Below are 144179 nucleotides of genomic sequence, written 5' to 3' on the forward strand. Positions count from 1 at the left end.
AGCCACTCCCCAAGTTTTCCACTTAAGAGTATGCCTTTAAATACTTGATCATAATGGGCCCCCTTAATCTACCCTTATCTAGACCTGATAATTTAAAAAACATTTTATGTACTCATTAACTGGATCATAAATTTCTCCAACAGTTCTATAATCTCTGCTACCTGACCCCCAGTTTGCCCTCCAAGAACTCCCCTGCATGCTCCTCTCTCCTTTCTAGGCACCCACCTCTCTTCCCTTGCTAAGAACCTTTTCATCTTCAGTTCACCGACATTTGAACAGCTGTACAAGCACAAAGTGTTTAATTTGGGAACAGTGTCTGTGGGAAGGAATGCTTTGTTAATTTCCAAAGTAATGCAAAGCTTAATTTAGAAAGTCATATAGCAATTCTTTTGGTTCTGAAAGTCACGGAGATTATAGACTGCACTGCAGAGGCAACCTGCCTGATGATGTTAGCACTTTGCAGTGCTGGGTTTTTCCGCAGCAGTAACATTTTCATTCTGGTTCAGAGACACAGCGGGTTCCTCCAATAGGAGCACTTGCTCCCTGAGGACAGGCCCTGTGTCTTGTTCAGACACTGTATGGCCAGGGCTGAGCAAGGACAAGCAAGTGGTAAATGTCTTTAAATGATGGATTGCATTGCATTGCCTGTCTTTCCCTTTACTCCCTCCTTTGGTCTTCAACTTGGTCCAAACAGGTTCTGGAACTAGGAAATAATGATGGTTGCTAAGTATTGAGCAGGGCAGGGACAACTGTGATCAGATCATAGTACCACTACCTTCCTTGAATCCAGGAGGCTTAAAGAAAGTTAAAGTGCCAAGACTGAAGAGTATCATGTCCTAGCAGATCTAATATTAGAACCTGCCTCTCAGGGACACATATGATTAGGATCTGAAAAATAATGAGAGCCTGGATAGAACAGAATAGATTTGGAGGTAGGGACCATAAAATGTAGGAATGAGGAGGATGCATCACCACCGCTACCATCGTCACAGTATTTGGGGCTGGAACCGAAACAGCTTCTGCTGAGCATCACTGCCCAGCAGCCATCTGTATGCCTCTGTGGGCCGCAGGCAAAGCTGCCTCCCATCAAATGCCTGGGCTGCTTCTTGACCGTCATGGGATGTTCTGGAATCTCAGAACACATGCTCAGTTGCATTTCTTAATTCTCCAGGGCTCAACAGCCCAGAAAAGAGAATTTAATCTCCCCTAAGGTCAGATACATACAGATTGTGTGATAAGCTAGAGGTCCCCACGGGTCAATCTGGAAAGAAGGACATGAGGAAGATCCCCGAGAGAAAAGTGGGCCTCACAGGGACCATGAATGAATGAAGATACTCTGGCCGAGTGGACCAGATCCAGCTAAGCACCTGAATGTTGGATAATAAGAGGTTTCGGGTGGAGTGCAAGGCTGAGTCCCTCCATTTCTCCCCTGCAGCCCTCCAACCCCTGATCCCACGAGAGTTCGAGTGCATTCTGGAAATGAGGGGACCGGGCCTTACTTAAACAAAATACTGTGTCACGAGAGGTACAACTATTCTGGTGTGGGCATCTTCTCTAAAAGACCTGGGCAAGACCTTGTCCTGCTGGTCAGGGAGGGAGACAACTACTGGAGGTCAGTGGTTTGGGGGAGGTGGGCAGCAGCTTGGCAGCAACCAATTGGCAGTGGGGAGACTGTAGTGTGGCATGGGCAGCAGGCCTGGAGGACAGAGACAGGAGAACAGACATGAAAGACGTGACTGCACAGCTAAGTGGTGGCAGAATTAGCCACTTCTGCTGCACAGCATACATTTTATTCGAAGTATTAGTTTTGGCAAGATCTTGAAATCCTTCAGAGCTCAGTCTATGGATGGCTTCATTTCCATTTATTTTTCATTTATACAAAGTGGGCCTAGGATGACACAGAGAAATAACAAGAAAGAAGCACAGACAGAAACACAGATTCAGAGAAAAGCAAGATTACAAAAAGACATACAGTGAGATACTGAGAGAGCTTGAGAAAAGAGATTAGAGGTAGACTCTTAACACCGAGAAAACAATTTGGGGGAGAGTGGGGGAGGGAGACAAAAAGAGACCTATTAAGTCGGTGTTCTGTGAGAAGCTAGCTGAGTCCCCTAGAATGAGGATCCGGCCGTCCTGCATTGAGCCTCCCTGGGTTAAGAACCCAAGAGAAACCACAAAGGTTCATTGTTCTGTTTGTCCGCAGTTTTGGCTCCAGGCAACCTGGGCGCTGGCGTTCTGACACACTGCCTGAGCTCCCCCTGCTGGCCACTTTGCAGAATGTCATCATCTGTGTCCAAAGGGGAATCGGATTACATAAGTCTTCTTGAGCTTTGCCCACCCGTTTTTTTCTTTCTTTCTTTCTTTCTTTCTTTCTTTCTTTCTTTCTTTCTTTCTTTCTTTCTTTCTTTCTTTCCTTTCTTTCTTTCTTTCTTTCTTTCTTTCTTTCTTTCTTTCTTTCTTTCTTTCTTCTTTCTTTCTTCTTTTCTTTCTTTCTTTCTTTTCTTTCTTTCTCTCTTTTTCTTTCTTTCTTTCTTCTTTCTTTTCTTTCTTTTTCTTTCTTTTTTCTTTCTTCTATCTTTCTTTCCTTTTCTCTTTCTCTCTCTCTCTTTCTCTCTCTCTTTCTCTCTTTCTTTTCTCTCTCTCTCTTTCTTTTTCTTTCTTTCTTTCTTCCTTCCTTTCTTTCCCTTTCTTCCTTCCTTTCTTTCTTTCCCTTTCTTTCTTTCTCTTTTTTTTAATTTACCAAGTTCCTGGTTTCTCTGAAGCCTGCTCTCTAACGCTGGGTTTTAAATGCCCTGACTGATTACCAGGGCCCTAAATGCCCAGTGAGGGCAGTCCTGAGAGACCCACCCTAATGAGGGTGCAGGCAGGAGGCTGGCTGAGCAAACATATTTAATGAACACATGCCACATACAAAGTGCTGTGGAAAGGCCTAAAGGGAGCTCATTTGGCTTTTAGTCTCCTTGCCTGAAAAATGACTGCTAGAATTAAACTGGTCTTCTGGGGTTGGGGTGAGGGCACTCCAACTGGACCAGCCTTCCAAAATAAGGAAGCCTATCAGGGTAGCAGTGATGGTGCCCCTCCCTCTTTTTTTTCCCTTCTCTTTCTCCCCTTCATTTTCTCTGCATGAAGAAGAGGAATTGCAATGGCAAAACCCCTGGGGCGGAAAGGAGAGAAACGCAAGTCTCCCCAAATGCCAAGCCGATTTTACTGCTAAGAATAGCTTTTATCTCTGGGAAGAAAGGCAGAAGACCTCGTTCTGTCTTCTCCCCTTCAACTCCCCCTCCAACTGAAGGTTGATTTTAAAGGGGCAGCACTCAGCCATGGGAACACAGTAAGCCCTGTCTTTCCCAAAATGATTTAGTTTGGAGTCACAGAGGCTGGAGCGGGGTTAGCAATGTGGGAGGAGAAAACTGAATCCGGAGAACCAGGGAAGGAGTTGAAGGAGGAGGCAAGAGGGAAATGGAGAGGAAGAGAAAGAATAGGACACAGGAATTTCTGTTACACCCTGAACCCAGGCTTCTGCAGTCCCAAGGAGACTGACAGGGATAGTGGGACTGTGAGGGGTGGCCCTGGGCTGAGCAGGGGAAACCACTGGGGCTCTAGGCAATGGAGTCCCCAGTTTGGCTGTACTTTGGGGAAGGGGGACAGATTTCTAGACGTCTGGCTAGGATATATGCTCAGCATAAGGAATCCTTGTGAGTCCCCTGCCTCCCAGCTACTCAGAGGTTAAAAGCCCAAACAATCTTTCCAAAAGTTATGTTTTCTTTCATAAAAGTGCTGCATTTCTTTCAGGGCAGAAAGTATAAATGCTCCTAAAACACTAGGTCAGAGGCATAGGGTTATTCTCAAGGACTCTGGATGAAAACATCAGAAAGGACTCCCTTTCCTTTGTTAACTAAAAACAGATTTTCACAGTTAACTGCATTGCAGAAAGCAGTAATGGCCCTCAGGGAAGCAGTCATTCCTTTAGTCCCCTGTTCTGTCCTTGTGGATGCACCTCCTCTCCTCCAGCTCCCTCCTTTCCTCCTGTCACTGGTTCAGCCTTTTGCTCACACTATCTCCTGGTCTCCCCAGGCTCTGGCTTCTTTCCCCACTCACCTTTTGTGTCCCTCCTGGATCTGCTTCCCTGGCCAGAGTGCCCATTTGGAAGGAAGGGAGAGAAAGGGATGCCATGTCTGCTTGGGATCCCCAAATGTCTGATGCCCTGCAGCTTTCCAACAGGGCAAGCAGATATCCCACAGACCTGGAGGAGGATCAGTCTCTGGGTCTTCCTTTACTCGAGGCAGTCTACCAACCACCTCTGAAAAACTACTAGATAGACGGTTGACAGCTCACCACTCATATTATCCCCCTTCTCGAATAGCCCTTGCCCGCTTCTACCATAAAAGAGCATTGTAGTGATTCACGAGTCAAGAGGAGCAGAAGGTCTTCGGCGGGCAGTGCATAAATACAAATAATGGTTATTTATCACAAACGAAAGCAGCTCATAAGTAACTGAAACTGGCCCAGTTCTGCTTCTGTTGAAAAAAAGGGGAAAAAATTCACAAACATCAAAAAGCAAAAAATAAAAGAGGAACACTCTGCAGAAGATGTCGTTTCTCTGTATTGCTATTAGCTGAATAAATTGCAGCAATTTCCTAAATGCTCCTGGAGAAGAAATGATTTTAGAAGAAACCTGCTTAGCCGCTCCATGTTGCGGGGTCTGGGCTGCCTATGACCAGCAGAGGGCACACTTCAGTTATAAACAGAAACCTGCAGAGCCGATGGCGGGGAAGGGGCAATTTAGGATTCCAAGGTTGTAAATTGCTTATTCCATGCTCTGCATAACCCTGGAGATCAGAGTCCAAGATTATGGACAGGATACGAGAGATTAGGTTTCAAGGAATCAGTTCTAAGCAGGGAATGACATGACTATAGATGTTCCTTTTTTATGATTCAAGGCTGGTGCTGCATACCCTCTCTGGGTGCTGCAAGCTGCTCTTCAGTGTGAATCACCGCAGTAGTGACTTGTCCCCGTCCCGGGCCTGCCACAGTCACTCAAAGCCACATATTGTTTAGAGTGGAGACGTTCAGGCTTTGTAACTGACTTCAAAAAGCAGGTGCCGTGTCCAGGACGTAGGAAGAAGTTCTTGCTGTTGGTCATTCCCTTTTGTTTGATGAAGATACAGAGACTGTATTCCCTGGGAAACAGATAGGAATGAAGACCATTAGAAATGTTTCCTTAAGATTTCAGCCAGCCTAGCAATTCCACTTCTAGATAGGTACCCAAGAGAAGTGAAAACATATATCCACACAAAAACTGGTACATGAATGTTCATAACAGCATTCTTCATCATAGCTGAAAAATGGAAACAACCCAGGTCCACTGACTGATGCATGGATAAACACAATGCAGTATATCCATACAAGTGAATATTATTTAGTCAAAAAAAGGGATGAAGTACTAATACATGTACGAATACATGTTACAACGTGGATTAACCTTGAAACCTGCATGCTAATTGAGAGAAGCCAGTCACAGGGGGCCACATATTGTATGATTCCATTTATATGAAATGTCTAGAAGAGACAAATTCATAGAAACAAAAAATAGATTAGTGGTTGCCGGGGGAAGGGGGGAGATGGGAAGTGATTGTTAATGAGTATGGGATTTCTTTTGGGGGTGGTGAAAATGTTCTGAAATTAGATAGTGGTGATGTACAACCCTGCAAATATACTAAAAAGCACTGAACTGTACACTATAAAACTGTAATTGAAAAAAAAGGATTTTGACCAGGGCAGATGTTCTAGAGGGAAACTCAGAGCAGGAAATAAGGAGAATATAAAGAGAATATTTGACTTCTGAGAGACCCAATCCTACCACCAAGAATATATATATATTTAGTAGTTTATATATTTATATATATATTTAGTAGTTTAGTGCAGGCTGGAAATAGAGATAGCCAAAGCCCAGTACAGAAAGCAGGGAGAATTTCCCACAAAGCTGAACTGACCCTGTATCTCCTCCAACTGACTGACTTGGGAAGGGCTGACAGCACTGTGAGGGTGCAGGCATGGTACGATGGGTGCTATTTCGCTCAAGGCGAGAGGTTCCACATCTGCGTTGATGTCATGGTGCCCCCCTGCGCAGAAGGAAATAAGGGAGAATCACACTCCTCAGGCTACAATAACAAGAGAGACTTTCCAAGATCTCAGGGGCTGATGAGGAAGGAAGGTGATAGTAATGAAGTCACCAGCTCAGCTGCTGGGACCTTGTGGTCACACCTGAGTTCCGGAATGCGATGAGTAATGCCCGCGAGAATCTAGAAGCTCATTCCCCGTTCTTTCTGTAGCTCCCACAGCACCTTGCAGAGGCTAAGCCCATGAGAGCCCTTGGGAAAGACTTGGGGAAAGTGGGAGAAGGAAGAAGTAGTGAGCATACGACTGAAAAGGCCTAGTGAAGTACCCTGGGATGACCAGAGCCATGCCAGCTACAGCCTTGGCCAACACACCAGAAAGGAAGGGTCCCGGAGGGGGAAGGACAAGGAGACATGACTTTGCTCACTCTCTCTATCAGAACCACCCATTCACACATCACTGGGCCTGCCTTGTTGAGTCCTGAAGCATTAAGCAGAGCAAGATCCCAGGCATACCTGAGTGCGCCCTTCTAGTACAACATGCTTGACCAGTCTTTCCTTTCTTAGACAGAAACTGTTATTCAATAATATCATTGTGTGCTAGCGAGTCAGAATTTGCTTCATTTCTAAAATACACTGTGAAGAAACTCTATGAAAGTGTGTGTTTTAAAATTTGTGTTTACTGATTTAAAAAAAAAAAAAAAAGCATCTTTTTGTTCTGTAATTGCTTAAGGTGACCAGGGAGAGCAGTGATACTGGAGTATGATAAAATATTTTCCAGTCCTGTGTTTCACTTCAAGTCTGGTCCTCTGGGTGAATGCTACGCATTTTAGGGAACCTGGGACTACGTCTAACTATATCTTAAAAAACCCGCTTAATTACAGATTCAGCCAAGAGATGGGAACTCGGTAACTAATTATGTAGCTAGAGCTTCTGATAGGCATAGAAACCAGAGCTCACAACACTTCCAATTACATGGTAAATAAAGGATTAAGAACAACTGGCCAAATGCCAATCGTTTTAAATAAATTACATGAGTTCAGCGGTAGTAACAATTAGATTCAGGAGTTGTGCAGATCTGGATTTAAAGCTTGGCCTTTTCCTTCGGTTATCCCTTTAGTAAATATGCATTGATCACCTACTATGTACCAGGCACTGTGCTCGGCATTGAGCATAGCAGCATGAACGAGAAAGTCTCTGTCCTGAGGGAGCTTACATCCCCCACAGCTACATAAAATACCCGTTATCTCAAAGGAGTTGCTAAACTTTTCTGCATCTAGATCTGTAAAATGGGGGGAGAAATGATACCTAATTTGAAAGTTATAGTAAGGATTAAACTGAATCACATAAACAAAATGCACAGGCTATTGCATTTTAAAAAGTCTTGCTTTTCTTCCCCTTGTAAACACTTGGTATCATTTCATCAGCTGCTACCACATGCTACTGTCTTTTTTTTTTTTTTAAAGATTTTATTTACTTATTTGACAGAGAGATAGACAGAAGAGCACAAGCACAGGGAATGGCAGAGGGAGAGGGAGAAGCAGGCTCCGCACTGAGCAGGGAGCCCCATGCGGGACTCGACCCCAGGACCCTGGGATCATGACCTGAGCTGAAGGCAGACGCCTAACCATCCGAGCCACCCAGGCGCCCCACATGCTACTGTTTTTAACTGAACATTCCTAGTTCAAGGTGAGACCAGGGTAATAGGTGTCACATAAATGTACAGGATGGATGCTGACCAAAATCCAGTCCTCTGATGCACGAAAGGAGCGCCTTTGCTTTTCTCTGCCTCGGCTTCCCTCCTCCCTCTTTCCTTTCATCCTGCAGTAGACTCTCCTGAGGCAGCTTCTCCTCGCTCGTCTGCACCAATTGTGCTCCTGGGCCCTCTGACTTAGACACAGAGGCCTCTGCTGTGCATGAAACAGGCACCGTGCTGGCTGAGTTCAGGGTTCTGTTGAATATTGACTTTTAATGACTCTAATGACTTAATCATTTTATAGATTTTTGAAAGAAGATTGAGGAGGAGAGAGGTTGTGACTTGCTCAAGGTCTCACCGTGGGATGTAGAGCCAGGAATCTGAAGCGCCTTGTGCTCTGCTGTGGGAGCTTGGGTCTGGCCATCTCCATCTGCCGTGCATTTCAGATTCCTTTCTTACTGTTCCAATATATTAGAAATAATTTTTTTCAGGGGCGCGTGGGTGGCTCAGTGGGTTGAGCCTCCGCCTTCGGCTCAGGTCATGGTCCCGGGGTCCTGGGATTGAGTACCGTGTCGGGCTCCCTGCTCAGCGAGGAGTCTGCTTCTCCCTCTCCCTGTGTGCCTCGCCCTGCTTATTTCTTCTCCCTCTCTCTCAAATAAATAAACAAAATCTTTTTAAAAAATAGTTTTGTTTTGTTTTTTTCAGATACTAAGCTGTTGTAATTGTTTTAGGTTGGTGTTTTCTAGAAGGCACAGACTGGTTAGACTTACCCTGGTTTAAGAGACCATTCATTTAGCAAATCTACTTGGATTTTGTGACTGCCATGCTAAAAGTCCTAAAAACAAAGGTAATAAGAAGCTGTACTTGGGTCCAGCAGTCAAGAAGATAGAATTGGATTCTTTCCAAAGCCAGTATTTACACTTGGATGTCTCTTGCTTTCTCATTTACTTTAACAAACTATTTCATGAGATAACTTTATTTTTAAAGATACCTTTTCTTTTCTTTCTTTCTTTCTTTTCTTTAAGGGGAGATGGTTTTTAGAACAGAGCAAGGAACTTAAACTCAAGAGATTTGGACTCTAGTCCCAGTTCTGCTGGGTGACCTTAGACTAATCACTTGCCCTCTTTGAGCCTAAACTCTGCATTTGTACAATGCACAGGCTGGACTGGCCTGGGGGTTTTCACACTGTGGTCAGTGGGGCCTAAGGATTTCCAGGACGTCTTCTGGGCCTCCCTGGCAGATCTAACAGGGAGGCTGGGGGTGGGGGAGCCTGGAGCTCCAGGGCCACACTGTCTTCTCCTTCTCCCCTCCCCTCCTCAGGGCAGCATCCCTTTTGTTTGCCTTCCAGGGGGAGAGTCTGCCCAAGATTTTTTTTTTAAATAGATTTCTTCTTTTTATTATTTTTTTTAATTTTATTATGTTACGTTAATCACCATACATTACATCATTAGTTTTTGATGTAGATTTTATTTGAAAGAAAGGTTCTGCTATTTCTTTAGCATTTAAAAATCACCAGCACAGTTCAATGCTCTGAAAGAATCTTTCTTGTTCTAACATTCTCTAGTTTCTAAATTCAAAGATCGGCTCTTGGTTTCTCTTTTTAGAGGTTTCTTTGCTGCTATGGACACACTCACCAATCACCCCTTAATTATAAACACTTTCTCTGCTGACCCTAGGTGACTGCTAACTATGTATTATGCTGCCCCCAAAGATCCTGGAAATCAGCTTGTCTGGTAATCCTGCCTTAATAGCGCTGCGACCAGCGGGGAAGAACATTTGCAGCAGTGTTCATTCGCTGACCAGGGATTTTATTTATTACTATTATTTTAACTTGCAGGCATTTGTTCCAACCACCTTGGAAAACCAGTTCCAGAATCGTCCCCAGCCCTGGCCCGCACAGCAGCGCCCTCATTTGCATGCCGCGGCTTCGTCTCCTGAAGGACGTTCTGCAACGCCATTCCTCACTGCTCCGAGCCGTGCTGAGCCGCTCTGCAGATGGGCTCTCACGTCCTCTCCCGCCCATTTCGTTTTTCCGGCTGTCTGTCTTGCCCTGCGCTCACCCAGTCCCCTCCAGCGATCTCTGGCTGCCACCGCAGTGGGTGCTGAGCCAGGCTGTGCCAGCCCAGCCCTTCCTCCAGCACCCTAGCCCTTTCTGGTCCGGATTTATTTCACACACGAGGTGGCTGCGTTGCCCAGAGTGGAACAAGAGCACTTTTCCTGAACAAAGAACTGATTTGGATTTTCTTCTAAAATCCACGAGTGCCAAAAGGAGATAAAGATAAATCAGCATTTTCTGCTCACTGCAGGTCAGTGAGGTTCAAGAACTTGCTGCCAGATGGGTAAAACCAGGATATAGGATGCGGAAGGCGGACAGTGAGTGACTCAGGGCCTGTTAGGTATCACACCGTTTTCTTCACCTCATTTAATCCTTATAATAACCCTCCGAGGTAGGTATTCCGATCCCCATTTGTCGTAGGAAGAAACTGAGGCTTGGAGAGGTAGAAGGACTTGTCTAGCACACATTTAGGAAGTGACAGATGCAGGTACTGAACTTTCTCTCTGGCACCAAATGCCATGTTTTTTCCATGGCACCATGCTGCCTTCTTGATGAGCATGCTGACTCATTTGGGAAGTTATGTAAGCTTGTAAATCACACTGAGATTCCCAGACAATGTGCCTGCATAAAAAAGAAAAAAGTATTGCCAGGACAGCTTCGGTGCACCAGGGGAGAGAGGCACCCTGCTGTCTGGGAAAGGTTGTACCAAACTGTTGAGAGGTAAAGGTCTGCCCCAGTGAAAGCCAGACCAGAGGCAATCATTTGTCCCTTCTCCTCCCAACCTGTTCTGTAAATAAACAAGGCTTTAATTACAAACATATGAATAAGGCTATCTATCCATTGAACTCAGGAGTAGTTAGTCCAACCCAAACTTTGGTCACCTGCAATAGGTATACCAAAGGTGCTCAGGATCATACGGTTCAGTACCACTCAAGACAGTCACCTCCATCAGAGGAAATAAGCAAGATTGGTCTTTAGCATTATCCATATACCCTTTTTATTGAACAGAGAAGTACCAGAATCAGATATGCACTTTAGGAAGCTGTCCCTGGTCTCTGTGCGGGAGAGAGTGGGAGGTAATGTAGCGCTGCTGGAGCCCTGCCCATGTTCCCTTGGTATTCACCATTACACACGGAAGGCCCATGACCCTCTGGGTTCTGGCTGGCAGCATGCTCAGCCCATGCTCAGTGCAGGCCAGAAGTGCTAGGGACAGCCATAAAGCAATGATGGGTCGAGAGTTGATGGATAAAGAGTAGCCTAGCTCCCTTGCCTGTTAGTTGGGATAATGCTGAGGCATATTCTGTACTGTCTCCCAGACTTTTCCAGTGGGACGGAGCTCCAGTGTCCTTCATGCTTGATAACACAGCCTGTATCGGCTTCTTTCACTTCCCTGTCTCATCCCCCAGCTCAGCTTCCAGGTCTCCTGGGATCACCTCTTGAATAAATTATTTATACTCAATTCCTTGTCTCAGGCTCTGTTTCTGGGGGGAACCCAAACGAAAATCTTTCAATAACCTCAGTGTAGAGATAGAAAACAGGGGCCCAGACAAAAGGAGCGGAAGTGGGAATAAAGAGAAGGGGCTGGATATGAGCAATATTCACCCTGAGATTTAGGACTTCAAAACTGGTGAAATGGAGTGCCAACGTGGGGGGGGGGCATAGGGGAGACTCTATAAGGACTGTGGGTCTGCGGCTTGAGTTCCTGGGTGGTGGCTGATGCCTTGAACTGAACTAAGGAATATATTTGGGGGTAAGAAAGTAAATCCAATTACGGATATGTAGGAGAAAGTGGCATCTGGCTCTGTGATGTCATTTGCAAGAGTGAAAGTACCCCCTTTGCTAAAAGCATCTTCCCAAACTGCTTACCATAGTGCTTGAAATTCTAAATTACTCATTCCTTTGGCTTGCTTTTTCCAGAATCCTATTTTTAAAATCCTCCTGAGATTATTGATAATTTTGTTACGTGTGATAATAGCATTGTGGTTATGTAGGAAAAAAACCTCCTTACCTGTTAGAAATACAGGCTAAAGTGTTTATGGGTAAAATGAAACAGTCAGGGATTGCTTTAAAATAATCCAGCAAAAAGAAAAGTGAAATGTATATATAGGAGGATAGATAAAATGACACTAGCAAAATATTTAAAATTGTAAAAGGCTCAGGATGAGTATAAGGGGTTCATTATGTCATTTCCTCTACTTTTGTGTACATTTGAAAATTTCCATAATAAAAGAAATAAGTTACCCCAATATTTTAAAAATGGGAAGATATCATATCCAACTGTTTTTATCACTTGTGAAAAACAACCACAAAGATGTGTATTAAAACTTTGGTTGGATTTTATATTTTTGGAATATTTAGAAGGAAAAGAGGGCTGGTCCTTTTAAGAAATAGACTTGTTAAGAGCTGGATTTTAAAGAGAAAAGAAACTAGGATTCAGACATAGGATATCATACCTTTTGCCAACTGTTTGGTCTTTACCACCACTCACTTGAGAAGAAGAAGGCATCTAACAATTTTCTCTAATACCCTGCCACAATGGTTCTACATCAGGTGCTTTGAATGAATGATCTCATTTTAAGAAACTGAGGCTAAAGAGATCAATTCTTTGGCCTAAAGATCACAGGGTGATAAATTGCAGGGGCCTTAGGAGAGGGTCCTGGGTCTGAAGCGCCATTGCGTCTGGCTTCAAAGGTTGCCACGTTCCACAGCCTCCAGACTCACTCACTGTGGTTGGTCCTAGGTCAGCTCACAATTCAGAGACGTGGTCACTCACAAACTGGCTCCCACTGAATTGATTCTCTGGGATCAGCCTGCTTCTGTCTAGGTGGAGCTGAAACCAAGAGAAATTAAGAGCATGTCCTCCTGGGCAGAGAGGACAGGGTGATAAAAGCTCACAGATGAAGTGAGGGGTGTCAAGGAAGGATCGGTTGCCAGGAAAGCCAGAGGTGGGCACAGCACGTGGAAGAGCCAATAGGGGCAAGAAGCGAAGATAAACTGAACTATAAAACAGCAAATAACTCCATGAGTAAATGCAAGATGTTTAAAAAACCAGTGTTTAGGGACGCCTGGGTGGCTCAGTCGGTTAAGTGTCTGCCTTCGGCTCCGGTCGTGATCCCAGGGTCCTGGGATCGAGTCCCGCATCGGGCTCCCTGCTCCGCGGGGAGCCTGCTTCTCCCTCTGCCTCTCTCTCTCTCTATCTCTCATAAATAAATAAATAAAATCTTTAAAAAAAAAAAAAACCAGTGTTTAAGCACTTATTTATACCTCTTTTTTGTTAAACCAACTTTAAGTTCAAGTAAAAGAGATAATTAGATTACAGTAATTTCTTCTTGTTGGAGTATATATATCCATAATAGTATGGAAATTATTATCCCTAATAAAAACTACAGAAAAATGTTTATTTAAAAACTTAAGTGAAAAAGCAGAATACGGTATATCTATGGCATGATTACAATTTTCTAAAAACATCCTTGACATGGATGGAAAAGATTGGAAGAAAAAAAAGTCAAAAAGCTTGTGGATTTGGTTGTAGAAATATGGATTTTTTTGTATTTTAATTTTTCTTCTATAATTTATATGCTTTATTTTCTTATAATGAAATGTATTACTTTTGGAGTGTAAAAAAAATGGTTAAGAAGTAAACTGAAGAAGTACATTTTGTTTTTTATCCTGTTTAATCCAGGGTAATGAAGATGCTTATAGGAATGAAAGAAGTGAGAGATATTTATGGCTTCCTGAGAAACATAATTTGGTAGAAAATCTGAGCAAGTGATGGTGAGTTGCATCTTAGCAGCCCTCAGTCAGCCGTATGCACATGCAGCCAACCTCCTCACTGGGCCTCCATCCTCTGTTTGATCAAGGTGACTGTGAATCACTGAGAGGTCTGCCCACCTGAAGATCACACTGATGCTAAGAGAACACAGACTGCTAGCCACAGGTCTCTCTCTAGACTTCAGGAGCTTAAATTCATACACTAACATTTTTAAAAAAAGATTTTATTTATTTACTTGAGAGGGAGAAAGAGAACGCAAGCAGGGGGAGTGGGAGAGGGAGAAGCAGGCTCCTCGCCAAGCAGGGAGCCTGATACGGGACTCGATCCCAGGACTCTGGGATCATGACCTGAGCTGAAGGGAGATGCTTAACTTACTGAGCCCACCCAGGCACCCCATATGCCAACATTTTTACTTAGTCATTTCCTTGGCATTTTTAAAAAGTCATACGAGTCAGACTCTCTCAGGGGCCCTGATAGTCTTTCAGGGGCCAGAATGTTGCTTCATTTTAGAAAGCCAGAGTCAACCCAGGCAAAAATGTCAATAGTATCTTTTACCTGGATAGAGACCTTCTCTCCAAACCTGTTAAACCAAAAGCTATCCCACTTTCATCTACAATTTGTACAGAGTTTCTTCCGGCGGTCGGCGGGGGGGGGGGGGGACTAGTTTCTGCTCACTGACTCTGAAATTGAAATATTAGATATCAGTAACTTTCTGAAAGAGGCTTTTACCAAAACCTAAGAAAACAAATACAAAATGTTTTATTGTAATTCAACCAACACTGGAGCCTGCAATGCAGAGTCCTGAGCCAGACTCTTCAGGAGACATGTAGAGTAAGAAATAGAAGTTGCTCTTAAAGGAGAGGGAGAAAAAAAATAATCCTAGGATTGCCTGTAATACCAAGAAGAATAAAAGAAGTAGTGTGCATATTTAGGGAGGAAAAAAATCGCCTCAACTTAAGGGTCTTATGGAAAGGTTTCCAGAAGGTAGGGCGATTGAAATGGACCTTGACGGATATAAGATGTCAGTCAGCCACAGACAGCAGGGAGGGCAGGCACGGATGGCACTGATGGAGCGAAGACTATCAGCAAGCAAAGGAAAAGATGAATAAAAGGTCAACGCTTTCTGTTCCAAATTTTTATAAATGCAAGTGGCCCTATGAACTAAGGACCCAGGAGTCACGGCTTGGCCTATGGCCGCACTTCGTTCTGCTGAGTATAGACTTGGAAGCAGGTGGAGGAGGACGCAGCTTGGCTGGAGGGGTTCCCAGAGCACACTTGCCAGGGGAGCAAAGGAAGAGGTGTACGACAGTTCCAGCTGCTGTAGGGACAAGGCTGGGGGGAAGCAGAGATGTTAAAAGGGCATTGTTAGGGCCTTTTACTTTGTAATGTACTCCCTCCTCTGGAACCACACAAAATCTTCAGTACAAAGCTACATTACTCACAATGCTTTTGGGCTTGAGTTTTTAATTCACAGAGGGAGGGGAGTGAAAAGTGGAGGAGGGGTGAGTATGGAGTATGGCTGGAAGTAAGCAGGGGATGAAACCAGGGGCAGCAAGAGGGATGAAGGTATATTTGGTTAATATACTCACTTTATTTATTGTTTTTTAGATTTATTTATTTATTTGACACAGAGAGAGAGACAGCGAGAGAGGGAACACAAGCAGGGGGAGTGGGAGAGGGAGAAGCAGGCTTCCCGCTGAGCAGGGAGCCTGATGTGGGGCTCGATCCCAGGACCCTTAACGACTGAGCCACCCAGTCGCCCCAATATACTCACTTTAAAGTGAAGAAAGGCAACTCATCATTTAGCCTGTCACCACTGCTGTGATGTGCCAGGCAGTGTGCCCCTGATGGGATGCAGGATGAGTCCAGCTTGCTGTGGCCTGGCCTTCAAAGAGACTGCATTCTTGGGGGCGGGGTGGTGGTGGTGGTGCAGAGATTAACTAAATAACAAAAAATGTAAAATTAGGATTGTAATTGTAATTAGTGTAATTAGAGAGGTCTACAATGCTACAAAAGCTTGTAGAGGGATTTGACCTTGTGGGTTAGTTAAGGGGCTATAGAATTGCATGAGTTCTGAAGGATGAATAGGAGTAGAGTGTGTAATATTTAAGGCAGAATGAAGAGTAAGTGCAAAGGCCCTGTGGAAGGAAGGAAGTGAGGAGAGGCCAGTGTGGCTGGAGCACAGACAGTGAAGGGGAGCATGGAGCCAAACGCAGCTGAAAAGGCAGGAAGCGGACCTTAGTGGGTCTTGAAGTCATGTAAGGGTTTAAATGGGGGTGCTAGGATAATGTATATTTTAAAAGATCACTCTAGGGGCTCCTGGATGACTCAGTTGGTTAAGTGTTGGACTCCTGGTTTCAGCTCAGGTCGTGATCTCATGGGTCATGAGATGGAGCCCTGTCCAGAGGCCCACGTCGGGACTCAGGGGTCAGTGGGGAGCTGCATGAAGATTCTCTTCCTCTGCTCTTCCCCTACTCCTGCACATGTGCGCACACTCTCACTCTTTCTCTAAAATAAATAAATAAATCTTTAAAAAAAATAAAAGTTCACTCTAGCTGCTGTATGGTAAAGAAATGGGAGTATGGTAAAGGTGGATGTAGGTAAGAAAACCAACCAGGAGGCTATCGCTCTCCCCAAGCAAAAGATAATGATAGGGCAGCACTTAATACCACAGAAGAAAGCATGACATAGCCTCAGCTAAGAGGATCAACCCTCTTTTATGTTAAATTGACAACCTGCAAGAAAATGTCACCTTACACTCTGTAGGAAACTTATTGTTCCTTTCAAGTACAAATAAGTCCTTATGTAAGTGACTTTAGTAATAAGAACAGATATATATGCTAAGACTAGGATGAAAACACTGTCTCTGAAGGAGAGAAATGCAAAATGTAATATTCATAAGCTTTTGGATATGTCTACATGACAGATGTGTTTCTAAGTGTACTGTATATTTTAAGCAGAAATCTTTTCTCCCTGGTTGGTTTGTATACAGCACACTAAATGGATGGAATGAGCAAACCATTATGTATGAGTTGCTTTGTCTTTTGGTAAAAACAACTCACAGATGCATGCACATTAAGATGTTTCCATATCACCTTCAATTCACCCTGTGTATTCTAATCTTGCTCAAGGAGAAATGAACAAACCACAATGGCACTGGGAAATTATATGCACTTCTATATTGGAAATAGATCAAGGGCACACTGGTGAATAAAGATATAAGAGACCTAAACCACATAATTAACAAACTTGATCTAACCTTGCACTCAATGATTATAGAGTATCCATTCTTTTTAGGCTCACATGGAACTGTTATAAAAATGACTATGTATGATTACAAGGCTTTGTTCACTTTGTAATAACTTATTGAACAGCATATGTATGATTTGTGCATTTTTCTTTCTATATGTATGCTAAATTTCAAAAAAATGGTTTGTTAAGAAACAAAAAAACAAACAAACAAAAACTGACCATATATTAAGTCCCAAAGAAAGTCTCAGCAAGGGGCGCGTGGGTGGCTCAGTCAGTTAAGCGTGTGGTCTGCCTTTGGCTCAGGTCATGATCCCAGGGATTGAGCCCCACATCAGGCTCCTTGCTCAGTGGGGAGGGGAGCCTTTTTCTTCCCCCTCTGCCTACTGCTCCCCCTGCTGGTGCTCTCTCTCTCTCTGTGTCAAATAAATAAATAAAATCTTAAAAAAAAGTCTCAGCAAATTTCAAAGGACTAATATTACACAATAATGCAATTACATTAGAAATTAACAATAAAAAATAGACAAAACAAAACAATATTTGGAAAGTGAAAACCGCATTTCTAAATAACTTATGAATTAAGGAAAAAACATAATAGAAATAATGAAATACTAGGAACTACATGACAATGAAAATACTAATAAAAACCTATGGATATGTAGCTAAAATGAAATGTACATAATTATATGCATAAAAATGAAAATGAATGAGGTAAGTATTCTGCTTAAGAAACTGGAAAAAGAACATTAGAGTAATCTCAAGAAAAATAAAAGAAGTATAAGAGGAAAACTTGATTAGAGATGAAAAAATAAAAAGCAGGCTCTCTGAAAAGACAAGGTAGACAAACCTCTAGCAGGATGGATGAAGAAAAAAAGAAGCAATAAATAAACAATTGGTGCAGCCATTGTGGAAAACTGTATGGGGTTTCCTCAAAAAATTAAAAATATAACTACCTACAATCCAGGAATCGTACTACTGGGTATTTACCCCCCAAAATACAAAAAGACTAATTCAAAGGGATACATGCACCCCTATGTTTATAGCAACATTATCTACATTATCTATAACAGCCAAACTATGGAAGCAGCCCAAGTGTGCTTTGGTAGATGAATGGATAAAGAAGATGGAAATTATTCAGCCATAAGAAAGAATGAAATCTTGACATTTGCAGCAACATGGACAGAGCTAAAGAGTATAACGCTGAGTGAAATAAGTCAGCCATAGGAAGACAAACACCATATGATCTCAGTCATATGTAGAATTTAAGAAACAAAACAAGCAAAGGAAAAAAATAAGAGAGAGAGAGAGACAAACCAAGAAGCAGATTTTTAACTATAGAGAACAAACTGATGGTTACCAGAGGGGGGTTAGGTGGGGGATAGGGGAAATAGGGGATGGGGATTAAGGAGGGCATGAAAACAAACAAACAATATTAGAAACAAAAAGAGGATTATATAATTATAAAGACAGTGGAGACTGAAAAAAAATCATAAGATGAGATTAGAAACTCTATAGCAATAAGCTTCAAACAAGATACTTAAGAAAGTTTAAATTACCAAAATGCATTCCAGAGGAGATAGAAAACCTGACAAAACCCAAAACCATTACAGAAATTGAATTGATAGCCAAAAGTCTCCCCTGAGAATAAAAAGGAAGACCCAGACAGTTTTAAAAGATAATTTAGAGAGTCTTCAGGGAATATATAGTTCCTGTCTTGAACAAACCATTTTGGAGAATTAAAAAAAAAAAAAAAAGGAAATCTATCCAATTCATTTCATGTAAATATACTACCAAAACTATACAAGAACAAAATAAGAAAAAGACAATTATAGAGCCAATTCATCTATGAACTTAAATGCTAAAATTCTAAATAAAATGCTAATAAATTTAATTCAACTTAATTATTTAATCAGTATATTAAAAAACATATCATGCCATGAAAGAGTCAATTTCAGAATGTAATTCCAGAATTAATTAATGTAATTCAGAATTCCACATGAGAACAACCTACTATGGTTTTCCGTGTTTTAAATAGATCAACAGAAAAACCATATGACTGTATAACAAAAATGTAGAATTAGTATTTGATCAATTATCACTCATCCATGATTAAAAAACCACTTTTGGCAAGGAATATAAGAGAATTTTCTTAACCTGATAAAGGGCTTCTACCAAATTCTACAGCAAACATTCAGTGGTGCACAGATTTCCTGGTAAAGCTGGGAATAAGATAGGAGACTCTTTCTACTCTTATAAAACATTGTACTGTAGGTCCTAGCTAAGCATTAAGAGAGAGAAACAAGTACAAGATTTGGAAAAGAAAAGGCAAGATTGCTATTTTCACAAGGTCTGACCAACTCCATAGAACAATCCAAAGGAATGAATGGAAAAGCCAATAGAACTAATAAAAAGTTCAACAAGGATACTGGTTCCAAGATCAGTATATAAAAATCAGTAATATTACTACACACCAGTAATAACCACTTAGAAAACGTAATAGGAAAAGAAACAGGGCGCCTGGGTGGCTCAGTTGGTTAAGCGACTGCCTTTGGCTCAGGTCATGATCCTGGAGTCCCTGGATCGAGTCCCGCATCGGGCTCCCTGCTCGGCAGGGAGTCTGCTTCTCCCTCTGACCCTCCCCCCTCTCATGTGCTCTCTCTCATTCTCTCTCTCTCAAATAAATAAATAAAATCTTTAAAAAAAAAAAAAAAAGGAAAAGAAACAATTAACAATAGCAATGGAATCTATAATGTAGCAGAATTAACCTAATAGAGGAGGTGAGAATTCCTTACGGAGAAAATGACGAAACATGATCCAACGGCATAAAGGACCTGACTAACAGATCACAGATGGGAAGATGCAATATTTTAAAAATATCTGTTCTCCTCAAATCAAGCTATACATTTAGTGCAGTTCCATTCAAAATCCCAATAGATTTTTTTTCATGGAATTTAATAGCTTAATACTAAATTCATCTGAAAAAGAAGAGGAACAAAAGTAGCTAAGACAATTTTGAACTATAATAAGATGGAGACATTTGCACCCTTGAAATACCAAGACTTATTATAAAGCTATAGTAGAAACAGATAGAAAGTGATGTATGTTTGTAATGGACAGGCTGTGTAGTCTTAATGTGCCTGCTGGATATACCACTTCGGAAGCAAGTAGTTCTATGTGAGTCTTCTCTAAATATGATAAGCTTCTGTGACTTAAGTGCATCTATTGGGTAAAAACAGTCGTGTAATCTTATTCGTGACTGATTTGGACAATGTCCAGATCAACAAAGCTGCAGATAAGTTGGATACAGTGAAAGCCAATCTCCCATGTGGTGCTTTCAGGCAATCTAGACTGAATACTGTCAAACTGACTCAATAATACCCTCTTTTGGAGGAATAGTAAATGCTAGGTAAACAAAGAGAAAGTGGTTTACTTGAGCTTAGGTGGGACACTGAAGCTCTAAAATATTGTTCTTATTCTCCCTTGGAACTGTTGTTTATTTCAATTTTGGAAGATAAATCCCCAGGGTGGCTACATAACCAAATGAGAGATGACTTTCCTATCTACCCCGTGTTTTTAGATCTCCTTGCAATTAAATTAATTCACATAGCACTTTGTGTCTCTTCCTTGCAGTCTTAACAAGATTGATAAACAGGAAGATCAGGGTTTGATGGGACTTGAAGCCTACATAATTTGGGGGGTGGGGTGAGCTGGGGGTGGGGGTGGGAAGGAGGTGCTTCTTTAAGAAAAAATACCAGTGATGACTGGAAGAATCTCCCACAGATTAGCTTCTGGTTCTGTATATTTTAAACCTTATTTCTCCTCCTTTACCTGTGTATTTCCAGGGCCAAGATTCACAGGACAAGTTCATATCAAAACACAAACTCTGATCCTGCACCTTCATGGCACACTGGGAGTTGACAATAACCCTGGAAGCCAATCCTGCACCTGGATGGCTAGCAGTAATTTAATTCCACTTGAAATTGATGTGAATCAAATAAATATATCCCACTAAATTCAAATTTTCATTTGCTGGATCCCCCAAATGCCTCAGGCCACTGTGATCCACCTAACAGGAGGGAAAATGTGATAGAAGGGAAGGAAGTCAGAGAGGAGAGACACAACAGTCTTAGGTAACTGTGATTTAAGTATCTTACTTTTTCTAATTTTACAAAAACAGAATGGCCATGTGAGCACATTTCTAGGGCCCTTCCCAGGGTTCTTGAGAGGGCTCATGTAAGGAAGGGACCCTGCATTAGTTTGACAGCATATCCTTTGCTGATATTCAATGTTAAGATTTTTAAAAACAAGAATAAAGGAAAATGCTCACTAAATGTCAGCTGCTGTTAATCACTGATTAGTTAAATCTCTGGGCATTGGGTTTATTCACAAATTTACCTATGATCCTACCCAATTAAGAGAAGGAATGCTCTTCATAAGCAGGAACTTACCTGCCTCTGACAGTTTCTGTATTCACCTGTCCATCTTCTGTTCCCTGAAATCCTGTCCCATTCTTATAACCTGACTACCCCGGCATATTTGCATTTCTCTCCTTCTCCACTTTACCACTTTATCCTCCCTCTCCCAGTCAAATACAGGTTAAATACAAACACAAATACAGTCAAATACATATACTTAGTCCTTGTAATCCATGTCCCAATAAATTCTGACAAATTCTATTAAGAAAAGTAAAAGTCTTCAAAACACGAAACGTTCTTTGGTGAAATGACCACTTGTGAAATTGTTTTCCACTGAAATTGTTCCATCTGCTAACCCTAATGCCTACATCCACTCCTATCAAAGTCTTAGTCATCCATTTGGAAATATCTAGTCCTCAAAAACAATAGAAATTTATCGCAAATCTTGCAAAAGATGTGGACTTCCATAAAATTGATGAAAGTGATGTTGGTGAACTGCTGGATCCACATGCAAAGTGACTAATAAAAGGAGGAGCTCAGAGTTGGACCAGATAACAAAGGAAAAAAAGACAACCAATAAGAATGATGATGACATCAATGCTTCAAAAGGAAACAATTTAGTTTCAAAGGATTAAGAAAGGACCTTGGAAAAACTGGATAAAGCCCTCCAACATTTCTGCAAATATGACCCTGCTGCAGAAATCAAATGCAAAGTGAAGGATAATGAGCTATATGAAAATAACCATGTCCACAAATTAACACTTGATTTATCAGAATTAGCACAACATTGTAACTGTAACCTTAAACGTTAAATATAAGATAAATTCATTTTCATAATTTTTTGATTGCATTATTTCAAGATAAAGTCTCAATCAAGTCTTTTTCTTTCATTATGGAATCTAGGTCTCCCTCTTACATAGATTCACTCTGGGAGGACCTTTCCTGGAAAAAGGAAGAGGGAAAGGAAGACCTCTTGTAGTCATCTTTACGTTTCCCAAACACACAATAGTAGAAGAATGCCTTCAGGAAACTAAAAATTAGTCTTTTGGGTGCCCCTGCCAGATCAGTTCTGAATCTTCAAGAGCAGAACAGAACTTAGGACTCCATCTTTTTGACAAAATCATCTTAAGGGATCCTTATGATAATCAAGCAAATGTGGGAACAAACACCTTAACTAATCCAAAGGGAAATGATGTAGTTTATTCTCTCTGTCATTCTCTCTCTTTCTCTCCCTCTCTCTTCACTTTACCAAGTCTTTTTAAAACTTTGTCATCTGTAGTCATTGCACTCCTTTCTTCTTTCTTTTATCCTTTTTGCATGCCCTTCTTCCCAGATCAGTGTCTAATCTGTAAACAAAAGGTTTTTGAAACTTTATCAAGATTGTCTTTAGAATTTACAACCTGCTCCTGCATTTCATTTTGTTTTATGGTATTTTAAAACACCTTTGAAAAAAACCAAAACTTTTTTTTCTCCTTCTTTAAAATTGACTCTAAGTGATATGTTTCAAATTTCTTTTTTCTACATTCCCTCAGCCTACATTCTCATGAGCCCATTTTGCTCTATATTCATTTGGACATTAAACTGCTTTGCAAATACTACCATATCTTGTCTGTTCTTTCTGTACTGCCTGTACTGTCAGCTCCTCAAAGACAAATACCACGTCCTTCATTTCTTCTGCATTTCCCCCACTGAGCCTAGGAGATTGACTAAGATTGACTAGTGTGCAGAATGCTTCACCCAGCGGGTGCTTAATAAATATTTTAAAAACAGTATTACAATGTTGAATAAATTTGACAGCAGTGCTGCTCATCACTTCAAATGCCAGCACTTTCTAGGTCCCTTCTCTGCCTAGCAACCATTTCCCAACATACCTCTATATCCCCAGACATTGCATCCAAGCTGAAGCTCTCTTTTGATCCAGCTTTCCTTGCCTGAGTTATGGAAATATTGTTTACATGTTTCCTCCTGAGGAGTGTCTTACTGGTACCCACAGACCCTGCCCTTCAACTTGAAGTTGCTTCTTCCCCCTTCGTGATAGTGGGAGAGAAGGACAGTATGCATGAAGGTTTCTTTCCCAGTAGCCCCCCCTTTTTTCCCCCAAATCATCTTTCACATTAAGATGCAATGCCCCTATGCATAAGAGTATCAACTAAGGATGATTTTCCTTCTTAGCACCCAAGAGTGCTAAGGATTTTAGGTAAGAGGTTTTAGTATTTTAATTAAATACTGTTTCTTCAGGAGCTTTATTCAGTACTTCATTTGTTAATAACTTACTACAGTCAGGTAGGCAACATTTCTCTTATAACGTCATTTTCCGGGGCACCTGGGTGGCTCAGTCTTTAAGCGTCTGCCTTCCGCTGGGATCATGATCCCAGGTTCCTGGGATCGAGCCCCGCATCGGGCTCCCTGCTCTGCGGGAAGCCTGCTTCTCCCTCTCCCACTCCCCCTGCTTGTGTTTCCTCTCTCGTTGTGTCTCTCTCTGTCAAATAAATAAATAAAATCTTAAAAAAAAACATCATTCTCCTATTAAACATTATTTCGTGCCTATGAAAAACACGCCGCTACTTACGCTGTACCAATCTAATGTGGTAACGTACAAAAAAGCTTATGCTTTTTCTTGGTTCGGGCACTGTTTTGCAAAGCACTTTGGCACCTATTTATTATCTTACTTAATCTTCACTAAAGGTTTGGTAGGTGGACAGAATAGGGGTCATTATCCAGAATGAGCAAGAGGAAACTCAGAGACGTTAAATGACTTGTCTAAAGTCACACACCTTGGAGGGACTCACACTGAAACAGGGTTCTAGCTACAGCCGGTCCCATTTCCTGTGCTGCCAGTCTCACACAGCTCAACTTCACAAAATAAAGCTCTGCTATGTCCCTAGAAATATGTAAGGCTGCTAGGAAGAAGCAACAAGCAATAGATTGTAGGTAGCTAAAAGCAGGAAGCGGGATGGGGTCGAAAGGTTAAGGGAAGCACACTGTGCATGCGCAGATCGCTATTCGGGGGCCCAGGACGGTGAGGAAGGTTGAGGAAAGAAGCGGAGCTCCTGGGCAAATTCTTATTGCCTACCTTCCGCTAACGCGCAAGCGCACTTCCTCAGGATGAAGGCCGGGGGGCGGGCCTCGGAGTCGCGCAGGCGCAATTGTGTCCCGGATTGTCAAGATGTCGTTCCCCAAGTACGAGCCGTCGCGTCTGGCTACCCTACCCTCTACCCTCGACCCAGCCGAATACAACGTATCTCCGGAAGCCCGGAAGGCGGAAGCCGAGCGGTTGGCCATAAGATCCCGGCTTAAACGGGAGTATCTGCTTCAGTACAACGACCCCAGCCGCCAGGGGCTCATCGTGAGTCGTGGGCCGGCCGGGCGGGAATCGAGGGCCTGAGTCCGGGCGGTCCCCCATCCCCGGCCGGGCAGCCCAGACCGGCCAAGGGAGGCCACGCAGAGGGGCGGCCACCGTTCCCGATCAGTATTTTAGACTTTGGCCCTCTTCCAGGTCGAGAGAGCAGGCCCACCCACTAGCCCTTTGACCTTGGGCGGAGAGCTTGGTGGTCAAGAGGACGGTTCTGAATTCACACCGGGCTGGGTTTGAGTCCCGGCTTGATCACTTCCCACCTGGGTAGTCTTGAGAAAGTGACTCAACTCTGCTGGTTAGCCCCGATTTTCCTGTCTGAAAAACGGGGTTAATACATGTTAGGATTAAATGAGATAAGGCACAGGACTGGCCAACACAGTGCCTGGGCTGTAATGAGTGTTCAGAAAACGTGTTGTGTGTGTCATTTTTTTAAAAAGCAGTTTTCCACCTTTCAGTTCACAGTTCATAGCAATACTGCTCTCTCCTGATGGGAATATAGTGATGTTTTTCAGTTTATATCTTTTGAAACCCCAGAACTCTGCAGCTAGTTGAAACTTTGGTCTTTGAAGTCAGAAGCCAAGGCAGAACATAATGGCAAACTAGATGACCTTAGTTTGCCTAACCCCTCTAAACGTTAGTTTTCTGATCTTAAATGGGAAAGGTAGTACATTCTTTATAGAATCATTGTAAGGTTAAATGAGATAGTTTGTATAACATTGCAGGCACTTAATATATAACCAGTAGATTCATTGCTATTATTATTTAGTGAGTGGGCTTTTCAATAATTTTCTGTACAAAAGCTGTTTAAATATGATATCAAATATGATATTAAAAACAAAGCAACCAAAACTTTCCCCAGCAGTTGCATTGGTGTTCTGTAGGACTTTTTGGAAGTTATGAGAATTGAAGGAAGTTTACATTGTGCAGGCACTATCTAAACCCTTTCTGAATATTATTATTCAAATGTCACAAGTATTCAAAGAGTTAGGCCCTGTTATTATCCCCATTTTACAGATGAGAAAACAATATGGGAAGGACAAATAGGTCATAGAGTGATACTCCCTTAGCAAGTGATAGAGCAGAATTTAAACCTTGAACTGTGTAACCCAAAACATCTGCCTAACCAGTTGGCTTGATGTCAGAACCTTGTTTACTTGAGAAGAAGGTGTGGAGGGAGACATTTGTTATTTACATACACAGGGTTTGATGTGCCAGATGGCTGAAGTTTAAACTCGGGATTTTCTCTTTTCTAGTTCTGTGCGCTAGGACAGTTTAAATTTTGTCATGTAAGAGACAATAATACCTGCCTCATTGGTGGTTCTGTTAATTAAATGAGTGCTTGGCACTTAATCATTTAATGATCAATACATGGAAATTCTTTGCCTAATCTTTACCAATGATTGATTCAGTGAATAAGTAATTGCTTTTATAGGCCCCGCCCTGTTTTAGATGCTGAGGTGACTGTAGATTCCTGTCCTTGCAGAGCTTTCTTTCCAGTGGGGCAGACAAGTAATAAACAGGTTAAAAAACTAAATTGTTTAGCATGTTAGTGGCAAGGGATAAGAAAAATAAAGCAAGGAAGGGATAAGGGATATGTGTTATATAGTAGGAGCTGAAATTTTAGATAGCCCTAGGGAAGGCCTTCCTTGGAAGGTGACATGAAGGAAGTAAGGTGAGGGAGCTAGCCACACAGCTCTCTGGGAAAGTAGCATTTTAGGTAGAGGGAACAGCAGATGTAGGGGTCCTTAGGCAGAAGTGTGCCTGGTGAGTTGCAAAAATACTGAAGAGACCATTATGACTAAAGTGGAGAAATTTAGAGCAAAGTGGGAAGAGATGAGGTCAGAAAAGTACCTGGAACTAGATCACACCAAGCTTTGTAAATCGTTGTAAGGACTTTTACTGAGTAGGTAATCTGCCCTACATTTTAACATCTCTCTGGTTGCTTAGTTGAAAATACACTATGAAGGAGAGCAAGGAGACTAGGAGGCTTCTGAGGTAATCTATCAGGATTTTGGCAGTGGAGATGGTTAAGAAGTGGTGAGTTCTGAGTATATATTGAAAGTAAAGCCAACCAGATTTGCTAGCAGATTGGATGTGAGGTGTAAGAGAGAGAAGGGTCAAGGATGATTCCAAGGTTTTTTGACCTAAGTGATCAGAAGAATGAAGTTGCTTTTTACCAAGATGGAGAAGAATGTGAGAAGGGCAGGGAGTGGAATATTGGGAAATCAGTTTGAGATACATCACATTTGACGTTCTTGTTAGACAACATGACAGTGTTGAGCAGGTAGTTGGACATTATGTCTGGAGTTCAGGGTAGAGGTCTGGGAAGGTATAATTTTGGGAGTCATCGGCCTACAGATGGGATATTTAAAACCATGTGACTGGAGGAGATAGATCATCAAGAGAATGAATGTAGATAGAGAAGACCAGTGAAGTCTAAGCTCCAATATTAAGAGATTGGAGAGATACGGAAGAAGAGAGCAAAAGGGACCAAGAGGGAATGGCCATAGAGTTAGGAGGAAAACCAGGCAGGTGTGTGCCCTGAAAGCCAAAAGAAGAAACAGTTTCAAGGAGTGTTCACCATGGCAGATCCTGCTGATGGTTCTTTGGACATGGAGTGTCCAAGGAGAACTGTCTCCCATGGAGTGTATTTTGGAACCTCTCTTAACAGCAGTACAGGTTCAATGAACTGTGGCCATGGGGCTGTTGATATTTTTATGAAATGAAATGTCTGTTTCTGGAAGACCGATCTGACAGATAAATATGTAGAGAGGTGACTGGTAGATTGAGAATTCTGTCCTGGGAGAATTCAAATATGTTAATACCAGAAGGGATAGATAAAGAATAGATGTGTTTATCCTTTCAGGTATTGAACTCAAACATCCCCTTAAACCTATTATATCTTGTGTCTTCACCTTTACTGTTTTCTGCAAACAGTTTGGTTTAAAACGGATCTGTGGAAGATCCAGTTTAATTATTTTAATCCTATCCATCATGACTTCTTGGTGGTGTATAGGACCTTGAATGTTCTCCTTTGGTATTAAAGTTTTAAAGCTGATTTCATCTGCTTATTTTTAATCTGCGTATCAGTTAATTAGAGCAAATAATTTTATAAAATCATTTGGGGATTTAGCTAATTAAATTTAATTATGTGTTTGGGGCAGATTTGCTGTCTTACATAGTTGTTCTAGTATAAATATATTAAAATGGACAATATTTTTTCTTAACCAAGACAGTCTGATTATTTTTCTTTAACAACAACCTTGTCCTCACTACAAATTATTTTAATAGTGTAAAATGTAATAATTTTGCTTATAAAATACCAGCCAAGTCAGCTTAAAAATGTTAAAGTTCAGAGTTGGCCTACTTTAGTCTTCACCTTCCTGCAATTTATCTGAAGCCTGGAAAGACAGAGCAGGGTCGGGGGGTAGCATTAGAAAGGGTCCTGGAAACAAAGTACAAAGCATGATAGAGCATATGAAATCTGTTCTCATTGGGAATACTGTGGTTTAGTTGGTCATAATTCAAGAAAGACAATGAAGCTACAAAACAATCCCGAAAAGAAAAAAAAATTAATCAAAGGGAAAAAGTGGCTTCTCTGGTGGATTAAAAAGATTAGGTTTCTTAAATCTTAAGTAAATAGAAAGCTGAAGGGTGATACAAGAATCTTTTAAATTCTGAAGGACTTGAACAGGATAGGATCATCAGAGAGTTACTCAACAAATACTGGAAATGAAAGATCTTCCCTGAAGCAATATTCAGGGTGTACCCTTAACTATAGTGGAGCACAAAAGTCATCTCCTCTGCTCCCCCACAAAAGTTTTGATGAGATTGTTTCAGTGTGGCCCTGCTTAAGTTCCTATAACTTTTTGTTTTCCTGAATTTTAGGAAGATCCTGCCTTGATTCGTTGGACCTATGCAAGATCAGCAAACATCTATCCCAATTTCAGACCCACTCCCAAGACCTCGCTCTTAGGAGCTCTGTTTGGAATTGGGCCCCTCTTCTTCTGGTTTTATGTTTTCAAAACTGACAGAGTAAGTACCTGATGTGTAGTTTCTATGTGATAGGTTCCCCTGTGCTGGATGCAGGTCTTTCCCTTGGCATTTGCTACCAGTGCTCCTCCCACCTTGGTCCTCTGCTCTTCCTTTAGTTTCTCTCTCCTTTTATCTTTATTCCTTTCCAGCAGGAGTTAAAACAGAAAGTTTCAATTACATGTTTGGTTTTATTGCTTTATCGTTTCAACTCATATTGAAATATACTTTGCTAAAAATCACAATAGTCTCTGAGTCTTTCAAATTTAATTTAATGGCCGCTCTAGAATTTAATAAGTTGGTCAGTTTAAATTTCTAAGGCTTGAACTTAGACTGAAAGAGTTTTCCTGTGTGTTTTAGGTGATGTAAAGGAATTGTGCTGTGAATATTAAGCAAGAGACTACAGAAGTAACTTTAAAAAGTTAACACTAAGGGCTCTTGGGTGGCTCAGTCGGTTGGGTGTCGGACTCTGGATTTCGGCTCAGATCATGAATTCAGGGTTGTGAGATTGAGTCCCACATCTGGCTCCACGCTGGGCCGGAGCCTGCTTAAGATTCTCTCCCTCTTCCTCTGCCCCTCCCCCGCATGCGTGTGCATTCTCTCTCTCAAAAAAAAATTAATACAGAAGTTAAACTTTCCTATTTTGACTTAGCTTTCGATATTTCTTTGCAAACCTTTATATTTAGTTTTCTTAGTTCATTATTTTTAAAAAGATGTTTATTTGGGTTAAGTATTAGCAGAATACATAAATCATTTAGTGTGTTCCCTGTTTATATGAATTCTAGTTATGTTGGTCACATTTTGTGGATTAATGTTAAAACTTTGTAATATGCTAACAGTAGGAAAGCAAAAGCAGCCTGTGGTGGGAATCTGCCATCAGAGGCCATATGGTCACAGAGAAACCCAGTTTATCTTTGACACTAGGCCACCCTGGTACTAGACCCCCAGCAGGCCTTGTGTTGCCATCTAGACTGGAGCCCACTCATCTAGCTTCTGTATTTTGATTGATAAATTACCTGCTTAACAAAAAGATGGGCCACACTTAATCCAGAAGGTGTTTGCATTTTGCTTTTGACATACACTTTTTAGTGGGGTAATATAATTCTTCCAACATGTGCATAAGATGTTTTTAAAAAGGAGTGTTTTCTCATTGTCCCTTATTTCTTCAGACTGCTGCTTCCTCACATGTACTCTTTAGGCTTTAGACAACGGGGGATTGGAATTAGGTTTGGAGTATTTTAGTCCTGTTTTTCAGATTGTACCATGGGTTATGCCAAAATACATTGTGTTTTCCAGTACCTTTTTTGTTTGTATATTTTGCAAAATGGTCACCACAGTAAATCTTAGTTAACATCTGTTAACATCGTTACAAAAGACAGTCTTTTTTCTTGTAATGAGAACTTAAGATTAATTCTCCTAGCAACATTCAAATATTCCATACGGTGTTGTTACTGTAGTCACCATGTTTACGTTACATCCCCATGACTTATTTATTTTATATTTGGAAATTTGTACCTTTTGACCCCCTTCACCCATTTTGCCCCCCACCCACCCCCTGCCTGTGTCAGCTACCAGTCTGTTCTCTTTATCTATAAGATTGTACTTACGAAATGGCAAGATTTCATTCCTTTTTTTTTTTTTTTTTAAATGGCTGAATAGTGTTCCATTGTATACATATACCATGTCTTTATCCACTCATCCATTGATGGACACAGGTTTTTCTGTATCTTGGCTATTGTAAATAATGTTGCAATGAACACAGGTCAGAAATGTGTTGTTTCTAATGAAGCTTTTTTTTGTTTTTTGTTTTGTTTTGTTTTGTTTGTTTCTTGTTTTTTCTATCTGCAGGATAGGAAAGAAAAACTTATCCAGGAAGGAAAATTGGATCGAACATTGAACATTTCATATTAAGTCTGGGAATGATAACTCTATATATTATTGTTTAAATAAAGCTTCTATTAATCATTAAATACTTTCTCTTTCTTAATATTACCTTGATTCAACAAACATTTGCTGGATAATATAATGTAAGAGTTCACAGTTTCATGAAGAAACAGATTCATGTTCATTCATTTAGTCATTCAACAAATGAGCATCTACTATGAGCCAGGTACTGTGCTCTGTGCCCAGAATACAGCAGTCAATAAAACAAACTTAGGCCCTGTACTTAAGGAGTACACACTCTGACAACTGTTTATTCAGTGATTGTTATTTGAGAGCTCATATCTAGTACTACTTAATACCTAAACTTTTGTCTGGCTCCAGCCCCAGTGGAAAATGCAACAGAACAGTAACAACAGTGTGGTAAAAAATAGAATACGGATTCAGGAAAGTGATGGAGAAGCAATTCTGTCTAGGGAGATGGCATTGATCTAGGCTCTGAAGATCACAGGGCTAACAGGGCAAAATGGAAGCATGAGAAGGCAAGGTGTGTTGGGTATGGTGAGATATGGGGCCACTGCGGGGTGAGAAGACACAAGAGGCCATATTGAACGGAAGTAAAATGGTTTAGCACATGGGCTTTGGAGGTTAAATTGGGATCAGAATCCTAGCTCAAGCTTAACAGTTGGAATACAAGGCCTCCTGTTTCCCCATCTCTGCCCACTTCCTCATAAGGTCATGAAGATGAAAATGAGATACCAGTATTGCTCAATAAAATAAAGCTACGTGCTCTATGGTTCAGTCTTGAAACAGTAGGCGGAGTAAGGTGCTATAGGGAGAACATGCTCTTTAGGGCTGATTTACATTATTACGTTGGTTTTAACTTTCAGAGCATACTCACAAGTATTCTCTGGTTCTTGTATGAGTCTGGGATACCCTGAAACTCAGAGCCTGAGAGACAAGCTTGTGTGCAGGTAGTTTATATTAGGGAGTGATCTGAAAGAACAAGTGGCAGACTGGTAAGAGTGAAACAGGGCTAGAGGGACAGCCCACAAGTGTGTGCTGTTGGCCTGTTGCCTCAGAGTAGCTGGCTCAATTCCACTAGGGACCTTCTGAGGAGCCCTGTGGAGTGTACACATAATACTCCCTGCAGACAAGGAGAAAACAAGTATCCACTAGCCTCTCCCCCAGTTGGTCACGAGTTGTCTCACGCAGTTAATTCTCTTTCACTTCAGGTATGGGCGAGCCTCAGAATGGCTGAGCGTTCTTACGGGCTTCTCACATGGAAGGGGAAGGAAGCTGAGGGCAGAAAGGAAGTGATGTGCTGTACAGCTGAGGTGGCATATTGTCAGGTCACCTGCAGGAGCTCAGAGCTGCAGCAGCAACTGGAGTAAAAAGATTGGCCAAGAGGAAGTGATAGAGGCACAAGAGGTAGACGATTTCCTCATCCACTCCATGTTCTGCTTGGATCTGTGCACACGTTAATCTGCAGCGTCATTCGGGGAGGTGACAAGGTACAATCTCAGTATAGGAGGGTTAGTGGAACAAGCTTCAGTCCCACACTGTTGAAACTGGTCTGAAGCTGTAACAGATTCATCATTTCGCCCCACCACGCTTTCTAGGTTTTTCTTCCTTGGCCATCACTTTGGAAGGTCTAGAATGCTTGCCTGATGGAGTCACCAGGACCTTTATCTTCAAGGCCGGAACCCTAGTGACTCTTGTATCATTAGGCCTTTGTTGCAGCAATTGCCTATTTACATTCATCACCGGACATGGAAGCACCAAGAAGCAAAAGTGACTCCCCTGGGCTCCAGATACATCCTTTTAGGCCCCCATTCTGTAGTAGCAACCCTAGCTCCTTGTAATGAAGGTCATTTAGTGCTGCTAATATGGAAACTTTTTTTTTTTTGGTCTACTGTTTCCCAGGCATAAGAAGCCCAAAATGACCAGGAGGTAATCACAGCTTCAGATTAAAGTGAAATCCTCTGACATTGTGATTTATAATAAGAAATATATATTTAGTCTTTGTCCTTGTTTCTGGCACAGAGCTCCTAAAACCCTCAGGATTTCCTAAGTGATAAGATAGAGGTGTCTTTTGTTATGTTACTGAGCTAAGTTTTGGACCACACTTAAGCCGGGGCTGGTTGCCAAGAGAACCAATTGTGATTAGAGGTTGGAACTGTTAGTCCCACTCCCTGACCTTGCATTTGTATCCCTGCTCTCCCACTACTTACTGGTGAAGTAACCTGGAAAGTATTTAAGTTCTCTGTGACTCAGTTTTCTTATCTTTAAAATACATATACTAGTAATACATTGTTATTAAATTCATTGTTTCATGAGTTACTACTTACAAAGTATTTAGTATGTAGGATAGTTCTATTCTTAACTTTTTGAGGAATCTTCATACTGTTTTCCACAAGTGGTTGTACCAGTTTGCCTACCTACCAACAGTGCACAAGAGTTCCTTTTTCTCCACATCCTCACCAATACCTGTTGTTTCTTGTGTTTTTGATTTTCTCCATTCAGACAGGTGTGAGGTGATATCTCATCGTACTTTTGATTTGCATTTCCCTGATGATGAGTGATGTTGAGCATCTTTTCATGTGTCTGTTGGCCATCTGGATGTCTTCTTTGGAAAAATTTCTGTTCATGTCTTCTGTTTTTAAATTGGGTTATTTGGTTTTTGGGGTTGAGTTGTATAAGTTCTTTATATACTTTGGATACTAACCCTTTATCAGATATGTCATTTGTAAATATCTTCTCCCATTCCATAGGTTGCCTTTTAGTTTTGTTGATTGTAAAACATTTTTGTTAACATTGAGAATTTATTGAGCAATATGTTCTTAAGAGTTTAATCAATTTCTAAAGATTTTTTTATTACCACAAACAGTGCCCCAAATCACACCAGAAGTGGTCTGGTGAGAATACCAATTACCCCTCATCTGAGTGCTTGATGTTACCATGTGTCTGACCGTTACTACGGGCCCTGAGCACTGGACCTACATTGGTATTGCTGTCTCTGTTGGCCCAAAAGCTCAAGCTTATTACAACCAAACCACAGAGAGAGTTCCTCGAGGTCCCCATATCTTCCCATCACTTGCTCCTGAGTTCAGGAGCATCTGATTGGCTGTGCCTGACTTCTATCTGCAGGGAAGGCTGAAAAAGCAAGCATATGGCATGTTCAGCTCTAAAGTATGAGGCAGATAAGGAATTCCCAAACATAAGAAAGTGGTTCAAATGTTGAACATCCAAAAATGACAAGGAACCAGAATCAGATCTTAAGGCCCGTATCACAATTAAGGAGTTTAGACTTCATCTTGATGGCAATGGGAGCCACTGAAGGTATTAGGCAGGAGTAACCTGATGGGATTTGCATTCCTGGAAGATCATTCTGGATCCTGGAGGAGGATCTCAGGGCAAGAAAGGCTAGAGGATGACCAGTAATCAGGCTGTTGTAAGACTTCAGGCTAAAAATGATTTTCAATTTTGAGACAGACCTCTACGCAGAACAAAGCAGTCCCTGCTAATCCTAGGGTGACTCATTTGGATGTGAGCGTGTCGAAAGCTTTATGAAAGTCTAAATACATTATCTCTATTAGTTCTCCTTTTATGCACATGCATGAGGAGCCAGTCTTCTTAATAATTCCTTATCTGTGTATGACATCCCTTCCCCTCTCTGGGACAATATTGCTTCTGTAACAGACTGGTTTGTTTAAGTACTATGTCTTTTCACCCTTTATTATGGATCCTGCCTGGAGAAAAAGATGACATTCATGCTTGGTTCAAAAGCCCATTGGATTCATTCCCTGATTTATTTTCCATTTTATTTTTTCTCATTCTTGGTAGCACTTGCCACAGACTTCTTATAACTTTGGGGGAGATACAGAGTACTGGTTATTTCTCCATTCTTCAGGATCATTAATGGAGTATTTGAAAAGATTAGAGATCTGTATGAGAAACTATCATGATCAAATATGCATGATTTAAAAATATGGACAGCACCTTAAAATTAGCTCTAAATATATTCAAAGACTGAATTTCAAAGTTTCTGCTGCTGCTTTCTACCATTTTGTGAACACACAGAATTTTATCATGTTTCTAGTAGAGCATCCGTGTGTACCTCTGATTGTAATGCTTCCACTTGTTTCCCCGCTGGCTGCCTTGTTTACCGCCATTTCCCTAGCTGAGATAGAGACCCCTTCTCTTGATACTGTGACCTGGAGGGACACTGAACTAAGTCATCCACCTGGAGACCCTTCAGCATCCCAAGAAAGTGCAGTGTGCATCGATCTCATCGCCAAGCTTCAGGATTTAAAAGATTAAAGTCAAGCTGAAAGTCTGACATCTGATCTCTGAACGTTGCTGGCAAAACATCTGAGATTTCTGCAGCAAACTTACCATTAGAATTCAAGTTCTTTTCCTCCATAATCACAAGGAGTATCACCTGATCAGTTTTGAGTCAATTCTTTACTTCTATCACCAATTGCATTTAAATCATTCCTCGCTTATTTAATAATTAGGCTCTAAAAATATTGGGGGTGGGAGTGGGGAAAGGAGGGAACTGGCTGAGCCTGCTCCAGAAATCAATTTAGGAAGGACTCAGGGGTTGCAATCTGATATGAAATTGTTGTGAGTAGGAGGACAAGGTGTAGACTCTTGAAACTGCATTTGCACAGTTAAGCACATTTTTTTTCTACTTACATTATGTTTCATAATTAAAAACATGAAGTTTGCTAGAGAAGGTTTTATTTATGCTTTATATAGGATGGAGACAGCATCAAAGAGTTACTACTTTTTATATGAAGTGGCTTGGGTGAGGGTAGATGGAGATAAGGGTGGTCAATTACCCTGAAGCCATCTCTTAGAGGCTGGATAGACAGCTTCTCCTCCAAAATCATGCTCTGCAGAAGGGGGTGCCCAGAAGTGTTTGGTTCTATCAGGGTATTTGGGAGGAAACACCAATGCAGTCTGCAAGGGGAGTGAGCTGCTGTTGGTCTGCAGGTACTGGAGATGGAATTCTAGGACACTGGCTGTCAGGTCTCCTGCATTGATCAAACACTTACTGAGCCCCGGCTGTGTACTAAGCACTGAGGATACTTATATGAAAAAGATACAGCTCCTTCTTGGAGGAACGCACATTGGAGAAAAACAATTATAGCAGCCAGCACTTAATTAAACTTTTACTTGTATTCTAGGCACTAAACTAAAGTAAGGGCTTTACACATCTTACAACATACCTTAAAAGTCCCCATTAGGCAAAGGAGATTTAGGGAGGTTAAATAATTTGCTTGAGTCCTCAGCTAATAACAGCTGAGTCGGAACTTAAATCTGGGCAGGCTGACTCCAGAGGGCACATCTTTAACCATTCTTTCAATGGGATGAAGACTGATGCTGTGTGGAGTTGGGTACTGAGAAAGAATGGGAGGGTCTGGAGGGTTTAAGAGGTGGTACTTTCTAGAGTAGGGCCTGCCACTTGCACTTTTAGATTTTCTAGCACATTCACGGGTATACAGGATGTTAGAGCCAGAAAAATCTTTAAAGATCTGCCAGTCTCACAGCCTAATTCTATAGGAAAGGTTTGGGGAGGAGAAATGACTTGTCCTATTCTTCAAGAAGCCCTGCTAATTTGCGGATTAGGAGTCTAGGTTTTGATTAAGAACAATGGCTCTGATTGTCCATGTCACCTGTTTGTGATTAAAAATGAGACTTGGGATAATTGAGACAATTGCTCACCAACCTCCTTACCTCATATATACAGAAGACTCAAAAAGCCATTTTAATAAGGATGTATTTGGAGAAATCAGGCAGATGTTTGGAGCATTTCCTGTGTAAAGCAAGAATTCACAGATTTGTCTCTTGGGGCTGTGAGAGTGAAGATGTTAGATTCAAACCCAACACCTCCCATATTGTTCTTGCTGGATTCCCACAGGAACGTATCCCTGGCGGGCACCAGCTTACCCACCACAGCACCCACTACCCCTCCTTTACTTCTGATAGAACCCCGATTTGTTCAGGAGGTTGGTGGAAGTTCCTTTATCTCAGGCAGGGTAGGCATGACCCCAGTCCAAAGGAATGAATCTGGGATTGGTCTAAGGGTGGGCATGGGACCCAGTTCTGAGCATAAGACATCAAGAGAATCTGGCAAGTAGAGCTTCCCTTCCTGAATAAAAAGATATTCCCCAAGGAGAAATCCTTTCTGTCCCTTTCTGCTTTTGCTTTCTTCTTCTAAGAACATGGATATAAGGCCTGGAAATGAAATGAAGATAAAACAATTTGCCAAAAATTGTGGAGCAGAAAACCAGAATGAACTTGGGTCCAGGATCATTTTGTGTCCTGACCTGCCAACCTCAGACTTTTTATGAGATAAAGTCCTAGTTGTTAAGCTAATGTTAGATTTTCAGTTTTACAATTTTTTATAGTTGAATGCACTCTTAATTGCTACCATGTCTTTTTATTAAGAGAAGTCATATCATAAAATATACCTGTCCTTCAGATTTTAATTTTATTCATAGGATCCAAAATAAAGGCAATAAATGCTCGTGAGTGAGCAAAACTGCTCTATTTGTTAAATTTCTCTTCCAGGGAATGTATAGCATTGCATACACTTGGTTTTTACGAGATATTACTGCTAATAGTGCTGTGGTGAGTTGTGTCGAAGCTTCTGACATAATATTAGGTTTATTTATTTATTTATTAAATCTGTTTATTTGTTTTTTTAAAAAACGATTTATTTATTTATTTTAGAGAAAGAGTGCGCGGTCAGGGGGAGGGGCAGAGATGGAGAAAGAGGGAGAGAAGCAGACTGCCTGCTGAGCACAGAGCCTTACACAGGACCAGGGCTCGATCTCCCTACCAGAGATCAAGAGTCCCATGCATTTCAAATCCAGCCAGCCAGGCACCCCATAATTTTAGATTTAAAAAACCGAGAGTAGGCTAATTAGAGCCCCAAAGGCGCACATGATGAGGCAAGATTCCTCCAGGAAAAGCTCTGTAGCTAGTCATATGCAAACTACTTACATCAAGCTATAGAGTCTGTCTTAATTTTCACATTAATTGAGCTATTAATATGCACTGTTGAGATCTTAAATTGAGCTTTAATATCATTTTCTTGTTTTAAGACCTAAAGGATGATGAAAAAGAATACTTCTAAATTTTCTACACTTTGGGCTTCTGTTACTTATTGCATGAGAATCACCAGCTAAATGCTTGCTTATTTAGCAACAAGGACCTTGGCTTATTCATTCCAGTGTCACCTGCAGGAAGTGGTACAATAGCCTCACTGAGGCAGGAATGAGTAAGTATTCACTGAGTCGCAATAGCAGCAATAAACAATAACAATAGTAATAGCTAATATTTCCCTCTGCTCACTATGTACCAAAACCAGCGTGGGTGCCTTCAACGCCTGGTTTTATTTCACCCCCACCAAATCCCTGTGAAATAAATCATTTCCCTCTTTCAAATGTGGAAGGTGAGACCTAGAGAGGTTAAGTCACTTGCTCAAACTTTTTCAGCTATGAAAGCACAGTCTCAATTCCAGAGTCTTGGATTCCTTATGAAATATCTACGTTTTACAGCTGAGGAAACAGAGGCTCAGGGAAGTTAAGTAACTTGCTCAGGGTCACACAGCTAATAAGTGGTAGAACCTGGATTTGAACCCAGGCAGTCTGTTCTCTTAACTATGCACTACACTGATTCACAAAAGGATAAACTTTGGGCATACCTCAGATTTGTGATACAATTACATAAAGTTGACTATATGAAATTGAAGGCTAGTTGATCACTAAATGTACTGAAGAAGTTTAAATGTCAGCTCTCAAGCCTTTTTTTAAATTATTATTTTAGTAGTAAGATATCTTTCCAAGACAGAACTTACTTCAAATCCATAGTGATAACTCGTTCACCACTCTGGAAAATCATAATACAGAAACTGCACATTAACTTCTAACTTATAAAGAATTTACATTTAGGCCTTAGGTTTCCTAACTCCTCTCCTCTTTCCCACTCTCCCTGTGCCCCCTCTGGGCACCGAATCTCCCTCTACTGTTTCTAAGGTAGTTTCCAAAACAGTGGTTCTCAGCCTTGCCTGTGCACTGTAATAACTTGAGGAGTTTAAAAAACAAAAACAAACAAAACAAAACCCCTCTCATTTGGGGCAAGAATATGCAATCGGAAAAAGACAGTCTCTTCAACAAATGGTGTTGGGAAAAATGGACAGCTACACGCAGAAGAATGAAACTGGACCACTTTCTTACACCATACACAAAAATAAATTCAGAAGGGATGAAGGACCTAAATGTGAGACAGGAAACATCAAAATCCTAAGGGAGAACACAGGCAGCAACCTCTTTGACCTCAACTGTAGCAACTTCTTGCTAGACACGTCTCCAGAGGCAAGGGAAACAAAAGCAACAATGAACTATTGGGACTTCATCAAGATAAAAAGTTTCTGCACAACAAAGGAAACAATCAACAAAATTAAAAGCAACCTACAGAATGGGAGAAGATATTTGCAAATAACATATCAGATAAGGGTTAGTATCCAAAGTATATAAAGAACTTACCAAACTCAACACCCAAAAAATTAATCTAGGTAAGAAATGGGCAGAAGACATGAACAGAAATTTTTCCAAAGAAGACATCCAGATGGCTAACAGACACATGAAAAGATGCTCAACATCACTCATCATCAGGGAAATGCAAATCAAAACTACAATGAGATATCACCTCACACCTATCAGAATGGAGAAAAATCAAAAACACAAGAAACAACAGGTGTTGGTGAGGATGTGGAGAAAAAGGAACGCTTATGCACAGTTGGTGGGAATGTAAGCTGGTGCAACAACTGTGGAAAGCAGTACGGAGGTTCCTCAAAAAGTTAAAAATAGAACTACCCTATGAAGTGCCTGGGTGGCTCAGTTGTTAAGCGTCTGCCTTTGGCTCAGGTCATGATCCCAGGGTCCTGGGATCAAGCCCCGCATCGGGCTCCCTGCTCAGCGGGAAGCCTGCTTCTCCCTCTCCCACTCCCCCTGCTTGTGTCCCCTTTCTCGATGTCTCTCTCTCTGTCAAATAAATAAATAAAATCTTAAAAAAAAAAAAAATAGAACTACCCTATGATCTAGTAATCGCACTACTGGGTATTTACCCAAAGAATATGAAAACACTAATTTGAAAGGATACATGCACCCCTATGTTTACAGCAGCATTATTTACAATAGCCAAGATATGGAAGCAACCCAAGTATCCATTCATAGATGAATGGATAAAGAAGATGGAAGTTACTCAGCCTTAAGAAAGAACGAAGTCTTGCCATTTGTGACGATGTGGCGGGAGCTAGAGAGTATAATGCTAAGTGAAATAAATCAGTCAGAGAAAGACAAATGCCATGTGATTTCACACCTTTGTGGAATTCAAGAAACATAACAAGTGAACAAATGGGAAAAAAAAAAAAAAGGCACAAACCAAAAAACAGACTCTTAACTACAGAGAACAAACAGAGGGCTACCTGAGGGAAGGTGGATGGGGGGATGGGTGAAACAGGTGAAGGGGATTAAAGAGTACACTTATCATGATGAGCCCTGGAGTGATGCATAGAATTGCTGAATCACTTTATTGTGCACCTGAAACTAAGACAACACTGTATGTTAACTATATTGGAATTAAAATAAAAAACTTAAAAAAAAAAAGAATTTAAAATTCATTTGGGCTCTATCCCCAGCATTTCTAATTCAGGTGATCTGAGGCATACCCCATGCACTTGGAGTTTCGGAAGCTGCCAGGAGATGGAAGGTATGGCTGAAGTTGGGAACCACTGTGGTTGCAGCAGCGTTTCTCAACCTTGGCTCTATTGACATCCAGTGTCGGCTAATTCTTTGCTGTGGGAGACTGCCCTGTGTGCTATAGAATGCTTAAGAGGGTCCCTGACCTTTATCTGCTAGATGCCAGTAGCAACTTCCCCATGTTGTGACAACCAAAAATGTCTCTAGACTTGATCAGATGTCTTGGGGGAGGCACAAAATCTCCCCTATTGAGAACCCCTCACCCCTTGCATACAGATCACTAACAAGGGCTTTCAGGTCTACTCCAAAACTCAGGAATTTACCCACTTCTGTCTCTGCTGCTACCTCATTAGTCCGGGGCAATGCAGTCTTTTGCCAGGACTATTGCAATGGCCTGTTCCTGGCTCCTGGGCTCCACACACTCGGTTTTCTTCCAGTTCCTTGAACCTACAAAGCTGTTTTGTTTTGTTGTTTTGTTTTGGAATACTCCTCCTCTGCACTATATCCCAGCCCAACCCTACCCTTCCAATGACTTGCTTCTTCTTATCTTTTAGGTCTGGCCATCACTTCTTCATTGAAGATCTTCTTCTCTAAAGAATGATCTCCCCTTCCCCATATGCTATTCCTCTCTCAGTCCCTGTTTGTTTTGTGTTGGCATGTTTCACAATTTGTAATTATTTTGTTTGTTTATTTCATCAGTCTCCCTCTTCAGAATGTAACCTCCATAAGGGTGAGAACCATATCTATCTCCTGGACCACCATATCCCACATAGGGTTGCCAGATTTAGCAAATACAAATACAGGCTTCTGTGTCCGTACTTGTACTAAAAATTATTCAGGGTTTATCTGAAATTCAAATTTACCTGGGCATCTTGTGTTTTATTTGGCGACCCTAGTTCCTAGGCCCTGATACATAGCTGACTCTCATTACATGTTGTTAAATAAAAACTTGATAGCAGCATATCAAATTGCTACTAAGGCAACAAAGTGGGGGTGTGTGTGCTAAATCTACAGAACTAGAGTAGTGAAAAACACACTTGCCATTCTTTTCTGTTCTGATTTGCCTGTCTACTCTCTCCAAGAGAACCTAATCAGCTGACCCCCAAAATCGTGGACAGCCCAGTCGTCTGGGAGGGATACCGGCCACGGGAGGGGAGCTGTTAGGAACAGCGTTTATACACCGTGTGCTACCTCAGTTTTGCTTGGCTCTGTGCTGTGCTGGGGCATTAATCTTCTTTGGCCCTGATCTCCCCAGACTGTGAGCTTGATAAGGGAGGGGAGAGATGACTTCTTTCTTCTCAATCATTCACCCTCAGTGTCTCACTCTGTAGATGGCCCATAGCAAGGACTCACTGAATGGTTGCCAAATGGACTGATAAATGAGTGAAGAGTAGGGGGGCTAACTATTCTGGTTTGACCAGGCCTGAGGGTTTCCTGAGATATGGGGCTTTCAGTAGGGAAATCAGGGCAATTGGTCCCCTCAGTGAATGATGCTCACTCTTAGTGGCTGGGCTTCTTGTCCATAATCATCTATATTGGCTGCTACATGACTATCACGATCAGACAGCCTGCTGGCCTGTCTGCCCATCTATTTTAGGATGATGCTGGATGTTTGGAGCTCTGCTGAACCCTTGTGATTCCCTCTGCCTAGGACCTTGGCCTTGGCTTCAACCTCAGTTCATGGTCCTTCCTTGTGGCTTGGTCTTGTGGTCTGTGGTAAACACCCTGGATTTGCACTCCCAGAATAAAAGCATGCAGGCTAAACTCATGTGAAGGGCTCTTGATCTTGAGCTAATTTCATGGACCCCCAGTCCTGGCCACTATAGGTATTCTTCATCGAGACCTGATTATGACCAATTGCTACTTCCACAGAACACCAGTCAAGTGTTTATTGAGTAATTAAGCTGACATAGAACTTTTCAAATACATTTCTACAAATGTCTGAGTTACTTGCCTGTGAAAAAAATGAGTTCTCACATTAACCAACCCCTCCCTCATACTGCCAGAGGGCAGGATTCTAAACAAAACCACACAAATCCATTTTCAATTATGGCAGCAATGCTCCAGTCTCAGTTAGGTCCTGCTGGTTTCCTGGAATTGGGGGTGAAGTGGCTCTTGAGAGGTTCCCAGCACTTATAGTAGTTCTCATCCAAACAGTTAGAGGTCTTGAGCCCCCACTTGGTGACGGCCATACTTAGAGAAGACTCAAACATAAAGGCCTGTAGGAAATGAGGAGGGGAACAAGAAAGAAGAAGTGAAGTGGATAATAAAACATATCTGATTCGATGTCAAGAGAAAAGATGTAGGTAGGCAGAATCTTTGAATAAGAAGTTATGTGTGCTAACACAGTGAGGACAGCAGGCTCACACCTTGGGTTCTGGCTCTGACCCCACCATGCAGAAGCAAGTGAGACTCGGTGCAAGGCTCTTAACTTCTCTGAGCTCCACGTTTCATTCTACAAAATGGAATTGGGCACGTAAGCCTCACATTGTCCTTTAGTGTTATGGAGCTAAATTTGCTACATCCAAAGGCAGAAGCGGGAGAGTTCTAGGAATATTCATCTTCTTAGGGGCCATCACTCACTGTGGCTATGTCCTCATGGGGAAGCCATACTCCCCATTTTTGTAGTGGAGGAAACTATGGCTCAAAGCTGAGAAATGGCTTGTCTTAGGTGATGGTAGCAAGAAGTGGAAGAGCTGGGATTTGAGTTTTCTTTTTCAGGACTTTGATCAAGAGATGGGCTGGGAAAAGGTGAAGGAGGAAAAGAAAGAGTAAGGAGGAGGAGGAAGAGGAGGGAAGGAGGAAGCAGAAATGGCTGTAGCACTTTTAAAAACCCTATCCCAGAAGACTCTGAATGGTGGCTGTCCCGCTGTGTTCAGGAGGTTTCTGTCTCCAACAGAACGAATATGCAAGTGCTCGGTGCAGCTTAAATATTCCAGCTTCACCAATTGCTGTGGCTTTTAAAAATAAAAATAAAAAATAAAATAAAATAAAAGGAATAAAACCCTATAATTCTTATGTGTTCACATTACTGGAAATTTTAAATATATAGACTGGCCAAAGGAAGTTAAAGTTCTTCTGTGTCACAGCCCTGAGAACCCATGTTAATATTTGGTGTCTAATGTACATTAGCTTCTTTATGCCCAGAACAATGGAGATGACTGTCTTTGCCTGACTTCCCATAACAGGCTTGATGTGAGGACCAGAGGAGATCATGTGGAAGTGCTGTGCGCATTATAAAGCACTATTCAGATATAAGGGTTATTACTATGGCTGTTCTTGTTGTTGTGTCTTGGAGGACTCCTTCAGAGCCTTGCTGTCTGACTGGAGTGACAAAACCCCATTCCAGCTGAGCTGTGAAGACAGTATTGTACAAAGTCTGTTTATTCCAAACTGGAATAAGGATAAGGTGTATAGCTGGGCCTGGGTCCAAATTATATAACGGGAAATAGTGATGGAGACCCAGAGTTAGGTCTAGGTAAAGTGCCAGACACTCCCCTGCCAGGTAGTCTGGGCTCTCTGGCTACCTAGGGCATGCCCTGCCCTTAATCCCTTACACAGGGGAGCTCTTTCTGCCCTAGTGCTCCAGGCCCTAGGCATTTCCCAAAGTCTTGCTTCTCATATAAACAGCCCATGTACCTCAGAGAGCCTTTGGAGGCAACAGCTTAATTGAGACTGTCAAGCCACATCTCACAGAGATGTAGGTCTCCACAGAAATTCTGCAAAGGCCCTTGGAAAGGGAAAGAGAGCCAAGGTCAAGCAGATGGGACTTTGCACCCTCCCCCTGCAGATCAGCTCCATCAACTCTGGTCCTGGAGTTGGGACTGAAAACAAACTGCATTGGATAGAGAGACAGGTAATGCTGTCTGTTTGCAAGCTGGGCATGAAGTCAGGCAGTTCTGTGCTATTGATTTTAAAGTCAGGTAGCATTGAAGGCATTTGTTGAAAAATGTAAAGCAAATTTGCAAATGATTTAGCATAAAATTACTCCTTGTGGTCCATAAACTCCACCTCCAAGAATGCAAAAATAAAATAAAAATCAAGTACCGCAGCCAACTGCAATTGTGTTCAGCCTCAATGTTTATAGCCTGATACAGGAAGAATACAAAACAGGTTTTCAATCCCATCAATTTCATCCCATGCCAAAAGAGAGCAAAAGAAAATGAGAGAACAGCTGAGAACTGCTGCTCACAAGCCCTGACTATAGTGAGGCAAAGGCTTCCTGATCCTCCTTGGCTTGAGAACTCCGCTGAAGGTGACATCCTGCATCTCTGGGTACTCTGGCCCTGGAGGATTACCTCAAAAAGCAGATGATTCTGAGACACAGCATATATACTCTGGGCTGCATACAGATAGTATTGACAATATTCCCTTGTATTTGAACAGTCTATAAGGTTGAATATAGCCACCTGCTAGGGTGGCTACCACACCCAGTCTACAGATGGGGAAAGCGAAGCACAGAGAAGTTAAGTGACTTGTTCAAGGTCATGCAGGAACTAAGAGCTAGGATTTGATTTCAGGTCTGACTCAAGTCCAAAGAACTTTCTACCCCACCACATCAGAGGTCTAGTATACACATAGGGGTGTGTGCATACACACATGGAAATAAATACATACAGAGACACACACTCTCCTCTCCCGACTCCTCTGTGTCTTTGGAGAAATAAAAAAAAAAAAAAAAAGCCACTCCTCTTGAGAAGTTTGGGAAGCCCAGAGTCTGCCAGAGCCTGGCATTTGATTTACTTACCATGGTGCCATCAGCAATCCTCTCAGGTGCCAGCTTGGCTTTGCTGGCCTTCTCAAAGCAGTCGGCATCAGGCCCATGAGGGGTCATTGAGCTGTGCAGGCTGCCTCCCCCTGGCAGGAAGCCACCTTGCTTTGCCTCATAATGACCTTTGATAAGTCCCATGAATTCACTCATGCAGTTCCCTGGGAAGGTTGAAAGAGTATTAGTTTTATTATCCAAGGCAAGACCTGTAAAGTACCAAGACCTCTCAAGCATTATTTCTGTGGAATGCCAAGAAGATAGGAGAATCTGATAAATTTTTTAGGATTACTAATGAATACAGATAGATAGGGGGAAAAAAAACCCAGAGTATTCATGAGTGTGAAACTCTTGGTAGGCAAAACTCTACTTGATGGACATGTGGATTATTAGAGGTCTTAAATTCCACTGCCTGAAAGAAATAATGTTGGATCTAAAGAAAATCATGGCCCAGACAAGAATTTTAATAATAATTAAAATGAAAGTTATAATAAAGAGTAGATGTGCTCTATCACCTAGGCTTATAAGTCCTATATTAAAATCATCTTCTTTCCCAGATCTGATCTGCTCCTCCCCCAAATAGCCCCACAGTAGTACATGGTATCACCATATTTCTGGTTCCCAATCCAGAAAACCGAGATGGGGTGTGTGTGCATGTGTGTGTGTGTGTGTGTGAATGTGTTGATGGAAGAGTCATGTAATGGAAAGAACCCTGGACTTGGAGTCTATTATCAAATGATAATCTGTGTGAAAAGATCTTAGTAGCTATAAAAACCAGTCCATAAATGCTATATAGCCTAACAAACATTATCTTCTGTATCTGAATCTATCATCTTATTTTCTACCCTCCAAAATGCTTCTTAGATTCATTCTTTTCTTTTTAGTTCCACTGATATTCTCTTCATAGAATCCTAAAATTTTAAAATTGGAAAGGATCACTACTTCTACTCAATACAGAAGAATTTCTATATCATTCCTGACAGATTAATTCCTGGGGTCTGCCTGCATGCCTCCTGTGAATGGAAGCTCTCTAATCAACAAAGCAACCTACCATACTTTTGAAAAGCTCTGGGTGTTAGAAAGTTCTCTTGTATTAAATGGAAATTTGCTTTAATCTAAGTTAAGTACATTGGTCTTAGTTGTGCTTTCTGGAGTCAGCAAAATTTGACAAAAATCACCACGTTCCCACTCTTTCAATCATATGTTTCTATTGAAATAAAGCTCTTTACTAGAACAGCAACACACTTAGGGCAAGAATTAAAGAAATACAATACCTGAGAAAATTTAAGTGCCTTTCCATTCATTCACCCACCTACCCATCTGTCCATTCGCCACCCCATCTGTCTGCCTATCCATCCATCCACATATGTAATTGGACACTGTGCTAAATGCTATGATAGAGATGAGTAAGAAATAGCCCATCTAAACTTACTCTCATAGTCTGTCCCATGAGAGGGCTGAGAGTGCAGACCACGAACAGAGCAGAGAGCTATGGCATTGGCAACCCTTGCGAACCTGGACATTTGGCATGAGAGATGCCCCAGCCTTCTTCCTTACATGTGAAGTGTAACCAAGTGCCAAAATATTTCTGTCATTGACTAGGCAGCCATATTCATCCTGCCTAGGAAACAAAATGCTGCTGCAGGCCCCTGTAGAAAAAGTAAGACCCAGATCATAGCTCTACTCGTTTCTCCATGAAGCGGAAATAGAGGAAAAGAAGCAACTGTAAGCATAAGGTGTCTATATTTTAAAAGCAGTTCTGCTCATGACTGAAATATGTTGTCACACTCCTCAATCTAGGATGTGTCCTCAGGGTCACCTTCATGGCTTAATCTTAAGAAGAGAGCAATGCAGAATTCAGCTTTGATCTGAATATGAATTTAGGTAGCAATGACTTTGGTGATGACATTTCTATATCATTTTCTATACTTCAAAGGACATGTGGAGGGTAGACCTTGCCTCTCTGATTAATGCTGAATCCAGTTGACTCAAGTACATTAAGATGACTGGAGACAGTGTTTCTACAGAAATAATTCTCCACTTCTATAAAGTTACATCAAAGTAGCAAAGATTTTGATTATTGCTAAAGCAATAGTTTTAATACCTCTGGAAAAAAATAATTTTAACTTGGGGTTCTGTGATTTTTCCAACTAACTCAGGCAACCGTACCTTTCTGATATCTATCTATCCTGGGCCAAAGGTACTTGAGAGTCTTTTAAAAAATTATAAGAGCCATTTCACAAGGTCATTTGTTTCAGGCGAATGAACTACAAACCAAAGTGGCTTGAGAGGTGTAGCACACTAGCAGACTTGTCTGAGTTAGATGGCTCTGTTAGCCTTCTCCCTGGGCACGGAGACGAGCCGCAGGCCAGTGCCTCTCAGTATATGGCCTGTAGACTCCTCTGACTTGCTAACTCAAAATGCAGATTCTGAGGTTCCACCTCAGAACCAACTAATTATACTCTCTGAGTGGGCGCTGGGAAGACTTTTTTTTTTAGGAGACATTCTAAGTGATTTTTAGATTCCTACTGTTCTCAAAGTGTGGTTCCTGGAACAGCAGCTTGTGGGAGCTTGCTACAAGGCCAATTCTCAGGCCCCACCCTAGACCTACTGGAGCAGAAATTCTGAGGGTGGGCCCCAAGAATCTGTGTTTTAACAAGCCCTCCAGTGACATTGACACATACGAAAATGTGAGAACCTCCACCTCAGGTCCATAAAGCAGCCTCAACACAAGAACTAGGTGAAATAGTGAGTTATCAAGGACTGGCATGTGAGGTACAGGCTAAGCTAAAGCAATTCTCTCTCCTGGACAGCAGGTCCTCTCGGGGACTAACTTCCAGAACACTCCTCAGAAAAGATGGTAGATAGTTAGTGAGTTATATGGTGTCTGAAATGCACCTCAGAGTCTTTCCAGAACTCTAGGTACAAAAATGCAATCTTCAGGAAGTGGAATTGTACATTGACCTTTAGGTTGGATTTACGGCCAGCTATTGGACTATTAAAAATGCCAACTTCATTAAGTGCAGCCGTGAAATACCTTATTCATTCTTGGTGATGCATTTACTAATTAAATGAATGTTTATTAGATGCCTATTGTGTATCGGGCACTGTGCTAGGCACATCGGTTAGTGGTTGTGAGTGTGTGTGTGCTTGGGCATCAGATTGCCTTCAATTAAATCCTGACTCCACCACTTAACTAGTTATTCGATCTTTCCAAATTACTTAATCCCTCATGCCTCAGTTTTACCTTCTGAAAAAAAGGGGATAATGATACTACCTCCCTCTTATAACTGTGTTGAGGATTAAATGGTTTAATAGTTTTAAAGAACTTATAACAGAGCCAAAGAAAATGGTCAATAATTGTTAGCTCCTAGTAATAATAAATAAAATAAAAATAATAGATTTAGTAAGTTCTGTTCTAGGCAACAAATGCTCCATAGAAATTGCATCCAGAATGGAGTCCATTCCCTAGTGTGGGCTGCAGTCTGTTTTATCCCACCAAAATAATTGGAGAAGGCACATTTTATTGGCTCTTGAACCAGGCTTAGGTAAAAAGCTTTCCCAAAACAAAAAACTAACCAACAACATCCCACTATTCCCCCTCCCCCAAAAGAAGCATCTGAAATGTAAAGAAACGTCTTGCTTCACACTTTATTGGCCTTTCTGCCTCTCCTCAGGGCCAGAGGAACTGGGCTGTAGGCATTACTTCCTTCTCAGAGTCAACACATCACTGCCATCTCCACGGAAGTCATGGGTTTCAGCAACTACAAGTCTGGGGAGCAGCACTAGGGCCTCCGGAGGCAGGATCCTAAAAGCCAGCACAGTATGGTGTCCAGGGACGCCTCAGTGGTATTCCCAATGGCTAATGTTCAACACTTTGTGGTCTCTTTGGTTTCCAATGTGGCTTGGTAAAATAGAGACTTACTGTGGTAATAAGGAGGCCTGAAGGTCTTGTCAGCAACCCCCCATCGAGGTGGGAAGATGACAAAATCAGCGATAGCCACTCCGGGGCGGACAGACTTGGTGGTCAATACTGTGAAGATGGATGGATCCTGTGAAAGCACAAGGAGACACCGAGCCGACGATGGAAGGAGGTGACTGGACAATGGTACACATGTCACCCACACTGGAAGGGGTTTCCAAGTTGACTCTAGGTTGTTATTATTTTTTTTTTTTAAGTAGGCTGCATACCCATCGCGGGGCCTATTGTGGAGCCCATCATGGAGCCTAACCTGGGGCTTGACTTCACAACCCAAGATCAAGACCTGATCTGAGATCAAGAGTCCGAGGCTTAACTGACTGAGCCACCCAGGCACCCCAACACAGTAATTTCTGATCAAGCCACACAGGCCAAAGCTAAGAAGTCTGGGCTTGTCATTGAGGTGTAGAAATCACTCATCTGACTTTCCCCTCTTGCTTGAAGCAAAATGAATTAACACCAGCTAAGAGGATTTGGAGCTGCTTTCTCACCCTGCTGAGCCCCCATTTCATGCAAGTGTTACCCTGTGGGTCTGAGAACCAGTCGTGCCTGCCTCCCAACCTCAGGTCAGGGTGACAAGAGCTGGGATGTGCTGCAGGGAGTTCTCAGCAAAAGGGATGCTCAGAGCGAGGTAGAAATAGAAATAAAATAGTATCCAACTCTTGGTATAGATGTAGGGTATGCTTCTCTTTGAGGGCATCACAGAGATTCCAGATGGTATCCTCATTGCTTTCCTCACCCTTGTTTGACTCTCAGGTCTAGAATACACCACTTACATCATTAGTTTGGGTGGTGGTAATGTAGAGGGCATAGGCTGGGGGACAATATTGTGATTTTAAAAGAACTTTAGAATCCTTCAATGGAAAGACTGAGATTCAATTTCATTGAAATCAATGATCATGTTTGCTTTCACAAGCCATGCTAGGGTCTGGGATTCAAAGATGGTTGAGAACTATTCCTTGCCCCTTTAGCATTGTTAGTGATGGTAGTGTGAGGGTCCTGGAGGAGTCATAAAACAGGTGTGTGAACAACTGACCACGGCAAGGTGCCAAGGGCAATCTAGCTTTATAAATAGAAATCCAAGGGAGTACAGAGGATGCCACCTACCTGAGAGGATCAGGGAAGGCTTCAAAGAGGGGGTGATATTTGAGGCAGGTTTTGAAAAATGAAAGGAGAAAGAAAGAAAAAGGGAGGCGGGAAGGAAAAAGAAGGAAGGAAGGAGAGAAAGGAAAAGGCATTTTAAGCACAGAAAACAGGAAGGACATCAAAATGCACAGAGATTTTGTTAAGAGGCAGGAAAGCTAAAGCCCAGAATGCACTGGCAGAAGGCAGAGGGGCTAAGAGTTGGTACTGGAAAAATGAGTCCAGGGCCAGATGGTGGAGAGCATCAGATACCACGCTTCAGAGCTCAGACTATCCTAAACCATGGGGAGGCTGCACAGATTTTCTAATGCAGCGGTAGAATGATCGGACCTGGATTTTGGAAGAATAACTGTAGCAGCAGTACAAAGATTGGCCCCGTGCAAAGGCAAGCCAAAACCCCAACCCTATCGCTGTGAGATTTTACACTTCTTCCTCTGTCTTGAGAAATGATCTGAAACTGTTAAAGAAAAGGTAGTGAGGCTCAAATAAAGCTCTATCCGTGTCTCTGGATCCTTTTTCATGCTGTTTTGGGCTTGATGCCTCATTTTCTTTTCCCTTTTGGTTTTGTTACGAGTTGTTGCTCTTCAGAAAGGTAGTTTTGTCCCCCTAGAGATAAGCTGAACTGACTCAGAGTAATCTTTCTGTCTCTGGTTCTCTGGCTTCTGCTCTAATTATCCCTCCAGCTTTTGGCTTAAGTTAATCTATTATGAACTAGGCTGCAAAATGAACTTTCCCCCAGGATCTCAGAATGGAGCACTTTATCACGAATGTGGGGCCTTGGGGGCTTGCCCTGTAGACCAGGGGCTTATTTGTGGCCCTCTAATTGAGTGAAAAATATCACTGAATTCACACTTTAGAACTTCTGTGTTTTAAATTCAGGCCCTGAACATTCTGAGGAACTTTAGAAGAGGGCTGTCTGCTCCATCACGGCTAAAAATAGCCAGGAGTGGAGTACCGGAATAGGAAGCCGGACCGAGCAGACTCAGCATTCGTAAGCAGGACAGAGAACTTTCCAAATCCAGAGCTGTCTCTTTCTCATCACTTTATCACCAACATTAGCAGTTGGTTTCTTTGGGGGATACATTTGCTAAGAAGAAACTAAGTTTTTGGCCATCTATGGGAATTACTGAGATACTCGGTGTAAGAACTAAGCTGTGTTCAAAGCTGAGTGTTGCATGTCAGGCTTGGCTCCCCGAGTAGCTTGTTATTTACTCTGTTCCCCAAAGCCTGGCTGCAGGGGATTCAAATTCCTGGCAGCGCAATGATGAATGACTATATCTTGGGCTTCCAAGGGTGACACCGGAAATGTTAAATCTGTGAATATCGGGGATCTACTATGGACCCCTCCCACCTAAGGGCTGCCCTATCCCCAGGACCCCTCCATGGTCCAGACTTACTGCATGGTCAAAGGCCACCGAGTTAATGACCATGAAGTTCTCCAAGTTGTACTTGTAGGGGGTGTAGTTCCCGTGCCAGGCCACAACATTGAATGGGGAGACGTCCTGATCACAAAAACAAACAAACAAACAAAAAAACAGGAAAGGGTAATCTCAGCGCTTAATGCTTTTGTAGCTGTGCTTCCACAGTTTGTACTTGGCATCACTGCTTCTCTTTTTGATTTGATTTTGTTCTCATAATTTAGTAATGGCGTCCCTTGGGAGAAGTATGACCCTGAATCATTTTGTGGTTGCTTCCCGTGCCTTCAAACTGTCCCTTGCTAAGCCACTAACCCTATTTTCCCAGTTCATAAACTGCAGCTGCCTCTGATCACAGTGCAGCAGAAGCACAACACATTCTCCAGGTAGTGCCTTTTCAACAATTTTTAACACAGTTGTGAGAATCTGTGGATGTCAGCAATTCTCAGACCATCTGGGCTGGGGTTCCTGGTGCAAAGGGCAGGCACTTGCTGGGACTGCTCTCCAGGTAATTGCTGCCTAGAGGAGCTTCTGGTACACTCAGTTCCTAGGTTGCTGAGTACAGGAAGGTGGTACCTAAGAGTTCCAGCCCCAAGGACTTGAGTTTTCAGAGCAATCCCGAGGTGATGCTCCTTGGGCCTGCTCCTCTGGGGTAGGAGAGGATCGGTGCTCTGTGACAGAAAGGTAGTCCCCACTGCAGCCATGCATCAGTTCTGGAAACAGCATCTAACTCAGAATATTCTAAAGGCTTTACTGAAGGGACTACTAACAGAGGTGTGATTAGGGTTAGGTGAACTGACTAGAGATGCTGAGGTTTGGGCCTAGCAACAATGGGAAGCCATCGCCATTCCTAGGCCTGTGGGATATGTGAAGACACTGTTGTTATAGGATTCCAGCAAGAGCTAGAACCACGAAGAAGGGGCTGCTCAATGGTGTGTTGGTAAATATTTAACAACTAGCAACCATCTCTCTGGGGAAAAAATGCTCTGTTTTATAGCATTTGTTAATTTTGTGGGTATAAGTATTCCACCCTCATCACTTTTGAGCTACTAATGTAATGTTGCTGAACACAAAGCTGGGAAGAATGTGTCTATCAGCTCTTGCATGCCAGTATGAACTGGCTCCAGGACGCCACTGGGGCTGTCCAGCAGGAACTGAGATCCTGGAGGGATGCAGTCCCAAATAGGGAAGAAACAGGAGAAGAAAAACCTCAACTTGTCTTTCCTCCTGCCTTCCAACTTCCTGTGAGTACCTCCCACTGGTTGAACCCAACCCAAAACCAGCTGGCTAGGGAGCCCATACAGGTCATCTCCCAGGACACAGATCATGGCAGAGAAGGGGTAATGGATCAGTGTGGGAACTCACACAGAGAATAACCAGCACAGAGTCCACTTAGAAAGTGGAAACCCACAGAGCTGCTGGCTACCTTTAGAATAGTGGTTCTCTATCAACTACATGTCAAAAATAATATGGGGAGCATGCTTAAAATGAATGCAGGTTTCCACACCCCGTGCCCAGAAGTTATCATCTTTGCCAGGCTGGAATAACATCGAAGGATCTGCATTTTAAACAAGCTTCCCTTAGGATTTCTGGTGCAAATGGTCTCTAAACCACATTTTGAGAAATTCTGACCCAGACAATATGAAGGTGGCAATGTGTCAATGAGGCTGGCAATTAACTCTCAGGGGTTAATTTTAAGTGCCAAACTAGTTGGCCTCTGCTAGTTAGCATACCATCTACCTTGGATGCTGTCCAAGGAAAATAATATGCCTTGAAAAATATAAGCTATATGTCAAATGGGCAAAAATAATGGTAATAAATAAAGGTAAACAGAAGAAATCTTTGGATTACTTTGGTTATATAATTACATTCTGCTAATATATATTCAGTACATTGAGCAATAATATAATATATGCTAATGTATTATAGATTACATATTACATTATTATTTATTATTATTATTATCTATGCCTTTGCTTATCTCCCAAGTTTACAAGGCTGGTGGTATAAACTAAGTCAAGCTAATTAATTGAGTTCTACTTTTTTTGTATCAGTCATAGCTTCTATTTGAAATATGGTGGCCATTGGTAATAAAAATCTTAGATGATCTGCTTGTTTACTCATTTCCCTTTTCATAACATATTACCCTGCCTGTATAGTATATTTTACATACCATTTATAGAGAGCTACATATTGCCAGGATTTTTATTGCTTGGTGAGTGGAAAGAGCATGACCTTTGGAGTCAAACAGATATAGGGTCTAATGCTAGTTCTGCCATTTACTATGACATTTGGTAAATTATTTGTCACTACCTTTGTGACTACAAATGAGGCAAATAGTACTTTATTTGTAATATCTTAGTGGTATGGCAAAAATGAAAGGATATGTAAAGTACTTAACACTGGCCTTAGCAATCAGTAGGTGCTTAATAACTATTTATTCCATTCCTGTCCATCGACCCTCTTACTTTACCTGTTTAGCAGCAAATAGCTTGCCCTGGTATTTATTAATCACAGTGTAACCACCTGGCACTTGGCGATCTTCATACCAGGCAACGGGTATCAAAAAATCTCGAGGATTGGCCAAGCCATTGGCTCCTAGAACACAGTGACCCAAAAGTCTTTCAGATACTTCTGAAATCACATTGGAAAGATGCCCACAGTTGCACAAAGAGAAAGGGCCATGTCAAGAGCCATTCCACAATTTGTTTTCATTGTCCAAAGGCTCATTGGAATCCCAGTCTGGTACCCTTTTAGGAGGACCCAAGGAATTTGATTAGGAAAAAGAATCATGAAAATCATCATCATCATCACCAGCATCACCTCCTAAAGTTGTAGAGTAAATATGGTTTATTGACCATATTACATGCATTATTGCATCACTGCAGTTGAGGGGAGAGGATGAGACTAGAAAAGAGGCCAAGGGAAGGTCTGGTAGAATACTTGAACTTTTCCCCAAGAAAACCATGATGATTCTAGAACTCATCTACAGTCCTTGATCTCAGAAAGGAAGGGTTACATACTGTTGCCCCCAGGCATGCCTTTGCTCCTCAGACAGAAGTCGGAATCCATCCAAGTCTGCAAAACTGCTCTCCAGCCTGACAGATCTGTCTGCCACTCAGGAAAAAAGTACTCAGGACTTGCCTGCTTACCTTTGCTTAGGAGTGAGTGTTCCCTCCAGAGAAAGAAAATAAATCAAAAGACCAAATATAAAAAGTATAAGTGCAAAAACATAATTTAACTCTGAGAGGAGAGACCTGGGGAGTGTTTTATCATTTCTGGCTCCTGGGGTTAAAAAATATAAGCCCCCAGCTGGTTAGTAAATTATATATATTTTCCAGAGGGTACGTATTCCATGGAACCTGGAGGCTATGCTGACTGTAGAGCAGCAGGAAGCCAGACTGAAGTGGGAAGAGCGGGTGGTGAGCAGGATGACAGACGGCCCGCCATGGCTCCAGCTGCCTCTCTGCTGCCTCCCACCTTCCTCTGACTATTTGGATCTCCCCAGGGGAGTGACCAGAAGGCACATGCTGGCCTGTCCTGTTTGGCTCTCAAAAAGCTGTTGACAAGGAAAGGAAGAACTGGGAGGTGTGGCCACCACCTTTAGCAAACATGTCAAAGATGACACCAAGGGCCAATTTTCCCAGCCCCTCCTTTCACTCCAAAAGATGTTTTGAGAACAACTCCTCCTACCACCTTCACTTCTCTCCTGCATCTCCTGCCTCCAGTTTGCCAGAAGAATCGGGGGTGGGGGGACCTTGATTCACTTCTGAAAGTTTTCGTCTTGCCTCATGGAGGAGGTTTCTAGCTCCTTCACGGCCCCGAGTTAACTGTGTACATTTTGTGGAATGTGCTGAGTTGAATGTGAGGTTTATAGACCATGCATCTTTCAGTCCAAGTCCCCTTCCCATAGGAGTACAGCCCTTGCCGTTTTTATGTCTTTCCCCTGCTTTATTGTCTACACACAACTTACTGACTTGAGAAAATGATCTCCCTCCTATTCACAAAGTTCATTCCCACATGTATGGTTTTGCTTAAGTGGTTCCCTTTCCTTTTTATTTGTCCTCAGCTTTTCATCAAGAATTAGTCAAATCTCATCTGTTCTGTAAAGCTATTCCTGGTGACTTGGCCCCTAGTAACCCAAACTTCTACATCCTTTAGGGTGTACACTGTATAACCAGAAATCTATTACATACTGTCTGCTCTCCAATGGTCTATATACTACTCTAGAGAGAAATTTATAATGGGTTGGCTTCAGTTGTTTATTTTTATGTATGTATTTTATGGGAAGAGGCCTGTGTTACTCTTAATGAGATTCCGTAATTACCCTCAGCACAACACAGAGCCAAGACTAGCTGATGGATTGATATACTGATGAGCTAATTAATGATTTCATTTCATCAGTTGGGTCAGCCGTTGCACAGAACCTCTGAACTTAGAGGTCTGAAAAAAAAAATGTCTGGGGTTGTTTAGAGAGTTCTAATAGGCTTCTGAAATTCCCAACTACACTTGATCTAGAGAAGTTGTCTAGAGAGGAAAGTTGAAATTTGAGTGAGATCATGAGGGGAGAAGGATAATAAGGGGAGAAGGATGTTTAACTCTCATGCAATTATCTGTCCTATATCTCAAGGGAGCTTAAAAGCTTGTAGTGAAGATTTACCAATTGGTCCCAGGTCAGGCAACTCAAAGTGGACACCGTAGACCTCCAGGATGTAGCCCCTGGTCTCCTCGAAGACATCAATGCTGAACCGCATTCCTCTCTGGAACGGGAAGTAGACAGTGGTGTGCACTCCCAAATCATACCTGTAGCTATAAAAAAGCTGCCCCAGAGCCACAGCTAGCCCCAGATGCAAAAATAAAGCTATAGTCTGCTGAGTTATGTTTGAGAGGTGACCAGCTCAAAGATGAGTTAAAATGAAAAATTTAACTCCTAATCACATCTGTGACCCAAACCAATTCTACTCTAATCTCTCATTGGGTTCAGAGATACCAGTGCTCTGATATAGCCGAATTTTTAAGAAATTAGTCTCAATGCACCCCAGCCCCCACACCAATCCATGGAAACAGAGCCTTATCCAAAGTGTGTATGAGTATTTAGGAAAGCAAATTGATAATGCTCTTTGCTCTGTGATTGTGTCATATTTTAAAACAAATCAGCCTCCCAAGCCTGCTTCCCCTTCAGCACAGGGAGCCTCCTGCATGACTAAAACTCCCTCCCCTTGCTCAGACATGATCCACCAAGAAATTTTAGATTTGGAAATGACAGCAGTTGCAACATCTGATTGCTCCCAAATTAGGGAGAGGCAGGGGAAGAAGGGGACACATCACCAACCTGAATGACGCAGATCTCATTGGGCTGCACAAGCATCCTGCCAAACTCAGTGTAAATGTGAAGTTTCCCTTTCTGGGGAACTAACAAAAAAGACAGGGCAGCAGTGAACAAACAACTCTTTTTGCATGAGGACCACTTCATGAAGAGTAAAAGGCTCAAGGGCTGCATTTGATTTTTCATTCCAAAAGAAAGAGCTTTATTGAGTCTCATGGGGGGAAATGAATATTCTGACAAGTTAGGTTAACAGTTTTACTACCTGGAAGAAAGTGAATGAAAAAATCGATTCTGCTTATTTTTGTTTGCGAGGTAAAGAGCTTGTATATGCCCGGTTCTGTGGAATGACCGAAAAGGGCAACAGAAATCAGATGGAAAACCACTCACTTCTGATAGTTCCAGCGAGTCTGGCATTTGCATATCTAATGTCTACACCAAAATGGTGACTACAAAATATCAATATTGAAACCATCAAATAGAATGGGTAGACCAGAGAAATCTCTAAGAGACATTCTGTTTTAGATACTATCATGAAAATTTCTATCTAAATGGCAGATATCAATGACAGATAGTCTTTTCTTGGGCAGGTTTGGAAGCAAATAGAATTATCTTAATAAGTTAATCACATGTTGGTATTACTCTTTATTTCTTTTCAGCTTTCCAGATCTCCCATATTAGAAAGGCCCAGCAGAGATGGGCAAAGACAGAGAGACCAGGAAATAGACCAGGGGCTTTGAGGTACACCAGGAATCTTTTTCAGACCACCAATGGCCTCTAGACCTCAGTCTGTAGATTGCTCTACATAAGACAGATTGAAGGATAAAGGAAAATAATATGTATAAAATTGAAAAGCAGCTTGTGACTGGGGATCAATTCACAGTGAAATCCTCAGAACTTACCAATCAAGAAGTCCCCATCTGAATTGTAAAAACATCTGAAACATAAAGAATAATTCCTGTGATTTTCAGTTTTAACATTGTCCAGACAAATTAATTCACTCCACATATTATTGTTTACCACCCACCATGTGCCAGGTTCAGTGCTGGATATAAACTGGTGAGCAAAATGACCCAATCTCTGCCCTCACGCAGCTTAGAACCTAGTAGGAGGTCAGACAGCAATCAAATAATTACAGAACTGTATCATCGTAGAGAGTCAAGTTCAGGGGAATGAAGGAATAATGAACCTGATCTAATGTGAGGAGTCAGCAAAGGCTTCCCTGAAGAAGGGACATTTGACCTGAGATCTGAAGGAATTATGTAGGCAAGAGTTGGGGAGTGGGAAGAACATTTCAGGCAGAAAGAACAGCACATGCAAATGCTCTGAGGCAGGCTGAAAGAACTGAGTGAAGGCTAGTGAGGCTCAGGGGAAAGAGAGGAGGTGGTATGATATGACGTTGGACCCAAAGAGACATCTTCAGTGCCTTGTCATGGCTCAGAGAAGTTGAATGACTTGCTCAGATTACTCAGCCAGGAGGAGTGGAATGGGGCTTTGGATGTAACAGTCTGGTTCCAGAGGTAGCGTGCAAAACTGGTCTGAGATTCTGCTTCTCCAAGAAGAGGCAGAATGCCATTTACATATTTTTTCTGATTAAAAAAAAAATCCAATATGTAAGCTCCTCTACTGAGGAATGTTAAGCTTACACAGTTAATAGCTGAAGCCAAAGTCTGTCAGCTTGACCTGCCACCAACTGGTGGCCCTTAATGGCTGCTCATGCAGTATGACTTTAGACTCAAGAACAGCCCTGGGGAACTTTAAGAAATTAGAGATATTCTGACCCAAAGCTGGTTAAAGTCAAAATACCTCTTGGGCTATTCTATCTTCCCAATGCCCATTGTCTCTTTTCTATTTGCATTGTTATGTGAAATTCTTATTTATGTTACAGGGATCAGTCAAGATTGAAATGCTCACTTATTAATAAATGTATATCAACGTTGCTCTGGGGGGAAAAAAACAATAACATAAAACAACCACCTGGCTTTCACTCTCTGGCCAACAGCTCTTGGGGAATAGGGATGTTCTGCCCAAGCACTGAGCCACTTACCTGTTCCCCATGGAGGTGTTACAGAGAAAAATATGGATGGCAAGTCCATTGTTAGACTTTATGTCTCCAGCTCCACACAAGGTATGCAGGCCCTGGACGGAACAGCAGGAGAAGGAAGGATGTATGCAAGTCTTGTCCAAGAGGCCAGCCCTCCTCCTGGTCCCTGAGAGCCAGGAGGCAAGGTTCTATAGGGTCTGCTCCGTGGGTCGAGTGGGACATTCGGGGTTCAGCCTGCTTCTGGGGAACTCAAGATTTATGGGTTTTATGGTAGGTGGTGGCTGACCCTAGTTGCCAGCCATGGCCCTAGATCTGGATTGTCTCAATGGCTAAGATGACCTTACTTGGCATTTTATGAGTTTGGTGCTTAAGATCAACCTGGGGGAGAGTTTCTTTCAGAGCTGAAACCAGATACCTAGGAGGCCTAGGGAGGAAGCTTGCCACATTAGGGACCAATTAATGCCCCTCAAATGCACCTCACCAGGTAGGCAGCTTTGTGCTTATACATAGGATCAGCCCTAAGTTTTCCACAACAGGGAAGCGGAAGCATTCTGACCAACTGTCATCCTCTCTGCTGATAATCCAAAGTCCAAGAAGCCTTAACACATGGGTCTTCTCAAAATTCTTCAGCCCCAAACCTGCAGATGGAAAGGAGGGAGCTCTGCTCCTTCAGATATCCATAATTCACCCAGAGTGGGGGGTTTCTTTTTGTATTTTAATTCAATTTGTCAGTTTGGAGTCTATTTAGATGAACCTACACAGAGTTTGGAGCACTTAATACAGCTAAGGAATTCTGCATGATCCAAACAATTTGGCCCATGGCTGGGCACCTGGACTCTCCCTAAGTAAGCCATGGACTGAGGTTGGTCTGCAAAACCTCCCACTGCCTTCTTTGAGCCCCTCTGCCTTGAAGCTCCCTTCCCTCTCCCCTACATATGGTTTGCTCTGAGCACAATGTTCTAATACTCCCAACACCTGTAACTACCAAGCAGAACTTCTGATCAGCATTGCATTAACTAGAGTTGTCACCCTGAATTGATCCTATTCTAGGTCCATTTCAGAAAGTTCATGAACTTGGATGGGAACAAAATTATATATTTATTTTCAATAATCTCTGAAATGTATCATTTTCTTCGATTAATATGAATGTAAGCAACAAACTACAGAAGTATTAAAAGTACCTGTAACCTGGTCACTGATAGAAATCATGGATATTTTTAGATCACGTTATAGTTGTTACAGCTATTCCAGAATCTTGTTTATGCTCATACTTCTAACAACTATAGCTGTTAGATCTTTCCATAGATCTTGTGATTTAGTGCATTTATAAGGAAGCATATATGTTACTTACTATAAAACCAAATTTGTTATTTTAATATTTTTATCATTGTATTTCAATATGATCAACTTCTTTGTAATTTTATGTAATTTATTTTATGCATTTAAAAACACAAGCTTTACCAGACTATTAAAGGAGTCCATGGAGAGGGAAACAAGCCATAAATGACTCTTAACTGTAGAGAACAAACTGAGGGTTGATGGAGGGAGGTGGGTGGGGAATAGGCTAGGTGGGTGATGGGGATTAAGGAGGGCACTTGTTGTGATGAGCACTGGGTGTTGTATGTAATCGATGAATCACCGAACTCTACTCCAGAAACAAATATTGCACTGTATGGTAGCTAACAAAATTAAAAAAAAAAAAAAAAAAAGGAGTCCATGGGGGGAAAAAATGCTAAGAACCCCTGTTCTAACCCAAAACAAAGAAACCTGAGTCAGGTAAATGCTCAATTTCCATTGGCCATTCAGAGATGTTGTAAATAGCTCACCAGTGCCCTTTGGTGTCAGCGGCCATTTGGTGCCTGTAAGTAAGACATCCCTTGGCCAGCCCTGGAAGCAGGGGCCGGTGGTGCTGTCTCTGCTGCCTGCCTCTAAGTCTGCTGCCACCTGGCATTCAGCCTGCAAAGGGCTGGATCGCTCACCGGGGAAGAAAGCAGAGCAGAGGGAAGGTGTGCATGGCATTGACTTACGCTCACGAAGTCCACCTTCTTCTGAGATGCTTTTGGGATCTCAAATGGTTTCCATCGAAGCTGGGAAAAAAAATACATGTAACAAGAAAATTATTTTAGAAGGGGAAACCATAGGCTTTCTAAATAAATAGCATTGATCACACAGAAAAAGGATGGCTGTTCCTTCTGTGTGGCTCCGACTACTTGTAATTTTGTTATTTTAAAATTAATAATTACCCATTACTTCCTCAAGGGTCTCAGTTGGGTTCTGTGTATGTATGTATGTATGTATGTAGTGTGTGTGTGGTTGTGTGTGTGTTTGATCTATCTATCATCTATCTATATATAGTTTTCATTCTTTAGCTCTTTAAATTAAAAAAATTAAAAAAGATCATTGCTTCTTATTTCAGAAGCTGTTTGTTTCCTTTAACATTTTGCTCAGGCACATCAGTGAGTTTTGACTGATGCTGCTTTTTATGCTATTTATAATCAGCTTCCTTTCCTGGCATGCCAGCCTCTCTGTGTGGGCTCCTGACACTGCAGAAGAAGGTTCTACTTCTACTTCTAGCCTTGGGAGTTTTGAATTATTTCTTTAAGAGAAAGAAAAAAACACCCAACTGAGGTTGGATTTAGTAAATGCTGTACCGGGTTCCATTTCTTCACCAAACCCCACGTTTGTCCCCAGGCTGCCTGACAGTTCAGTTTAAATCACAACAATCTTTAATTTAATAATGAAATGATCTAAGGAAGTGGGAAGAAAAATCAGCAGGTCTAGGACCTACTAAAAGTGTGTTAGCACTTATTAATCAGCCTGGCAGCGGGCCTGTAAACCTCAGGACATCTCACGCAATGGCCTGTGCCCCCGTGGCCAGTTCCACCAGCTGTGGTGCCCGGTCAGTGAAGACAAGGCAGGCCTCCCCTAGGTCATGTGGCTTGGCTCATTTCGTATTTTGGAGAGGCAGCTGAGTGGGAGAGGAAGCAGCAAGTGGGAAAGGTGGCGCTAGGATTATTCTGCCTCTCTGACATAAACAGTCAGGTGGCGGTCTTTATTTTTTAAAAGCAAAGCAAGATGATCTCATCTTGGGACGACTTAAAAAGGATAGAAAATGTCGATTTGGAAAACGTTGTTGAAATCGTGCCTCAGAAAGAAGGAAAAGGTTTAGGGGCTCCTGGATGGCTCAGTTGGTTAAGCATCTGAGTCTTGATCTCAGCTCAGGTCTTGATCTCAGGGTCATGAGTTCAAGCCCCAGGAAAAAAAAAAAAAAAAAAAAGGAAAAGGTTTAGGACTAATTCCATTAAAGATGGTATTTCCTGGGAGGAAGGAGAACCTGAGAGCAAGGATCTGGGAAAGGTTTCTTAACTTCAGCACTACTGACATTTTGTGTTGGATAATTCCTTGTTGTGGGGCTATCCTGTGCATGTAGGATGTTTAGCAGCAGCCCCTGACCACTACTCACTAGATGCCAGTAGCACTCCCCCAAGTTGTAATAACCAAAAATGTCTCCAGACATTGTCACATGTCATCTGGGGGACAAATTTTCCCTGGTTGAAAACCACTGACCTAGGAGGATAGTCCCCTGACATCAGGAAGGGCCACAGCTAAGCACTTCTAGCTTTCTGAGAGGAAGTTCTAGTCTAGTACTAATCACTACATGCTGCTTCCCTCTACATTAGCAGTGTGCAGAGTTTGTACACCCAGGAAGATTGTCTGGAAGACTAGACTACCTAGCGTCTTGGTCTTAAGAAGAGTCAACCTTCTAGTTTCCCAAGGGAAGGGATTTAAGCATCAGATCAATAGTTGCCTGGGCAACCTTTTAGACCTATCCAGAGGTTCTGAACCTGGTTACCCATGAGAGCCACCCAGAAGGACTTTGAGACCCAAGACTCAATTAAATCAGAATCTGTTCTGTATTTTATAAAATCTTTATTTTATAAAAGATCTACTAATGGGGCAGTTACAGTTTAAGAATCAGCACATCCAGTCAGAGATTCTGTGATTCTTATATTACTGAACCAAGCATCATACTCAGAAAAGTCCACCCAATCAACCAATCAATAAATTAATCAATCAACTAAATTGTGGTGTCTTTGGCCAGATGTGGCAGTGACATGCTAGCTACTAAATAGCAAGGATGTTTAAATAGCACAAGCGTAAATATTTACAAACCTAAGAAAAAAAGGAGAGCAAGAAAAGAGAAGGGGTGCCTGGATGGCTCAGTCGGTTAAGTGTCCGTCTCTTGGTTTCCCTCAGGTCATGATCTCAGGGTCATGAGATCCAGCCCCCTGTAGGGCTCCGTGATCAGCGGGGAGTCTGCTTCCCCTCTCCCTTTCCCTCTGCCCCTCCCCAGCTTGTGCGCACACCCGTGCGCGTGCACACACATACACACACTCTCTCTCAAATAAATAAATTTCTAAAAAAGAAGATAAGAGAAAGAAATAAGAAAGAAAAAAGAGAAGGAAAGAAAGGAAAAAAGAGAAAGAAAGAATGGAAGGAAGGAAGGAGGAGAGAAAAGAAAGAAAAGAAAGAAAGAAAGAAAGAGAGAGAAGAAATTCCAGTAATAGGAGAAGCACTGCCTGATTTGTTGTAGTGAGACAACACCTTTGTAGATCTTCCTGAAATTGAAATACCTGTTGGGGTTAGAAATAAAGTCCTAAACCCCAAAGAAGAGGTTTGTCTTCTGTGAGTGGGACAACACCTTTGTAGATCTTCCTGAAATTGAAATACCTGTTGGGGTTAGAAATAAAGTCCTAAACCCCAAAGAAGAGGTTTGTCTTCTGTGAGTGGGACAACACCTTTGTAGATCTTCCTGAAATTGAAATACCTGTTGGGGTTAGAAATAAAGTCCTAAACCCCAAAGAAGAGGTTTGTCTTCTGTGAGTGGGAAAAACTAAGCCAGAGAGGCTGAGAGGTTGGTTTGGTTGTTTGTTGCTGGTCAGTTTTTCAGACTTCTGTAGCGTATCAACCCTCAAGCCATGAGGAGGGAGCCAGGGGTGTCGGGTGGACAGGCACCTACATGATGATGTAGAGAGCATGCCTTCAACAGGGCCCACACACTAGATGAGGCAGTGGTCTTGAAGAATCTTCTCTAATGCAAAAATGATACCCTTCAAATGATGGAGCTGGTATGGAGAAAGAAGCAATTTATCAGCTGGGTCTGATAGCAGCAGATTGTACAGGACCTATATTCAGTGTATCCTGAAGGATAATAAAAACCCAAGCTGGTTCTGATAAATCCAGTACTCACAAGAATAAGCCAGCTTTTGATATTTGTGCAAGAGATTTGTGTCAGGAGCTTTGGTGTGATATGTTGTTGAATGTGAGGAGGGAGATCTGGGGAGATGATAAACAGGAAGAACCCATGAGGTGGAGGGGAGAAATGTCTCCTGCTAAAGCCAGATGTTCAGCTTAATTGCATGCTGTGGAGCAGTAACCCTCTGATCCAAGGCCAGCCCAAGGGGGTTGTGTATTGGGCTGAGACGGGAAGGAGATCTGGTTCCTGCTACTGCCTCTGTTTCCATTTATTCTGTGACCTCAGGCAAGTGAAGTCATTTTCTCTCTCTGGATTGTATTTTTTCTTACATGTAACAATGGAGTGCTGGAGGAAACTACAATTCCAGAATTCTCTTCAGAGAAGAGCTTTTGAAAGTGGTAAAGGATGCTTGTTAGTTGATTCAGTTCTATAACTTTTTAAACAGTTTTTAAAGTTCATACTATATATTATTGCTAAATAACCCTTCACACAGAATTTAATTATTAAACATTTCAAAAACAATGAAATCAATTGTAGTACTCAATGCAATGTCTTGACTATAGAGGATATTAATAAAATTCTATTGAATGTTTGAATGAATGAATAAATATAAGGCACTAAGAACATTGCTAACGTCTCAAAGAGTAAGACTAAAGCAAATTTGTGAGATTATTTGTGGTCAAGTGACATTCAGGCAATAGTAAATTGGCAAATGTTTCTAAAAATCCAAAGATTTTTTTCTAGAATGTAAGTCTTTATGAATGTGAAAAACCCTCAGTTCTTCCATATCCTGATTTTCTGTCTAGTTGTTCTATCAACTGTTGAGAGAGAGATGTTGAAGTTTCTAACTATAGTTGTGGATTTATCTATTTCTCCTTTCAGTTCTAACATTGCTTCACACATTTTGCAGCCGTATCCTACAAATCCTATTGGAAAATAAACTTCTACTTACCAGAAATGGGGTGGTTAGAAATAATTTGAAAAGCATCTTCAAGGGAATCCAAAGTTAGAATTAAAATTTTTTAAGGTTATCAAAGGAGAAAAACAGAGATCAGTGGCAACATTTAATGATCAAGATTTAAAATGCATGCTCAGGAATGAAAAAGAAATTAGAGATTTGGCCTCAGTATTTCCAGAGTCAGAAGATCAGGAGTTGGACTAGATGATCTGAAGATCCCTTTCAACATGAAGATTCTTTGATTTACTGAAATTCCCTCCAAAACTGCCTTGGACTCAATTAGATTAGATGAGTTAGATACTCTCAACAATAATGGCTGACTAGAGGTAGACGTATCATTAGAAGCCGATACCATCTATCTAAGAATTTGGAAGTAACTTGTAGATACAGAGTGACCACAATATGTTAGCAATTATTAGCAGTAGCTATGGCTAGGGGAGGCCCAGGGTAATCCCACTACAGTGAGTTTTAGTACTCACTCTACTGCCAGCACCTGGCATTAAACCTGGCACACAGAGAGGTCCAATAAATCATTTGAATGAATGAACTCCATTGGAGTTCTTTGAGGTAATAGGCAAGAGCACAGGTAAGGAGGATGCAAGTCACTATACTTTATTTAGACTTTCAAAAGTCTTTCATGAAAAGAAAACAGATGAACATATGGGAAGGAGGAAGAAAAAGAGAGAGGGAAACAAACCATAAAAGACTCCTAACCAATAGAGAAAGAAACTAAGGGTTGATGGAGGGAGGCTGGTGGGTGATGGGCTAGATGGGTGATGGGTATTCAAGAGGGTACGTGTTGTGACGAGCACTGGGTGTTGTATGTAAGTGATGAATCACTGAACTCTAATCCAGAAACCAATATTGCACTGTATGTTAACTAACTAAAATTTAAATTTAAAAAAGTCTTCCATGAAGCTACAAAAAAGATAACGCTTCATGGGATTTGAACGGCATTTTTTCATAAATAGAAACCTGGATTCCCATTTGGCCTTGCATTTGAATATAAAACTAAGAGTATTACATCCATTAGTTAGCACGTAGCATAGAGCATGAAACATAGTAGTCACTCAGTAAATATTTGTTGGATGACATTTAATACTCAAGACAACCTTCTGAGATGCCTATGATTATCATCTCTATTTTAGAAGTGAAAGGACTGATGGTTTAGAGAAGTTTTCTCTACTAAGAACAGATACCAAGATTCTCCCAGTCTCTCTTAGTAACCTACACTCTGAGCCCTTATATCTCAGCCTATCTTGATCTGCTTCCCAAACTATTCATGATCTGCATAGCTTCTAAACCCAGGCTTTGCCTCTCTTTAATGGTCTTGTACTTGGTCTTCCAATCTTATTTACTAAGTATTTACTACTTATTTATTTATTTACTACTTATTACTTATTTACTACTCCTCCAGTGCTAAGTTGCCCTGGCCCAGTCTGACTCCTGGGACCTGAACCTTGCTAAGGTCTTTCCGTGTCAGCATTCTTATTCAAGCCCCTTATATTAATTCATTCAAATGATTTATTGGACCTCTCTGTGTGCCAGGTTTAATGCCAGGTGCTGGCAGTAAACATGACAGTCTCTGCCCTCAGGGAAACTATTACAGAAGACCTTGGAAGTGTGGGCATTTTCTGATAGGAAAACAAGGAAATAGGTAAGTAGAAATGACTTGGAAGAGAAATGTTACCTCAAGAATAAGTCCTGGCATAGAACCTATTTAACATTCTTATATATGGAAAATAAGAGATACACACAATGAAATAATCTGGTTTTCAGGAAGTGCCAACATCTTTCCAAGGAGTGAAATGCAAGTTGATGGAGATTTACTGTAAAAAGAGCCAGCAAGCTATCCAAAAGGGCTGAACAGAAAGCACGTGCACTCTAATACTTTTGGCAAACACCAGTGAATGCATTTAGGAAAATGCAATCTAGTCTGTTTATAGGATGATGGGATCTGAGCTATCAGGGAGTCAATTCAACAAATACTTGTGGTTCTACTCTTTGGAAGAAAACATGTGCTGAACACCGCAGGTCATATGAGGATGATGGAGACATAGATCCTATTCTCAAATACCCTGAGAATTATAGATAAGGCTCAAGGAAGAAAGTGGTATTTAAGATGAGTCTTAAATTATGGGTGGGATTTGGATGGGTGAATATTTGTGAGGGAAAAAAAGAAAATTCCAGATAGGTGGAAGAGCATAAAGCAATGATGCAGGAAAACTTAGGGTATTGCCCTGAAATGGTAAAATTTCCAGTATAGTTGGTGGGTAGGGCACACGGTAGAGAGTGGAGGGTTTGAAAGACATGATAGTAAATTAGGGATCTTGACTGCCTATCTTGGGAGCCTGCACAGGAAGAAGAGAGGGAAGTCAACTGATGTAGGCTTTGGGATGTTGAGGAGAAACATGTATGTATTTAGCCATAGATGATTTATGATAGTAAAAATGGAAACACTCTAAATATTTGACAATAGAAGACTTACCTTATAAACATATATTGGATTACAAAGCCACATTAAAAATCACCTATACTCAAGGAGTTTAAAAAGACATGAGAAAAGGCACAAAATATGATGTTTAAATAAAAAAACCCCACAATGTAAAACAGTATTACATAACGACTTTCATTAGAGTAAATATATATATAACTGATTTTTTTAAATTGAAGTATAGTTGACACACAATGTGACGTTAGTTTCAGGTTACAACTTGGTGATTCGACAAGTCTATACATGATGCTATGCCCACCACAAGTGTAGCTACCATCTGTCACCATACAACGCTATTATAATGGTATGGACTATATTCTCCATGCTGTACCTTTTATCCCCGTGACTTATTCATTCCATAACTGGGAGCCTGTACCTCCCCCTCCCTTTCCCATTTTGCCCATCTCTGCACCCTCCCTCCCCTCTGGCAACCATCAGTTTGTTCTCTGTATTTATGGGTCTGTTTCTACTTTTTGTTTGTTTGTATAACTGATTTCTAAAACAGCATTAATATATGATGATTCACAGCCCTTCCTCTGCCCTTCTCTGCTTCTTTGGAAAATTCTGATTTGCCCATCCTCCTCTCAATCTTGTGAACTCCAGCCTCATCATGCAGATCCCTGTTTCATGTGTGAGTCTCTTAGGAAAGGGGATGGGGACCTACACTGTAAGTTCATTCTCCAGGGGCAGAAAGAGGAAGGGGAGGAGGAGGAGGCAGCAGCATGCTGTGAACCAGAGGTGGGGCTGAGGAGCTTGGGGAAGATGAGTGGCGAAATGAGAGAGGACTCAGGGTGTGAGAGGGCTAGAGTCTGGAAGAACTAGGGAAAGGGGAGTTTACCAAGTGTTCTTGTAGGTTATATATTGGGTATTCTTTAATGTTCTCAGGAGAAACAAATGAAGATTGGCTTCTGTCTGCATGGGACCCCAGATCTTATTTACCAAAAAAAAAACACAAAAAACAAAAAACAAAAAACTGGAAAGAAAGAAACTAAAAAATTAGAAGTGGTTAGCTCTGCATTGATGGGATTATTGGGCATTGACACTCTTATGTAAGTTTTGAATAAAAACATGTATTAATAGTGGGGAGTGCATTATTGTTGTTTAAAGAAGATATAGTTTCAACAGGGTAGTCTGGGCAGGCTGAACTGCAAAGGGTTCAGAGATGAGTGGGGGTGATAAAATGGGTTTAGATATCTTTCTCAAGACGTCTGGTGTGAATAGGAGAGTCTTGATCAAAAGCTTAAAGAAGTGGGAAATCTAGGACATTTTTTAAGAGACGGGGCTTTTAGGGATGGCAGAGCTGAAGAGTTTGACAAATTAGACAGCAAATACCCAGGGAGGGTGTATTTTTGGAAACATTTTTGGTAATTTGCATGTCCTAGAGGCAAAGGGAATTTTATGGCTTGGTCTTTAATTATCTGTGAGGTGTTTATCGCTTGGTCCAAATTATACTGGTTGAGAACTAAGAGGTAATTTCTCAGCTGAGGCTTAACTAGCTCCAGTCTGACTTTCCAAAAGTCAAAAGGTTAGGGATGTAGTAATAAGAAAGATAAACTTTAAAGGACTCTGATCTTTAAAGAGGAATGCTGATTCAGGAATGCTAATTGAAATCTGCAAAATCACAGTTAAACTGGATGCAGATTTGTTTGTTAAATTCTGAGATTCCAGAAGTTAGAGGAAGGTACATGATGAACAAAATTTGGTATATTTCTTATGTGAGATATTAGTGCATTGAACTTGTTATGTCCACAGGCTGAATCTAAATACACTCAAAAAGAGTTTGCATTAATTCTTAGACAATTGTTTTGGGAATATTGTCCTCAATCTTCCTGGGAAGGTATCAAAGATGACAGTGATAATAGCATATCCTGTGATGCTCTCTTGGAGGAAATATTAGGTAATTTTCAAGTCTTCAAATTCCCAGAGATGACTAATGTGGGGAGTTGGTGAAACTGATGAATTATTTATTTTGGTCTGTGACAGGTGAAGACACACCCACAATACAGGCTTCAACAGAGAAGGACTGTCAGACGGATACCTAAATATAATTTTCTGAGACTTTCTCGATGAGATCTAGTGTCCATATTTGGAAGAGGTTATGAGAGGGGAGAAGTGATGAATGCAGATCGCTGTGGTTATTAATGAAGCATAAAATTGGAAAGAGATATTAACTTGTCAAGAAGGTGTAAATGAAAAGACAAAAGGATCGACGTAGCACGAACAGCCAGGATGTGTGTAGCAGGGCGAAGGAAGCAGGATGGCAGGGGAGGTAAGTCACAGAACAGGAGGATGATAAACTGCTACCTCGGTGGAGCTTTTGCCCACAGAGACACTGTTGAGTTCTGGCGCACAGCTGTCTCAAAGCATGTGAGCACAAGGTCGGAAATGAAAAAAACGGAAATAATGGAGAAGAAATTCATTTGGTGGCCATCATATAGAATGTGTTTGAAGGAATTCAAAACAGGAGAAATGTAACAAGTTCAAGGAGAAGTGCAAAGGGAGGCTAGAATGGGAAACACAGGGAAGGAGAGGAAACAAATATATAATTAGTATCTACTAGAAAGCAAGCAGAAACTATTGGTCCAGCTCTTTTGATGCCTCTACATTAACTCAGGCTTTTTAATGCAGTTGCCTCAAACTTCCTTCTCAAAATGTATGTTAGCTAGTTATGAAACAATAAAATACCGTGCAAAAATGGCATACTTGACTCTCGCCTATGATGAGAGACTTCCATTTTCTCCTTTGTTAATCTCTACATCATTTGAGTTTTTATTAAGTATGTATTACTTTTATAACAAGACAAAACCAGAAAAATTCTATCAGAGTGAGGTTAGCTTCCCTGGATAAGCCACCTGTACTACAAAATAATCACTATAAAGGGGTGTATTCATATTAAATAAAATGTATCAATAAAAGTCATAGAAATAATAATGTGTAATAAAAACATGAGCATGTTACTTATTACACTCACAGTAGACTCACATCACACTCATATTTTCCTTAAAGGTTAGGCTTAAAACCTGACCCCTACCCCAAATAAATTATATAAAAATAAGTGTGACTCCACTGTTGGCCACACAACCGTAAACAAATCTATGAAGATGTATTAAGTTTATAGAGGCTTTGATGATTGGTGTGGGTGATATGAGTAGGCAAGGGCACTGAAATTTCCCACTCTGCCTTATTTACCACTAGTTATTTGATAGCTATCCTAAAGGCCCCATGAGGGGTGCCTGGGTGGGTCAGTTGGTTAAGCATCTGCCTTTGGCTCCGGTCATGATCCCAGGGTCCTGGGATCAAGCCTCTCATTGAGCCCCTCATCAAGCCCTGCATCTGGCTCCTTGCTCAGCAGGGAGCCTGCTTCTCCCTTTCCCTCTGTCTGCTGCTCACCCTGCTTGTGCTCTCTCTCTGTCAAACGAATAAATAAAATCTTAAAAAAAAAAAAAATAAAGGTCCCATGATTTGAATTCCTAAACATTTGCGTAGGGCCTTCCCCTGTAATCTTTCTTTTAGTCTAGCTCAATTTAGTGTAGTTAGTTCTCAAATTCAGTGTACATAAGAATTACCATACAGGGTGGCATACACAAAACCATGTATCCTATAATTTGTGGGTGATTCAAGGGATTTTTCAGAAATAATTTTGTTTGTACTTAATTTTTGTCTAACTTGCTGATTCTACAACCACCCTGTTCCTTTGTATAATATGAGATTTGGCTCCACTTGAGAGAACTATCAGAAATTTAATTGAGTATTCCCTTATGCTGCCTGAAGAAAAGAATAGGGAAAATTCTTGTGGCTCAAATCCCCTCTCAACCTTCCAAAACTAGTATATATTAAATGCTTAATTTATTTAGCCTGACCAGGAATTCTGTCAAAGTACAGGCATCCATCCTTTATATTTTCTAATAGAAGATAGAGTCCCATTATTAAGCCATCAGGTCTATTTATTGGTCAAAAACAAACAAGCATGACCATTGTAACTCTAAGAGAGAAATTAGCAAATTTGAGATGTAACCCATTGAGGAGGAATCCAGCAGATTCCCAGAGAATGAGCAGTGACTTGGGCTAGAATGATTTATGGCCCTTTAGGAGCTGGGTGGGGAACTAGATGGTTAAATGAGGATGGTCTGCCAGATGCATTCTTAACCTAAGGGTGGGGGAAAAAATGGTCAGATGGGCCTGGATTAGGAAGCCACGTGAGACTCAAGGATGAGGTGAAGACAGGGTCCCCAGGTTGGTTGTGCAAATTGTGATCTGCACAAGAGCTCTGACTGGAGGAAGTGGAAAGGGGCAGGAGCTGAAAGCCTGGCTTTGGGTCTTGGTAGGGCATGGTGCCCGCAGGGTTGGGGGCTGAAAGCAGGGACTGACTTCCCCTATGCTGAGAGGCAAAAACAGGCCAGTGGTGAACGGGGAGGATGTTTGCTTCATGCATTAAACTTCACATAAGTTTAAGGGGCAGTCATTTAGACAATATACCCTGGTTTCAAAATGGCTGTGAGATGGCTAACATTTTAAGTTGTTAACTCAAATTTTGTTTTTCACTCTGAAGGCCTCCCTTCTGTCCCTGCTGGAGAGGAGTAAGTAGCATTCAAGCAGGTACTCAGTTCTCTGAGATTTCTGTAATTAGAAGAGATGGAGCAGAGCAGGAAACCAAAAGTGACTATGATTATTCTGGCTTTTGTTCTGCAAAAAATCTAAGCATTTAGGGGAAGGAGAGTTGTAGGTATAGACATAATGTCTTGGTAAACCAAGGAGAGGCATCAGATTTCCTTGGGCTGTGGGAAGGAGAGAATGAGAGAGAAAGAGATGAATTGGCTGGTGGATCTGTGTAGACTTTGAATACAAAGAAGACTCTTGAACCTACACCCAGCAACTCCGAGAAGGAGGGAAGAGTTGTGTGGCATACCCAGGACAACAGAACCAGAAGTGGACTGGCAGATGATTCCCTGCCCAAGCCTCTGCATGATGGTAGCAGAATAGTGGGCATCTCATATTACCCAGTGAGAGAGGACCAACCAGCAAGGCCCAAACCCTACTCCTACTTTGGCATTGTTTAAAGCCAGCGATTCCCAGGGAAGACTGAAATGAAGTTGTTTTCTGTCAATCTGGCAGACAGGGACCTCAGAATAAAAAAAATATAAAACGAAAAACCACATTGACCTGAATATAAAATTCAAGATTTTATACTTGATATTAGACTGCTGCCTTTAAGTGAGTATATCAACATGGCTGTATCAGGGTCCTGGGTCTTGCCTCCCATGTGCCGGGCACTGTGAAGCATGTTCACACCTGTTCTTCCATGTAATCTTCACAACATCACTACATGGCAGATGTTGTGATCACCCCAGGGTACAGGTGAAACACCGTGGCTCAAAGACCCAGTGGGTAAGTGGAGGAGCAGGGATGCAGACCCAGGTCTGTTTTACTTCCTGCATTATATCCCTGTTATCCGTGGCATGTACCTAAGCTAAGAGACAAAGGGAATATGCTGGAGTTCTCAAAGGTAAGGAACAAAAACAGAGCTCTGTCCACTATGGTATTGGATCTGTCTCATTACCGAAAGCAGAGTATATGAATACACACACACTCACTCGAGCATGTGAACAGTCAATTCCAAAACTCCCACCCAAGTATGAGCAAAATAACAGACATACTTTAGCATTTATTTTTAAAAAATATCTAATTTCTCAAAGACTCAGGTTTGACTTAAATATTTATAGTCAAGGTTCTGGATACATGGTATGCTCCAATGCACAAGACCAGTTTACCTGGTTAGGGTCGGGGTCAACTTCATCCCAGTTGTGAGTGACATGGCCTTGGTCGATGGATTCAAAGGGCTTGTGAGAAACTGAAGGTAGAATCCTATAAAGCCAGCTGGGGGAAAACAAGGACACATAAGCCTCAGGGTGGTGTTTTGAGGGATAAGCAGACTGCTCAGGAAGTACCATCAGGAAGATGCTCAAGTCAACAACGATCTGTGGGCTTTAATGTGAGAAACAATGACGCAGCATCACTTCTTAATAGCCACTGCTGCCCATAGCCCTGGCCTTTCCCCACCTTTCCACTCTATCCATCACTCTTCAAATTGGGGCTCTGGCTCTTGGTGGTTCCCATACTGACAAAAAATGAAGAATTTTCGTTCCCAGTGACAATTATAAAGGAAGGGGAAAAGTACCTTGAGGGATATCTGTACAGGAAAATCCATAGAAAAACATTAGTGTGTATATGTCATCGGATACTAATTCTTACTCTGGAAGGTGAGGACAATGAATCTTACATAGATTGAGAGAACATGGGTAGTTTCTTTTTTTTTTTGAAATACATTTTTTAAAAAAATGATAAAAGTAATACGTGCTATTGGTAGAAATAATTTAAGTAATTCAAAAGTTCCTAAGGGTAAATGGGTCCTCCAATTTGTCTTCCAGTTTATTCAGGGCCAAGTACTAGAACCATCAGAGCTTAACAATGTTCTTGTGTATTCTCTCAGATATCACCAGTACATATACATATATAAACAAAATTGCCAAATCATTGTACCACTTTATTCTCACAACAATAACGAGTGAGAGTGACTGATGGCTCATGTCTTCACAAATATGGGGTATTATTAAAAATAATTTTGGCCTTATAGGTAAAAAATAGTATCTCATTTTTATTTTGTATTTCCTTTACTATGAGTAAGGTCGAGGATCTGTATGGTTATTGGTCCTCTGTAATTTTGCTATGAATTACTTGTATAAATCCTTTACCATTTTTCTACTGGGTTATTTATTTTTTCGAGATTAATTTGTAAGAGGTTTAGGAAATTAACATTCCGTACTCCGACATTGTAAGATCGGTCCATATATTCTTATAGTAAGTATACTTGTAACTTTGTTTTCTTTTTTTTCCCCTCCTATCCTTCCTCCCTTCCTTCCTTCCTTCTTTCGTTCCTTCCTTCCTTCCTTCCTTCCTTCCTTCCTTCCTTCCTTCCTTCCTTTTCAAGTTTTATTATCTGCATATGTCAAGGCCTGAGACAAAGATCTCCCTGCCAGGACCCAGACCTCAGCCTTCAGGAAGAGAAGCAGACTCTGATGCAGAAGTCCTGAAGGACACCAGGAGAACTGTCTGGAAGTTGAGAGGGACTCTGAAACTCACTAAGTGGGACCCATGTCCTTTCAGAGGCCATCACTCTGGCAGGGTACAGAATGACAAGGAGCACTACCTCTGACAATGGAAGACCAGACCTGCTTGAACAGGCTGTGGCCCCTGAAGCCCTAGGTCAGTCTACTTCAAGGGGTGGAGTCTGCCTGGCCCCACACTGAACCACTTGGGAGATAAAAGGGCTAGATTTGTCCAGTGTCCATTTGATTCCTCTACTTCTAAATGCTATAATCTCAGACCTTGGGCTCCAGGCTATGAATAAACTAAGCCTCTGCAGCTTCCAGTAGTGTCTGGAGTTAAGGGCACGCATGTGTATCTTAGAAGCAACTGTGTGATCCTGGGCAAGTTACAAAAATTCCCTGATCCTGTTTCTCATCCTTATCTCCTAGGATTGTTGCAAGGATTCAGCTTATGTATCTAGAATGTCTCACACACAGTAAGTGCTCACTTACTAGATATGAGTTGAATTGTCTGTCTATCTCTAATCATCTGGGTTTTTATGATAGTCCAAATTTTCCACATTCTCTGTCTTGCTTTTCCCTTCTCAGTACCTAAGGGATCAGCTAACTAATCTGATAAAAATTAACACTTAGCAGGTATAATCTCTGTTAGTTTTGTGAGAGCCCTCCACTCTGTGGTTTAAAGGAGGAGTGACTCACTCTAAGAATCCCAGGCTTGCTCACCTATGCATGGAGCTGGTTCCTTCTTTCCCCTTGGGATTTTGAACATTTTCACAAAATTATTGTGGATACCTTTGGAGGGTTCTAAACAGATGGGTGAGCCATGCCTAGTGTCCCTTATTTTTTTAGCTGTTTATAAAACTCCCCAGGCAGCACTACATTGCCCTGGTCAGAGATTTAATTCTGATTCAAGGATTCATGCCAACTTCTTAATGAAATGCCAACAGCTCCTTTTCAGCCTCCTGGAACAGAGCTAAGCTCCTGCTGGCTGAAGATATCGCTGAATAATGGGGGTAGGCAGCAGAATCTGGAGTCCAGGTGTCCCATTAACGAATGGGCCATAAAGTCAAGAACATAGTCATGGAGGTTAGGTTGTCATAAATTAGAATGGACAGGAATTGTCAGTGTGCTTACCTTACCTTGACTGTTTGGGATAGCAAAGAGAGGTGATTAAATAGCAATAGAATTAACCCCCGATTTTGGCAAGTATGAGAAACTATCTCTTCCCTCCATGCACAAAGCTATCAAGAGAGAAGCACTATTGATATGGACATGGTAGCATAGCACTTGCCATAGCTCACACTCAGCTCTCTGGCAGCCTCCTAGGCATACCCTGTACTGGAAGAAGAAACTCTGCTGTGGTGACAGTAATGATGGTTGGAAAAATTAATGTTCATCGAGCACTCACCGTGTGCCAGGCAATGTGCTAAGTACTTTATAGGCATTCTTTCCTTTAATCCTCACCACAACTATGAAATAGGTACTATCATTATCTCTTTTACAAATGAGGAACCAGAGGCTCTGAGAGGGTAGAGACTTGCCCAAGTTCACACAGCTGAAAAGAGAAGGAGGCAGGATTTAAACTCAGGACCTTACTCCAGAGTGGGCATAATTAAGCACCAAAGAGAACAACCTGTCATTTGTGTGGTCCATTGCGCTGTTATACTCGCTATTTCATTTGCTTCTCAGGAGGAGTCTGTGGAGGTAAACCCAGTCCCTCCCACTAAGCAGTACCAAACCAACTGCCCTCCTCCCAGATTTCCAATATTAGAAGCAGCCCCTTTCACAGAGGCCCTAGCCTGATATTCCTATAATTTGACACTACTCGATTAAGCCACAGCACGTACTGCCTCCCCAAACCACACATCTATTGCATTCAACCTGCCCCATGGGAGTCAATCAAGGGAGTGAGTTCACTGACCTGGCTTGTGGGATTAGAGCAAACATGGAACATGACACATTGTGCTAATGCATATGCTTGGTTTCCAGCAAAGGCAAATTCCAAAGAGTAAAACCTTATTAATTCAAACCACAAGGGGCCATAATACATGACCTTTCAACTGCCCAAGCTTAGTTATCCAATATCCAAGAACATAATACTTCTATCTTCTAAATAAGAGATATTGAATCATCTGTAATTCTGAGTTAATCATTATTTTAAAAAAACCAAGTAAACCAAAATTGAAAACTCAACTGGACAACCCTTAAGGGAAGGGCAGTTTATTGGGGACATTTCCTTCTGAATACAAGTGAGAATTTGTAAATGGAGCTGGACATGTGTGTTTTCTGGACGTTGTGCAGCCGCTCTCTCACTTTCTTCTACCAGTCACTTGATCCTAACTGGAGACGAGGCCCATCCTCTGATATCACCCAGAGCACAGCCTGTGAAAAGCAGAATCTTGGGCAGCTGTGGAAGGCTATGGCCCAGTGTAGGAGCCAGCACTAAGTACTAGTCATGAATCCTACAGTCTATGGGTCAGAATTAACCTAATCCAGTACCTTCTCTTATTTGTGCTTCGTGGACAAGTGAACGCCGATCCTGAGAGCTGCTCAGCATACAGATTGTAAGGGCAGACTTGAGGATTGTTCTAAAACAAAGGAGGCAATAAACAACATCACTTCAATCCGAAGACCATCCCAACCTTCCCAACAAGCAATTCAGTGGGGGACTTCTGTCCTGGATGGGGATGCTCAGGGGCAGTGCACATGACCATCCCCTACCCATACATACTTTTTGTAGCAACTGTTTAGGTGACTTACCCCTGATTAGAAAAGCAATACATGCATAATGTAGAACATTTATAAAATATAACCCATTATCTCACCAGAAATAAACCAATGTTGACATACTGGTATATTTCCTTCCATTCTTATTCTCCAAAATGGGGATCCAGTGATGGATGATGTGTGTAGTCCTATAATGATCACGATTTTTTTTTTTTTTAGAGGAAACACTATATCTTGAGCATTTTTTCATGCCATAAAAGATTCTTCAAAATTTTTGAAAAAAAAATTTGTTTGCCATATTTTTGCTGTTGTAACCAACACTAGTGTAAATATCTTTGTGGATACATTTTTAGGACTGGTTATTTTCTTATCCCTGTCATATCTTAGGCTGTTCAAGGGGACTACAAGGAAGTCCTCTTAACCTTGAGCCTAGGGGATCCTCCTGAAAGTCCTATAGTTAGTCTTACTATTTCAGATTGGGTGCTTTCCCATAGGTAAATACCATCCCACTTTAACCTTTGTATTGTCATTTTTCTGTATCCTAATTGTCTTAAAGATTTGTGAAACTCCTAGACAATTGCCAGGAACAATGTTGGGTAGAGGCACTTTGGCCTGAGGGCTGGTTATTCATTCCGACAATTCAGAGCTCTCTGAGCTTATATTCTATTCATTCATACCTGTCCTTCTGGCAGGGCACCTGGGCAGCGAGGGTCTTCTGAGGCACATTCGTTCCCAAATCCAGGAATGTACTGCATATGACAAAGACACAAAGACTATCATTAACAAGGTTAAAAGAACATTTCACAACATTGATAGTCTAATGAAAGTAAGAATTTCTATATGGACATGTGTTTATGTATGATGTTCCATATATACTATGTTTGCTTTGTCTCAGCATGTGGGCCATTCAGGAAAGGAAATATGCTCTGTGTGAATTTTAAAGACTACCAATTAATTGGGAGAAGACTGATGGATATTGCATAGACTCTCCACCCTTAGCCGTGCTTAGTTGATTTATGGGCTTGTTCTTAATGATCCCACTCCAAGAACAGGTTCTTTAATTCTTTTTTCCACCAGAGAGTTCTGGAAAAGGGAGATAACTCAGGCATCCCCTCAACTCCAGATCGTGGGATCTTGATGGGCCTGGATGGCATCCTCCCTGAGTGTGGAGCTCCAGTCCCCTTCATACTCTGAAATAAGCAGCCATAAAGAGGCATGTGGATCCAATCTACAGCAAACCTTTATTATCTGGTTCACCTATGGAACACTTGTGTATATGTTTCTATTTTTGTGGATACATGAAAATGAAGTTTGAAGATATGAGAGGCTTTCAGCAGAAGTGCCAGACCAGAGTCTGTCCACGATGGTACAATGGCGTCTACTTGATGGCCAGCTTTTTTACTCTATACCCGGAGGGAAAAAAAGTTAGGACTTTCTCAACAAAGCAAAGTATGGGAGCCCCTGAATTTACTCTTATGACACTTAACACACCTGTGAGTTCTTGTTCACCGTCTGGCGTCTCTGCTAGTTGATAAGCCCCATGGAACCTGTGACTAGAGCAGTCTTGTTTACCTGAATGTGCTCTGTGCTTGGTTTACCAGAAGGTACGCAAGAGATATCTATTGTTCGACTTAGCCTTTCACTTAGAGCCTATTCTGAGTGTATGTATGCTGCTAAAAGTGGGGTTAGAACCCACTTTTCTCTAACTTTAATATAAAAAAAAATGGCCATTTTCTTCCCAGAGTTGTTCCTAATAAACCTACTTAATTTTAGCCTAGGATAATGAAAGTACAGCCTTGCTCAGTGAGTGAAATGCCACCATCTGAGCACATGTCTTTAAGAGATATAAGAAGGGTGTAAGTGGGTGGAGGGTAAGCCCTCCAGAGTTCTCAGCAGCATGGAGAAGGGTGAGCTAAATGCAATATGCCCGGATGTGTAAGCAATGATCAAGCTGGTAACTGCTATACTTGGAAGGAATATCAAATGTGAAAAGTTATGACCTAGAAAGCCATGGAAGTGAAATTATTCCTTTTGCCTCCAGACACAATTTTTTTTTTTTTTTGTATATTTGAAAATCTGTCAGCCCGAAAAACAATAAGTTATATTATACACGGATAGGTTAACAGCAGTAACATGCGGTTTGGGCTGATTTCTTTGGGAAATGGCCGAGCGTGCCGCATTCGGGCTCTCCACTGAATTCAGTTTTCTTCTCTCAGAATGGACCTCACGCTCACGGTCAGTGGGATTGAATTTGAGCTGCTGAGAAATGGTAATGACCCCAAATTATCTTCAATTCTGTGGAATGGAATTTTAGACCAGTCTGTGACTGAAGCCACTGAGCATTACAGCGCCTTTGCTCTGTTCAACTGCCTCATTGTTTCTCTCTGCAAGAGAGGCAGGGAGGTTTGAGTGCTGAGGAATCCCGCCGAATCCTCTCCAAGCATGGGTGGGTTTACTTATTAACCTTCCCCATTCTTCCTAACTGCTAGTCTCAGAACAGAGTCCAGGGTTATATATATTTTTGGAACAAGGGAAAAGACACTTAGTATATGTAGTTCTGAAGCATTTGCTTCTGACTGCTTTAAAACATAGAAAAGAAAGGAGAAAGAACAGCTGGTAGTTTGGAAGGGAGCCACCCAGCTCTGAGAGAGGTGTGAGTTCTGAGCTGGTTTCTGCATCTTAGCTGTGGTGCATTCGCTGAAGAGGAGGCGGAAAATGCTGACTCACTCTCCAGTCAGTCGGTTTTCCTAATCCTCGGAGAGAATTACAGATGAGTTTATTAGAGCTTTCAAATGCCATGTCCCTTACTGCCGATGGCATCAGCCTTGAGGAAGCAGTATTCTGCAGCTGCTTTCCCAAAGCGCTGAGATCAAGGGCAGAATCTGGACTCTGCTTGTATCAGCTGTGAAAACCCAAGCGTTCAACTCCAGCTGGTTCAGTGACTATGTACAAATACACCTTACGCAAGAAGAAAAGAAAATCTAACATTAAGCAAGTGAGTTTGTATGTTTCCTTCAGTCCAGGTTTCTGAATAACTGGATCCAACATAAAAATATGATTTCACTTTTTTTTTTAAAGATTTTATTTATTTATTTGACAGAGAGATAGAGAGAGCACAAGTAGGCAGAGCAGCAGAGGGAGAGGGAGAAGCAGGCTCTCTGCTGAGCAGGGAGCCTGATGTGGGGCTTGATCCCAGGACCCTGGGATCGTGACCTGAGCCGAAGGCAGACGCTTAACCGACTGAGCCACCCAGGCGCCCCTGATTTCACTTTTTTCCCAAGAGAAAGATCTGAATCTTTTCTAAATGAAAGGACAAATCACAGGGCTCCATGTAACTTCAGTGCCATCGGTGGTCTGACAGCCGCCTAGTATACCGCTTTCTAAATCCTCATCTGGTCCCCGGGATGTGCTCTGTGTGTCCTAGTAGGCTTATGAGGTGCTCTCTCCCGACTCTGATTCTGGGTAACACCCTGATGGGATGAGCAGATGGTGCACCTCACTGCCTTTCACTGGGCGTAAAGGAAAGAGAGAGGTCAGGGTGGAGATGCAGTTAGAGCTACCTTGTTCCTGTGGAAGGAGTCCAGTATTTCTAATGAACGGTGTTGGGAACAGAGAACAGAGGTTGTTGGGAACTTGCAGGTTATTGTGGTAGGCTGAATCAGGACCCTCAAAGATATCTATGTCGGAATCCCTGGGTCATGTGAGGGTTACTTTATATACTCAAAGAGACTTTGCAGATGTGGGTGAAGGAAGAATCTTGAGATGAGTTACCCTGGATTATTTGGGTGCACCCTAGACATAATCACAAGTGTCCTTAGTAGAGGGAGGGAGAGGGAGATGGAGATCTGACTACAGGAGAGGAAAAGGCAGTGCCATGAGGGGAGCGGAGGCTGGAGCGGTGAATTTCCAAAATGGAGAAGGGGCCTCCGTCAGGGACTGAGAACTGTAAGAGAGTATGTGTTGTTTTAAGCCACTAAATTTGTGGTCATTTGTTACAGCAGAAACAGGAAACGAATAAAATGACAGTATTAGTGGGTCCTATCTCTGCCTAATAGAATCACCCCCAGAAATTTGTTAAACACAGACCCAGACCTAGTGAATCAAAATATTTGGTGGGGTGGGGGTGGGCAAAGTCTGGATATTAAACAACTCTTCGTTTTAGAAATGAGGAAATCAAGATTTGTAGAAGTGTAGCAACATAAGAACATGGGGTGATCTATTTGAAATTTAATTTTATTATTTTATCTTTTAAATTTTCTTCCCCCAGTTGTGCTGCTTTTATGTAAAATGATTTCATTTGAGGCTTTGTGTTGATATAGCCATTAAAATGAAGAAATAAAAGCTGAGAAGTATATTTTTTGACTTATATAATGTTTATTGATTAGAATGATGCAATCTGGCTCTCTGTATTTGGATTCCTGATCTCTAGAGCTAACCTTTGCTTGTGGAGATTAGACAGCAGGCAGGGAAGAAAGCCTTTGAAATTGAGAACAAAGACCAGCATGCAATTTACATTGGTCTGCCAGTGCTGTGCATTATAAGTTGCTAAAAATTTCAGCAGGATAGGATTTTAGATATAATTTATTTATAAATGGTAAGGATGTTTCCAACCCCTGCTGAACTTCCCCATAGGATTTTCATCAGGGAACAATTTTTATGCACTCTCCTTCTTCTAAGACTTCAGACACCACCATTGATATGATGACCTGCCATATCTATTCTCCCTGCCCTACCCACTCCCCTGAGATCCAGATCCATATCCCACTGTGTCCTGGGTATCTCAACTTGGCTGTCCCTATAGCAGCTCAGATTTAGCTGCAACTCTCTTGGCTCCCAGAACATTCTGGGCTGTCTGCATGTGCTGTACCTTTGCACTCACTGTTTCCTCTGGCCCCCACCTCTTTTCACTTGGCCAATTTCTACTTCTCCCTTAAGACTCAGCTCAGGAACAGCCTCCTTCAAGAAGCTTCTCTTGACCCTACCTAGTCTAGACTGAGTTCCTTTCCGATATTAATCTGTGGCATCAGTACTAACGTATAATATTTGCTGAATGAAAGAATGAGAGTTCTTTTGCAGCCTTTCCAACTCTTGGTCAGGCATGAAGATAAACTCATTTACCTCAGTGTGGAGAGTTTTCAGGATCCCTATCAACTAGGGAAATGTTTGGTTCTTCAAACTCAGCATCAGTTGAAGGCCATTAGGGAAACGCTTAAACTCTGTCTCCTAAAATAAGTCTGCAGTATGGCCCACCTGGCTTGAGTCAAAGTTCTGGGCAGTTCTATTCAGTTCCACATGCATGTGTTGAGCCCTGATGCTAGGTATAGTTTTAGACACTGGGAAAAAAAATCCCTTTACCTGGACTTAAGGCATTCAGTTCATTAGATGCCTCTAAGGCTCCTTTTGGAGCCTGGGATCTGGATTCAGACAAACCAGGTTCTGATCCGGTCTCCATCACCTATAAGCAGAGACCTTGGGCAAGCCACTTAATCTCTCCTAACTTTCCTTCCCTTATTGGTTAAATAGAAACAAGAGTGCCTATATCCCAGATTTATTTTGAGGATTACAATATGAGTTAATTCATTAATAGCACATAACCCACACATACTTTTCAAATGCACATTAAATAATAAAAAGGAATTATTTCCTAGAGGAAGTGCTAGGGCTTCTACTGGCCAAGGGCCGATTGTGGATCCTCAAAATAACTGAATAGATGAAGCAAATCTAATTGGTCGGCTGGAGGCAGTCCAGGAAGCTGCAGCAATGGGAAGATGTCAGGGCGTTGGGCTGGGAAGCAGACAGTGAGAAATATGTCTGACCATGGTGGAGGGGAGCCCTTATGATGTCTACAGGTGCCCAAGACAATATTTCAAATGAACAAAGGCAAGAGATAGACAATGAAGGCTTCATCTCTTTTCTTTATCGCCTCTCCCTCAACCCCCCAGCCCAAGCCTCAGCCATGCCTGTGGACACCATGGCAAAGTCTCTGAACACAGGGGTTTGGAACGGGACTTCGCTAAGTCCTTTCTGACTCTGACACTCTGGAATTCTTGGAAGCTTCCATAGGTTCTGGCTGAAGAAGCCACAGCAAACTTGGCAGAGAGTCTCTTACCTTCAACTCGGCCATTTTCCCTCTGCTGCAGGCGTGATGACTTCAGGAAACACAGGCTCAGAGAGGGTGTGAAGCCAAAATGCCTCTGCTGCTCCTTCAGCCCACTCTCTGGATGTTATTCCCACCACGTCACTGTGCTCACTGGTTAGCAGGCAGCTCAAACTAGCGACAAGAATTGGCCAACTGATAACTAGGGAGAAAGTCCAGCATGCTTATTTTCAAACTGCTTACACAATTGCCTTTGGTTTTTGTTAAACCCGGCTGGTTTTGGAAGAGTTTGCAGAGGCCTATCTTCTCTTCATCTGAGGTAAAGATTAGCCAGTTACGTGTTCCAGTGAAAAGAAGGAGACTTCTTACTAAAGATAGAGAATGTAAAGCTCTCCAGGAAAGGAACTGTTGTGTGTGGCAGAGGCTTCCCCACTCAGACCAGACTCAGGCCTGGAAGGAAGAGGGCAGGGTGTTCACTCTCTGCAGAGTGTGACAGAATGAACTGTGCTTGGACACAGGTGTTTACACACAACTGCTTGAAACAGGGACAGGGGCTAGACGGCGTCCGGAGGTGCCTCCAAGGGATGAGCTGGGGGAACTCTCTGGAGCCTGAAGCACTTCACTTAAAGCAAACTGAGATGTTTACTACTGTTCCTCTTCATTTCTTAAATACATGTAGTGTTTTTATAAATTCTTTAAGAATCTTGTTTTCTAAAACCTTTACCCTTCTAAAAACAGACTGAGAGATTACTTTCCAGCCACCTTTTCTCTGACTCCCTTGCCCTTCATCGTGGCTCTTCTTCTTAGCCATGGTCAGACATCCACTTCTTGGCTAATTGTATTCAGGAAGAAAGAAACCATATATCGAGTGTCTGTTTGTGCCAGATTTTTCCACAGACATTATCTCATTTAATTTCACAAAAACAATCTTGCAAACTAGGCTTTATTATCACAAACTTAAATGCAACAGACCAGGCAGGAAACATAGGCTAGGTGGTATTTCAAGATAAGACTTCTATATGAAGCTCCAATTTTTAAACATTGGCAACTAGAACAAAGGAATGAAGGAATAGATAAAACCAATGTGGTAGATTGCAACAATGTCCACAATTTTCTCCCATCCTTGTATGCTTGCTCTTTTCTAATGTTGAAGTTGCTGGTCTTCCCAGTAGAAGATGTAGTCTTTTTCTTGCTTCCTTGAATCTTACATTGGTTAAGAGCAAACAGAACACAAGCAGGGGCTTGAAAAGTGCTTGTGCCTTGGGATTTGTCCATTTCTTACTACTTGAGATTACCATGCCTAGAAGCTGGGTTAGTCTCCTTGAGAATGAGAAACCACACAAAGAGAGAGGTTAGGGCGTTAGTCCAGCACTGACTGCCAGACGTGTGAATGAGGCAATGCGTCTGCTGGATAATGACAGACATATGAATGATCCCAGGTGAGAGCAGCAGGAGAACCACCAGCAAAGCCCAGTCCAAATTGCTGACTCATAGAATTGTAAGCAAACAGAATGGGGTGTTTTATGCTATTAAGTTTTGGGGTGGTTTGTTAGGCAGTGGGAGATAACGGATACAATAATGTCAAGAACATGCATGCAGGTTGAGAAGGTTATGGGCCGCCAGTTTAGATCCTCTGCTCCATATAAATGGGTCTAAGTTACCTCCAGAGGTCCCCAGGCTCCAGCATACTGCAGTAGCAGCAGAATGATTTGCCTGTGTATGAGGCGTTAGCAAGGAGGGGGCCAGATTAAGGCAACAAATGACAGGTTGGTAGCAAACAGGGTGGCTTGATGCCTGAGTTCCAGGCAGTTATAGGACATCTCAGCAGATGTCAGCATAGACAGATGACTTCGTGGTACTATGCAAGTTTCCCCGGAATTTATATACACACCTGGGAGGAAATGGTATGTGTTGGGGGAGGCCCCAGTTTTCCTGAGGCTGTTTTTGTTATTCCTGCAGTATGCAGACTCAAAATAAAAAATGAATTCAAGAAAAAATATTTCTTGCATCTGAGTTTATGAGTTCTTTGGGTCTTAAATCTATCGATCCTGCAAGTTTGTCTTTGGTGGTTAAGGGGAAAAAAAAAATGAGAGTCAATAAAAGACAAGGAAAAAGCTTTACTGCTTTATTTTTCCATAAACTTCCTATGTTCTTTCCACTGAATCAGTTGTGAAGGCAGATTTAAGGAGTGTTTAAGCTCTTTCCTAAGGTGTGGGAGATTTCTGAAAGAGTAAGAAAGTGGTTACAGATCCCTGACTGCATGAAAATGACTTTGAGGGGCTTGAAAATTGAATACCCTAGCACCAAACTTTATGGATTTCTCCTAACTGGCTTAACTGTGTTTCCTTTTTCTGTTTTTATAATTGTGATGCAATAAAACAAGTATTTGCTTTGTATAACTACTATGTGCCACACACTGTGCTATATACATACAGGGGATATGAGAATAAATAAAACTCAGGAACTATCTGATTCTATGTCTGATGGTTTTCCATTTTAGTTACTGTAACCACACATTCATTGCTTTATTTTACAATTTTTGAGGACTTGCTATGTGCCAGATATACAAAAATGACTAACTCAGTCCTGTTCTCTACTAGAGCAGCATACTGGAGAAGACTGAAATGAACAGGCCATCACAACAGAGAACCATACCTGCTGTGACAGGGAAGGGCCCGGGTGCTATTGGAGGGATTGAGGGGCACCTAGTCCTGAATAGGAGGGCAGGGAAGGCTTCCCAAAGGAGATGATACCTGAGCCAAGTCTCACGGAATGAGTTGGATAGGGCATGAGCAGAGGAAAGAATGTGTGCAAACACAGAGAAGAGGAAGGACAGTGCATTTAAGAACTGTGTTTAGGGCAGAACAGAGGCATCTAGTGAGGGAAGACTGGGAAGGGGAGAGTTTTGGCAGACATCTGGAGCAGGGTAAGAGGGGTGCCTTCTGGGCAGGGTGTGGTTTTTAGCATTCAAAAGGACCCCCAGCGGAGAGAGCAGGTTGTGTAGGGACAAGGCAAACATATCCTGAGCCAGAACAGAGTCACAGTATCAAAGTCGTGAGCAACAAGAACAAAGATGCTAAAAACCAGGCAGAGGAGGATAGATTCAGTGAACCGATATAGGGAACATATGAGGTGGAGAATTTGAAAAGGACCAGGAATTGGAGACAACAGGTATCTGCTTCTCCCAGATTCTAGTAAAATTAGATTTACACTCTACAGAAGCTCCAGGAGAAAAGTCAGAGACGTTCCTGACTCACAAGCAACAGGGAGTGGAGAGAAGGTCCAAAACCAAGTGTAAGAAGTGATGATGAAAGCTCCAGACTCCTTCTTTCACTGCACTTCCAGAGAATGCTATCAGGAAGTGTTTTACCCTCCAGCCAGGAGCCTGGAAGATTCTTCTCTAGTACAGTAACCTATATTTTGATAAATAATAAATATAAAAGGTAAATTTTTTCTGGAAATACTTCTTTTAATAAGGTGATGTCTCTCCCCTTAGTTCATATACCCATGAATTAATAATTCTTATTTGTAATTCTTATTTCTGGAATAAGACAGGATTCAGCATCATTTAATCTTATTTTTTGGTTTTACAGATGTGTTAAGAAAATTTGTCATACGTAAGTAGATATGAATGGAAGGAATTTTGTTACAATATCACTTCTCCTTCTAAATTAAATATCAAAAATCAGATAGTGATCTATTATTAAACATCATTTTTAATGACCTGTCAACAACTGAGTTAGGTTCTTCTTTAATTTTGTTGCAAGGAAATAATTGGAAACCTGATTGGAAGAGGCTTGGTTACCCAGCTATTGGAATCACTGACTTTAATTAAATGTTACCCTTTCACTTAGATGTACCTTTTCTAACTCACTCAGAAAGGGTTGGGAAAATAAATATTAGTTTTATACTCCTTCGCCTGTATAATTATTTGTCACAAAAATGTTATTTTGATATTTTGATAAACCAAGCAAGAAGCCTTGCCACGAAAGAATGTGCCGCAGCCTTGGATATTTCTTACCAAAACTCTCTTTGGTTTGTTCTCAGGAACTCTTCCTTGAGAGCTCTGAGTTTTGTTTTTTTTTTTTAAATAATTGTGTGAGTGGAACAAAATCCTTAAATAAAACTAATATTTAGAATTGTCCTTTTGTTGGCATCCTAAGACATTTACATCCTGGGGCAATATACCATATTCCTAGGTAAGGAAGAGGTTTCTTTTCTGTTGTGGGAAAAGGACGATTGTGAAAGCACGCACAGGTGGGAAGTAACTGGTATCGAGCTGTGTTCACAAGCTGATCAATTTTAACATACATATGCAGATTGATGACCTGGAAAATGATTCCCCTAAAACTATCTGTGCCCATGTACCTCTTGGAGGGGATATTTGTACCCATCCCAGTTGGATGACCACTGATCCACACCAAGAAAGTGGAAAACATTACATCCTGGGACCTGGGGATCGTTACAGGGCAATGCGAAGGAGCGTGACAGGCCTCCAGAGCAATCACTCCAGGATGGACTTGGAGGAGTTACAGTTAGAGGGTCTCCAAGAAACAGATGGAACTGATAGATATACTTGATGGGACTGAGCAAGGTTTTACATCTTTGTTGGGAGTTCAGGGGTTTTGTCTTTGCCCAGTACTTACTGATGGCCTTGGTAAGGCTTAGTGATTAGCCAGCTGAGAAAACAAATGTGGTACAAGAGAGGACCGTGGATAAGATGGCAAGGCATCTTATTAGAAATAGATACACCTGGAATGTAGAACATGGTACTAATAAAAATGGTAGCAGTACATCAAAAACAATCATTTCCTGTCTTGCTGATAGAGGATGTGACAATCATTTCATGATTGCTGTGGCATGTATAACTTTGAAAGAGATGAGTGGCTCAGTTCATTAAGGTGAGATCACGGAAAGGAAGCCCAAGGCGAATTTTGATGAGCTGTAAAGGTGCCATTAAGTAGAGAGTCTACATTCCATATATTCTCTGCTTTGCAATATGAGTTTATTATCTTTCCCAAAGTGTGGATCCTGGACTATTTGCATCAGAATCACCCGTTTTGCCTGTTAAAAATACAAAATCCTGGTGCTATCCTATGTACACAGAATTGGGCAAGTGCGGGCAGATGAAATCCCAAGATTTGCATTTTAAAAACTTCTGCGGATTTTTATGCACATTTGAGTTTAAAAGCCATTGCTTTGAGTCTTTACATGGAGGTGCTAATAGTAACTGAAAATCGGACTCCTTTCGGTAGGCTCCCACTCCAATTTTGCCTCAGGCAAACATACCAGGGCATATTTAAGAGGCTCAGGGTTCTCTCAGGGCTACATCACCTGGAACATTTCCTCTCCTACCACAGTGATTTAACTCAGTCTGGGGACTACAGAGGAATGAATTTTTTATTTCTTTCTCCTCCTTCTCCCCAAACAGTATCCTCCTCTGAATTTTAACAGATATTAAATCAATGCAGACATCCTGTTAGACCTTCAAACTTCTTAAAATAGATGCTACCCCGTGCTTTAAAAATTTCAATTAAACCAACATTTATTAAAAACCCATAGAAGGTCCTCCCTAGGCTGGGTGCTCTGGCATACACTGTTGAAATGGCCACTTGAAAGCTCTGGTCATGGCAGCAACTAGGAGCTCTTCATCTCAGTCTGATGGCCCAGCACATCAGTTCCACATAGTCCATTTTCAGAATGGACAGATAAACGGCAGTGTCAAGGCACTTGGAGTCCGCCGTAGATTCCTCAAGTTTAGGGACTTCTGAGAACCCAAGATAAAGCTGATATGGATCGACCCCTTTGGGAGCAGCAATTCTTTTCAGAGCACAGACGTGGAGAGGCCAATCCAAATCTTTAGTCGGATTCCAACGAAGGGCCCTGCCACCCTCTGAGGGACAGACGAGTGACCATATGCCTTCACGTCTGGTCGCCTCCACCATACATAACAACATCGGTTAGACAGCTGAATCACAACAGGAAAAAAAATCTTTCTCTATTGCCAGTCACTTGTTCCATCAAGAAAATTAAAGATTTAATTAACACTTTTCAGGAAGTATTTCAGTATTTACATTTGTTCGTTATCCAAAAGCAATTTTGATGAGCAGGTCTCAGGAAATCTTAGCAAAAATTATGCTTCTTTTTGAAGAACTTTGGCTAATAACAATAACATTCATTTTGGCAAACAGCCTTGTTTTGCCGCTACTAATACTTGCAGCAAATTTACCTTAGATTAAAGATCATTTTTTCTCAGAAAACTATAATCCAGGGAGTCAAGCCTGACAGCAAGAAGAAATGGAGTTGAGGAGTACTGTTAAGTTTTCAAGGCTGACCCTGAAGCCATCAGTGATGGGTTACTTTTATTTTTTAATAAGGGAGAAAATAAAGAAAGTGAGATAGATTTTTTTAATTAAGGGCAAGAAAGAGGAAGAAAGCGGGAGAGAAGGAAAGGGTTATATATTAATTTTTGCTTTTGTATTGTTGTATTTTATTTTTTCATAATGTAAGTATAATTTTTTTGAATTTATTTTCTAAAAGAGGAATACAAAGAGCTTTAGCTGGTTCAGGTCCTTGTGTGTGCATTTGCTCTCTGCTTCCTACCTGCACAGCCGGTCACAGCAGGCTTGTGCCAAGCTCCACAGACAGAGCCTGATTTGCATAGCTCTCCTTTGGGTGAAAAAAGAAATCAGGGCTAAGTCTTGTGACTGACGATGGGAAGAAAGACTGGAGAATATTCTAGCTGATGAAAGGTGCTTTAAAAATCCTTTTCCAAACTCCTCCAACTGCCTTTCTAAAAGCACTGGCTAACATTCTTATTCTAAGATCCTCTTTTAGCATACCTTGATTTCCAAAGTACTTCTGAAATGTAATTAAGATGGAAGAGAAAGCGAATTTAGTGTTTTTTGCCTAGTTTTAAAATGAGAAGCTGAAATTGTGTGCTTATTAGTTTTTTTTAATATGGAACAAAATCAGCAGTGCAAAGACCTGCCGCAAAGCCAGAGCAGGAAAATGGGTGTTGAATAAGGCAGCAAATTGCAGTTTTTGGAAACGAGGTCTCTATATTAAAGAAGAACCAGGGCAGAGAGAATTAAACAAGCAGAAAAGATGGGTAAAAAAAGTAACGATGAACAATTATGCATACGCACACATACACCACCACCCTCAAAAACGGTGGATTATGAAATCTAAGAATCCTAGTCCATAATTCATGTAAATGTGTTGCTGTGGAACTTATTTTTACTTCTCTCCATAAATACATTGTTGACACAGAGAATAATATTCTTAGTTTACTGACTACAGTTAAGAGACATTTCAGGAGCTGACTTTTCCTTAAAAAACACAGAAACCCAAGAGGCTATAAATCTCTCTTGCTGCCCTCGTGAAGGTCTGAGATCTCACCCTACCTATTTCCAAATAAAAAACAGTAAGACAGTGCAGACATCTGGAACCTAGAGTGAAGGATTTAGTGAGCTCTCCATTTCTCGGAGAAGTCTTCTTTTCTGGTACCGCTGTTCTCTATGTATTATTAATCTATTTATATTTAACTCCACCTAGGAGTCCGCCTCTTCTAGCCACTGAACCTCTTGCAAAGGAGAGGAGAGGGAAACAAGGGCTGCTATTCTTAGGCATCCTTGTGTGTGATGAGAGGGGACACAATTAAATAACACCCTTTTGCTTCTTTGAAAATGACAGAGACTGTTTGGGGTGCACGACCCAGGGCTGGCTAACATAACCTTTCCCCTCAAGAGGGTAATACAACACAGATACATTTTGAAGTACTTAATTAAGCCTCCAGCAAGGAGTGTGGGAAAATTACAGATCCATAAAAACCTTCCAGTTCTGGGAAGAGTAAATTTTCTCCGCAGCACTCTGTCATTGCTCATTTACTGCATCATTTTGACAACATCTCATATTTCCATAAGGCTTTTACATAATCTATAAACAGGGACAGAAAGGTGAGGAACAGAGAGGATGGGGACAAAGTTTGGACCTCCCACACAGTCACTTCCTTTCAGCTTTCCATTAAAGGGTGAGGCTGAAGGGTGGTGGTATTTTAAGATGATTCTGCGAAAAGGCTGAAACATTAATAGTCAACACGGCAAGAAGGAAGCTGTGCACAACGCCACCGCTTGCTCACTCTTCCAGACGATGAGTGTAATTCAGTCATAATGAAGGCTCTTTAATGTTCCTCCCCCAAACCTCTTCCGATCAGGAAAGCCTGGAATCTGTAGGCAAGAAAGAGAATCACGTTAAGTCTCAGCACGCAGAGTTCAAATGCTAATAGCCTTTACCATTTTCTCCCTTATTTTCTGTGTCTCTATGTCGGCCTGTTGTTCCTTAAAGAACCATCCCTCTGAGGTTTTACTCAGATCAAATAATAAAATAAATTCTACCAAAATGGAAAACATTTGCCAACAAATTGGTGATACTGTCATCTAAATCAGGGAAGATGAAGGTGAATCTCAGAACATCCACCAATTGCACTTTTATCTGAATTGCCTGCATCATGATGGGTTCTGCATATATACTTCTGGAGTCTTAAGCAAATGATTTCCTTCTATTATTTTATAATATAACCTTATTCCAGCACTCTTTTTGTTTCTTAGAACCTTATTTTCCCTTGATCTGATTTTTTTCCTTTTGTGTCAAGCAGGACAGAAGAAAATGCTTGTGCCTACAAAAGATTTCCCCTTTTTTTTTTAACCACTTCTAAAAGTAAATTTGGAAATCACCTCTCTCCAAATTTAAGAACCCACTTTATCAAGAATAGATACAGACCTGATTACCTTCTCTTAGAAAGTATCTCTTCTCTATGACCTGTGAGAAACAAATAAAGATTTTAAGGGCTTAGCAAACATCCCTGGAAAAGTGGTTCACTGCAGTTGCCACTAATGGGACTAAAAGGCATATATCCAAATTAAGAGTCTTATGGACATCTAGTACAATGAGTTACATCTAGTGCTAATAAGATCACGATTGTGGGCGTATTTCCATAAAAGCTTGCCTCATTCCCCAAAGCATTAATAACAGATCAAAAAATAAATAACACACAAAAATGACTAAATAATCAGAGAATGACATAGTAACTCATGCAGTTCCCGGTGTTCGGAAGCAAATCTGGCTCAAAGTTTCCTAGCAATCAGCCCAAACACACAAACTAGAATCCATAAAAGCAGATCCCTTTTACTACTACAATGGTACGGCTATTCCTTACAAAGGAGTCTCTGTAATGTAGTGAACTGCCACATCCCTGGGGTAAGCACAGTGATAAATTCCGTAGGTCCTCAATGAAGACCAAAAGCATTCAATGAGCTTCTTTCCATGGACTGAATCTGCACCCTTAATTCAGTAGTTTCAGAACTGTCTGTATTTGGTCAGCAGGAGAAATGAGGTAAAGCAGTGGATGTATCTGCACAAATCCATCACTACTATTGCAAAAGCTTTCAAAATATATGCCCTAATATATTGAGCTTAAATGGGTTTAGAGTTTAAAATTCAGATGATAGAAAATAATTTCAAAAAATAATGAGGGGTACCTGGGTGACTCAGTTGGTTAAGCGTCTGACTTCTGGTTTTGGCTCAGGTCATGATCATAGGGTGGTGAGATCAAGTCTGCTCAATGGGGAGTCTGCTTCTCTCCCTCTGCCCCTCCCCCGTGCTCACATGCGTGTGTGCGCACACACTCTCTCTCTCAAATAAATAAATCTTTAAAAAAAAATAATGAATTCTGTTCTAACACTTGAGAAACTGTAATGTTTGCAGAGGCAGTATGATTTTCTTTACACAGAGCTGTTGTGATTAAGAAAAGCCAATCAGTAAGAATACAGATTAGCTGCAGATTAAGACACTGGAATCCAGAATTATGAAGCTAAGAGTTCCCTTGAATAAGAGCATGGCATCTTCTTCCAGGGCTATGCCACCCTGCTTTCACTGCCTTGATGACCAAATCATCTGGATTCTTTCTATCTTTGAGACTATGGCTGGGTTCCTTTTAGCTACAGGAGACCCAAGGTAAGGTTGCATTAACTGGCCCCAGAGGTAGAAAAGCTGGTTTGTGATTAGCATAGATCTCAAGATGCTCGATCCTACAAAAACCAAGAAGAGGCTGCCTTTCTTTGCCTCCACAGCAAGTCAGGAAAATCCTATCATTCTAGAGTGGGGTTGGAATTACTACTAAAGGGAGTCTGGAGGAAGAGCTAGATTCCCTCTTGGAAAATAAATCTTTATACTAAATTCTGGAAGATACGACTGAAAACTGGGCAAAATTTAGTTGCCGGGTCCTGTAGTTTCAGGCAACCACCCTAGTCTGGAGGTCAGGCCAACCTCCTAATCCATATACCTTTCATGGCGATTTAGGTAATGAAAGAGAAGCTACCTTTTTGCTGTTGCTCGTAATTCCCTACTCTCAACTTGCAGCATCTTCTCTTAATCTAAATCTTGCTCTCTTCTTAAAACTCACCAAGATCCCTCTGATTTTTTTTTTAAATCAAGTCTTGGCTGACAACTCGGGTCACACTAGTCTATCACCCATTGTTTCTCTAGGATCTAACTTACTACATATTTAAAATTTTTTTATTTTTTCTTGAAGTATAGTTGGCATACAATATTTTGTTAGTTTCCGGTTATTACAACATAGTACTTTGACAATTATATACATTGCAAAATGCTCACTACCATAAGTGTAGTCACCATCTGTCACCATACAAAGTTATTACAATATTATTGACTATATTCTCTGTGGTGTGCTTTTCAACCCTGGGATTTATACATTTTATAACTGAAAGTTTGTATCATTTTATTCCCTTCACGAATTTCCAAATTAACAAATTATTAACAAGTTGAAGCACCATATTGTGGAATCTTTCTGTGTCAGACAAAGATCTATATAAGTTGCTGCTCTCAGGGGACAGAAGAAAGTATCAGATGGGGACATGGGTCTACACTAAACGGCAGCTCTTAAGTTTGAAGTCTGAAAATAACGTGGAGAGAAAATACGGTCCTTTGCAGTGCTTCCCAACATTTTGCATGTCATGGCACATTTAGAAAATACGAATATTCGTACAGCACACTGGGCTAAATGAAGGGGGCTGCCGATCACTCAGCCAGGGGGACTCTGGTTGCTTGAACTGAGGGACTCGCTAGGTCAGCACACCGGTACTGTATCTGCCACACTCCAACTGGGAAGTTGTGCGATGAAGCAAAAATTTCCCAGTGGTCTAATATTAAACAGGGAGGGGTGTGGGGCTTATCTTAACATGGCATAATGGACAAAAGGGCCAAATATTAGGTTCCTAGATGGTAAAAGAAAAACAATTCATAAAAAAGAGCTATGAGAAGGGCTGTGTCTTTCTTGTTCCCTTAAAAGGAAATGTAATACAGAAATTAATCTTTTTCCATAATACATACAGAAATACATTCTCTTTTACTTTACTATGTCATGTCATACATTAGGCAAACACCTTAAACTTGGTCAACACTATGTGTGAGGCAGCCATACGGCCTTGTGAAGGAAAGACAGACAGTGCTCTAAATTCGCAGTATGCTGAGTCATTCTACATTTTCATTCCAGTTCAGGACATAAGACGATGCTAGCAAGAGTCAATATTTGGAACGCAAGTTTTCTGATAGGGAAAATCAGGGAATCTAGGAGATGACATAACCTTAAAAGTAAAGGTAACATTTATGGGGAGAATAATAATAGCTGAGAGAGCAAAAAGAACTCAGGGCTTCAACTGAGCAGAATCTCCTGGGTTCGTGGGGGTTGAGGGGATGTGAATAAGGACAAAAAGAGCTGGAAAACAGGAAAACATAATTTGTTTTAAGGAGGGAAATCAGGTGTCTTTTAAAATAGCTCATTTAAATCCAGTAGCTCTCATCCTTTGCTTAGAGAACACCGGTGATAAAATAAATACGTCAGCAGGCCTTGAGCAATTATACCAACAGATAAGAGAGATCAAAACAAGTATTCAGGCTATGAAGTTCAGGACAAAGGAATAAAAGGACAAAGCATTCTACAAAGAATTTAAACCCTCATAATATATAAATTAAGTTTAAAAAAAACTTAATTGAAGCTATTACCTTATCAAAAAACCTACTGAGCTTGACAGCATTGGAAGAACCTGCAGCTAAGTACCGTGGATTTGTGCAATCCTAGAAGATAAAACACAAGATGCACCATTAAAAGTTAAGAAACATAAGCTCTTTGTTAGTCATTACTGTTCCTGTTGCACATTTCTATAATAAAATGTTAGGCATCATACTCTCATAAAATAGTCAAGTAATTTTCAAGTTATGACGGCACAAAGCAAAGAGGAAAGTGCTAAAGGAAGGTAAGGCCACGTTTTGCTATTTACTGAATTCTAAAGGACATTGAACCAATGTATTCATCATCAAATAATTCATAAAGGAAGACAGGATTGCTAATCTTACTAATAACAAAATCAAGACATTAATCATGTGACCTACCTACATTTACCCTAAAAGCAGAAACAGAGCCATTAAAAACTGTTAACACTTCATTTTTTAGTACTAGTTACCCACCGGCATCATCTAATTAAGTACTACGCAGTTCATACAAATAGCAGGAATCATGAAAATACGGAGTTAGGGGAGCAAAGAACACACAAAACAGCTGCCAGGGATTTCTCACTCATTGAATGCAAAGTACTACACCATTTGGTAGGCCATAAAGATAATACATGACATAGGTATATTTTTTGATAATAATAAACAATAAAGAGTAAGTTTATTATTAAATATCATTAAGTATTATTATTTAATGGCAATTAAATAATAATAAATAATAGATATATTATTATTAAATAGGATTTTGAAAAATAGGAAAAAATGGGGCCCAGAAGAGACCAAACAATCTGGAACATTACAATGAGATAACTAGTAAATTACAATGATCAGTAAAGATCTCAAAAGGTTTATTATCCTTTTCCTGGAAATTCAATGTTAAGTTGCTTTTGCTTGTAATAATTAACTTGCCACCTCAAGAGAGAGCACTTTGAATTTTACTTCAAATGCCATCTAAGACCAAACTCTGAAGATATCGTGTAGGCTCCTTTACAAAGATGGTATTTGTCTTTCAGTTGCAGATGGTCTGTGTCCCTTGGGCAATTACTGAAATCACTGTTGTTGCATTTAGTCTGTTTTGTAATCTCTAAGCCCACATGATTCTTTTCTGGTAAATTTTGTAATAATCACCTATTTTATCCATATATAACATTTCGAGGCTCACATTTTTAATTTTGGCTGGAAGCTAGAATACATTTCCAAAACCACACACAAAAAAGAGACTACAACAAACTTTTCAAAAATCACAGCGTACTAGAAAAATTAGGTCTTTGAAGCCAGCAAGCTTTGAATCTGAGTATCTGTCCCAACATCTCTAGATTGTGTGACATTGGCTAGGTTACTATGCCTTTAAATTTGGGCTTACTCATTTGTGATACAAGGATAACATAATACTTATCCCACAGGATTTTTGTGAAAATTAAGTAAGTCAATGCATGTCTGGCACATACACAGCAGGTACTGAAATATTAGTTCCCTTCTCTTTTCATTTTAAGAAAATGCTATCAGATCTAATTTTCAGGCACAAAAGCACCTAACATAGTAAAAGTTAATTCCATGTATGGATCAAATAGACTGAAACATCATCGTGGAAACTGTTATACTTGAAATAATGTCTGAACACATTTATACAGCAGTTGGGGCACGTAAGAGACAAACCTGAGGTAGACTCGTGTTAGACATGTTTTACAAAATGGATATGGATTACATAGTCATCACAATGTCAAGACTTCAGAGATGATTACAAATAGGGCTATAGTGCTAAATATAAAAACTAAATCAAACGGCAAACAAGCAGACCCTCCCAAAACTGAATTCTAGGGCTCAAAGTTACAGGTTGACCAGGCCAGAGAAACCCTATGATTTTAGGATGAGAATTTTAGAGTTTAAAGAGCCATCCAGTGATCATGGCTGAGGGCAAAGATTGAAGATTAATAGTTTTAAATAGCTTGTCTAAGCTTGAGAAAGGAATATTAACTAGGGAAGATGCTTCGATATAATCACTTTGAAGTAAACAGAAAAAAATCTATCCTAGACACAATAAGCCTAACAGGATTTTAAAAAATAAGTAATCATCTCCCTCCCTATTTATAATTTAAACCAACCTGTTTTTCAAGCACAAGATGGTAACTTTGATTCTATCTTTGATATATACATTTATGATGATTCTTACTTTTTTTTATAGTTTTAAGGAACTTCATACAGTAACCAAAGATGCTAGCACTAATATTGTCACATTACATTTTTACTTGAGGCTTTATACTTACTTGCTGAGTCTGACTGCTATCTTTCTGAAACTCGTATCAAATTTTCCTCCTCATTTTTTCTTCCCCTGCATCCTCAAAACCCTCTTGTTTCTGCTGTGTTCTTGAAGCTGTACACTGATAACAGGCCAAAAGTATGTTGTATGTGGACTCTGTGGAAACCATGTGTGCCAAAGTACCACCACCTGAGTACCTTTATACCTTGTTAACAATTAAAAGATGGCCCTACCTTGAAAGGAAAACAGGAAAAATACATATCTAGGTGATTGTCACAGAAACCCACAGGCATTACAAATAGATACATTCCAAAATACATTGAAAGTAATTACTGGAACAAATTAAGTGTATTCAATGGTAATTTCCCATTGGAGATAATGTTCAAACAAAGTAACTTCAGCACTGCTTCTGATATGATAAACTCTATGTAACAGGAGTCCTCTGGAATACCACAGTCCAGTGCAACTAGCTGGGGCATTTCCACTGAATATTCCATGGTGGCAGGTGAGAAAAATAAGGTACCCCCCACTGCAAAGCAGAATGTAAAAAACAATGGAATGGCAAGCAGCAGTTGATTTAGTTATGGGGTAGAGGTTGGTTTGAACCAACCAGTGTTCACAAATGTTGATTTACAGGGTAACGGCATCAGAATTATCTGAGTCATTAGTTAAAATTATAGAGTCTTGGTCCTCCTGTTAGACCTTATGAATAAAAAGCTCCAGCTGTGGGGCACTTATTCAGATTGTTTCACAGCTACATTGATAACATGAATATGCAGTCAGGTTTGGGTAATTAGTGATCTAGATGATTTCTAAGAGTTCTTTCAACTCTAAGATTCTAAATGTTAGCTGGAGAATAATTAAGTGGAAAAGAGGCTTAATTGTAGAGCGCTGGCTCGGGAGTCAGAGTGCCTGGTTTGACCTGTGTAACCATGGCCTAGTTACCTCTCTCTGGCTCTAATCTTCATCTTTAAAATGGAAATACTTACAGTACCTACCTTATAGTGTTGATGTGAAGACAAATCTGAGATAATGTACATAAAGCTCTAGAACAGTGCATGGCACATAATAAGTATTCAGTAAACTACAGTCATTAGTATTATTAAACCACCACTACCACCATATGTCTGGAATTGCCAGGGCACTGAATGTGTTGCAGAAATCCTACTTGTGAACAATGACATATAAACTGGGGCTAAAGCTGCTGGCCAGGATCCTTCTCTGGGCAACACTATCTGGCTTATGTGAGAACTTTTCTTAGCCTTTTTAGCGTCCGGTTCAAACTGAGCTACATATGTCAGGAAGAAACTCAATGCTCTATACACACAAGTTTGTCTCAACTACTGCTCATGAAGCACTCCTAGTTTACACTTTGTAGTTTTCTCACTTATCTATTTGTTTGCCCTTTAAGTTAAATTCTGTAGTTGAAGAAGCTGAGAGGCTTTTCTAAAGCAAGAATACTCAAGGTGTCAGTGACCCTTCTTTGTCACCTTAATTTATTCTGATTTTGGTATGATCTTAAAAAATCTTTTCAAGAGCCCATGATTTATAGTATTCATAGAACAAAGTTTGAACATTCCAACAGATCAGCATACAAGGAAGTTGAACTGACTGTCCCCCTCTGACAGTCTATGTTGATTCTAATATTCACTACATTTTGGACCAGAACCCAAATGCCTGATTTTTGTATAAAGCGTCTTTCATGAGAATTTATGACTTAAGTCTTTGGTTTTGCCTTTACCTAATGATAACACAAATACACATTAGTGAAAATACATACCAAATTAATTTCTTCTGCATTGAAATCTTCAGCCAGGAAAGCAGTTCTAGTTAAAACTTCATGGCGCTTGGTTTCATGAATCTGATCCAGTTTAGTCCCTATTACCAACAGTGGGATCTGGTTATCAGCAAACTGTTCCCGGTCATAATCCCTGTGATAAATAATAATGAAGAGGTGAATAAGGGGCACCTGGGTGGCTCAGTCAGTTAAGCGTCTGCCTTCAGCTCAGGTCATAATCCCAGGGTCCTGGGATCGAGTTCTGCATCAGGCTCCTTGCTCAGCAACACTGAAGCGTGGATCACTACATCAAAAACTAATGATGTGTTGTATGGTGACTAACATAACATAATAAGATAAAATTAAAAAAATAAATAAATGCAAGTAGTTTATACTATTCTACTGATACTTTACTGACTCTTGCTCATCCACCACCTATAAACCTACTTTTGTCCCAATTTCTTCCGTCTACTTGTTCATTTATCAACCCATCCTCGCCATCTATAGAGTTCCAACTATTCATCTAACTACTCAAAATTTATTTTCATGAGTCTCTATAGACTACTTGAATAAATGAATGCCCACCAGGTATCTGAAAGTAGGTTGACTTGACTTCTCCCAAAGCTCTGTCTTCTGAGGCTAACAGCTCAGGAATTTTTCTAGGTAGATACAGAGAGTGGATTCAAACCTCAGTGGAGCGAAAACACAAGAACCTAGCATGGCACTCAAACCTTTTGCCAGAGGAAAAAATGGCAAGCTTCTGGGGTATGCATAAGTTCTATACCTACCATACACATTTCTGTCTATGAATAGTAAAGAAAAATAGATCATTTCAGGAAATTAAGAACAAGGAGGCTGAAGGCCAGAAAAATCAACCATAGATGATGCTATAGTCTGGGGAAAGGTGGATTCAACAAATGGAAAGGAAAAGAAGCAGCTGAAATGCAAAAAGAATAGTAAAAGGAAAGAATTAAGTGCCAAATAATTGTTTGTCCTGACACAAGAGACATGGGAGACAGAGGACAGGTGATATGAATCACTTAGGGTTAAGGGCCTTGGGCCACTGGCTATTACAATCCTTTTTCCCCACCCCCTATTTTTACCCCAAGGACAGAGTGGTGTTCCTTCTATTACTGAAAGGAATATATAGCTCAATGTTGATCAATTAATTTAAATTCTATTCAGATATGAGAAATAAAACAGATTTGGATTTCTGACATGTTATAAACGCAATTTACAATAGTCAGCAAAATCCCGCTGCAAACACCTTATGACAGTAAATCAATATTGCACAATACAATCAATACAACCCAGTTGAGCACAGCTTTTCTTCCTCCTTTGACATTTTTCTTTCTCTTTGAATAATCTAAACTGGGGGGTGTGTAAGTGGGTGTGTGCAAAATTACCAAATCTTTTTGCCCTTCACAATAATCTTACAGAGCCTCAGTTATTGTTTGGCGTTGGAACACAGGTGTTTTGAACTATGTAACACCCCATTTCTTTTTTTTTTAAACCTGCATTTCTTAAAAATATTATCATTCTATTTATTGCTTCAAAGCCAATGATAGCTTGAGTTCAAGGCCTTTGATTCTGTTTACCAATATCAACACTAATTTAGGAGACGTTGTCTAAAATTGAAACTTGCTTTATTAGAGAATAAAGTTTTGAGAGTGTCCTCCTTTAGGAATATTTCCTTTTCCTATACTCACTAACTCTGGCTCACATACAAATTTTTGTATATATTTTATCAACCATCATCTTTGATAGATATATATCCCTGTCACTTGTAGTCTTGTATAATCTCTCATACATTAATAAATATAGGTATTATATATATAACATAAAATACAGACATGGCACAAGATATATATGTTGCACATTAACATATATATGTATTACATATGTAACATATATATGTTGCCATATATATTTAATTTGTTCTCTTACTTTTTAGCTTTTTTTATTCACTTTTTCATTCCTCTTACATCCAACTAGAAATTTGATCTCAAAGTCCTTTTTTTAAAAAAACCAATAGATGAAAAACTGATGGTGAATTTTATCATGGACGGATAAGGCTGGTAACAAGACAACATCACAAAAAGACAGACAACCAGGTATTGTAATTATATGTACAATACCACTTTGGCAAGAACAAAACACCAAAAACTGTGCATCTTTTAGACATTCTTTTCATATTTTAACTATCATTTTAGGGAAAATTTAGGATTCAGAGAAACAAGTTAAGCAGACACTCATTACAGGGATACAGTCAGCAAAATCCAGAATACAAGAAACTGGACAGGACAAGCAAGCCATCTTTCACAAATAAACTGCCAGAGAGTAAAAGAAAAAAAAAAAAGGAAGAGGAACGTAAGATTAAAAGAAAATAAACTAAATATAATGAGTAGACCTTATCTATATACTATTTTGAACAAACCAACATTTATGAGACATTTGGGGAATTAAAATAATATTTAATACTAAAGAATTATTGCTAAATTTTAAGTATGACAATTATATTTTGATTATATTAAAAAGTCCTTATCGTTTAAAGTTAAACACAGAAGTATAGATATAGATGAAATGATACAATGTTTAGGATTTGCTTTAAAAAATAAATGGAGAGACAAACTGTGTTCATGGATTGGAAGATGCAACAAAAATTCTCCCCAATTTGATCTATAGACTTAATGCAATTCAATCAAAATCCAAGCCGAATTTTTGTCAATATAGACAAGTTGATTTCAAATTTATATGGAAAAGCAAATGAACCAGAATAGCTAAACAATTTTAAAAAGGAAGGAACCACACTGCCTTATTTTAAGACTTACTATAATGCTACAATAATGAAGACAGTGTCATATTGGTCAAGGTACAGACACACAGATCAACTGTACAGAATTATAGTCTCAAAACAGAAACATATAAATATGGTCAACTGATTTTTGGCAAAGGAGTAAAAACAATGGAGAAAGGATCACCTTTTTAACAAACGGTATTGGGACAACTGGACATTCATATATGAAAGTCAACCTCAATCAAAGCCTCACACATTAACTCGAAACAGGTCACAGATCTAAAAGTAAACCTTCAACAATAACATTTCTAAAAGAAACACAGGAGAAAACCTATATGATCTGAGATTAGGCAGAGCTGTCAGACATGATACCAAAAGCACAATAATACAAAGGAAAAAATTAAGAAATCAGACTGCATCACGACGAAAAACTAATGCTTGAGAGACAACTGTTAAGAGAATGAAAAGACGATCTACAGACTGGGAGAAAAAATTTGCAAATCAAACATCTTACAAAGTGTTATTCTGGAGGGTATAATCTTTTTTTTTTTTTTTTTAAGATTTTATTTATTCATTTGAGACACAGAGATACAGAGAGAGAGAGCATGAGCGGGGGAGAGGCAGAGGGAGAGGGAGAAGCAGAGGGAGAGGGAGAGGGAGAAGCTCCCCACTGAGCCAGGAGTCTGATGTGGGGCTTGATCCTAGGACCCCGGGATCATGACCCGAGCCAAAGGCAGACGCTTAACCATCTGAGCCACCCAGGCGCCCCTGGAGGGTATAATCTTATGATTGATGTACCATGTCACACTGCAAGTGAAGAAATCTGGGCTTACCCATTTGTTACCAATACTCCAGTTGGCACCAAATCCCTGTTGAGAGCTTCCAATGACCAACGATACAAGTTTTGGGATGACTTCTTATTTGTTAAGTCATGTACTAAAATAATACCTAAAACAATCAAAGAAAATAATGTCAGTACTGCAACAATTCCTCTTCACTTCACACTGGCCAAGGGAAGCTTAGTGAATACAAGCGTTAGGTTGCTGAATAAACTTAGCATTTCAGTATGAGTAACAAACTCACACAATTAATTTAAAATTTCCTCTATAAATTCCTACAAATAATGAATTACAAAATTTTGTCAGTTATATAACTCTTTTTAATTCTACAAGGGCTGACAAAATGTCATTAGCTTTTAGACTTTTTTTCCTTCATTCAACACTTTATGAGTGCCTGCTCTGTCTTGTCCTAACTAAACGACCTCATCAATAAAAGGAATCAAAAGTACTTCAAGTATATAAGAAATTATATTCCTATAAAAGTTAATTGTTTCTCCACTGTGCATAGTACTGTCATAGATATCACACATACACTATTACTTATACTCAATAAAATACTAAATCATAAAAATTTACTAAAAAGATATTGATTTAATTTGATATAACTGCTACTTTTCAGTTGACAAAATGTTTTCCTATAAATCACCTGAGCCTAATCAACTCAAAAGTCTACTTTTTTAGTTATTTGAATTAATGGCTAGCTATAAAAAGCTCAATATCTTAGTTAATAAAGCAAAAGTAATATGTCACTTGAAGAGGGTAGGAAAAGATAGTCAAAAAGTATGAATAGTAGAAAATAGATGGACTTTTGAGAGATTGAGAAAAATAACAAAATGTAATGAAGCTCAGAAATACAATTAAATAGAATCAAATAAGGTAGCAGACAGGCAAAGCAGATAACTATTACAGTATTATAGACAAAAGAGGAAAAGCTTTAATACCTAGTAGAATTTAGAGTATTATCTTGTGGTCAAAAGACTACAGATTTTCAAACCCCCAACCCTTTCCTATGTTACCTAGATTCTACTGTGAAGAGAGGATGTGAAACTGATGATTCTTCTATCTTCAAGATGTGAGATATGTTAATTTGAAAAAGAAGGGCAGAAGAGTTAAGAATTACTTGGTTCCTCTGGTTTTTACAGACATTTGTGCAAGTAAGGTGCTTGTGCAAGTTATAGCTGTCTTGTTCTAGCTAGCTCAGATCTGTATCCCCCCGGCATCTGGAACAGAAACAGAGATCTGACACTGGCCCCATACTCAACTGTACTCCCTCTACCTTCCTCAATCAGGGCTTCTATTAGGCATTAAGGACACAAGATACAGGACAGGTTTAAAAAAGGAATAAAGAGTTACCATCAGCATTACGTGCTATACATTGTGCCTTACATGTGTTATCTAATTTGCTTTTCAGAACAGTCTTATGAGAAAGAATTAGCATCTTCATTTTACATATGTGGAAACTAAGGCTCACAGAGGTTGAGTTACTTGCCCGAAGTCACATGGTAAGTGAGGTAGTCAGAATTTGAACTCAGGTAATCTGACAGTAAAAGATTGGGGGAAAGCAATAATTAAATCACTTTAAGGCCAAAGAGTGGTAGATATTTTCTCCTCTCCCTTAGTTCCCAGAAATAAATATCAAAAAACTATGGGTGAGATTTTTGGGTGGGAGATTAAAGGATTACAAAGGCCTAGATGAGCTATTAGCTGGACAGGGAGGAGTTTATTTTTTTTGAGGATCTCTATTTAAGGGTTTTGAGCTTTTAAGGGCATCTGAGCACCCTTTTCCCCTATTTTCCCACTTTCATTTGGGCTGAGAGTTTTTGCTTTGTAGACTACGGGCTAGAAGGGCCATAGTGGGGCCCAAAGGAAATAAGTCAGTGTGATAGTTGATCAGAGTATGTTCTGACCTTAGAAAGAGGTAGCTCACTTCACAGGTTTCCTTTAGGGATTGCCAGCCTCACTCATCACAGTGGGAGGAAGGTAGGGTATTGAGGGAAGAAAGTTACTGCTAAGAATAAAGGCTGCACATTGGAGTGGAGTGATCCTTATGCTCCATTTCTTAGGAAACTAAGGATGGTAGATGGAGTAAAGAACCTTCAGTGCTAAGTTTATTATTTATTTATAATTTTTATCTGAACTCTTTCTCAAAAAGATCTAAAAGGCAAAAGTGTTATATATCCAAACTTTTCTGTCAGATCAGATTGATATCAACTTTGACAAGTCATTTGACTGATATAATCCAAGTTTATCACTTGATTCTAGATCTAAACCAGGCTTCATTTCTTTCTTTCCTATTCTCTAAGAAGTCACCTAACACTATACCAGTCTTACTATTTTTCTCATTTATATACATTCTATTAATATATGCCACTTATCATGTACTTTCTTGCATGACAATGTCATATATTAGTGTCACCATCTTATAACTGTGTTTTGTTTCACTTATGAATGTTTTGGTTCTTCAAATAGACTGTGACACTTTCAGATAGAATTCTGAGCTACATTAGTTCAGACACAGGTCTGAACTAATGTAACTCATCCCGTATTTTATATTATGTATCCAATGGCAAGTACCTTCTCTACTTCATTTTGTAGTATCCACAACACCTTATGATATGGGAAGATACGATACTGAAAGGGGAATATAAGGAATGAAGAAGGTACTGAATAATTGCAATGTTTACCTGATACTGAGTGTGATCTAAGCATAGTATAAATGAGGTGCAATTAAGAGCTAAGCATCTACCAGAAGGAAAAGGGTGAGGTACCACTCCTGGACATCAATCAGAGACAAGGTGAAATTATATTACACAGTAAAAAAAAAAGCATTTAAAAAATGAACTAAAAAACAGGCAGAAGACAAAAAAAACCTCTAGAGGCAAATTACAGGTGTCAGTGGTTTAGTCCTTTGACACAGCACGCACCTATGAATTCCAATTCTGTCCTCGATTACACACCTCCATCTAGAAATCTGCTCTGAGTATTTGACTATCTGTACCCCTAATAACACTCTTAGGCAGCTCTTTATAATTACATAGGATTCTCTCTAAGGGGCAGATAAAAGAATCCTGTATCTCTGTGACATCTGGTTCAGACTATGGGACTCCTAATGGTTCTTTCTATTGGACGTACTCAACTGACTGGAGAAATGGCACTCCCAGCGGACAATGTTTTGAAAAGTTCCAGATTTTATGTCAAGTACCCAAAATAAAATTTTATTTATTTAGTTTATGACAAAAATATCAACAAAAACACTTAAACACAGAAAATATTTAATGATCTGAATAACATGGTTAGAATCTAGAAACACATAATTCAAATGTGATATGCAGGTTTAAATTAAGAGTTGTGAGTATATTAGATCTTTCCTAAAATAAGATGTATCTAGCATCCCACAGCATTCTATATCAGATTATCTATACTCCTAGGCCATTAATATATGGTAGAAATAAAAAATGCTTTACCATTTACAGAGTTGTAGAACACTGCTCTTGTGCTTTTCACACTGCTGGCACTGCCCACAGAGCCTCCAACATCCCATAATTCTATATAGTAGGTCTTCTCTTCTGGGGTTCCTTCTTTGTAGTCATGAACCTAACAAATCAATCCATCAGAATAATTATTATAGCCACTAAGAACACTGGTAGCACCCTCATTCTAGTTCAGAGCACTGGACATTCCATATCCGCATGACTCATATCATTCCCATACCACCTCTGAGTCTGATCGCCTTCTGTCTTTCAAGCTTCCTCCCTCCAATACTCCAACTCTCATAATAATCCTCCTATATATACACATATATTCCATAATAATAATCTTCAAAAAATCATAATTTACAGATCCCCTTCCACTTCTAAATCCTCACTTCCTTCCTAAGTATAAATTCCATGATTCATCATTTTAGTCTCTCCTTTGCCCCTCTCACACTGTATTTAACTGACAAAATTCCAACCTTGACTATATCCACCTTTCTCCCAATTCCATGTCTGTAACCCAGCTAGCTGGATGAGAAGCTCAGAAAAATACACATTCAAGCTGACTAGATTCATTTTAAATTCAAGTCTACCTTTGGAGCTGTCCTTTAATCAATTTCATAGTCCTTTTCCTCTTCTAGATAACAATTTCATATTTTCTCTTCTTTTTCAAATTTCCAGTATCTCCTCCCTATCCTTAAGAACAGCTAAGACCCTTGCTTCCTGAGACAAAAGCAATCAGAAGAGAATTTCTACAACCTGCTCTTCATATATCTATCCACCTCCCTGCATCCGTGCCCATATAATCTGCTTTCCCTTCAGCCATTACAGATAAACTGTGTCCCCATGGCTAAACTCCCTTCTTATACATGAATCCCATCTCCTTTTTCTTATCAAAGGTGTAGTTCTATCAATTCTCCCTTTTATCATCAAATTTTCTGACTCTGTTGAATTACTTCCACCAACATACAAACATGCTATAATTTTTCCCATTTTAAAATAACCTTTTCTTGACCTCATGTCCTCTTCTAGCTATCATACCACTTCTCTATTCCTTTTTACAGCAAAAGCCCTCTAGAGAGTTGTCTATTCTCAATAGTTTCTCATTCTTTTCCTTACATTCTCTTTTGAACTCATTCCTATCCCATTTGTGCCCCAATCATCTACTGAAATATTCCTTATCAAGGTCACCAATGGCTTCCACATTGCTAAATCCAGTGATCAATGAGCAGTTTTCATCTTACTCTCCCATCTGATACAGCTAACTACTCCTCTGCACTGCAGTACTTTTTTCACTTAGCTTCCAGGTTATCATACTCTCCTGGTTTTCTTCCCATTTCATTGGCTAATCCTTTTCAGTCTCCATTTGGGTTGTCTTTACTTCTCTGACCTCTAATTGTTAGAGTGTCCCAAGGTTTAGTTCTTGGATCTCTTTTCTTCTCTATTAATACTGGCTCTCTTGACAACTTCATCCAATCTTATGATTTTAAATGTCATCATTATGTTGATGAATTCCAAATTTATATCCAAACTGGACTAGTCCCTTGAACTTCAGGCTACCATATCCACCAGACTACAATTTGGATGTCTAATAGGCATCTAAAAGTTAACATACCTGAAAATAATTTCCCAATCTTCCCCTTGAGCCTGTTTTTCTCCTAGTAAAAGGCAATTCCATCCTTCCAGTTACTTAAAGGGCCAAAAACTTAAGAGTGATCCTTAACACCTTTCATACTACATGTCACTGCTGGGGCTGGCATTGCCCTCTATGACCACTTTGGCAAGCTCATTTCCTGGTATGACAATGAATTTGGCTATGGCAACGGGGTGGTGGACCGTATGGTCCACATGGCCTCCAAGGAATAAGAGCTCCCTGGACCACCAGTGCCAGTGACAGCAATAGGAAGAGAGAGGGCCTCAGCTGATGAGGAGTCCTTGCCCCACCTCATCCCCCAAAACACTGAGAATCTCCTGACCTCTACAGTTTCCATCCCAGACCCCCTAAAGAAGGGTCATGTACCATCAGTAAAATATACTGTACACCTCCCCAAAGTAAGTAAATAAAAAGCAGAAAGAAATTTAGTAAAGAAAATGATACACATCAGGGGCGCCTGGGTGGCTCAGTTGTTAAGCGGCTGCCTTCGGCTCAGGTCATGATCCCAGAGTCCTGGGATCGAGCCCTACATCGGGCTCCCTGCTCAGTGGGAAGCCTGCTTCTCCCTCTCCCACTCCCCCTGCTTGTATTCCCGCTCTCGCTGTCTCTGTCTCTGTCAAATAAATAAATAAAATCTTTAAAAAAAAAAAAGAAAATGATACACATCAAGAAAGAACACCGGATGCTGTCGATGCTCTCTAATAGTGTGGTTTAGTATGTATGCCTGCAGAGTTACTCAAGAGAGGCAGAAAGGCAGGAGGTCTTAGGAGAAAGTTGGGAGAAAAGAGACAAAGATAGAAAAGAGCAACTAGGAGAGTGTACTAGGGGAGTAGGAATTGAACTCGTCTAATTTGCTGCTATACTTCCAATTCCTGATTCCTAGTGGGTAGGCAATATATGTACTAAACGAACAAATGAATGAATGAATAATATAAAGGTTACTGCTAATTGCCTTTTCCTTTCCAGTAAGCTGATTTTGCCTTTAGCCAAACTCATGTCCCCTATTTTTTTTTAAAGTCACTTTTCTCTTGTATTCTGTACCCATTCACTCCTTTATTTAAACTTTAAACTTTGTGCAAGATTGATTTAAATCTGTCTCTATTTCCTCTCTGCCTACTCACATCATTTGGTTTCTGCCACTAACATTCCATCACACTTTCAAAGGTCAGCAATGACTTCATTACCACCAATTTTTTTTTCTCTCTCAGTCCTTATATGTCTACAGCATTTCATTATCAAAACCCAATCCTTCTTTCATGAAATTCTCATCTCCCTTTACTCTTCTGGTATTTCATCATCTTGGCTATCCTCTTACCTCTTTGATCAATGCTTCTCTGACCTCTCTTCTCATCTGCAACTCTCCAAATATACCCCAAGGTTTTCCCTCGGCTCTTCTCTTTCTAAATTTGCTTTGTGAAAAAACTCATCAACTCTCATGGTCTGGGATTATTTCCATGCAGATGGTTCCAACTCAGAATTCTCTCTTGAGCTTCCCCACCTCATCTCTGAATGCCTTCTGACAGTTTCAGTTGGATAGCTCACAGATCTCTCCCTTCATCATGTCCAGAACTGAATTTATTATCATTCACTTCTCCTTTACCTATTATATACATATATCCCCGTTCTTGAGGAATAGTCCATTCAGTCATTAACACCCAATATAATTTTCCATTCTTTATAAGCACCTCACTTTTTCTCTTGAACTGCTGTTAACACTTACATTCTCTATCAGTGCTGTCTCATGACCTTCTGTAATGATAGAAATGTCCAGTATAGTAACCACTGGCAACATGTGACGTTGGGCATTCAAATGTGGTTAGTTCAATGAGGAACTAAATTTTTCATTTCAGTTAATTTAAATTTAAATTGCCACATCAGTCTAGTGGTTACTGTATATAACAGCAGTGGAATACTTTTTTCTTAATACATTCTGGAACAAGAGGCAGTACAGAGCCGTGCTGTTCTAGAGGGGAGGGGGGTGGGGGGATGGGTTAGCCTGGTGATGGGTATTAAGGAGGGCAGGTTCTGTATGGAGCACTGGGTGTTATACGCAAACAATGAATCATGGAACACTGCACCAAAAACTAATGATGTAATGTATGGTGAGTAACATAACATAATAATAATAAAAAAAAAAAGAGCACAGGCTCTTGAACCAGATTGCTTGGGTTTGAATCCCAACCCTATAACTTACTTGCAATGTGACCTTGAACAAGACATTTAACACCTCCGTACCTCCACTTCTTCGTGTTTCAAATACGGGAAATAATAGTACCGCCCTTGAAGGGTTGTTGTGGGACTTACATGAATTAGTATGTAAAATGGGTGCCTAGCCAAAGTAAGCACTAAGAAATATTAGCCATCATTCGTATTATTTCTAAAATCATTCATATCTTATCCCACCTACTAGATCTTACTTCACATTCTTAGCGAGGATAGAGATTGTCTTTTCTTTTTTAGTTTCTCCCCAGTGCTTGCACATTATTATGCTGCCCAAAGAGGAAGTCAATAAATATTGATTGTATGCAATGTGTAAATTAGAAAGTTAAAATCCCATTAAAGTGAACTAGAAATGACAAGTCAATTTCCTTATTTGTAATTTGTGAAAAGATTAGATTCTGTAAGTCTTGTTTTCATAATTAAGAGTACCATGCATTTATATTAGTCCCATTAGACTTGGGGCAACAAAATTAGAAGACAGTAATGAATGAAGAATACTGCAAAATAAAACTTTTCTCTCTTTTCCCTTCAATTCAGTATGCACACCTCTCCACTGCATACTAGATCCAAAATGTTAGTAATTACTGAGTACATACATTAAGCTCATTAGTTTCACCCAGTACTTGAAATTAAACAATTAATTACATTATCACCTTTATCATCTCTATTTTTAGTTGGCTCTTAGATGTGAAATGAGCTAAATGGGGCAATTGTTTCTAAGAGTTTTGAAGAGGGTGTATTCATGGATCTACAAGGATTCTGGAGATATCCTCGCTCAGGTTTCAATAACACAGAAGCTGTAACTGCAATTTAAAGCTGCTACAGAAGAAAGTGTTCTTCTAAGCTATTTAGGTAATGGTTTTATCAGATTTAATCACTCTTGCTAAAGCAAAGAACTGTTCACTTTATTATAACAATAGTCAAAACAATTTACATGTTTATGGCAACTTTCCTTAAGATTATCATTTAAAAATGCCTTTTACTTATATTGTCATTCAAAAAATTCATTCTTCTCAAAGATGGAAGACAGAGGCCAACCAGCCCAAGATACAAGATACAGTGAAGAGTAATAAAAGCAAGGTAACTTTCACCTCCACATGCCCATTCTTTAGCAATAATGCAATTCAGGCCAACTGGCTTTATAGGAGTCAGTTAGTGCCACACTCATTCTGGTAAAATCAGTCACAGTGTAACATCACCTACAAACCTGTAGGCTAGCTAAAGCAGATATTATTTACCTCTATTCTGCAGAAGATATACTAAGGCTCAGAGAAGTAAACTGATTAGTCTAAGGTCACGCTTGAGGAAGCAAAAGGCAATATGGGAACTGACCCAGGAAGTGGGAGTTTAAGTTTCTTTTTTTAAAATTCTTTATTTAAATTCAATTTAGTTACCATATACTGTATTATTAGTTACTGGGGTAGAATTTAGTGATTCAGCCATTGCATGTAACACCTAGTGCTCATTACATCAAGTGCCCTCCCTAATGCCCATCACACAATTTCCCCTTCTCCCCACCCACCTACCTTCAGCAACCCTCAGTTTGTTTCCTAGAGTTAAGAGTCTCTTATGGTTTGCCTCCCTCTCTATTTTCATCTTATGTTATTTTTCCTTCCCTTCCCCTATGTTCATCTGTTTTGTTTCTTAAGTTCCACATATGAGTGAAATCATATGGCACTTGTCTTTTTGACTGACTTATTTCACTTAGCATGATACTCTCTAGTTCCTTTCATGTCATAGCAAATGGCAAGATTTCATTCTTTTTGATGACTGAGTAGTATTCCAGTGTGTGTGTGTGCGTGTGTGTGTGTGTGTGTGTATGTACACACCACATCTTCTTTATCCATTCATGTGTCGATGGACATCTGGGCTCTTTCCATATTTTGGGTATTGTGGACATTGCTGCTATAAACATTGGGGTGCATGTGCCCCTTCAAATCACTATGTTTGTATCCTTTGGATAAATACCTAGTAGTACAATTGCTGGGTTGTAGGGTAGCTCTATTTTTAACTCTTTGAGGAGCCTCCATACTGTTTTCCAGAGTGGCTGCACCAGCTTGCATTCCCACCAACAGTGTAGGAGGGTTCCCCTTTCTCCGCATCCTCGCCAACATCTGTCATTTCCTGACTTGCTAATTATAGCCATTCTGACTGGTGTGAGGTGGTATCTCATTGTGGTTTTGATTTAGATTTCCCTGATGCCAAGTAATGTTGAGCATTTTTCAAGTGTCTGTTGGCCATTTGTATGTCTTCCTTGGAGAAATGTCTTTTCATGTCTCTCTTCTTTTCAATATGTTATGCTCTCTCACTGAAAGGGATTTAGGAAAATCCATAAGGAAATTTTGTCCAGAACTTGCTATTGACAAGTTGCCAAATGAACTTATTATCTAGTATTTGTTTTCTTCTACAGCTAAGAATTTGGGAACATGGCAGGCTGAAATGACACAGACATTCCCAGACGTTCTGACTTCAAGTTCACAGAAATGCCATAAAAATGTTTTTAAAAAATAAAGAGGAAAAGCTCAAGAAAAAGAAAGGGAAATCCTCAGATGCTAGAAATGAACTTAAAATCAGAGTGAGAAGTGGGAACTGACCCAGATTCAGAGATAGCTTCAGGGGCCAGTGTCTGGAGTTTAAGTGCCCATCCAGGAATAGAGATCTGTTTTCTGGCTTTTAAGGCAAGAATATACATAGGTGAGGGCGCCTGGGTGGCTCAGTTGGTTAAGCGACTGCCTTTGGCTCAGGTCATGATCCTGGAGTCCCTGGATCAAGTCCCGCATAGGGCTCCCTGCTCGGCAGGGAGTCTGCTTCTCCCTCTGACCCTCCCCCCTCTCATGTGCTCTCTCTCATTCTCTCTCTCTCAAACAAATAAATAAAATCTTAAAAAAAAACCAAAAAAGAATATACATAGGTGAGTGACAAAGACCAGACGATAGTTCCCTTCATGAAATCCGGCCCAGTCAGTGAAAGAGAGTAGGAAAAACTATCCACTGGCTCAGGAAAGCAGGAAAAACTTTCTGCCAGGGACCCTAGGTAGGGCTGGTACAGGATAAAGGGTCCACAAGAAAATGGAAACCACAGGCCTGTACTGTAATCAAATATTTAGAGAATATACATTATCTAGATGGCATAGAAACTCCTAGCTTTGAAATTTCAAGTACCATTGAAATCCCTAGGGCTCTGGAAGCAACAGAAATGAAAAGTTACCGTACTTTCATGACACAGCATACAGAACTTCCACAGAGAAGAGGGAAAAAAATCCTGCTGAAGATGTGATCATCTTCAAAGAATTATAAACCATACAAAGAGATACACTTCCATGAAGCATAGTCAGCATACACAGCAAGTTAGAATATCTACCACTCACTCAGAAAAAAAAAAAACAATCCAAAAGAAACCATAAAATAGTATGTTGAAAATAATTAAAAAGTAAAGCCATCATGAAAGATTAGGATATCGTGAAAAATCTTGACATTTGAAAAAGAACCAAAAGGAGTATCTAGAAATAAAAAATTACAGTTACAAAGATGAAAAACTTAGTGGATATATTAAAAAGCAGATTAGACATAGTTGAAGAGATTTTTTTTTTTTTTTTTTAAAGATTTTATTTATTTGACAGAGAGAAACACAGCGAAAGAGGGAACACAAGCAGGGGGAGTGGGAGAGGGAGAAGCAGGCTTCCCGCTGAGCAGGGAGCCCGATGCGGGGCTCGATCCCAGGACTCCGGGATCATGACCTGAGCTGAAGGCAGATGCTTAACGACTGAGCCACCCAGGCGCCCCGGTTGAAGAGATTCTTAATTAACTGGAAGGCAGATATGAGTATGTGATCCAGAATACACAAAGGAGAAATAAAGAACAGAACACATGGAATTACAATTAAAAGATATAGAGGACAAAAATCTAACAGAAGTGCAAAAGGAGGAGATAGAAGGAATGAAGGAAGACAGTAGATAATGGCTAAAAATTTTGAAAAATGAAGACAGTTGTGAGAGGCACAACCTTCTGATAGCATGACTAAAAACGAACCCATACCTAGACATGTTTTAGTAAAACTACAGAACATCAAAAAAAAAAAAATCTTTTAAAAGCAACCAGAGAGAAGAAATTACCTTCAAAGGAATAATAATTAGGCTGACAAAAGATTTCCAATCAGCAGCAATGTAAGTCATAGTCTGTGGAACAATAGCTTCAAAGAACTAAAAGAAAATAATTGTCAATTGAGCTAATTACCATTCCTTTCCTATTTATTTCTTAACTCAATGGAGAGATGTATGCTAGCAGAAGAGACATTTGGATAGGACTAGCTGGGATTAGCAAAGACCAACAGTATCTGGGAAGACAGTTAATTTGGTGGAAACTGCACCTGAGTTTCCTAAATGTGAGGTGGAAGAGATGACCTACCTACACCTAAGGCTCCAGAAGCTTTTGCCTTTACATATATTTCTAGCCAAAAGGTGTCTCTCTTAGTGCAAAAGGATTAGATAGAATTATTTATGGAGCATGTTAAGTGAACTCTAGATACATAGCACAGTAATTAAAACTGAACTCCCTGGATTCAGACTATTTAGACAAGATTGGGTCCATTCAGGGTGGTATGGTGGTAGACTAGATTAAGACTATTTAGGATCAAATCTTGACTTTGCTTTTATTGCACTGAGTCAATTTGATCAAGGTACTTTATTTCTCTATGCCTCAGTTTCTGCAGTTATACCTCACAGTTTAAAAGGATTAAGTTAGGAAAGACATGTAAGGTAATTAATTGGCATAGTATCTAGCACAGAGCAGGTGGTTAATAAAGCCCAGCTATTATTATTAGTTTTGACTACAGTACTATAATTTGATCATGTAGTTTGAAGGACTTATCTTTAATATGACTACAGAAAAACTAAAATATCAGAAACACATACTCTGACATCTACTGAGCAGCCCACAGTCCATGACGGATTTCCCAGGACTTGATTTTGACACAGAAGATGAACCAGTGAAGATTTTCCAACACCTGTAAAAGATATAAGAACTCTAGTCAAATAAGAGATATGCTGAAATATTTATCATGACAAAAGTCTGAGCATACGCCAGTAATAATGATATGTAAAGTATAGTTGTTTAAAGGGTGGTCACACCATACCCTTTGGAAAAAGAGAAATACTCTATTCCCTCTTCTAAGGCAGCACTTTATTTTCATATAGATCTCTTGGGTTCAAGGTAATGTAGTTATTAATGCCAGAACTAGCATTAGGACATCTGTAGGAAGAGGAAAGAGGATGAGTCCTTCTGTCTACCTGTATGTAGAATCACTCATTCAATTGACAGCATTTTGGGATGTCATTATAACAAGCATAGTTGGTGAATCTTTATGCAACACTAGTTGTATCAAAACTTTAGACCATCTCTTTGTGTGCATTACTGTGTATGAATCTATCAGTTATGTTTATTTATTATAAAAAGTTGTATTTAGAGACAATCTGGAAAGAATTTTTAAAAAAAGGAAAAATTCCCTGAAGAGCCCTTTGAGCAATATGTAAGTTCATTTAATATCACAAGCAGGATTCTTCTAAAAGCAAGTTGTTACTGGGAATATGTACATGGTGTACTTAAAAACAATACAATATAGGCCTTGGCTTGTACAGCTGGTTCTGTCTGGAATATCCTCCCCATCCTCCCTTGTCATTTCCCCTTCCCCACTGGCCTGGTGAATTAATCTTTCAAGACTCAGGATCTTTCTAGTTATAAAGTCCTTTTGAATTCCACAGAGATAGAACTAAGGACACTCACTATCCACCATCCTCTCGGTCTCCACTGTACTCTGCACATTTTTTTACAAAGCACTGAAAACACATTATTACACTTCTTTGTTTATAGGTTTTATTCACGCTGTTTAAGTTTTTTGAGGGTTGGAACTGGGTTTTACTCATCGTTTGTATCTCCAGTATTCAGAACAGGGCCTTAATTAGTATTTATTTAGAGGCTAAAATTTTCCATGTTATTATAGAATCTTCATAAACATTTTTAATGTCTCCACAGTAGTTCAGAGAGTAGACAACAATTTACTTAACCATTCCCTCTCATTATTAGGTATGTAGGATGTTTTGAATTTTTCACTATCCTAAGAGAGGACTGTTCAAATTTTTGTTTCAAATTAAAATTATTTCCTTAGTATATCTTCCCAGAAGCGAAATTAGTATATAAAAGGAAATGAGCATTTCAAGTTCTTGATGTATGTTGACAACTTTCATCTGGTTACTCTGTTACCAGTCATACATATAAGCCTGCAGGTCCTGTTGCACCTCAACAGTATGTATGCTGTTTCTTTTTCATCTATATTAATTTGATAAAAGAAAAAAAGTGACATCTTGCTTTAGTCTACATTTCTTTTTTCTTTTTTTTTTTTTTTTTAAGATTTATTTATTTATTTGACAGAGAGATAGAGAGAGAGCACAGACAGAGTGGCAGGCAGAGGGAGAGGGAGAAGCAGGCTTCCCACTGAGCAGTGAGCCCGATGCGGGGCTCGATCCCAAGGCCCTGGGATCATGACCTGAGCTGAAGGCAGACGCTTAACCGACTGAGCCACTCAGGCGCCCCGCTTTAGTCTACATTTCTTTACCTTCTGGTAAAGATCTACATTACAATTACCTTTGTTAATCAGTTGTCTTTCCTTTCTTATGAATTATTTGTTGATGTTCTCTGCCCATTTATCTAATGGCTTTTAGTGTTATCAATTTACATAACCTCTCTTTATATTAGCTGTCTGATGTAATTGAATCCAGTATTTTCCCAGGTTTCCCTTTAATTCTTTTTATTTTTTTCAATACAGACAATTAAACCCCGCATCGAGCCCCGCATCGGGCTCCCTGCTCAGTGGGAAGCCTGCTTCTCCCACTCCCCCTGCTTGTGTTCGCTCTGTCAAATAAATAAATAAAATCTTAAAAAAAAAGAATTGACTAACAGTGGATAGACTTGTCAACAGTAAGAACAGGAAGCGCCAGGAAAACTGGCAAACTATTCATTTCTTTAAGAATTTTGGGAGGTACTGGGGCGCCTGGGTGGCTCGGTCGTTAAGCATCTGCACACATAGCCTAACATCCGTGAGTGTATGACAAGATCAACCAAGTGGGCATGACTATGTCTTCTGTTTTACAACTAAACTATAAGGAAAAAGAAAAGCTTACTAATTGCCTGATCACTTTTCCACATTTAATGCAGCAGCTAATTCAACCCTGTTATGTAACACATCGATTACACAGTTATAGCCTCAGCACTTACTACAGTGCCTGCTGTGTAGCAGATACTTAAATAATTTTTGTGAAAAAGAAAAAATCGACTAGTTCCAACAATATGTAACATCAAGGGCTTGTTAGATGCAATAGAAAAGTGAATTAAAAATGAGAGAGAACACCTACTTCAGGTATCATGAACCATGTTAGCTCTGAATTCCAGTCTCAAATTCTACTTGGTGATACTCTTGCCAAGTCCATTTAGACCATCATTACTTTATTCATTTATATAAAACTGAGTGACTTCATTAAATTAATTTCAGCACCACTTCAAGCTAAAGAACTGAAGTTGACAAACTGGATTATATTCACAGAATTTCATAATGCAACTTTCTTTAGGGAATATTAAATAATGCTATCTATAAAATATTTTGCAATGCAAATAATCTTCAGGCAATGTGGAAACGTTCTTAACCTCCTCCTCTCCACCACAATTGTACACAGTCTGAAAGGCTAGTTGTCAAGCTGTTTGGGGTATATTCTCTCCACCTCCAAGCATCTGGTACAATGTCTTTGCTCACAACACACATTCATAGGTCAACTCCAGAAAAGCACATCTACGAAATGCAAGGTTAGCATTTATTCCAAGTTCTTAAAGAGCACAGAAGTGGAAGTTATGATAAAAAACAGGAGGGTAGAGAGGTGGGAGGGGGACATGCAGACTTCAATTTTAGTTCTCAAAAGTTCAAGGCGTCAAAAGAATTTTAACACTAGGATTAAATTGAGCTCAGCATTAAATCCCAGCTGTTTCATAATACGGCTTTATCTTAATTGCTCTATTTCTTACAACCTAGCACATAATAGGTTTTTAATTAGGATTACAGAGAACTAAGAAATCAAGAAACCCAGCTGAGAGTAAAACAGGGCTACCACCCAATATTTAATTTCATAATATGCCTTAGTGTCTAAATGCGTGGGCAGGTTCTGTCATTTACCTCTCTCCTCTTCACTTTTCTCAACTGTAAAATGGGGTTAATAGGGATGCTATCAAGCTAAATGAATTGATATATGTAAAGCATTTGGAACAGTGTCATTAGTGCACGTTTGAATTCCGTAATGAACACAATCTCTTGAAGGCACGATCCCAACTTCACAGCGCCCAATCCACCAATGTCTGCATATCTTTTATAAAACAAAGGAACTGACAATACAAGCCTAGGCTGCCGTCGCCAAGGAGACCAACTCGGAAAGCTGCGAAGGCGGAAAAAGCCCGGGGCTCGGCGCCCCCCACCCGCGCAACGCCACCTTCGTCAAATAGAGCAAAGTCCTCTGGGAAGTGTAGTTTTTAGACCTTGAGAGGGCTTTCAGCCATGGCAGGAGCCGGATCGTTGCAGGAGCGGAGGAATAGTGAAGGGAGAGGGTTAACGGATAACTCAAAAGTGTCGGGAGCCCCAGAGGTGGATTAAACCACTCACCTGAGTCTCCCAATACCAGTACCTTCACTCGATCCAAGGACGCCATCTTGCTACAGCCTGGAGTTAACGCCTGTTCCGGGATGGTAGGCCAACCAGAGCTGGGTATGCGAGGGAGAACCTTCAATTTCATTGGCTAGTCGGGGTGTGACTGTATTGACTGAAGGCCTCACTGTGCTGATTGGCCGGCATGGTTAAAAAGTGGTGGGTGGGTTCCAAAGCTGGTCGCAGGATTAAGGCGTTTTCTTTGTCGCACAAGTGGCGTGGCTCGTTTAAGCCGGTAGTTGAGGCGCTGAGGGAAGCTGTAGTGGGAGTGTTCGAGGATTCGTTTTGGTAAACCTTGTTCCCTGTTCCTTGTTCTCGATTCCCTGGTCCGGCGTCGCATTTCAGCGTTTCTCCCTCTTCTCCCTCCTTTCTCCTTAGCTACCCGCCTCCCCTTAGCTACTCTCTTGATTTGGTCCTCCAAAGAACCATTGACCCCGGAGCGGCCAGTGTACAACCTCGGGTAGGATGGGCTTGGATGCGCCGAGTGTGGCCCCAGGACTCACCTGGCACAGTCCGAGGGAATTTAGGGGCTCGGGGTCTGTCACTGGGGAGTAGAGAACATTACTGAACCGAGTTCTTGGAGGGCAGCTGGTCCACAGCTTTGGCGGTGATAATGCCGCTTTATGTATGAAGGTGTGGAAAGTACCATGAAACATGGTAACTGAAAAAACCACAGTTATTCGTATAGGATTCAAGTTCTCCCAGAAATGGAATAGTGGTATACTGAAATAATCTAACTGGACTCCCGCATCCACTCCTTTCTCTTTTATATCACATCCTGTAGTCAGCATAGTCTTTTAAAATAGCGAATTTGAGCCTGTCACCTCCTGCCTAAAACCATTTGAAGTTTAAGGAGGTTTTCAGTAGCCTCTCTTTTTCTACTCTGGAAGCAGCAGTGGAGGAAGTGAACTGGGGGGCGGGGGGGGAGCTGGCAGGGTGGGCATATTGGGTGAACACGTGCTTAGGAGACTTACGGAAAGTTTTATGAAAGTGCTTGATTAGCTTGGCTAGATGCTGGAAAGTGGTGAACAAGAGATAAACATGAAGAAAGTACAGATCTATTCACTGCAAGGAAGAAAGGGAAAGAGCTCTGTGTGAAAGGGAAACATTTTAAGCTACTAAGGGGAATCTGGGAAGGTCTCTCTGAGAAATGTCATTTTATATGTGAAGGATGATTAGAAGGGAGTTTGAGCTTAGCTTTGTGGGCAGAAAGAACAGCATGTGGTGTTTCTTCCGGGCCTGGTGATGGAGAAAGCATGTGTGTCTCATGGAATTGAGAGAATGCCAGTGTGACTGGAGATGAGGCTGACAAGGATAAAGAGAGTGCAGAGAAAGCATTCATTTCAACTTTGTTTCTCCAACTCTGTGCCTGGTGTCTGGCTAAATTTTTGTATGATGAGAAAACATGGTTCAAAAACAAAACCACTTGCCTTTGGGGGTCTGGATGGGTAGGGAGGCTAGGAGGTGACTGATGGACACTGAGTCTAAAAAGAAGAAGCAAAAGTTGGTGCTATAAGGTCATACTTTCAAAAGTCTGCAGAGACCAGCTGGGCTCCTTCCCTGTTTAAAACTGTCAACTGCTCTCTTCGGCTTCAGGTTATTGTTTCTATGTGGGAATATGGTCTCACTTTTTTCCTTAGATATTTCCAATTTTCAAGCTTAAAGTTGAAATTTATGTGAAATTTCACAATTTTTCAATGTTGACAACTAATTCAGAAAATTTTCAAAATGTTCTTTGGGTTAAACAATGTGACAGAGGCTGCCAGTTTGAGACCTCTGACTTAAGTAATGTAACAAATCCAAAGACTGAATAGGAGATTCATTGTTAAGTGGGGAAGTAGAAGTGGTAGAGGAGAGAACAAAATGGTCAGGAAGGATGATTTTAGAATGTAGAGAGTTTGCATAAGCTGGAACAGCATGCCTTCTTTCCTGAGCTCCACTTTCATTTGTTCAGCTACCTACAGGACATCTTCATGGAATATTCTCTGGTATTTCCTCAGAGACCAGCATCTAAAAGTGAATGCCTCATTTCTTATAAACCTGTTCCTCTTTCAGGTGTTAACCCATTTTTCATAGTGGTAGTATTCTCTTCCTAGCCACACTGGCTCAATGCAATTATTTAATAACATTAAATATGTCATTGTTTAATGGGTGTAGCGTTTCAGTTTTACAAGATGAAAAGACTTACGAAGGTGGGTGGTGGTGGTGATTGTACAACATTATGATTGTATTTAATATCACTGAACTGTATACTTAAAAATGGTTAATTGATAAATTTTGTGTTATGTGTATTTTACCAATAAAAAATATTGTAAAAAAAGAAAAACCCAAATAACTACTTAAAATTTTCCTACTCTGTTACTCCACTTCCAATATATTATCAGATTCTTTTAATTTTGTTTCTATAATAAATTGCATTCATCCTGCCCTCTCTTCCTTAGTTTAGGTTTGGTTACTATGGCTCCTAATACTTCTGCAGTACCTCATCTTCAATACTTCAGTTCATTCCTCTTAGAATTATTCTAAGAGTCACTTTTCTATATAGAGGGTCTTATTATCAATGCCAGTATTTAATGATACTCTTATGATTCCAGCCCTGAAAACAGAACACTTTATATGAATTATCTCATTTAATCCATACTTCAAATCTATGAGGAAGGTGCTGTCAGTTACTTCTATATGTGAGGAAACTGAGAATTTTGTAGGGTCACAGGCTAGGAAATGGTGGAACTGGGATTCAAAACCCAAAAGTATTGCCCTGCAGAGTCCCTCATAACACTCCCTTACTCAAATCTTTAGTGCCCCCTCAGGTGTTTCAGGCAAAGGAAACAGGCAAAATGATAATGTGCATTGGCAGGACATGTGATAGCCACCCACCAAATTTGTCTGGAACAGTGGTCAGAGACTTCTGTGTACTGGAGTCACTTAAAGAGCTTTTAAAATAACATGATGCCTTGTCTGGCTCTCCCAGACCAGCTGAAACAGAATCTCTGGCAATGGGGCCCAGGATGGGTATTTTTAAATGCTCCCCAGATGATTCTGCTTTACAGCCAGGGTTGAGAACCACTGGTCTAGAAAATGGAGTGTATGGGGTGGGAGGTCAGGGAGGGCAATATAACTGTAGAAAATAATACTGAAAAAGTAATTTATTTTGACATTTGTCTGCCATTTTTAGTCTTTTGGATGTTTCAGAGGTTATATGTTGTGTTCTGCCAACTGTGGAGCATGTAAAACAAAGCAAACAAAAAACTGGGATCAAGTACAATGTATAGACCAAATTGGAAAGGAGAACAAAATGTAGCCAGTAGTATGCTATGATACTACTCTGGTGTTGAACCCAGGTACTTGCTCAGCATCCTTAAGCATTGGGATGACAGGAAGGTTCTAGGACTACAGGTTTGGATCTAGGTGCTGCTTTATCTCTTGTATATAGTCTTGCGTGATTATTTACAATCTGAAATACTACAATTGACTTTCCTTTTCCTTTATTACACACAGGGCATTGTATTTCTCCCCAAAAATATGTGCTTAGATTGATTGTTTAGGAATACCTTGATAGTATAGTACTGTGGATATAAAAATATTCTAAAAAAGGTATTAAATCTGATTGCATTGATAACCACTGATTATAAATAAAAAGTTCAATAGAAACTAATAGTAATAACAGAATATGATTCTCTATTGAAATAGTTCAGTGGGATGTCTCTGTTAAGAATTTCCCTATAGTATAGGGAAATTTCACTAGTCGTAGCCTGTGTAGGTAGCCTGGCCATTTTTAGTATGGGACATATGAAATCAATATGGAAGCTATCCTTATCAACAAGTACTTCCTAATAAGCATATTGCTTAACATTCTTATTTATTCACCTCAACAACCTCATTTAGGTAATTGATATTATCCTTATTTCTCAGAGTAAAATGTGAAGTTGTTTAAGGGATTTGCTCAGGATCACACAGCTACTAAAAAAAGCAGGCTAACTGAATTCCAAAGCGCAGGCTTTTTAACAGCCACGTCAGAGTCTAGCCCATGCCAGTTTGGGCTTGTGGAAGACGGTCTTCTGGGTCATGACATGAGAATTGGGTACAGTTAGCCTGTGCTTTGTCCTGCAAGAAGGGATCCAGTATTTAAGGATATCTTGGGCTTTTTTTTTTTTTTTTTTTAATTTAAGGACTATTAATTGGTCATCAGATTTAACTTTGCAAGGTTGGTAAAGCTATCTGGATCTAAGTGTTAATTTCTTTCAGATTTATAACAGTAATTTTGCCAAACGCCCATCCGGGGATTACTTATGTGTTTATCGGCTTTTTGTGATTTTATTGTGAGAGCATGACTAAGTAAAACGTCCTAGAATAGATTTTGGTAGAAAAATTTTACCCAAGAAAAGAAATAAAGACACTTTAAGGATATGCTAACTGCTAGGTTTCTCAGGGGTTTTCCAGCATTCTCAAAGATCTATAGCATTAACAGTGGTGAGGCGTCATTTATCTTTTTTGTTTCTCTTTCCAAAATAAAGTGGGCTTGATATAATATATCATTGCTGTAAGTAGTAAGTTACTTTTTAGAATCAAGCACTGTAGATCATGAAAATTAACATTTAAGAAATATGTCAAGCTTTTTAAGTGTAATCTTTGTACTCTAGAGGAAAATCTTATTCTCTGTTTAAATGCTTAGGCATTATGAGTCTTTTAAAACAATGGCTTGAGTACCTTTGTGGCACTTCAAGGGTGGTAGCTGCCAGTTACCTAATGGGTTGATTATTCTAGATTTAAAATTATTACTGTGTCCTTATGCCTAGCTAATCTCTTTTTTCTGAATTTGGTTTATTTAAAGTTGAAGTTTGCTGCTAAAGATGGCAGATCCTGATGTCCTCACCGAGGTTCCCGCAGCATTGAAGAGGTTAGCCAAGTATGTGATCCGGGGGTTTTATGGCATTGAGCATGCTTTGGCCTTGGACATCTTGATCCGGAACCCCTGTGTGAAAGAGGAGGATATGCTGGAGCTGCTCAAGTTTGATCGGAAGCAACTTCGATCAGTTTTGAATAATTTAAAGGGAGACAAGTTCATCAAATGCAGAATGAGGGTAGAGACTGCTGCAGATGGGAAAACCACTCGCCATAACTACTACTTTATTAATTACCGTACTCTTGTTAATGTGGTAAAATATAAATTGGATCACATGAGAAGGAGGATTGAAACTGATGAGAGAGATTCCACCAACCGGGCTTCCTTCAAGTGTCCTGTCTGTAGTAGTACTTTTACAGACTTAGAAGCTAATCAGCTCTTTGATCCCATGACAGGTGAGATTTTTTCCAATTTATGAATCTTCCAAGTAACTTAAAAAATAAAATATGTATTGTTTTTCTTAAATTGATCCATCTAATTTTTAAACCAATCATGTGTATCATTATAAAAGTGAATGGATTAGTGTAAGTCTACATATGGTCATTCTTAGTCTTACTGTCATGTTTGACCATCATACTACTTTTAGAAGCTTTTGAAAGCCTTTCTCATTCACAAGGGAGTGTACCCTCCCACCCATGGCACTCCTACCTCTGCTCCCATCCCCACCCCTTATTTGCAGCCACAGCCTGATCTGAAGGGTTGACTTCTCTACCACTTTGAAGCCATTCTGACATGTTTACTTTTAACCTTTTCATTCAACAGTTATTTGAATGCCTACTTGTGCCAGTCACTGCCAGAAAGTTATAATACAGTGTATTTAAACACTAGTGGAAGTACTTTGTTATTGGTAGTGTGTAACTAGGGCCTCTAATCTGCCTTTGGAGAAGGCCTCTGAAAGGTTAAGTAACAGCTGAGGACTAAAAGATAAGGGTTAGCCACGTGAAATAAAAGGGACACCTTTTCCAGGTTAACAAGTAGATACTTAGTCTCTTAGCCATTCATTAGTGGAAGGTAATTGTCAACATCATCTGTAATTTGCTTCATTTAATTAAATGCTTCAGTTTTAAGGATTTTTTTATTATCAACACAGGATTGTAAAACATACATTTTCTGAAAGTGCAATATGTCTGATATGAACATGAGAAACTTTAAAGTGCCAGGTTGTATAGTTGTTTTGTCTTGTCATTTGTAAACTGGAAAAGAGACTACAATTTTGCTAATTACTCAGTGGATCAATTTTGTATTATTTTCTAGAGGCAAAAATCTATAGAGAGAGCCAGCGTTGTAAAGTTAGATTGTCCCCTTGTTATGGCAGAATTCAGGTATAGGTTACTTTGTAGTCGTAGATCTGCCTTTTAAAAAACTATCTGAAAAATGTAATTTAAACGTTCACACATGAAATGTTTTATTGCAAAAAGGAAAGATTTATGTACATGTAATTTTCTAATTTTGTATATGTTATGTATTGTATATTTTAAAGACTTTTACAATTATTTTTTAATCGCAATCCCAATTAAAATTATTGCCTTAAAGAGCTAGAAATAGCCTATGACGTTTCTTATTTATTGTGAAGCAGTCATTTTGGATGAAAGGTAATTTAAAGAATTCACATTTGTATTAAATGTTTAATTGTCAGAACCTCACTATTTACCTTAAAAGGGCTTAACTAGGCAGAGATCTTCGTTGTAAGAAAATTTTAACCATTCTGAGTAGAAGAATTGCTTGAGTGTGCTATAGAGGAATGTTACAGAATATATCTGGAACTCTTTCAGAATAGACTAGAAAAGTCTTGTCATTTTTGCCATTCACTCTAACAGATTTCTTAAAGGAGCTCTGGGTTTTGGTTTTGTGATTCTCTGCAGATGTTGGTGTGACAGTGGTTGTCTTCATCACTCTTGACTACAGTGGAAGGTGTAATCCAGTCCCTCAGAGAGGGTAGTCTAAAGTAATGTGCTTCTACTACATTTATTCATTTGATTCTTATTTCATGAGACTTTCTAAAGGGAAATATTTCCACTACTTATATATCAGTATTTAGGAGATTGATCCGTGATGCTCTTTGTATTTTACCTAGAGTTAGTGTCTGAATGAAGCTAGTTGTCATCAACAGTTGGCCTGTGTAGGAGGTGGCCTAATGCGAAATATAGTCAAGATTATTTGAATCAAGGTTTTTGAGTCACTGATCAGCCAACACTAATAGTCAACTTAATTGTCATTTTTGTCCATACAGTGAAGCCTATGGTATCATGATTGAAAATTCTTAGTCATTGGGAAACCTTGTTCTGAGAATATACCTGCCTTTTGATTATAATTTGGCTTTTCATTTGGACTTTTCCTTTAAGGAGAGAATGTGCTGATTGGGTGATATTAAGCCTCAGTCTGTGTGTCAGTTCTGGTGTTTTGTGTTTTCACTATTAATGCCTTGACATCATCCTTTGGTTATACATTCCTTTTAGAAATCTTGGTGTTTTTCTCTCTGCTTCCTTACTCTGTTTTATTCATGCCCTCCCTTGCCATTTTAAAGAAGATGGGAAATAAACATTTGGTATGTGTATCAGAAGAGAAGGAGGGAACTTCTTCTGCTGTAATATTTATGCTGTCTTTAAATTGATAGAATTATAGTTTTCATTCTAAGCCTAGTCTTGTACAAAGCTATTCTACTTCCTGCTTGTTATTGGAGATTGATGATATTTCTGACAAAATGATGGGGGCATCTGATGGGCATTTATCTCCATTTCCATCTCAACAATTATTAGGTTGTACGGCGGTTTATATTAGTAATTAGGGACCATTCAGGAATTAGATTTGAAGCTTTACTGTTTACCTGATAAAAAGTTTTTAATTCAAGTGTATGGGCAGCTTTCTGCCACTTGACAAAGGGTAATGACTCTTAGATGAGTGTCCAGAAATTCTGGGCTCAGGAAATCCTGATTTCAGGAAGAATTGTTTTACTAGTGTTAATTGACAGAAGCCAGTGATCTTTCTACTTCAGTTTGTAGCTTTTCCCTACCCTATGTCTTTTTTTCCCTAAAGAATGTGGGTTCTTTCTATACTTTCCATTTAGATTTTGCCATTGCTGTTCTTGGGTTGAACTCTCTCCAAATGTTTGATGCTTGGTATGTGTGAGATAATAGAAAATACATACTGGTTTCTGCCCCTAGTTCCTTGCACAGAGCTCCTAAAACTCTTGTAGTTTCCTAAGTGATAAGAGCACTCATAACCTCTTTTTTTCTAATATTTGATCTTTGACCCCTGGCTTCTGAAACCCTTGTAATTTCCTGGGTAATAAGAGTGTCTTCTGTTTTAATAAGGTCACTCTGGGTGGGTTCCTGGATGGCTCCTGGATGAGGGCTGGTCACCAGAAAGACTAAGCCAAGACCAAGCTTAGAATTTTCAACCCCACCTCCTATTCTCTTGAGAAAGGAGAAGGGCTGAAAGTGGAGTTAATGAGTGATCATGCCTATTTGAGGAAGCTTTCATAAAAATCCCAATAGTATGGGATTTGGGGAGATTCCAGGTTGGTGAACATGTGGAGGTGCAGGGAGAGCCGTACACTTGGAGAGGACATGGAAGCCCTGCGCTCCTTCCTATATGGTTGGCCCTACACATCTCTTCCACTTGGATGTTCATCTGTATCCTTTATCATATCCTTTAATAAACTGGTAAACATAAGTAAGTATATTCCTGAGGTCTGTGAGCTGCTCTAGCAAATTAGCTGAATCCAAGGAGGAGGTCGTTGGAACCTCCCATCTATAGCTTGTTGGTCAGAAGCATCCATGCTTGTGACTGGCATCTGAATTTGCAGGAGGAGGGGCAGTCTTGTGGGACTAAGCCCTCAACCTGTGGGGTCTGATGCTATCTCCAGGTAGTCATAATTGAGTTGAACGTTAGGACCCCAGCTGGTGTCACAGGCAATTCCCGGGGGTAAAATCTCCACAAATTTGGTGGTCAGAAATATCAGAAGTGAAGTGCTGTGTGTGACTAGTAAAGGAGACACACTGGAAAGAAACACGCTACGGGAAATCTGGGCTTTTCCCTACATAGAAAAAAGACTGAGGTTTTTCCCTTATAGTATGTATAGATACTTTAGTTAATTAAAATGGAATGGCCTAGCCTTGGCCCACTAGTCCCTGGTTTCAGAAACTTAATCAGGCAAAACCTATTTTAGTGAAATATGGGAGTTTTATGTAAACAAAACAGACCACATGACATGAAATTTCTCAAATCAGCAAAATACCATCTTGTGGTTCATAAATGCATGATTTAGCAAGGTTTGTGACCACGTAGGTAGACTTAGTATTTCTGTTTCTACTTTGGTAGTCTTAACTATGGGTGATTTAGTTAATGGCACTTCTAAGTTAAATTCAGCAACATGCTTCCCCAAAAGGAAGGGGAAGATCGTACTCTCTTTTTAGATGTCAAGATTAGATGATATGGAAATAGCTTTATATTTTTCATTTTTAATTTAAAGATTATGCAGCCATAATGTCAGAGAAAATTTTGAAGAGAAAAAAAAAATTACCCACAGAACCACTGTCCTTTTGCATATTACCTGTAATGGCAATCATAGCCAAAAATAGTTTGTGATCTCTTGGTTCCTTAATGTACCAAACTCTCCTGCTTTTATCTAGTGTTCAAAATATGTTTTAATAGGTGTGATTTTTTCCCCCCCTAGTTTTCCTTTCAACCCCTTTCGGGCACTTTGATTTTATCTATATTTTGTTGGTATAGATATGATGCTTTGTGTATATAGCATTTTATTCCTGCTTAAGTTTTTCCTTAAGAAGAATTCTCAGCAGTGGGAATAGTGGGTGAAAGAACATAGTTTTATACTTCTTTAAAGGCATATATGACACTGTAGTTTTATCTAGGGCTGTGGGGGAGATAAATTGTTAGGTGTTTGAATTAGAAATAGTTTGGGAGCCCCTGTTACTGAATTTACCTAGAGACCCAAGAATCCCATTTTATTTTATTTTATCTTATTTTAATTTTAGTATTTTATTTTATTTTAGATTTTATTTATTTATTAGAGAGAGAGCTCACAAGCAGGGGGAGCAGCAGGCAGAGGGAGAGGGAAAAGCAGACTCCCCACAGAGCGGGGAGTCTGATGTGGGCCTCCATCCCTAGGACCCCGGCTGGGATCATGACCTAAGCTGAAGGCAGACGCTTAACCGACTGAGCCACCCAGGCATCCCCGAGAATCCCATTTTATTTTACTTATTTTTTTTTTTAAATTTTATTTTACTATGTTATGTTAGTCACCATACATTACATCATTAGTTTTTGATGTAGTGTTCCATGATTCATTGTTTGCATATACGTGCCCTCCTTAATACCCATCACCGGGCTAACCCATCCCCCCACCCTCAGTTTGTTTCTCAGAGTCCATAGTCTCTCATGGTTATATCCCCCTTCGATTTCCCCCCTTCATTTTTCCCTTCCCTTTTCCCTTTTTTTTTTTTTAACATATAATGTATTATTTGTTTCACAGGTACAGGTCTGCGATTCATCAGTCTTACACAATTCACAGCGCTCACCATCGCACATACCCTCCCCAATGTTCATCACCCAGCCACCCCATCCCTCCCACCCCCCCACCACTCTAGCAACCCTCAGTTTGTTTCCTGAGATTAAGAATTCCTCATATCAGTGAGATCATATGATACTTGTCTTTCTCTGATTGACTTATTTCACTTAGCATAATACCCTCTAGTTCCATCCATGTCGTTGCAAATGGCAAGATTTCGGGGTTTTTTTGATGGCTGCATAATATTCCATTGTGTGTGTGTGTGTGTGTGTGTGTGTGTGTGTGTGTGTGTGTATACACAATGTATATATAAAATGGAATGTATATATATATTTTTTATATATATATATATTTTATATATATATATATATCTCACATAATCTTTATCCATTCATCTATGGATGGAAACTTGTGTTGCTTCTATATCTTGGCTATTGTAAATAATGTTGCATCTTCTTTATATACATTTTCTTTATATATATATATATATGTGTATATATATATATACATCTTCTATATATATATATTATATTATACTATATTTTATATATATATATATATATATACATCTTCTTTATCCACTCATCTGTTAATGGACATCTTGGCTCTTTCCATAGTTTGGCTGCTATAACCATTGGGGTGCACATACCGTTTTGGATTACTACATTTGTATCTTTGGGGTAAATACCCAATAGTGCAATTACTGGGTCGTAGGGTAGCTCTATTTTCAACTTTTTGAGGAACCTCCGTACTGTTTTCCAGAGTGGCTGCACCAGCTTGCATTCCCACCAACAGTGTAGGAGGGTTCCCCTTTCTCCGCATCCCCGCCAACATCTGTTGTTTCCTGACTTGTTAATTAAAGCCATTCTGACTGGTGTGAGGTGGTATCTCATTGAGGTTTTGATTTGGATTTCCCTGATGCCGAGTGATATTGAGCACTTTTTCATGTGTCTTTTGGCCATTTGGATGTCTTCTTTGGAAAAATGTCTGTTTCATGCCCATTTCTTGATTGGATTATTTGTTCTTTGGGTGTTGTTTGATAAGTTCTTTATAGATTTTGGATACTAGCCCTTTATCTGATATGTCATTTGCAAATATTTTCTCCCATTCTGTCTGTTGTCTTTCGGTTTTGTTGACTGTTTCCTTTGCTGTGCAAAAGCTTTTTATCTTGATGAAGTCCCAATAGTTCATTTTTGCCCTTGCTTCCCTTGCCTTTGGCGATGTTTCTAGGAAGAAATTGCTGCAGCTGAGGTCGAAGAGGTTGCTGCCTGTGTTCTCCTCTAGGATTTTGATGGATTCCTGTCTCACATTTAGGTCTTTCTTCCATTTGGAGTCTATTTTTGTGTGTGGTGTAAGGAAATGGTCCAGTTCCATTCTTCTGCATGTGGCTGTCCAGTTTTCCCAACACCATTTGTTGAAGAGACTGTCTTTTTTCCATTGGACATTCTTTCCTGCTTTGTCGAAGACTAGTTGACCATAGGGTTGAGGGTCCCATTTCTGGGCTCTCTATTCTGTTCCATTGATCTATGTGTCTTGTTTTTGTGCCAGTACCATACTGTCTTGATGATGACAGCTTTGTAATAGAGCTTGAAGTCTGGAATCGTGATGCCACCAGCTTTGCTTTTCTTTTTCAACATTCCTCTGGCTAATTGGGGTCTTTTTTGGTTCCATACAAATTTTAGGATTATTTGTTCCATTTCTTTGAAAAAAGTTGGTGGTGTTTTGATAGGGATTGCACTAAATGTGTAGATTGGTCTAGGTAGCATTGACATTTTCACAATATTTGTTCTTCCAATTCATGAGCATGGAATGTTTTTCCATTTCTTTGTGTCTTCCTCAATTTCTTTCATGAGTATTTTATAGTTTTCTGAGTACAGATTCTTTGCCTCTTTGGTTAGATTTATTCTTAGGTATCGTATGGTTTTGGGTGCAATTGTAAATGGGATTGACTCCTTAATTTCTCTTTCTTCTGTCTTGTTGTTGGTGTATAGGAATGCCACTGATTTCTGTGCATTGATTTTTTATCCTGCCACTTTACTGAATTCCTGTATGAGTTCTAGCAGTTTTGGGGTGGAGTCTTTTGGGTTTTCCACATAAAATATCATATCATCTGCAAAGAATGAGAGTTTGACTTCTTTGCTGATTCAGATGCCTTTTATTTCTTTTTGTTGTCTGATTGCTGTGGACATAGTGCTAGGACTTCTAGTACTATGTTGAATAGCAGTGGTGATAGTAAGAATCCTACTTTAAATAAACTTTTAAATAAGTTAAATTAAAAAAAAATCTTATAACTATGTATTTAATAAAATCTTAGAAATAGGAATTTAGAGATTATTTTATCTAGTTCAACTCATCAAATGATGTCTGGGTTGGTACACTTACACATGCTCGTGTTTTGCTCTAGGGCTTGGGGGATCCTACAAAGTAATAAATCTAGGGCTATATAGATTTCTAGGATGTTTACGATTGAACATTAGGAAAGAATGTTCAGCTTGTTTTCTTTGGCTCCATGGAAAAGACTTAGAGACAGATTTTAGGATTAGTATAAAAGAAGTCTTTAATAACTAACTGCAAAAGAAAATAAGTGCCAAATAAATAACTCTTAAAAATAGCCACAATGTTGTAACTCTTCCACTGGTTAGTTCTGAGTCACTTGGAATATTCAAGTAAACTCCATATCTACTTGGGATATTCATATATAAATTTGGGGTTAAATCATATGAGTCCTTTCTTGCCTTGTGACTGCAGGTGAAGCTTTTTGGTTTATAAGCAGATCAGTTTCTTGATCTGCATAGCATGAAAATTCCTCAGTTTCCTTAACCTGATATTTTTAAACTGTTAGGGTCCTGTGTTTGTGAGACTCTTAAAAACTTGATAATAATATTTACATTCATACATCAGGCTACTTTTTCCTGTCTTTATCTCTTTCTACTTAGGACAGGAGATGTCTCATAAGCAGTATTTTCAATTCCTGAAATGCTAACAACACAATCACACACACACACAAATCTTTCTAGGATTATTTTGCTCATTTGCTGATTTGGAATCTTGCCCAGGATGGCTTCATTAGAAAATCATACTGGAAAGCTCAGAGGTGTGGTTATGTTTTGGGGGGTGGGGGGTGAGTATTAGAATAAATTAAAAAATAAAAAGAAGTTATGGAAAGATAAGTAAGGGACAAGTGCCTTCCCCATTTTACCCTTCTCACCTCTCTAAAACCTTTAGGTCTGATTTTTTTTTTTTTTTTTTTTTTTTAAGATTTTATTTATTTATTTGAGAGAGAGAATGAGACAGAGAGAGCATGAGAGGGTCAGAGGGAGAAGCAGACTCCCTGCCGAGCAGGGAGCCCGATGCGGGACTCGATCCCGGGACTCCAGGATCATGACCTGAGCCGAAGGCAGTCGCTTAACCAACTGAGCCACCCAGGCGCCCTAGGTCTGATTTTTAAAAAAATTTTGTTGCTTTGATCTTGAGGATGAGGGCTGTTTTTTAAATAAACTTTTTTTTGTGTTTAATCCTTTTTGTATTTTGATGCTGATTACATAGAGGCTAATTTGTGAAGAGTTGCTTTTTAGTTTGATGTTGGCATACAGTATTCTGTTGATTATTGTCTTTCAAATAGTCATATCAGAGCCACAGGTTTTTTGCCTGCTCCCTGCATGTTGAAATGGATTCAATTTAGGCCTAATTTAGAGAATTTATTGTAAGCTTTAGTATTTACATAAGTACCATACTTCAATTTGTTGTTTTCCCTCCCAGGCATAGTACATTTTTTCCCCCTTTATAGCGAGTTCCAGAATCTGGGAATGTTGTATGATTATACCAAATCCAGATGTGTCCATTTAAGGGAGGACAGAAGCCAATTTCATTGTTGAGTTTTAGAGTGTGGGGTTTTACTATGTACATCACAAATACATTTGAGATCTTCTGAATTGAAAAAATTCGTTAAAGCTGCTTTTTTTTTCTTTGCATGCAATCAGATGAGTATTTTACAGTGTTACATGTTCTACAGTGAATTGTTAAAGGATAGATTTTCAAGTACCTTTTTATTATAGTGAAATAATTATAGGAAATATATAGCTATGTTCTTGTCATGTCTGTTGATATCTTATAATAACAATTCCTTTTTCCATACATTTCCTCTTGCCCAATTAAACTGAAGAAATTTGCTTTATGAAATATAGTTTGGAAATTAGAATAAAAGGTGACTTTTGAGACTAGCATTTTAATATATATGCCCCTGAATATTTTGAGTTATAAAAGTTATAACAAATGACATGAGGATGCTTTCAAAGAATAGCTTAAGAATGACTGTGTGACTTCTGCATATTAGTTAAGAGGGAGTTGAGTGCTTTTGGAGGATTCAAAATAACATTTTTCTTTCTGCTAAAAATATATAACTGATATACTAATGTAAATGTATTAAGAACTCAAATAGTAGAAAAATATGTAAAATAAAATGGCAAACCTAGTTTTTCCACTCTATGCTCTCCCACTCAACCTAGTCCCCATTCTCACTGCCTTTCATTGTGTTAACAACTATTGTTTTGTGGTTATCCTTCCAGTTCTTCTACCTTACATCCCCAACCCCACCTCACTACCCCCAAACCCTTTTGAAGTCTAAGAAAGCAAAGTGATTCTTTTTTTTTTTTTTTTTTAAGATTTTATTCATTTATTTGACAGAGAGACACAGTGAGAGAGGGAACATAAGCGGGGGAGCGGGAGTGAGAGAAGCAGGCTTCCTGCCAAACAGGGAGCCCGACGCGGGGCTCAATCCCAGGATCCTGGGATCATGACCTGAGCAGAAGGCAGACGCTTAACGACTGAGCCACCCAGGCGCCCCCGCAAAGTGATTCTTAATTAAATATGTTTTTGCTATATCAGGTTTATATATTAAGTCTTGGTCAATTCTGTTAGTATTGTCAGGGTTTTTTAGGGTACTTATTACAATTGAGTCCTTTTGCATAATCAGTGTGTTCAGTGGACATGTCATTTTTAGAAGTTTTGTTTTGTTTCTTTAAGCAATAGTTATAAGACAGTAAAGTGATGGTGTATTAGGATTCTAGAGTCTTAACTTCTAGTCTTGGGTTATGTCAGTAGTTATCACCTTGGGTGAATCCTGTAATCATTCTAGGCCTTTTTTTTAGCATGTGTAAAATGATAAGTTCAGTCTGTTCTATACCATATATGGTTTCTCTCAACTCTAATTTCAGAGCACCCTTTGTTTTGGGGAATAGCTGATATTTTAGGCTAGGGTTTTATCACCGCTTTTAGAGGATGATGTTAGTCATTTTGGGTTCATTTGAAAGCCTTGGTTAGGAATTGAAACTCTTGGTTATAGTACTGCTCATGTAGAAAATATGCTCTATTTAATTAGGCCATCTTCAGAAACACTTTGTGGCATAATGGAGAATAATATTTACAATTTTTTGTCAGTTTTATTTTCCCAAGCTTCCAGTTCACTCTCTTTCCCCATGTATACCTAATGCATAAAATATTCAGTGGGAAGGGAAGCAATGTCCAAATATGCTTCCCTAAGGTATTATATATGGTGGTTGGATTTATACAGTGTGGTAAAATTAATCCCATATGTTAGTGATATGTCTTGAAGTTTTATAGTTTCCTTTTTATCTCTAAAATCCTAGGAGTTCTAGTCCTAGTTACTTGGTTTTAACATGGAACTGTTAATTGTCTTTTGTTTTATTTTGTTTTTCCTGGAAGTTTTTGAGTGAGAGGAGTTTATTCAGTTTTTTCACAGGATTGTCCAGAAAAGTTATCTTAGCCATTATCTCTTGCTTAGATTTTGCACTATTCTCTTAGCTTGTCTCCTTGCTTTCACTCTTGCTTTCCATATGGACTGTTTGTTACAGTAGCCAGTGACCCTTCTTAAAAGCACATCAGGCTGTATCACTCTTTTGTTCAAAACCCTCCAAAGGCCTCTCCCATCATTCAGAAAAGTCAAAGTCCTTAATAGAACCTTAAGGTCTTTTATCTGCCCCTCAACTCACCCCCCAATTTTGGAGACTTTATTTCTATCTCTCTCTCGTGTTCACTCCACAACATATGTACTGGCCATCTTATTTGTGCCTTGCCCGCACCAGGCATATCTTCATTTTACTTGCCTTTTTACATGCCGTGTCTTCTTGCCAAATATCTGCTTGACTGGCTGACTCCATTACATCTTTCAAGTCTCTTCTCTCTTGCTTTATCAGAGGGGCCTTCCCTAAGTTTCCTGCGCAATAGAGCATACCCCTTTCCATTGCGCTCCTTTTTCTTTATCCTCTTTTCCTGCTTTTTCTTTATTATACATATCAACACCTGATGTTATTTTTTGTCTTGACTAATTCCCACTAGAATGTGAGCTCTACAAAAACAGCTCAGAAGATGATGGGCTAGACTTAGAAGGTGGGAAATCCTAGGACATCAATCCCACTGTGCTAGGGTGAGAGCTGTGTGGCAGCAGACCTTTGCTTTTCCCTGTTTCCTTAGCTACCCTTGAGGATTTGGGCTGCAGCATGACTCCGGCTTCAATACTGCAGCACCATATCAAAGCAATTGGGTGTATTTTGATTTTTTTTTTTTTCTTGGTAGGAAAATGGCTGAATAATATTCCAGTTGCAATTAATACTCTTGGCAAATCTTTGACAGTGAATTCTGGGCATTAGCTGGTGACCTATTCATTGCATGTACTGGAGTGAAGAGGGAAAAAATAAAATTTTAAATAATGTCTAATTGTTTAGGGAGTTGACTCATATCTTCTGCCCTTTTCCTCAATTATGATAAATTTCCAAAACATTTTCCTTTTTTCAAACTAAGGAAGATAAACATTTTTTTTCAGTTTGGTTTTAGTTATATTTACTGTTCCTTGACTGAATACTCAGATAATTAAAATAAGTGTGATGTTTGCTAAAATGAATAACATGTTGGAAACAGTGAAGTGGAAGACTTTGGCCAGCATAATAAATTTTCTCCTTCTGTGTTGAGCAAAAGAAAAACGTTTGAATTTTGTTGAACTTTGCTGTTTTTTTCTTTTGTTCCCAGCCCTTTTCTCCCCTCCCCACCCCATTCCCCTGCCCTCAATTCATTTTTGTTTTTACATTTTTTTATTTTGGGAGAAAGTTAAAATTGTATGAACCATCTCTCTCCCCTCTTCCTTCCTCCTCTCCACTCTCATGCCCACAATTAGGTCTCCCATTTCTTTTCTCATTTTGGAGTGATAACTTACCTTCATTAGAAGAGTCCTGAGTCATAGAATTGGGGCATTCATATACTACTGAAAAGACAACCCTAAAATATAGTTTGAAATCTCTATTTGTAAAAGATCTTTTTTCTTCCTACTTTCAATACCTATTAGTTGTCTACAACTGGATGTATTTTGATCCTCCGGTGAACCTGATGCATTAAGACTCAGCTGAGTAAATGCTGGGCCTGTGATAGGCACTTAATGCTTGTTAAATAAATTCTTTGTTACAAATCCTCCTTCTGTTTTATATTTTAAGAAATTAGAACCTATGTATATACATGGGGGAAGTTTGCTAAATTGTAGCTGGCAGGGACAATAGGTTGGGAAAGGAATGCTTAACTCAGGATAGTGAAGTGCATTTAGTCTTTTGAGTCAGAAAGATTTATATTTGCATCCAAGGTTAGTGATTTTTGTTTTTATGTTATGACCTGGTAAACCTAAAACTCTGAGTCTTTATTCCCTTATATGTTAGCTTTGGATAATACTGTTGGTACAGACTTGGCTGTGATGAACACATGGGAATATTTGTGAATAGCTTTCTTAGTTCTTTTGTAGTTTCTGAGCATAGATGATCAGTGTTATCATTGGACTCTTTTTCTCCCAATCCCATCATTTGTCCTGCTTTGCCTAAGAGTCTTTGTAGATTCATTTTTCTCCCTGCTGCCACATTCTTAGATCTAGTTTGCATGTTCTCCTTTTTGTGGCTTGGTCGCTGTTTCCGGTTTTTGCCTTCCTGATCTTGAAAGATGGTACAGAGCTCTGAGTTTCAGCTTGTTTCTTCTCTCATACTTAAGTAGTACATTCTATGCACACTACATAGTATAGAGTGGTCCAGTTACAAGAAAAGTTGGGATGTTTATCATATTGATTATTTAACAGCAGCTCTCCACCAGGAGTTTGTGTTAAAATTCCTTGTGGAACTTTCAAAATTTACATTCCTGAGCCCCACTCCAGACCTATTGAATCAGCATCTCTGGGGCGGAGCCTGGGTATTATTTAAAAATTCCACTAGTGATTTTTATGTTAACCCTCAGTGAAGAAAAACTGGCTTGTTGGAAGACTATCTCAAGCCACGAAGGCAGATCAATATTTATAAATGTTAGTTTTGATGGCCTCATGTTCTTTCCCAAAATCTTTCAATCACTTCCCTTTTACTCAAGAATAAAGTAAAAATGAAGCTTGGTGTTCAAGACTCACCATGACTACCCTAGTTTATCCTGTTAATTACCATTCTTTTTGAAAATTCTATTCCTACTACACCAAAACTGCAGTTAAGCATTATTTTCAACTACCTATTTCTCTCATGATGGTCTAGAATGTCTTCTCTTCCCGCTCTCCTTGATCTTTGTAACAATTGCTTATCTTCTGAATTCTACTTCAAAAGGCACACCTTCCATTGTGTTCTCAGCTAGAAGTCATATTCCTTCTTAGAACTCCCAAACACTTATGTACTTTATTTTTGCACTGATCTCAGATGTTTATCTTTTGATACCTTTCATCTCTACTAAACTCTAAGCTTCTTGATGATAGATTTTGTCTATGTGTGTTCTACCACCACCTACTCAGTAGAAGGGTACTTAGTATATAGTATGTGCTAAGCACCCCCCCACTGCCACCTCTTATTTTGAGAAAGCTGATTTGCATTTTTAAACTTCCTTTTTTTTTTTTTCCCCAGAGAGGGTGGGAGAATCCTAAGCAGGCTCCACACCCAGCACAGAGCCCAATGCTGGGCTTGATTTCACAACCCTGAAATCATGATCTGAGCCAAAATCAAGAGTCAGATGCTTAACTGAGCCACCCAGGCGCCCCAAGCTAATTTTCATTTTTTAATGCTCACCGAAACTTACAAAAAATGCTCTGGTTTATTAAGGTAGTCTTAAGTCTTTTTCCATAACATGTAGAATTTCTTATTTTTCTTCTTGGATGCCAGACCTGGCTTTTGACAGGATGGTTCTTGTTTACAATTTGTGTTTTTGTGATAAAAATAGGACTTAAGATGTCAGGCTATCTTTTCCTCTTATAATGTTACCCAGGCGTGATAATTGTTGGGAGAAAGTACTTCATGATTTTGTCACATGTTATGAATGTCTTGCAAGCAGAGGTAGTGACTGCCTTTTTTCTGGACTATTCTTTTTCATGGATATTTATTTAGTGAGCAAGCCTCAGAAGATATATTGTTTTTCTCCAGAGCATAGGGCAAGTTTGCTTACTGTTCAGTATAATAAAAATAGAGTCTCCAGAGCATGTTTTCTTAGTGTCCAGTTAGTAAAGACAACATCACTTTCTAGAGCAAAGGACAGGCATGTTTATGCCCATTATAAAAGAGTTGGGTTCCTTAACTTCAGGGTCCCCTGTAACGTAACCCACTGCATGTACAGTTGTCACCTGGCCCTCTTTGCATCACCCAGTGGGATTTGGGGCTCAGGGAACTGGCACAAAAGCTGACACTGGCTACTGCTATTGCCATGAGTAATAAAGTTCTTTATTTCTGACCTAGGAGTCTTATGTCTTCTCCAGCATCCATGAAACTGCCAGGATTACTTGTTAACTTACAAGTAGGATAAAAATCTCAGATCTCCCACAGGTCTTGACAGTAATATAAAAGCCAGTCTTCTCAGAACTGCAAAATAGGCCCTGCTGTAAATAACTTGTTAAATCTTAATCTAAATTAAGCCTGGGTCTCTGGAAACTTACCTGGACAAGGCTAGAATTCCTTACGACTACATACCATCTTCTCTTTTATCCTTATTTTGCTTTCCACAAAACCAGATCAATTCAAGTGAAAGGACTGTTATTCTGAGATTTCCTTCTGTCAAATGATGATGTTAACAGTAATCTCTTTTTTTCCCCTCTCTTTAGCAAAATAAAAGCATTGCTATTTTATATGGAGGAGCTACACTGACAAGCATGTTGATTTGTTTACTTAAAGCTGAAGTTTGGAATGTATGCTGTCTTCATTTTTTTTTTATTTTATTTATTAGAACGAGAGAGAGAGAGAGCATGAGAGCGGGGAGGGTCAGAGGGAGAAGCAGACTCCCTGCAGAGCAGGGAGCCTGATATGGGACTTGATCCTGGGACTCCAGGATCATGACCCGAGCCGAAGGCAGTCGCTTAACCGACTGAGCCACCCAGGCGCCCTTGTATGCTGTCTTCAAAAGAGAAATGGGATATTTGAGAGGATTTCTTTTTTCTTTCTTTTTTTTTTTAAGTGTTCCGTGATTCATTGTTTGCGTATAACACCCAGTGCTCCATTCAGTACATGCCCTCTTTAATACCCATCACTGGGCTAAACCATCCTCTCACCCCCCTCCCCTCTAGAACCCTCAGTTTGTTTCTCAGAGTCCATAGTCTCTCATGGTTCATCTCCCCCTCCGATTTCCCCCCCTTCATTTTTCCCTTCCAGCTATCTTCTTCTTCTCTTTTTTTTTTTTTTAAACATATAATGTATTATTTCAGAGGTACAGGTCTGTGAGGATTTCTTTTTTAATTTGGTTTTAACATGACAATTTTAATGATAAATAACCTAATAAACTAGATAAATAAAATAATGTGTTGGATGGTGACAAATGTTAAGGGGGGAAAAGGGAAGACAGAACAATGCTGAAATTTTAGATATTGTTGGCTAAGGAAGCCTCACTGAGGTGACGTTTGAGTAAAGAACTGAAGTAAGTTAGGAGACTAGCCATTTGACTATCTGAAGGGAAAACATTCTGAGCAGAGAGAATAGTTAAGTACAAAGGCTGTGCAGGACATTGAGGAGGCTGGGCTGTAATGCTTTGAAGACATATGTTGAGAGGATTATAGTGTTAACGTTTGTCTTAGCTGTCTTTCTGTGCCTCACCAGAGCACTTGCTTTTATATTTATCTGCTAGGTACTTCTTCACTTGAGGAAGGGGATTTTTTCCTTTAATAATTTTGAAAACTACTGAATTAGATAACTTTTCTGCATTATTCTCTAGTTTTCATTGATGGTCTCTATAAGTGCCCATCCATCTTTCAGCAGTGAATGTTAAGTCCCACATTAGTGTGGTTTTTTTAATTCAGCAGGTATTTGAACGCTGATTTAGACCTTACTTTATATGATTTATTTTTTCACTTTCATGTGGATTATATTCTTTATGTTTCTGTTGAAGAGAAGAAGCTGAGGCAGCCTGGAATAGAGAATAAGAGAGCATACCAACTAAAACCTCTCTAGCCAAGGTTTCTAATTATCCTTTGTTATTAAATGTGAAAGCTGGTTTTCAATTCTTGTTGACTTTGAAAATTAACACCATACCATTTCCTCCTTGAAACAGCATCCTATCCTTCTGGTTGTACCATTTATCTCAAGGCTTCCTCTTTCCTTGGGTTTATATCTTGACCACCTGTGCTACTCTTCTTACCTCTTTGGATACTCAGACCTACTTTATAGCTTTAGTTACCTCTATGTTGTTGATTTTTCCGGTCAGATTTTCTATCTAAACCCCATTCTTGAGCTCTAAGCGTTTATAATAAATTGGTTTCTAACATATCCATTTTGATGACCAGGGATTCAGATATCTAAAGCAACTTTTCATCTTTTCTTTACAAAGCAAAGAGAACTTGTTCTTTATTTTGGTAAATAGTATCCTTGTCTAGTTGGTTAAGCTAGACTCTATGCTGATGTCCATTAGTTAAAGACCATCAGATACACACCCATAGGTAAACAAAGTTGGGTTTATTGATGCTTTCTTTAGCAAGGGAAGCCACATGGGGAAACATGGAGTGTCTTGGGAAGACCATGCTTTACAGACTTAGAGAATTTGGGCTTTTGTTAGGTAATTTGGGGAGAATTCAGAGAAGTGGTGGTGGTTTGCTTTGCATTGGGTCCTGTCAGGAATGGGAATAATTCTATGATTGGGTGTCTTAATAAATCTTATCTAGGAGATGAGAAGGACAGGGTGAGGCTAGGAGTGTATTGGTAAAGAAGCAATAGTCACTCATGGCACCTGGGATTTTTTTGTGATTGCACAGAGACCTTGCTTTTATTGTACTCAGTCAGACTCGAGACTCAGGCTTGGTTTTGCCTCACTTCCATCATGGACACAGAAGACTCATCTGATGCTGGTGACCTGTGAGATTCTGTCTGATAGAAAACCTCAGAGCCTAGCTATGAGTGCTGGGCCTCCTCCTCGCTGTAAGGGGCTGTTTTTCTCTCTTTCTAGCTTATTTGGAATAGATGTAAAAGATCAGGAACCATTTTGGCAGCAGGAAGATGGATGTAGAGTATTTTAGACAGGGTATATGAACAAAAAATTTGCATGATATTGGCTGTATGTGTGAGAAGCAGCAGTGAAACTTACTCTACTTGAAATGTATCAGTAGGATCTAGTGTTAGGTTGAGGCAGAGATGCCTAGTCTGTTTACTCCTTACCAGGAAAAGAGGGGTTAGAGGGTGTATCAATCTGTATGTATCAATCACAATCACATATAGAGGTTTTTTGTTTTTTGTTTTTTGTTTTTAAATTTTATGTGAGAGAGAGAGCGCGCGTGAGAGAGCAACGAACAGGGTGAGGGACAGAGGGAGAAGCAGGCTCTCCACTGAGTGGGGAGCCAGATGCGGGGCTTGATCCCTGGACTCCAGGATCATGACCTGAGTCGAAGGCAGACGCTTAATCAACTGAGCCACCCAGGCGCCCCACGTATAGAGCTTTTTAAAGCTAAATGTTTGCATCCTTACTGTGTGCCAGGCACTAAGTACGTAGATGATCTCTTTTAATCCCTCAGGTAAATTGGGTTAGAAATGAAGGATGCATATCTTTGGCATTGGGAATAAGAACCAAACTGGAGATCCAAGTGGGGCTACTAGTGTAGACTATTGAGTAATGTTTAAGAGTGTGAGTTTCAACATAATAGTTTGGGTTTGAATCCTGCTCCCTACCCACAATTAGTAGTTGTATGATCTTAAGCAGTTTACTGGTTTAACCCCTTAGAACCTTTGTATTTATACCAACCTCAGAGGGTTGGCAATAACTTAGTAAGTACAAGGTATACAATAGCTGCTATAACTGCTTTTATTGGCTTTGTGACTTTGGACCAGTCACAAAACTCTTAGCCTCAGTTCTGATGTCACTTCACAGGTTTGGTATAAGGATCAAAAAGTGTACATGGAAGTATTTTATAAACGGAAAGCACTATACAAATAAAATAAATATTTATGTCTAGGATATTATCTTTTAAGTGTTCGAATTTACTTGACAAGTAAAGGACTGTGATTGGGTTATGATGTTTTTGGGCCAATTATACAGGGTCTTGAGTATTAGGATGAGAAATTTAGATTTGATGTTGTTGACTTAAGAAATTCAGCTGCCAGGGGGCACCTGGGTGGCTCAGTTGGTTAAGCATCTGCTTTCGGCTCAGGTCATGATCCCAGGGTGCTGGGATCGAGCCCCACATTGGGCTCCCTGCTCAGCAGAGAGCCTGCTTCTCCCTCTCCCTCTGCCTGCCACTCTCCCTACTGTGTGCTTTCTCTCTCTCTCTGTCAAATGAATAAATAAAATCTTTAAAAAAAAAAAGAAAAAAAGAAATTCAGCTACCAGACAGACTTAGGAGCAGGGGGATGAGAGGACAAAAGTGGTGGCATAGGAAACGGGTTGGAGAGGGAGAACCTAGGGGTTCAAAGATCAGATTGAGGCAGCTGTTTTAGGCTAAGTAATGGTGGCCTAGATTAGTGAAAAGACAGTAGAAGTGAAAAATCTGAAATGTTTCTAAGGAATTACTACAATTCAGGGGCTCCTGGGTGGCTCAGTTGTTAAACATCTGCCTTCGGCTCAGGTCATGATCCCAGGGTCCTGAGATTGGGTCTGCATCAGGCTCCCTGCTCAGTGCGAAGCCTACTTCTCTCTCTCTCCCACTCCCCCTGCTTGTGTTCCCTCTCTCGCTGTGTCTCTCTCTGTCAAAAAAAAAAAAAATCTTTAAAAAAAATTAAAAAAGGAATTACTACAATTTAGTTACGAGTTGAGTGTGAGGGATATAGAAGTAAGAACAATAAAGATTTC

The 144179-nt window shown here is 40.2% G+C and overlaps 4 protein-coding genes and 1 long non-coding RNA gene across 11 annotated transcripts in view; 2 read left to right on the plus strand and 3 right to left on the minus strand.

Annotated features, from left to right (window-relative positions):
* Window positions 1-14760: 14760 nt before the first annotated feature.
* Window positions 14761-24452, minus strand: LOC118547972 (uncharacterized). 3 transcript variants are annotated; one of them, XR_013445440.1, is made up of 3 exons: window positions 24378-24452; window positions 15415-15580; window positions 14761-14972 (listed from the first exon to the last, which is right to left on the minus strand). It is a non-coding gene; the product is annotated as an uncharacterized LOC118547972 (long non-coding RNA). The 3 variants fall into 3 exon arrangements; XR_004923364.2 differs by lacking the exon at window positions 24378-24452 and adding an exon at window positions 23176-23325; XR_013445442.1 differs by lacking the exon at window positions 24378-24452 and adding an exon at window positions 17112-17336.
* On the plus strand, window positions 24416-30661 carry NDUFB4 (NADH:ubiquinone oxidoreductase subunit B4). The gene is made up of 3 exons (XM_036111739.2): window positions 24416-24650; window positions 28548-28694; window positions 30540-30661. The coding sequence occupies exons 1-3, from the start codon at window positions 24471-24473 to the stop codon at window positions 30600-30602; spliced, it is 390 nt and encodes a 129-aa protein (XP_035967632.1). The 5' UTR covers window positions 24416-24470; the 3' UTR covers window positions 30603-30661.
* Window positions 30662-42212: 11551 nt separating this feature from the next.
* HGD (homogentisate 1,2-dioxygenase) lies at window positions 42213-83820 on the minus strand. The gene is made up of 14 exons (XM_036111731.2): window positions 83666-83820; window positions 78234-78305; window positions 77329-77417; window positions 73495-73600; window positions 61045-61104; window positions 59021-59112; window positions 57876-57910; window positions 56983-57062; window positions 56311-56410; window positions 54124-54248; window positions 51633-51737; window positions 49039-49165; window positions 45096-45277; window positions 42213-42567 (listed from the first exon to the last, which is right to left on the minus strand). Exons 1-14 carry the CDS (start codon window positions 83678-83680, stop codon window positions 42418-42420), a joined length of 1338 nt encoding a protein of 445 aa, XP_035967624.1. The 5' UTR covers window positions 83681-83820; the 3' UTR covers window positions 42213-42417.
* A 5352-nt stretch (window positions 83821-89172) lies between these two features.
* RABL3 (RAB, member of RAS oncogene family like 3) lies at window positions 89173-119571 on the minus strand. Its single transcript, XM_036111737.2, has 8 exons — window positions 119449-119571; window positions 115667-115758; window positions 106875-107004; window positions 103405-103519; window positions 99778-99928; window positions 95735-95806; window positions 92435-92473; window positions 89173-91881 (listed from the first exon to the last, which is right to left on the minus strand). The coding sequence occupies exons 1-8, from the start codon at window positions 119492-119494 to the stop codon at window positions 91816-91818; spliced, it is 711 nt and encodes a 236-aa protein (XP_035967630.1). The 5' UTR covers window positions 119495-119571; the 3' UTR covers window positions 89173-91815.
* Window positions 119572-119694: 123 nt separating this feature from the next.
* Window positions 119695-144179, plus strand: part of GTF2E1 (general transcription factor IIE subunit 1) — a 43636-nt gene continuing 19151 nt past the window's right edge. For 3 of the 5 annotated variants that reach the window (XM_036111732.2, XM_078066479.1, XM_036111736.2), the window contains exons 1-2: window positions 119695-119778; window positions 124322-124788. In XM_036111732.2, the coding sequence (XP_035967625.1) occupies window positions 124341-124788 (448 nt within the window). In that variant the 5' untranslated portion in view covers window positions 119695-119778; window positions 124322-124340. The other 2 variants (XM_078066481.1, XM_078066482.1) reach the window with 2 other exon arrangements.

Source organism: Halichoerus grypus, chromosome 1, assembly GCF_964656455.1.
Source record: "Halichoerus grypus chromosome 1, mHalGry1.hap1.1, whole genome shotgun sequence".
In the NCBI taxonomy this organism is placed as follows: Eukaryota; Metazoa; Chordata; class Mammalia; order Carnivora; family Phocidae; genus Halichoerus; species Halichoerus grypus.

Bases quoted from the DNA above. Each gene is read 5' to 3' on its own strand.
- NDUFB4 (XM_036111739.2), top strand. From the start codon at position 24,471: ATGTCGTTCCCCAAGTACGAGCCGTCGCGTCTGGCTACCCTACCCTCT. The intron at 24,651-28,547 runs GTGAGTCGTGGG...CCTGAATTTTAG, and splicing joins CCAGCCGCCAGGGGCTCATC to GAAGATCCTGCCTTGATTCG. The intron at 28,695-30,539 runs GTAAGTACCTGA...TTCTATCTGCAG, and splicing joins ATGTTTTCAAAACTGACAGA to GATAGGAAAGAAAAACTTAT.
- RABL3 (XM_036111737.2), bottom strand. From the start codon at position 119,494: ATGGCGTCCTTGGATCGAGTGAAGGTACTGGTATTGGGAGACTCAG. The intron at 92,474-95,734 runs GTAATAGCTTCA...TGTTTCTCACAG, and splicing joins TCAGTAGGTTTTTTGATAAG to GTCATAGAGAAGAGATACTT. The intron at 91,882-92,434 runs GTCTGTATCTAT...TCTTGCCTACAG, and splicing joins TTCTAAGAGAAGGTAATCAG to ATTCCAGGCTTTCCTGATCG.
- HGD (XM_036111731.2), bottom strand. The intron at 59,113-61,044 runs GTAAGTCAATGC...TGTTCCGTCCAG, and splicing joins AGAAGGTGGACTTCGTGAGC to GGCCTGCATACCTTGTGTGG. The intron at 54,249-56,310 runs GTAAATCTTCAC...ACTGTGTTCTAG, and splicing joins GCCTGACCTGGGACCAATTG to GAGCCAATGGCTTGGCCAAT.